The 144179-nt window shown below is 38.8% G+C and overlaps 7 protein-coding genes across 10 annotated transcripts in view; 2 read left to right on the top strand and 5 right to left on the bottom strand.

Annotated features, from left to right (window-relative positions):
• Positions 1–2776, bottom strand: part of LOC149814217 (alpha carbonic anhydrase 7-like) — a 3932-nt gene extending 1156 nt beyond the window's left edge. The window contains exons 1-5 of the mRNA XM_089989902.1: positions 2692–2776; positions 2356–2573; positions 1632–1738; positions 1403–1505; positions 964–1122 (exon numbers count right to left, since the gene is read on the bottom strand). Coding sequence (XP_089846028.1) covers positions 964–1122; positions 1403–1505; positions 1632–1738; positions 2356–2573; positions 2692–2776 — 672 coding nt within the window. The remainder of the gene's footprint in view (positions 1–963; positions 1123–1402; positions 1506–1631; positions 1739–2355; positions 2574–2691) is intronic.
• Positions 2777–27038: 24262 nt separating this feature from the next.
• LOC149814216 (eukaryotic translation initiation factor 3 subunit E-like) lies at positions 27039–55596 on the top strand. Of its 4 annotated transcripts, none has more exons than XM_089990244.1 (9): positions 27039–27575; positions 27668–27907; positions 28598–28752; positions 34047–34274; positions 34358–34479; positions 35507–35726; positions 53911–54053; positions 55014–55151; positions 55303–55596. In XM_089990244.1, the coding sequence occupies exons 2-9, from the start codon at positions 27700–27702 to the stop codon at positions 55403–55405; spliced, it is 1317 nt and encodes a 438-aa protein (XP_089846370.1). In that variant the 5' UTR covers positions 27039–27575; positions 27668–27699; the 3' UTR covers positions 55406–55596. The 4 variants fall into 4 exon arrangements, with proteins under 4 accessions (XP_089846370.1, XP_089846371.1, XP_089846369.1 ...); XM_089990245.1 differs by having other exon boundaries at positions 27651–27907; XM_089990243.1 differs by having other exon boundaries at positions 27039–27907.
• A 1204-nt stretch (positions 55597–56800) lies between these two features.
• LOC149814215 (uncharacterized) lies at positions 56801–80887 on the bottom strand. The gene is made up of 11 exons (XM_089989900.1): positions 74937–80887; positions 74549–74788; positions 71285–71414; positions 70255–70407; positions 69837–70081; positions 69656–69725; positions 64394–64600; positions 61794–62029; positions 58130–58208; positions 57881–58018; positions 56801–57615 (listed from the first exon to the last, which is right to left on the bottom strand). The coding sequence occupies exons 1-11, from the start codon at positions 80885–80887 to the stop codon at positions 57424–57426; spliced, it is 7641 nt and encodes a 2546-aa protein (XP_089846026.1). The 3' UTR covers positions 56801–57423.
• Positions 80888–93184: 12297 nt separating this feature from the next.
• LOC149814214 (transcription factor VOZ1-like) lies at positions 93185–97518 on the top strand. Its single transcript, XM_089988889.1, has 4 exons — positions 93185–94144; positions 94238–94354; positions 94851–95370; positions 96385–97518. The coding sequence occupies exons 1-4, from the start codon at positions 93920–93922 to the stop codon at positions 96936–96938; spliced, it is 1416 nt and encodes a 471-aa protein (XP_089845015.1). The 5' UTR covers positions 93185–93919; the 3' UTR covers positions 96939–97518.
• A 4690-nt stretch (positions 97519–102208) lies between these two features.
• LOC149814213 (uncharacterized) lies at positions 102209–104724 on the bottom strand. The gene has a single exon (XM_089990242.1). It carries the CDS (start codon positions 104620–104622, stop codon positions 102409–102411), a length of 2214 nt encoding a protein of 737 aa, XP_089846368.1. The 5' UTR covers positions 104623–104724; the 3' UTR covers positions 102209–102408.
• A 24828-nt stretch (positions 104725–129552) lies between these two features.
• LOC149814212 (uncharacterized) lies at positions 129553–133188 on the bottom strand. The gene is made up of 2 exons (XM_089989898.1): positions 133027–133188; positions 129553–130116 (listed from the first exon to the last, which is right to left on the bottom strand). The coding sequence occupies exons 1-2, from the start codon at positions 133186–133188 to the stop codon at positions 129553–129555; spliced, it is 726 nt and encodes a 241-aa protein (XP_089846024.1).
• A 2820-nt stretch (positions 133189–136008) lies between these two features.
• LOC149814211 (auxin response factor 15-like) lies at positions 136009–143114 on the bottom strand. The gene is made up of 12 exons (XM_089988361.1): positions 142753–143114; positions 142463–142519; positions 142149–142319; positions 141979–142063; positions 141623–141713; positions 141343–141507; positions 139780–139899; positions 139622–139697; positions 137915–138077; positions 136831–137783; positions 136546–136736; positions 136009–136458 (listed from the first exon to the last, which is right to left on the bottom strand). Exons 1-12 carry the CDS (start codon positions 143050–143052, stop codon positions 136281–136283), a joined length of 2550 nt encoding a protein of 849 aa, XP_089844487.1. The 5' UTR covers positions 143053–143114; the 3' UTR covers positions 136009–136280.
• Between the last annotated feature and the right edge of the window lie 1065 nt (positions 143115–144179).

Here is a 144179-nt window from a genome sequence, read left to right as displayed (position 1 = left end):
TTATCATCATACCCGGACCCTAGGGTTTGGTTCAGGTCAGGTCCGGATAAATCATGCCTGTTGACACCCCTAGCAGCGAGGGGTGAAACATGGCTAGTGGTGCAAATGGATTGGATGTGACCCTAATCATGCTAGAACTGAATCCAAATCTGAAGCAAGAACAGAAGATCTGGATATTGATCCAGATCTCTATCAGATCTGAAGGGGTAGTGCTGAATCCAAGTTTGAAACATGTGGTAATATTAGATCCAGTAAAAACAGATTTAAAAGAAGCTCTTTACATGTAAAACGTGCAACTGGTTTGGACTTTTGATCCAAATCTAAGCTGAAAATTATCGGATATAGCTAATCTGAATCCGAACCAAATGCTCATGTGGATCTTATTCTAAGGATCCGAATCTCGAAATAACATGAATTCAGATCTGATATCCAATTATATCTGATCTGTTTGGATTTTGGACAATTCTCGACGCATAGGTCCTTAACTAGGATAATGGCTTTAAGTACGCAGGTAGACTTTGGCAAAACTAGGTTCACCTAGTTGGGCCTAATTTGACTCATCTAGCCTGTATTGCTTGGACATGAGTCGGCTACAAATGGTTCTGCAAACACATTGGATCTAGTTATATCCAGATCTGGATCCAACAGAGATCAATAGTTTACCTAGTTCAGGATCTATATCTAGGCTCAGCTCTCATTATACTTGATGTGAAACACTTTCATGAGTTATATGCAACAAATTCTAATTAGACCGGATCCAAAAACAAGAAATGGGATCTGGGTCCAACCTAATACGGACATGATCAAATTGGTTATTTGGTGCTGCTTTTCTGACCTATGTGAGGCCTAGTTGGCTGAAGTGGTTCTAGCCATGTCCGAGTGGTGAAGTAACATGATGCACTAAACGCATATCTTTTTTTTTCTCATGGCATTTCTTTTTTCTTTGACAGAATAAATACATACCTTTTTCATTATAGTCCAAATTACTCCTTCAGTACAGGGAGGTGTGGTGAGGGAGCCTTTGTATCTGTAGTATTCTCTGCTTCTAAATTTTATTTTTCTTGGATTGACAATCCCAACGTCTTCATGAGTTAATCCAACGATCGTGATGGCAGGCATCAGCTGAAAAAAAAAATAAACAGAAAATTAATGATAATATATTCATTATAGATACCTGAGCATAAAAATGGTAGAATAGTCTATTCTATCAAGTCCCTTGCCAATTTTTTTTTTTTTTGATATTTACGCGGAGAAACTGCCCTCATGATCAGAAACCTAGTCGCGCTGGCTGTCCCTTGCCAGATAAATATGACTAGATGGATCTTGATTGGTTGGATATTTGACCCAAACCATGTTCCAAGCTCTCTCTCACATACGAATAAGAAAGGTGCTAGTTTTCAACCTTTGCAAGAAAGGGATCAGGTCTGCCAAACTTGTAAAGAATTCCAACCACAGCCATTCCTCCTTTTTTGCTCTCATGAAATATGTGCAACTCCATGTCATATCTGCAAGCACACAGCCACCCACCATAAGAGAGAGAGAGAGAGAGAGAGAGAGAGAGAGAGAGAGAGAGAGAGAGAGTCTCATTATCCTTGTTTCTGATTGCAACAAATAAACAATTTATTTATTACCTTGACCCATTTATTGTATGCTCAGTCGGTGAGTGCCAATGCAACTGTTTCAAATAATACTTTATCCCATTGATGTAAATCCCTCCACCATCTCCTTCCCATTGAAGCTATAGCCAAATGTAGACAAATTTCTATTTATCAGATTTGTTTGAAAGAGAAAACAATATATTATAATAATTTTTTTTGAATATTTTTATTCAGATTCAAATAAAATATTTAAGCACCTCTGGTTTTTCCTTCCCATAAAGTTGTCAACCAAACACAGAAAAGTACGGTCGACTCAAAAGTGTAAGGCATCAAGCATGTGCTGCCACATGCATGAAAAGAAATGTTTGAAATTAGTGAAATGATTTTACTATTTTAGGATGTTTTTGGAGGATTACTTTTAGATCTGTAGGCGGGTCAGCCATATCTAAGTGGCTTATTTTTGAAATGCAATCATATTTACTAAATGAACAGAAATCATGTGATGCATTTTTTTGCAGGTTACTCAATGCGCCCGCCTCCTGTGAGATAAACTCCGGGTGGGGTCACTCACACCCAAGCTCTTACCATGCACACCAGTTAAACGCACAGGCACATCCTGTGCGGGAGAACACTTTTTGAAACATGAATAGAACAATAGGTTGATAACCGAATGGACATACCCAAAAGTTCATGCCTCACAACTTAATATGATGAGCAGAACGCAGGAAAAAGGAAGACAGCAAGGATTTATATATACCATAATATCATGGCCTCTGTTCTTCAAAACAGCAGGGGCTGGCTTGTATTTCCTTTTCAGTCTCCCCAGTTTTGGAGAAATTACAACCCTCTTGTTGAGAAGATCAATGGGGGATTGCATCTTTCCATTGCCACAAGCTTCCCATTCAGGGTGCATATGCCCCCAGTGAAGTGGCCCTTTATCGCTTCCTTCTGTATAATCAAACTCTTTCTCATCCTCTGCACATTCTCAAAAATAGTCTGTTAAAATCTCAAAAGGCAAAAACATGGCATCCATGAGAGAGAGAGAGAGAGAGGGAGTTACCAACATCTTCAGAAGGATTTTTTTTGGAAGAACCAATTTCAGCAGAGTTGCTGCAGGAAAAGAGGAGAGCAAGAAAAGTGAGAGAGAAGAGAATTATGAACTTGGTGCTGATTGCCATTGCACTTATAAGTGCTAACGCCTTGTTTTCCTTTCTGGGGGATGAATCCCCTTTTATAAAGAGTAGGAATGTAAACTGTCCGGATCCGACCCATTTGCATCCCTAATAAAGAGACTAGGATTACTCTTTGGGAGGTTTTAGATTTTGATAATGACCTTGGCTTGATATGTGGGGAAACCTGCATGATAAACGAGTGAAATTAGCTGGTCAAACACTTGAGGTCAGGCCCTTTTATGAGTATGGTCCAGTAGAGCTAAGCCCATGGGGTTTTTTTAAGACCATGTTTGACCTATATTGGATCAAACAACTTTCAAGTACCCACAATTGTCATCCCTAGTCCTTAAAATTGGGGACTCGAATCTCTAAGAACCTGGCATGGCGCCTATCTTGATGAACATTTTTGTTGGTGTCTCTTTATTGTCAAGACTCTTCTCAAGGCTGATTGAGATGACTCGATGCATCTTGTCCTAGTTCATTTGCCACTGGATCTTGTAAATAACACTCACCAAACTCATTTTCATAGGATATGGCTAGAGTTTCACGGGCGTTTTGCCACTGATATCAACTCTTCGTTGGATCGAAACCCTCTAATGACAGAGTTAAAGAACACCAAGTAGACAAGGTACCAATGTGATCTTAGAGAAGGGTTCTATTCTCTTTTCAAAAACTGTCCCAACCAGTTGAGCAACCCGCACCTTCTCTCTCCTACATCAGTGACTGAATAGTGGTTGAAAATATGGAAAAAGGTGTTGCATTTATTCAAAGTAAAGAGAGTCTATGTCTTAACCTTTAGTCTACTGTCCATGTAACGAACAAAAGCCAGCATCACCATCCACAATTTGTCCCCATTGAACAAGGTGGCAACCCTAATTTTCTATTCTTTGGGATGCCCAAAAGTCCCCAAACTCTTTAAAAAGGCATTAAAGCACTTCTGCCAAGGTCATGTGTGTTCCTCATTAAAATAATTGAGGCCAGCATCTATATGATACGGACGTTGAACCTTAGAATGTAGTTTAGGTATATTAAAAATAAAAATAATCCGAACTTTGTAAGTAAAAAAAAATTATAATAATATCCCAGATTGTGTGCTCATTAAGAATTCCCATATCCGTTTTGTATTGAAGTTTTCTTACTTGTGGCATGATCATTAGGGGTGTTAATGGGTCAGGTTTACCTGGATCCAACCAGAACCAAACCCTATAGGGTCCGGGTATGGTGATAAATACAAAGACCCGATTAAGAACTGGGTCCGGACCTGAAGGTCCGATTGATACATGAAGCTGGGTATATATAGTTTGTGAAATTTTATACCAGACCTGGGCACGGCCCACAATTCTTCAATGTAAAAATGATAAAAAAATATTATTTTACTGGGTATGGCCTGGGTCTGGTTCATGTAGTTCTTATTGGGTCCTGGTATAGTTTTTTATGGTGGATCTCATTAGACCTGGGTCCAGACCTGATACTATACCCAAAAATCGGGGCCAGGTCTGGTTTCACCTGGGTCAGAACCAAACCCCACCCATTGACACCCCAAATGATCATATGACCTGCTCATGTGCACTGGATGTACCGGTAATTCAGATCATCAACCTTGAAAATCCGGTCCAAATGCTATGGTGGGATCCATATCTTGTGCGAGTATGGATCTTATCAACCGAGACCACTGGATCTTCAGAATATGATCATGATCATCTGAACGACATGCAAGAGTATGAGGCTCATTTAATATGGACTTTTTGTTGCTTTCATCTTCCCGTTAGAAGGCTTATACATATTAAAGGCAAGCTGGGGTTAGTCGGACCGCTACCAGAACAACAGCTATCTCCATGTGGCAGAGGGATTCGATCCTAGCCTTGAGTTTGACACAGGACCGGCTTACCACATGGGATACCACCTCGGTGGTAGAAGGCTTATATTTTACTATAAGGGAAAAGTCAAATTTTGATAACCTAATGAATAAACTTTGTCTTTGCTATTATCTTAATATATATATATATATATATATATATATATATATATATATATATATATGACATCCGAATATTGCGTGGGCTGATAGTTTAGACTTTATGCTCTGTTTGAAAACTGGCAGCTGAGGCGGAAGTTTAGCATTTGGTAGATACATGGCCAAACTAGCTTGGTGGCGGTTGTTTGGAAACAGGTAGCTGGGACGGGAGTTTATGAACTTGGGAGAGGAAGTAAGACTGTCTCCCCTTTATATTTAGGCTGAAGAGTGGATTTGGTAACTGCCAGTTTTCCAAATGCATAAACTCCCTCGGACTACCAGTTTAGACTCCACCGATGGTATTGATTCCCAACATTTACTTTGTCTATGAAGGATAAGATATATTTGGATGAGATAGTTATCCTTTGTTTGTTTGAAGACTTTTTTGTTGAGTTTGTTCCACATTTATTAGTTATTTTTTTGAGACTTTGAAGAATCTATAACGAAAGCATGAATTGAACATGATGTATTTGGATCAGGATATAGATGACGAGTAGATATTTCCTACCTAAGCGGATGAAGTTTTCCAATCTCAATACGGATTTTGCGAGATGATGCCATCATATCCTAAAGTCTCTCTCTCTCCATGGTCAAATATTACGTGTCCATACATGATGCAAGCATAAGCATCGAAATAGGATCAAATATGCTACCAGTACCATCTACCCTATTTTACCATTAAACTATGAAAACTATGATCTACTGAAATGTCTGAAAAATAAAAGAAAATTCAAGAAAATAACCTAATATTCATCAATCTATCTCTCAATAGCGCCTCTAAAATAAGTATTTATAGATGAAAACAAAAAGAAAAAGAAAAACCCATAATCCTATTGTAAAACCAAGATGGATGCGATACCCATCTATAAACCAAAATCCAATTCAATGTCTAATATCCGATCCAATTGGGTCGTGGACTCAGCTAAGTCTCGCTTTCCCTATGTCAATACGCCCATCTAAAAGGATGAATGAGGGTGCCCTTTTTTTTACTTCCACCCTGGGGCTCTGCCAGCCACCTCCACCACACCCTTGCACTTGTATGATTTAGTATCGGTTCCACTCATCCCCTATCTCATCCTTATCTTCATACCCCATTCTTGGTATTTGATTGATGCAAGTTGTTTTGATGAAATCGGACTCCATAGACATGATCTGCACCATTCATTTAGTGAAGAACAACATTTAAATCGCCCAAATCCGACATGCCTGCAGGATTTTTTTGGCGATTCAAAATCAATAGTTGACAAAACACAAAATTTTGTGATTTAAAAATCATGTTTTTTTTCATCAAAAGAATATAATAAGACTTTTTAAATCGATCATGTCTATAAGGTCAGATTTGATAAAAAAAACTTGCATCATAAGATGTAAGAGGGGTATGGAGATCGAGGATGAGTGGAACAAACTCGGCATCAAGCCTCAGACCACCCAGATCGAGTGATCGGCCGAGTACCTTGCAAAGGTATACTGGGTTCAATCAATGAGGGAGAGAGCATGGCTGTTAGTGATTGAACCGAGTACATTGTAAGGTACTCTCATTTTTATGGCCCAAAGCTACTAGAAAAAATAACCTATGAAATTTTGTTTGGCAAGAATCCAAGTTAACAACATTTACAGGTGTTTGGATGTTTGTGTTATGCACATAATATTCATCATTCCCACAAATTTGATTCTTGTGCCAAAATGTGCATATTCATAGGGTATCCTTATGGTCAAAACGCTTATCGTGTTTATGATCTCGATAATCATAATATGTTTACTAGTAATGATGTTATTTTTCATGAAAATTGTTTACCCTTTTCGCAAAACCTAAAATGCATTTGAAGAAGATAGTGGAGTGGTTTTATCACTACCTATCACTAATGTATTTCCAACAATGTCTGATATTTTCTCAACTCATAAAACTGTGTTTCTTCATTGAAAAAACACGATCCAACAACAGATCTCTAGCACTTGGACCATGCTGAATCCATCTATGATGTCTGATTGGGACAACACAACCCGCACCTATGAATTTCAATTCATTCGGATGGTCAGGTCGCCATGACCAAATCTTACCCCGTGCAAGTGCCCTCTAATCAGTGTGATCACTATGTTTATTTCATAAAGTTTTTCTTTCATTAAACCAAAAAGAGCCCCTTACCCAAAGGTTACTATCATAAACCACACCTCTCTCTCTCTCTCTCTCTCTCTCTCTCATTCTCTCTCTCTCTCTCTCTCTCTCTCTCTCTCTCTCTCTCTCTCTCTCTCTCTCTCTCTCTCTTTTCACCAAAAAACACCCACCTGCATAACTTTTCAAAAACTAAACTCAATGGCTAGTCGGTGTTCTGACAACGCCGCCGCCTTCGCTAACGGTGTTTTTTTTAGGGTTTTCAGCCTTTCAAGTAACGCCGTCAACACCAATACCTCCCTAACCTTTGCTTCTTCTTTTCTCTCTGATGAGGAGCTCTCCGGAGATGAAGCTGCTGCAGAGGAGGATCAGGATGGTGATTCACGGTTAAATAGGCAATTTTCTTTGAGTTGTTCACGAGGAATCCGTGAACACGAGGGCAACGCCGACGATGAAACTCCAAAAGCCTCTCTCCATGTCTTCCTCACCATGTTTCTTCTGGAGTATCGGCTCCAACCATCCTCTGCACGTCAACTAGCAAGCCCTTCTTTCCATTCAGGATGCTTTGAATGACTTGGGTGCTGCTTTTGCCCTACGGCGATGGGGTTTTGATGTTGGCCTTCTGTTCTGTCTATCATTCAAGTTATTCACATCCCTTTTGGTCATGTTCTCTTCTCGTCTGGCCTCTGGCTCGCTCCCCCCCCTAGACATCCGGTACTTCATCTGTGCCGTCAGGAGGAAGCCTCTTCAAAGTTGCTCGGCGGGAGCTTTGCTGCGCAAGCCATTTTTCTTTCGGGTTTCTCCTTGTGGGGGCAATGCCTAGGGTTGGCAGAATGTTAAGCCCTCCTGGCAACGCTCTTTCTCAGGTGTTCTCTCTTGGACTGAGTTGTGTCGCGCGAAGCCTGGCGACTGGTGGTGTGTCGAGTGTTTCTCCCTTAACTTTTGGCAGCGCGCCGCCTATCACTGTTGTGCCTCCTCTTTCCTCTCCTGGCAGCATCCAGTCTGAAGGTGTCATCGTGCCAATATTCCTCCCTCTCTCTCCTTATGACAAAAGTTGATATCCAGCTAGGGTTCTGGGCGTTCTCAGAAGCCCTGGCGATGTGCCTCCTTTTCGCCTTGGGTGCAGGTTGGCAAGCTGTTTGAACCCAAGTCATCATTTTTGGCTATCAAAATCGATTCTTTCTAGGTTTCGACCAGCCAGTCGACTGCATTTCCAATGGCGTTCATCGAAAAATCCTTCGTGCAGTCTTCGACAGGTCATTCTTCGTCATCATCTCTTTTCGGTGGCAGCTTCTGCTTGCCTGGTGGTCTCCTCGATTCCTGCTCCTCTCAGTCGCCATCTCTATTTTGGAGTGATGCTCTCAAGTGCATTGGAATTCCTCCCATCGATGATTGCTCTTCTGGGAAGTCATCCTCTCTTCTTTCGTCTACCAATGCTCGTGGTTTGCAAGGGATCTCGTGGCATCCTCAATCCTCTTCGCATTTATCTTTTGTTGCCCCTTCTCGAGGTGCTTTGGTTACTCATGGTGTGGTTGGTGGTATTCTCGGTTTCCATTTGCTTTGGTATCCGCCCTTGCTCTTTTTCCCGCTCTAGAGGTTTTTTGGTTATCGCTCCTCTCAGCCGCCAAGAGCCTCCGCGACTGGCATTCTCTAGGCTTATGGGTTCTTGCCCTTTGATGATGGCTCTCCTGCTCAGCAGTCTGCCACCTGCTCGCTCCCTCAGGCTCAAGTCTCATTATTCCCCCCTCTCAGAGTTGTAGGACCATCATTAGCCCGTGCTCTCCCCCCAGGCTACCATTTTGCAAGGTTTTTTGGTTGCTTTTGGAGTCGTGTGCAGCCTCCATAAGTCTCAGTGTGAGGATTCACTCTGGATCCTTTCCCCATGCAGGCGTTTTGATGGCCCTTCGGTTCATGTGATGATTTTCAATACCATTTTCTGTCATGCCTCCATTAGCATGGTTATCCCCATGCAGGTTCTACTCCCCCCCCCCCCCCCCTCGCAGTTTTTGTTTTTCGTTGCCCTTCTTCGTTTATGTCGGTCGACCAAGATTCACCTTGCAAGCCCGACATCACTTCCTTTGGCGTTCCTTCCCCTGTGGGTGCTCACCCACCTGTAGGGCTCAGTCATCCCTCCTCTTCTTTGGGCATCGACGTAGATGGCGTTGCCCCACTTTTTGAAGTCGCTCTTTCTTATCTGCAGCTCATTCATATTTCTGACATCATGCTAGCTTTTGTGGTTGTGATCTCTGATCTTCTACCTTCCTATGTGGCTCTCCAAGCAGAGATTGTTCTTGGTCGCCTGGCTGCCTCCTCGTCTCCTTCACCAGATGTTGGAGCTCTTTTCTCCCTGAGGCGTTGTTGTTCTACCCGTCGTGGGCATCATCGTTTCCCGCAATGCTCGACCTCCCTTGCTGATTTTTTGCCTAGGCGTTCTGCGAGAGCTCGCACCCCTTAGAGTTTTGCTGACTTCCAGTTATGAAGATGTTGTGCTAGAATATCAGGGGACTAAACTATCCTGACAAGCATCTATTCTTGGCAAGCTTGATTCGGCAAGAAAAAACAGATCGCATTGTCCTATGCGAAACCAAAATGACCGCAGTTTCTCGCTCTATTGTTTCTAAAATTTGGAGAGGGGCTGATTTCTTTTTTAAGCTTGTGGTCCACTATGTTGGTGGTCTTCTTATCCTCGGTAAGTCTTCTCTAGGTATCTCCCAAGTTGACGAAGGTCTGTTCTCCCTATTGTTTGCTATCTCCTTAAAAGCGGGGGTCTCCCATGTTGTGATCACTTCTGTCTACGGTCTGCTTTTTGGACTGATTTGAGCAGGGTTCTTGGTTCTTTTAGGGAGTTGCACCTTCTTATGAGAGACTTTAATTGCCTGTTGTCCATCCATGATTTCAACCTTCTCGTTTCTCCATCGACATCTATGTGGGTTTCTAGGATTTTGTCCAACTGCACCAGCTCTACCTTGTTCCTCCCGCCGGTAAGGCTTTCTCATGGTCTAATAGATGATCTCGTTTGTGCTGCAGACTACTAGACCGTATGCTCATCTCCCCAGATCTTCTGGTGATCCTTCCCGACATTACCTGCTTTCTTCTTCTTCCTTCTGTCTCTGACCATAGTCAGGTCATTACTTGTTGGGGGGAAGTGTTTTCCTCTACTATGTATTTCATCTTTGAACAATGGTGGCTGAAGGAGCTGAATTTCTAATATGTGGTATTTCATTCGTAGAACAGGCCATCCAATGTGGTCAGAGTTGCCGCATGTTGCCTTGTGAAGCTCTTCTGCCTGTCACGCGACATAAAATCTTGTCTTCGGTCAAATAGTATCAGCAAATTCCAGCACTTGGATGCTTGGGAACAAGAGTTGTCTGTCGTTCATCACTCTTTATCGTTTCTGGACTCTCTTTTTGATTCCTCTATTCAAAGCTTAAATGTCAAATCTATTGAGCTTTATCTACTTTTGCAATCTTGGCAGATCAAGTATGAAATTCAATGAAAGTAGCGGTCGAGAGTGCATTGGCTTGCCGCTGGTGATAGCAACACCAAATTTTTTTCACTCCTTCGCTTTGCACCGGCATAGGAGGCACGCTATCCCTTCTATCTCCATTGAGGAAGTAACCTATTATGCCGACAATGTCATTCCTGCAGTTTCTCTCTACTTCAAGGCCCTTTATGCTGCTCAGCCCTCCGTCGATGGCTCTATTGGTCCTCTCCTCATTCAGACTATTGACCTAGCCCAATCCAAATCCATGCAATCTCTATTCGCTGACGATGAGATCTTTTTAGCTATTAAGGACCTGTCAGGTTGGAAAGCTCCTAGCTTTGACAACTTTCCTGTGGACTTCTTCCATATCTTTTGCTCCTGCACTAAGAAAGACATTATCAAAGTCTTCACAGAGTTCCATTATAATTGTCGGTTGTCGGTCCACACACACTTAGCCATTGTTTCTCTCATCCGTAAGGATGTGGCATCCTCTGATATCTCAAGATTCTGTCCTATTTCGGTTTTGGGCAAGCTCTACTGCATTATTACTAAGGTTTTGGCTAACAGGCTCAGAGCCATCGCTTCTCAGATTTTCTCGAATTCCCAGTTTACTTTTACCACCCTTAGGCTGATTCATCACTCTTTTATTCTGGCCTCGAAAGTCTTGCACTCTTGGAATATCAGCGGCCAACCTTTTTTTCTCTCTCAAGCTCGACTTTCATAAAGTGTTTGACTCAGTTCATTGGCCTTTCTTATTCCATATGCTTGACAACTTTGGTATTGGTCATTGTTTCTCTCGATGGGTGCTCAAACTGGTTTTAAATGCTCACTTTATCATTAAGATCAACGGAGTTAGAGGCTCACAGTTCAATCTTGGGTGCAGCATTCGGCAAGGTTGCCCTCTTTCCCATTTGTTATTTAACGTCGTTGCTTAGGGCTTCATGGTTTTGTTCAAGAGGGTTGCAAGTTCTGGCTTTATTGATCCCTTTGACATCCAGGAATTTCTCCATCATATTCTCACATACGCTGATGATATGATCCTCTTCGGCCATGCCTCCATGCACCAAATATTGAGATTCAAGCTCATCCTTCAGTTTTTCCTCTCTCTGTCAGGTTTATCTTTGAACACAGTAAATGATGTTTATCCATGTTCAATGCCCTCCTTCCTTGTTGGCCATTGGACAATAAATTTTTTGTTGCGCTAATTTGGATCCTCTAATTTCTTATCTAGGTCTCCCTTTGCATCTAACGCACATCTCTCTAGCCGCTTAGAATGCCACTCTTCAAAAAGTCCAGACCAAAATTTTCTTCTGGAAGGCTTCCTACCTTTCCATCGCAGGTAGGCTTACCCTCATCAAGCACGTCTTATCCACTATCTCGATTTTTCTTATATCTATGATCTTGATGCCCTCGGAAGTGGAGAAGAAATTCTCCTGTTTGATGGCAAATTTCCTCTAGTCTGACTGCCATCCTCAGACCAAGCGACATCTAGTGGGTTGTAATTCTTTGTTGCTCCCTAGGTGTATGGCGAGTCTAGGGATTCTTGCTCTGAGACTTAGAAGTATTGCTCTCATCGTGAAGCAATGCTGAATGGCACACCATTTTGGCAATCTGTGTGCTCTCTTACTACATGCTAAATATGGCTCCCTTGAGTCATTCTTTTTTTATCATCGTTTTCACAAGCTTCCTACTTTGCACATGCGTCGCATGTGGCTTAAAGCCATGTCTTTCATCTTCATGAATGAGGGTGATCCCGACCCTGCCACCCAACTTTTGCATCGGGCAATTGCTCCTAGCGATGCTTTCTGCACCAAATCTCTTTATACACAACTTAGATATTGAAGGTTCCAACATTGTAGTGCATGTCTGTAGGGTATTGCTGCATGTTGGAAATTACACATGTTAGATATTGATAAGCTGCATGCAATGCAATTTACATGGAAAGCAATATAATGTATTACATACTTGTTCATGCGAAGGGCTTGGCTGCTTTTGCTTAGAGGTTGATTGTTTCTTAGACCTTTTCTTGTCAACCAATTCTAGTGCACCGTTTGTCCTCCGACGACTGCGATCAGAGGCAGGTTTCCTTTTGATACCCTTTGCTAGGTAAAATTTTCTTTCATTATCTACAACGTTGACTTCTGACTTGTTGAAGATGATGTTTACGCTTCCGTGCAACTTCTTATGAGTGTCAAGGGAAGCATGATTTTCACATCCGTTGTTCGCTCTCATTTTCTTAGACTGGTCTTCATGAGCTGCGCCAGACAGATGCTAAATTAACTGCACATTTTCAAGTAACTCACGTGACACTTTTCTCATGCATACGTAGGCTTTTTCACTTTTCGATGCCAAATCTGCAACATGCATAAGTAACCTACATAGTTGTGAAGCGATTTTAATAGAAATCACTAAATGAGCAGCGATTTAAATACAAAAAATTTCACTGTAAGTGCATAACAATGTATTTCTGCACGCACACGTTTTAAGTCTTTCTACAAATATCTTACAAATCGATACTAGAAAACACATAATATCTTACAAATCGATATACATATCACATAATATATTACAAATCAATACGGCAATTCAGCATAATAGCTTACAAATCGATACTACAAAATACATAATATCTTACAAATTGATATACATATCATAAATTATATTATAAATCGATACAAAAAATTAGCACAATAGCTTACAAATTGACACTACAAAACACATAATATCTTACAAATTGATATATATATATCACAAAATATATTATAAATCGATACAGAAATTCAGCATAATATCTTACAAATCGATATTAACAAACAAAACAATATCTCACAAATCAGTAGTATGTTACTAAAACCGCGATTTGTGATACATTGCATATACTGAATGAATGGATGATACCGGATGGGGTAGAGGCCCTTCCTTGCATTTGTAAACAAGCATTCTTGTCAACAGGTCCCAGCGTCTTACAAATATCATTAAGTTTCCAACCGTTAAAAGGACAAGATCTACCTGCAATAACAAAACAACGCTTTAATGGCACTCATGATGACATATGTTCTTCAACAATAGCATGATGACATGGAAAGATACTCATGATGCTTTAATGACACTTGTTGGAATGTTTGTGCGTCATTGTTTTCTTACATACTGCCTAACGACAACGAAAAAGAAGAGAAGACTGTAAAAAGAGATGGTCGACAAATGCCCCTATGACACCCACCAATGATCGAACCAGTCGATCGCGAACCCGAAAATGTTTTGTAACACAAGGCATGAACGAGAAGGCGACAATGTGTTGTAACACAACCTAAAAATTGAGGCGAGAACATGGACTCGAGACGACAACAAAGGTTGCTCCAATGGTAGCAGACGATGATAAAGGGTGCATCGTCAAAGGGAGCTTCTGTTACAGCAGATGGTGCAAAAGTTTATTGCTTAAGGCGAAAATAAAATGTTTGGACTTTGAAGAGTTAACACCATCCTCGGCTTTCTAGATGGAAGACATTTTTGTCTTTTTCTTGAACCGTAGTTTCTTTTTTTTGGATGGAGGGCATTTTTGTTCTTTTCTTGAGCCGTCGTTTCATGACGAGAATAGCAGAAAAGGGTACTTAAGTCTTTGCAACCACACCGGACTCCAATGCTAAGTGATGCCGACACACACGAGGATCCGAGCCCTACATGCTTATATATGTGGTGCTCATTCCGATACCGAACATGCATTGTAGCAATCAGTGCATCTTCGGGGGAGAACACGCAACACCCTCCCCGACAATGTGATGAAAACAAATAGGTATGAGTCTATGACCAAGGTAATGAGTTTTGAAAAAATAAAAAAAAGGCTAAACGGCTATCTTATGAGTGGCTGAAAATTCCACGACACTCAACTCTCTTGACTCTTTTGGGGTAATCCGAAAGTGACCTAATATTTTAAAAAATTCAAAAAGGCACCAACTGACGTTTTTCTCTTTTTTGGATAATTCAAAGAAAAAAAAAACTCCATCACCGACCCCACATTGGTTGGCCTCCTCAGGTTGGTAAAATCCGTATCAGGAACTGGTGACACGATCGCCCACGCTCGGGTCCTATGCGAGGCTTCAACTTTGGATTAAGCAAGGGGCCCGGGTAGCGCCTGTGGGAGTCGAACCCTAACACAAAGCCCGCTCCAACTACATTAGTTCCATTGGGGGAGATCTGACATTTGCATATTATATGTATACCGACTAGGATTTTAGCAGGATTCATACTTGTATTGGATTTGGATGCAAAACTTGATACTGAATTCATATTCAATTATTAATAGGATCCTATTTTGGCTATCAAATCTAATTAAATTGATTTGTATATGGATTTGGTTGGACATCTGACCTAAATACTAACCGTCTATACGTCCCTAGTTATTCTGTTTGGCTGGGGTAACCAGTTTTTTGATATTTCGACGGAGAAACCGCCCCCAAGAGACCTAATCGCGCTTCCATTGCCTGCCGTACTTACAATCATCACTGTTCTAACTGCGGTACTTAAGTAATTATGTTCTAGAAAGAAAGAATATTCAAATATTTTGTTGCTTTAAAAAATAAAATGTAAACTCAAGAGCTTACATGCAAGTATGTTGTATTTTCTGAAATTATATACAAAAAAGTGAACATTAAATATTTAGATAAATAAGAAATAAATAATCCACTAATTTATTCAAAGTTAAAAATGGTTAGAACAATGTTGTGAAAAGCGTTGAGGCATAGCTAGGCGCCCCACCAAAAAACAAATTGAGGCGTAAAGGGTAAGCCTCAATTTTGTTTAAACTTAAAAAGAACTTTAAAAAATATCTAAAAATACAAATAAATAAAAGAAATGATTTATTGATGAAGCAACAACCGATAAGAAATAGAAAATATAGAAAATTTGCTATTTTTTAATTCTTATCTTTATTGTAATTTGTATTTACGAGTTACTGCATTCATCTAAATGTGCATGTAGGGACAAAAAAATGCAATATTATCTAAACAAAAGAGAGTACAGAATCTGTGTTAAATATAAAAGCAATAAAAAAAACTAGAACCAAGAGACAACATTAAAAAAATGTCTAGCATAAAAAAAAACTCAAAAAAAAAACAAGAGAGGGAGTACCTATCAGCAAAAAGACATATATATATATATATAGAGAGAGAGAGAGAGAGAGAGACCACAGCTAGAGAGAACGAGCGAAAGAATTAGGGCCTCTCCCCTCATAGGCGCATGCCTCATGCCGAGGCACATCTCACCATGAGGCGTGCGCCTCAAGGGTTTTACACAATATTGATGTGCCATACCATAAGGCGAGGCGTGCCTTTTGCTCCTTGAGTCACATTTTTAATAACATTGAGTTAGAATATGAAAATATCATGCTTGTAATTAATATCATGATGGATTTGAAAAATATCAATATTTCAAAATATCAAAAAAGAATACCTAGTCATGAAAAACCTCATAATGATGTCATAGGAAACAATATCGGAGATATTTTAGAAGCTTGCTATCAGGCTCATTCATTTATCAAACAACTGAATGGCTAGTGCATGAACTCAGAAATGGTGCTGCAGTACTTGTAACCATGATAGGTGGGGTTAGCTGAAAGTTGTTAGTTCCATGAGAAGATGATATACTCTAGAGATGCATTGGTATGTATTGAATAAGTCGACCTGTTCATTGCCCTATTTGTGAGGTACGGATTTGTCAACCTTGATATGGCTTACAAGTTACAAGTTAATGGAGCACACAAAAGTGATGGCGGCAATTGCTTTAGGACGTGCACTATAAACTTCTGAAGGCTTATAATGTCTTTCTTGTACCTGATCTTTATGCTGAAGCTCGTTGATGCAATAATTTTACTTGAGGTACCGATTTAGCTTGTTTGCTTCTTGCTAAGATGTTAAAATATATAATATAACTTGTGTTTGTATGGGAACTGGAATATGTTTACCAACCAAATATGTTTGTTGGTATGAATCTAGATTTTTCATAGGTTTTTTTTGTAAATCTAACCATGCAGATTTCTTCGGCGTGGGCGTGGTCCATTTGCTAGGAATCAACTGCTGGATCATCGTAATCGAATCAAAAAATGCTATTTTTTATACTTGAATATTTAAGAAAATTCTAAGCCGTTGATTTTCAACCTTTAAAAGATCCTTCTTATACATCGTATAAGAATGATTCAAGAGTTTATTTCTATAAAACCAAGCATCTAAATCGCATCGGGTGAAATTTATAAAAAAAAGTGAAAAAACCTACGAAAATCGTAGTTCATACCAGTAAACATATTTTGTTGGTAAACATATTTTAGTTGCCCGTGTTTGTATTATATGTATCGAATGAATTGAATCTTTTTTATTATACCTAGGTTACCCAATTAAAACATTTCAGTTCTAAATTTCTGCATTAAAAAATCTAGTATTCTATAAATTCTATGCTATACATAATATTTTGATGTCTGTCATTTTTTCAGACGGCTGCGCGGGGAGAGGAGGGAATGACTTTATTTTTTGTTTGTTGCAATCCCAATTGTGGCCACCGATGGAGAGATTGATTTGAAGGTCCTGGTTGCTTTGGTGTACATGCCTCTTGATCGTTTATATGGTGATCTTAAAATCTTTGTGAGGTTGCTGCATGCATCTTGCGCAAAGAAAAATCATAACAAGATATCAGGTGGATACGCTGCATGTATCTTTTATGACCGTCTAATATCTTGAAAGGCCCATGCAGGGAAGTTTGGTGCACAAGCTGAGGCATAAGGGAAAGCTTTTTGGGTGGTCAAGGGAGGGCATCCATGGAGTGCAGATTTAATGACCTCTTTTTTTTTTCCCTAAACCAAGGGAGAAACATCATCAACCACTGCATCTTGGCAGGCCACTGGTTGGTAAAACCCTTAGGTCTCTCGGGTCCACTGGGAAGTGCACCTAGTTTGGACTGCGGAGTAGCACTAGATGCCATTATGGTTCTTATAGATTGCGACCATGAATTTTTTCTAGTGAGAAAAATTTGTTCTCTGCTTTTTGTTGTTTCTTCTTCTTTGCTCTTGTTTTATCAGTGAAGTTTGGCCTTGCTAATGTGCTTTGCCCATGTGGTCACCGAGGTCCTGTGTGAAGCTGAAGGCCCAAGATAGAATCCTGCTGGCTGGTTTATGGGGTCAAGTCTTCAACCTGGAGTTTTTCCTTGCAGGGAGGTAGGCTCATTAAGTGACCTGGATCTCGGTGAGGGTTCCTTTGTCATAAAAAAGAAATGGGGGCTCTGCTTGTTTGATAGGAGTTGTTAGTCCACCTTCCCTTTTATTGAGATGTTGCAAGTTCACAACTCAATGGTGCAGTTATATAACTGGTGGGGTTTGCCTAATCTCAGCTTGCTTTTTGGAAAAAATAAAATTATATATATATATATGCTTTCTTTTTAGCGAAGAATTGACAGGCTGTTTACAGTTTAATGTGGACGGGTGGCCTTTCTTTTGCTTGATAATGATATTTTAAGGTCAATTTCTTGAAGGAAGATCTGATGCACTTTTAGCTTGATTATGCAATCATTCTTCATGGGATAATGCTTCTTTGTAATATCGTGTATTTTCAAACTTAGTCATTTTGAGATTTTTCAAAAAATTGCTTAAGTATAAAATAAAAATCGGTAAAACCTTGATATAGGTTGATGTCTTTTGAGTCTGGGTTTGGCTCAGGTTTCATCGACAAGGCCTAAACAAGTTACTTAAAATGTGAGAAAAAGTCTTCTTTTTAACTTTTGAATTCAAGCAAATTTTGAGTTATTTTTAGGCAAAATTTGAGTTATATATCGTTGGATGCGGCTCAAAAATTATGAGCGTAATGATATTTTATTTTTCTGAATTTGGGTTACAATTGGCTCAAAAATTGCTTTTTCGCAAAAAGATCGTTTCAACGGGCTGGGTCTGGATTTGGATCGGACTTGATTTAATGTTTTTATTCAAATTAATATGGATCTGGATTTTATCCAAGATTTATATTAATCTGGATTTGATTCAGTACATGACTCAATTGGATTTTTGATATAGATTTCGATCTTGAATCTGAATCTAGATTTAAAATCAACGCTCAACAAAAATTCAGTTTTAAATTTACTTTTATATTTAAATTGAGGTTAATCTAGAGTTAAAAAGACTCTTTTGAATATTTAATTATTAATAAATAATTAAAATTAATTAATTTAATTTAATTTTGAGGGTTGTTTAAGACTTCTTGATAGAGTCATTATATATGTCTATTTAGGTTAAAGAAGGTTTGAGATAGCGGAATTAAATTAAGAAAGAAGCTTTGAAAAATCAACTTTAGAGTTTCAAAATTTTTTAAAAGTGAGGGTGCCCCAACTAGAGAGTAGCTCCAACCCTCTTTAAAAGGGCAGGATGGATAAGAGGGGGTAGCACCCCCTTTTCTCTATAAATAGCTTAAAAAAATATGTGAAGAGAAAGAGAAGGGAAGGAGGAAAAAAATGAGAAGAAGGAGAAAGAAGAAGAGGAGATCCTCTTCCTCTCCAATCATCTGTTGTTTTTCAGTCTTTCAAAAAAAATAAGAAAAGGTATGTTTTTTTTTGTTTCGAGCGAAGAAAATAGCATAGATTTGTATTTCATGCAAGATTTTAGTGAAACTCATGAGAAAAGAGTAAATTTGAATATTTACTCTAATATTCATGGTTAAAATCAATGTATTTTCTTCTTTTTGAAAGTTATTTTGAAACAAAATATACATGAAAGTATTTTTTATGTTAAAACAAAATTTTTATCGTGATAAGATAGTATGTTTAATGACATATTTCATGACAAAGCGATTATGTAATGGAGTTATGTAGGTGTGGATTGTAAAATCCATAGGTGCATGTATATTTGTAAATTTATTTGTTCATACGAGGCTGACTGGCAGTCGAGTCAAGTCACACTGACTCGGTTGGCCTATCAGACCTTGGCAGACCTACACAGGTTCCTGTGCAGGGTGGTGGTTGTGCTTTGTAAACCCCAATCGACTGTCAGTCAGTTGGTCATACATGACTTTTTGTTGTGGGTCGGCCGACAACCCAGTCAAACTAGGTTTGGTTGGCCTGTTAGGCCTGGGCACCTCTTTTTGGCCCAGTCATATGTTGGCTGGACATGGTATAAAAAAAAAGAGTTTTCACAAATCACATATTGGGATATGCATGTTGTTATAACAATTTTCATGTATGCCCACTTTTATGTTAAAATAGAATTTTGTGTTTTTTATTTTAGGTCATGTTAAAATAGTGTGTTAAGTTGCATCTTCATTCTCTTTTAATATCCATGTAAAAATCTGAATGTAAAGACCTTTATAAGCACGCTTACTTGATCATTAACGTGTGGATATCTGAATGCAGGTTGCCTATACATGCATGTTTGAGATATGAAGTTGTAAATGCATGCATAGCTGAATTTAGACTTTCAAATGCTTACATATTTAACTCGTAAGTCTGTAGTTTTTTTATGCTGTGTTTGGAAGGTTGACTGGCTCGGCAGGGTTGGACTGGGTCTTGCCACGCCCAACTACTCGGCTGGGTTGGTGCTGGCTTGACAGTCCTTGTCAGGCCCAGCCACTCGGCTGGACTGGCATGTTGTCAAATAAAAAAAAAAGATAATAATAATAAAGTTTTTTTTTTTCAGTTGGGCTAGCTGGCAGTTGGGCTATTACATGACTTATCAGGCCTAGTCGACGGGGCTAGGCCAATGTTCTGTATAATCCATCGCTACCAAAATATAAACATATCTGAATGATGGTGGAAATGGACCCATAAAATCAATTTCTCAAACATCAAAAATCTCTACAACCAAGATGGGGAGTAGGGGCATCATGTTTCTCTTGGAGATGCTCCCTATCTGTTGACACTGCAAGCATTGCTTGCAAAACTCATGTGAGTCTCTATGTAGTGTAGGCTACCAAAATCTAGATTAGAGGACCTTTGCTACCGTCTTTTGATTGGAAAAATGTCCTCCACAGGCTAGGGAATGGCAAAAGGCCAACACTGGCTCACTCTCCTCTTCTGGGACATACTTACGAATCATCTGGTCATTGCATAACTTGAACAACTCTGGTTCCTCCTAAAAATAGTGCTTCACCTACGCAAAAAACTGATCCTTCTCATTTTTACTCCAATGCGCAGGAAACTTTCTGATCACCAGATAGTTAATAATGTCAGTAAACCATGGAAGATGCTTAATGTGCATGATTTGCTCATCCGAGAATGAGTCATCTATCTCTCCCTTATCAGTGGATGACTCCACTGTCAGTCAGGATAAATGATTTAGATTCTCGCATCCACTCTTATCTTGAATCTCAAAATCAAACTCTTATAATAGCATAATCCATCAGATGAGACACGATTTTGTGTCTTTCTTACTCATCAGATATCGCAGGGTTGCATGATCTGAGTAAACCACGACCTTAGATCCCAATAAATATAATTGAAACATCTCCAATGCAAACATCATAGCAAGCAGTTCCTTCTTTGTAGTAGTGTAATTCATCTAAGCTTTAGAGAGGGTTCTACTGACATAGTAAATAACATACGACTTTTTATCCTAAAATAACTCCTACTGCGTAATCTGAAGTGTCACACATGATCTCGAAAGGTAATGACCTGTCGAGAGATCTCAAAATGGGCGTTGAGGTCAGGGCCTCCTTGAGAGTAAGAAATGCCTTCATAAAGGCATCGTCAAATTCGAAAGGTTGGTCCTTCGCTAACAAGTTACAAAGCAACCTTGAAATCTTGCTAAAATCCTTTATAAACCGCCTGTAAAAGCCAACATGCCCAAGAAATGATCTAACCTGTCACACTGAGGTCAGTGGAGAAAGTTTGGCAATGGACTCCACTTTTGCCTTGTTGACCTCAATCCCCGTTTTAGACACCATGTGTCTCAAGACAATCCCTTGCTTAACCATGAAATGACTATTTTCTCAACTAAGCATAATATTGGTCTCTAAGCATTGTTTGAGCACTCTAGATAGCTTTTGGAGACAATCATCAAAAGATGAGCCATGCACTGAAAAGTCATCTATAAAAATCTCTAGGACATCGTTCACCATATATGAAAAAAATAGCCATCATGCACCTCTGAAAAGTTGTCAGGGCATTACAGTGTTTGAATGACATATGTCTAAAAGCGAATGTGTCGTATGGACAGGTGAACGTGATATTATCTTGGTCTTCAAAGTGAACGACCACTTGATTGTATCCTGAATATTAATCCAAGAAACAAAAATATCCTTGGCTTGCGAGTCATTCTAGAATCTGATCGATGAACAACAATGGAAAATGATTATTTCGTGTTGCATTGTTCAACTTTCTGTAGTCAATGCACACTCATCACCCTGTGGTAGTCTTCGTAGGGACACTTTTTTCTTTGTCATTAATGGTCACAGTGAGCCATGATTTCTTAGCAACGTCCTGAGTTAGACTCACCCATTGATCGTTGGAGATAGGATATATGATCCCAATGCCTAACTACTTGACTACTTCATTCTTAACCACCTCCTTCATGTGGGGTTTAACCTCCTTTGCAACTCCCTAGAGGGTTTAACACCCTCTTCCATGATGATCTGGTGCATGCAAAAGGAAGGATCTATCCTCTTTAGGTTTGCCACATACCATCTTAATGCCTCTTTGTGCTCTTGCAATACCTACAAAAGTTGATGCTCTTGGGTGCTCGTCAGGTCTGCCACAATAATAACATGCAAGGTCTATTCTTTTCCTAAGAAGGGATACTTGAGAGAAGCTGGTAAAGGCTTCAGCTCAAGCTCAAGCAGATTCTCGATTGAGGATTTGGTTGGTTGCTCTGTCAGATCTAGAAGAATTTCAAAGTTCTAGGTCCAATTAAGCTCACCTAAAAGTTTATCTATTAGTCCCAACCTATCTTCTCTGAGTGATTCATCATCATCATCTTAAGGTGGATCACTCAACGTCTAAAGGGGCTCTGCTTCTACTAGGTCCTGAACCAAGTCAACCTGGAAGCAAGCATTCTCGCCAGCAGGGCTCATGACAACATTGAAAATGTTCAGCCTCATCTTCATGTTGCCAAAGGACATGTCCATGGCTCCCATACGGTAATTAATGCATCCATTTGTTGTAACCAATAAGGGTTGTCCCAAGATAATGGGCGTCTGCCTGACATGGTCAACTTCCTCCATATCCAAAATAATAAAGTCAATAGGGAAATAGAAATCTTTTACTTTACCCAACACGTCTTCAAGAATCCTTCGCGGGACCTTGATTGATCTATCTGTTAACTGCAGGGTCATAGGTGTAGTTTTTATATACTTTAACCCAAATGTGTCATAAAAAACCTTCAGTAAGATGTTCACACTTGCCTCAAGGTCGAGCAAGGCGCGCTCAACAGTAATGTCTCCTATGATGCATAAGATAATAAAAGTCCTTGGGTCTTTGAGCTTGGGTGAAGTTTGGTGTTGCAACACTGCACTTACCTGCTCAGTCAAGTGTACCTTTTTGGGTATGTTGGACCTCAAGTTTCTCTTCTATGCAAAGTTATTTCAAGAACTTCACATAATCAGAGACCTGGTGAATGGCATCCAACAAGGGGAGGTTTATTTGCACATGTTTGAATAACTCAAGCATCTCTTGCATTTTCACCCCTTGCTTACCAAAAGACTTTGGTTTCTCTAGTGCTTCAGGAAAAGGGGCTTTGGGTATGTATGATCTGGGAGGCTCAGGTTGTGGAGCCCTCCCACTTTCCTAGGGTGAATCTAAAGTGACCAATTGATCACTCTTTTGTCTTTGAGACTCTTCGGTCGTCTCCTTGGTAGCATGGTATTTCTTCTCATTTCTAAGGGTCGTGATAGACTTGACCTGCTCTTGATATGAGTCAGTCATATGCAGGTCATGAATTGGTTTTTTTCTTCTGGGATTGACCATAGGTTGACTAAGTAGTGTTCCCTCATTGCGCTTACTTAACGCCTCAACTAGTTGTCCCATCTGAGTCTCTAGTTTTGCTATTGATTGTGTGTGAGAGTTTAGATTTACCTTTATGTCTATAAAAGCCTGAAGCATTTTTTCTTCAAAGGTTTAACTTGATGTAAGTTCTTGAGAAGTAGGTTGGCTAAACATAGGCTAAGCTTGATGAAAACTGAGTATTTGGTAACTTGGTTCATATCTACATAGCCTAAACTAGGTTTGAGGAGGAGCAAGGACTTGCTGTTATGGATTTCTCTATAAGAAGTTTGGGTGTTTTCGTCAACCAAGTTATAAGTATTGGAAAATGGGTTGTTTGCAGGCTTGGTAAAACCCTACGCCACCTGAACTTGTTCTTGCATAAATTCAGGGTATTATGATGCGAGTGCCCCCATAGGCGGCGTCAACCATTTGCTTATTTTTCTCGATCATCCCGTCATAGAAGTATTCCACCAGTTGCCATTTGGGCACCTGGTGGTGAGGACACTTTCCAAGAAGATCTTTCAACCTCTCCCAAGTGTCATGGAACTATTCTCCCTCTACTTGAGTGAAATTGGTGATAGCCTTATGGAATTGGTTCATCTTACCAATTGAGAAATATTTTTTCAAAAATTATTTTTGCATCTAATCCCAAGTAGTAATTTGAATTATATCCAAAGACTTCAACTAATGCTTAGCTTTGTCTTTGAGGGAGAACAAGAACAAGGTTAGCCTAAGCGCGTTATCTCTAAAATTATTGATTCTAACAGTGGAACATATCTCTTGAAACTCATTGAAATGGAGGTAGGGATCCTCGATACTAAGGCTAGAGAAGGATGGTAACATTTGAATGACACTAGCCTTGATTTCATATTGTGGGGCTCCTACATCAGGTCTCACGATGCAGGAGATGAGAGTGTACTCGGTAGGAATGAGGTACTCTCTCAAAGGATGAACTTGGGCAAGGTCTTTCACCATGGGTCTGGCTCTACGGGATCTTCTGAGAATTAATTTGGGGTTATCGACAGGATCAACCCGTTAAGGGTTTGAAGAGCGTCACCCTTTCATATACCGTTGAGTTGAGACCCAGTGCAACACTCATCCTAGGTGCTTTTTACCTACACAAGTGTGCAATTGCAATCAAGCCACACCACAAATCAAACAAGAAAGTAACAAAATAAACAACCACCACCCAAGTGCAAATATAGAGCCTGAAAACAAACTACATGTTCGGTGACCTAAGTAGGTAGGTCGGGCAGAAAAATTAAATTGGCTCTATTGTTTGTACTCAACATGGTTCTAACAATCACCAAAACAAACTAAACAATCCTAGATATTAATAGAAAATAAACTCGGTAATCCTAAAAAAATGTGAAAGCAAACAAGCAATCCTAAGTATACACAAAATAAATGCAATAAAGTGAGTACTTAGTATTAAATCGTCATTCCCTGGCAACAATGCCAAAATTTTGGTCCAACTTTTCTTAAAAGTATTTTCAATAAAAAATTATCAGTGTAAACCGTGCACCAAATTATAAATAATCGGCTCACACTAGTGGTGAAGTTCGGGTCGAACTCATGAAACGGGTTAAAACCTTATACTATAAACAAAATACACTTTTTATTGCCTAAAAAATAAACAAATGCGCAATTAAACCTATTACAAATATTCGAGCGAAAATAAAAATTATTACAACCCAGAATAAATAATTGACCTAATGCCTAATGAAAAAATTAAACAAATATTAAGTCTTTGTCCACTAGCTCCCGTTGTCCTCGTTTGTACGGGTGTGCCTTGGTGTATGTCCACTGTAGCCCACTCGTAGGGCCTAATCTCAATCAGCCCATGGCACCACCTACAAAACATAAAACACACAACAAAAACACAAAGACAAGCTAATCTATCTACCCTAGCTATGGTTAGTCCAAGTGAAACAAATACTTGAAATAAACCTAATTATAACAGTTTGCTTCAACTAAATTTAAGAAAAGAAATAGCTCACTAGGACACAGGTAGGACACGAACATGGACAGAGATACGAACATGGGATGGTCAGGACACAAACACAGTGAGGACATGGTCATGCTGAAAAAACTGATTTTATAAAACACGTGAAACCTGATTTCGGGAAATACGTAAAACTCAATTTTATAGGATCTGCGCATAACCATATTTTATAGAATCTTTTGCAAAACCGCTACCCTAACCTGCCGATTTTCAAAAACAATTTTAACAAAAATAAAAACTACTTTTTTTAATGCTAAAATAAATAGAACAATCCCTAATCTATATGCAACAAAAAGAAAAGTAAAAATAAATCACTAATCTATATGCATGCAAACCTAAACTAAAGAAAAAAGGGAGAAAAGATTCACTGCATGGTTCACCTCTGACTGATTGGGGAGAAGAAGAGCGGTCTTTCCTCTACGTTTAACCACCGGGGAGGACGATTAGGAGAAAGAGAAGAGGTAAGAGGAGAGGGGGCATAAATCCCAATGAGGAAAAAATAAGCTCTCACACGTCCTACTAATGCTTAAATATGTTATTTTAGGGTTAGATGAAAGGTTTTGTAAAATTATTAAAGAGAGGCTTATTTTTTAAAATTTATAAAATACCTCAATTTAACAACTATTTTCTAAAACAAGGTTAGAATTTATACTAATTCTAAAAAGTGGTTGACGCTCCACCAGGGGTATTAAAGTATTTTAAGCCCTCTAAATAATGGATCAGATCTCGAATTATGGATTTGGATTTGTACTTAACTCGGGATTTGATCCAAATACCTTTAAACTGCTTAAAATTACTCGTTTTAGCTTTGTTTCTCGCAAAATTTGAACCAAGACTTTCCTATCAGAAAACACACGTAAAACAACTAAATATGGGTGTTTAAACATTAAATTTGCACAAGATCATGCATAAGAATATATAAAAATATGCGTGATCATTTTCCTTTTTCTTTCATCCTTCTTTTTCTTTCTTATTTTTTGTTTTTCTTCTTCTTTTTATTTTTCTTAATGATTGAATTTCTTTTAATTAATTGACAGTATATAAAAATTGTATATGTCAATTTATTTAGTTTATTTATATAAAGATTGTACATGTGAAATTGTTACTTTGTAATTTTTTTCAAATGTAGGTTGTAAAATCTGTAAAATTTAAGAAAAAAACAACAACGGAATTGATTTATTTCGAGTTTAAAATATGTTTTATTTTTTATTGTCAAATTTGTGTGTTTTATAAGTTTAATTTTATTTTTTTGACAAAGAAGGGTAAAATAGTCATTTCAATAATTGTTGTAAATACAATATTATTAAAATATCCAATTTAATCATTTTAATGAATCACAGACCCATTTAAGCATTTTTTAGGTGTTTTGAATGTAATGGGACATATTTTGATGGTTCTGTGGATGATTTCATAAAAAGGATATTTTAGTTATAAAATTTATTTCAAAAATATTTTAATGGAATAAAGTATTATCTTTAAAACCAAAAAAATTGTTTAAAATAGGTTTATTAACCACCAAATAATTTAATCCTAGTGATTAGTTGGTTTTATTTTAACCATTTCATTATAAACATTTTTAGTTTTAATTTATAATTTTTTTTTTCTTTTCTCGCGTTTTTGCTTCTATTTTTCTTTTCTTTTTTGTTTCTCGGGTCGGGCAGACCCGGACCCGATGTTTCACCCCCGTAAAACCTAACGCAACTCATTGTTTTTTTTATCCATTCCATTTTCGCGCAGCCGCCGACCCCCATCCTCCTCCTCTTTCCTTTCCCGTTCGGAACCGGCCGGAGCTGGGCACCATCGCCGATCCCCTCCTCGCCGACGAATCCTATTCTTCCTCCTTCCCTTCTTATTTTCTCCTCTTCCTTTCTTTCTCCTGCGTTTCCCCTTTCGTCCAAGCGCCCACGGGAGTCGACGGCGCCACCGGTGCCATTGCCGGGATCTGCACAGTCGCCACGCCATTCCGGCGACCCCCTCTCTTTTGAAACCCTCCACTGCCGACGCAGGAAGACGGGTGAGCCACCACCGTGAAGTGTCCGTTCGGGCGCCTGCCGGAGACCAGCGAGGCCGTCACCGCCGTGACCTCCTCCTCCTCTTCCTATTTCCGCTGCTCTTTCCTGTTCAGGCGCCGATCAGAGGCCAACCAACCCCTGCTGGGACTCGACGCTGCTGCCATACCGCTGGGAGCCCCAACCACTGCCGGACTTCCCCTTCTTCGCCACCCTCTGCACGATCCACCGACGCCATTCACCGGAGGTTTGTTACCTCCCCTTTTTCTACCTTAAAAGAGATAACGAGTTCTGTTTGGTTTCCTTAATTTGATTTGGGCAGAAACCGAGCCACCGTAGGTGGCCGGAGATAGATAGAGGGAGTGATCAAGATGTCGAATTACGACCTCACATCGCGGATTGCGCTCCACCTCGACCGACATTTGCTCTTCCCGTTGCTGGAGTTCCTGCAAGAGAGGCAGCTATACGCTGACAAGGAGATACTCAAGGCGAAGATCGACCTCCTCAGCAAGACTAACATGGTCGACTATGCCATCGACATCCACCGCAGCCTCCACCACACCGAGACCGTGCCTCAGGGTTCGTTTTGATCCTCTCTTTTATTATTTTTGTGAGTTTGAGCTTCTCTGTTTCTCTTTTAGACTCTGCTGTTTGGATTAGGGCTTTTGTCGTGAATAGGCGTCGTGGATTGATCTAGTTGTTGAGTTTGTTTGTCTTCTTTACCCCTTATTGTTGTAATTATTACTTATTTTTTTGGTGAATCCAAGTACCGTTTTTTTGTTCTGGGGTTCACTCCGTGCTTTGCTGAATCTTTATGCCCTGAATCGTTAATCAAAATTCGTTCTTTATCGTAATGCTTTACGTCTAGTTTGTAACCTGTTTGATATTTTGTTGTGTCCTCCTGTATGTAATTTTGTTTTTCAACTCTTTGTTTCTCTTTTGGTTCAAAATTTTGGCCTTCTTTCTTCTTCTTTTTTTCATTCAGGGTGCTCCACGTTCTCACTTGTGGTGATTGAGCTTGTTTTAAAATCGTTTTCTTTGTGTTAGCCAGTTATCTGTTAGCTGTCTTGTGATTTTTCTTTTTGCTTTAGATACTCTAGTGTTCCAATTGGTTGTGGTTAAACTATACTCACGTATCCTTGATTGTGTTAAAAATTGTCCTTTATTAGGGGCATTTTGTTTCATTGCTAGTGTAATAGATTTGGTTTTGCTTATTTGCAGATTTTTTTTTAACTTTTAATTTGTATAATATCATTTGGTGAATTACAGATATGCTTGATAGGCGTGCTGAAGTGGTATCCCGATTGAAATCCCTGGAGGAAGCTGCAGCACCACTTATATCATTTCTTCAGAATGCTGCCCTAGTTCAGGATCTCCGCCCTGATAAACAGTACAATCTCCAGATGCTGAATGATCGCTATCAGGTCCATAGTCAATATGTAATATTGTATGCAGTCTATTTCTTTGTCTTGCATTCTTACCCAAGCGTGCTTGTGTCATACTCCATATAGTATTTACTTTCCATTGGCGCATTCTCCACACACTGAATGGGACACCAGACATGTAGCATGGTTAAAATTCATAAGATTGCTTCTGGCAATTTATCTATCCGAAAATTCAAAGAATTGTCATCTATCTCGCCACAATATCTTAATGTGGTGGCCAATGTTGTGAAAAGCATTGAGGCATAGCATAGTGCTCCACCAAAAACTAAAGCGAGGCATAAAGCGTAAGCCTCAATTAAAAAAAAACTTAAAAAACCCTTTCAAAATATCTATAAATGCAAATAAATTAATGAAGTGCTTTATTAATGAATCAACAACCAATAAGAAATAGAAAATAAGCAAATGAATTGTTTTGGATTTTTTGCTTTCTTTTTTTTTTTAATAAAATTACAAGATTCAGAATAAAAATTATCAATACAGAAAAAAAATGATTCAAATTGCATCTAAGGCCCATCTGCTTTTCTAGATAGACAACAACAACAACATTGAAAAAATTATCAATACAGAAAAAATGATATAATTACAAGATTCATAAAAAATCATCAATACAGAAAAAAACATGATTCAAATTGCATCTAAGGCCCATATGCTCTTCTAGATAGGCAAAAGTGTTAAGATTAATGTAATATAATTTTATATAATACGTATATACAACAACAACTACGCCTTCATCCCAAAACAATTGGGGTCGGCGATATGAACCAAAAAAGAAAATCATTCTGGGTCTTCCACATGAATCCTTCTCCTCCAATCATTTTTATCCAATGCCATGTCCTTGGTGAGGTTCAAAGCATTCATATCCTTTCCTATCACCTCCATCCATGTCTTCCTAGGCCTACCCTGACCTCTTTTAACCAATATATTTTCCCATTTCTCCATCCTTCTAACTGGAGCATCATTAGGCCTTCGCCGAATATGTCCAAACCACCGTAAACGATTCTCTCTCATCTTATTTTCAATGGGTGCAACTTAACTTTGACTTTATATAATACGTATATATATGTATATATTGTTTAATGTATATATTGAAATAATATATATTGTATGTATTGTAAATATATATAATATATGTGGGAGTTAAGTCAAAGTTGAGTTGTCTCTCATTCTTTAATCAGAGAGGACTTCCCCTCTCCATTCTACTTCTCTTTTTATTTCTATAAATATATGTGGATGTGTATCTTAGTAAGGTGTAAGAGTGATGGGCAGTTCTAGATATTTTTTAATGTTCTTGAGTGCATTTTGTAATGAGGTTTTTATGTATCTTATTGTTCATTATAGTGCTTCCACCAACCTTTGGTCATTCCTTTTTTAACTCATTTAAAATTTCATTAGTACAATTTACCTTGTCCTTCAAAATCTATGTTTTGATTTCGAGGTAAGAAGACAGTTTGAACCCTCACCCATAATTTGCAATAGCTTCTACCCTATGTCACATGGGTGCGGGTGTTGGGGTGCGGCACTTTAAAAAAACTTGGGTGCGGGGGTGTGACAAAAACATAAAAAATTATATATATATATATATATATATATATATAGTTCAAAAGTTGGACATAAATGACCTTGGGTTCGTTGACTGCACTCAGGGTCAGGTTGACCACATCGGGTGCGGGTGCATGTGCGACGCGAGTGCGACGCGAGTGCGACGCGGGTGCAACACCTAGTTGGAGAGTCCATGTGACATAGCTTCTACCATTGCACCAAAATATGGACTCTTGTAAAGATTAAATGATAGGGCATTTGAATAAAAAAATTTATCAACTTTTTTCTCATCCTTTTTGAAAGCAGTGTTTATTGTGGTTTGTCATGTTTTTTTTCACAAAGAGGTCCATGGGACTACTTGTGTTTGTTTTTGCACCACTATATGATCCATTGGTTTCTTTGTTCACATTATCGTTTGTTTATAATTCAAAATAAATACTCCTTCCGATTTTCAACTTGTTTTGTTCTTCCTCTTGTTTTTTTGCTTATTATCCTTTAGATGATTATGAAAAAATCTTTTCACATCTGGTGGAACCACTTCACACTTGCTTACACCATGTTTCGTGCTAGTTAAGTGATGTTTCAACATATAGATGCCTCCTGTAGTCTCTTTATGATCGTAATTGCAAATTACATGTCCTACGCGTTTGAGATCTTTAGTGGGATTTGAAACTTTAGCTCTAGGATCCCATCCTACATCTCTTCCCAAATTGTTCAATTGCAAAAATTTATATAAGAATATATTTATTAACACAAAAATTTAGATTCATATTCAATAAGAATCAGCATATATAACTTGAAAACTAATTACATAACTTGGAAACTAATTAAATAAATTGAAAACTAATTATATGACCGAAATTATGCTATGAAAACAATAATCACTCTCATGATATCAAGACAACCTTTCTTTGTTTACAATACTCATGCATGCAATGCTAAGATGACCTGTACCAAGCATAGGGGTACACGAAAAGGATGCAAACATGCACAAACCATTAAATATGAAAATTCGGATATTTATATAGGAGTTTATGCGACATATATTAGAATACAACCTACATTAATTCCCAACAATGCTTAAGGATCTCTAATTGAAACCAAGATGTTTGCCTATTTCGTAGCTTGAAACTAGCATGGATTATGTAAAAATAGAACAAAACTTCCTAGGAAAGTTACAAGGTATGTAATTTCTAACTGACCAACTAATGGAGAACAATTACAAGTTGACAAGGTACAATAGTGATCATGAAAGTGCATCTGCATTTTACCTCCAGGCACAAGCGGTGACTAAGGTTCTATTCTTCCTGCCAAGATACAATGTGGTGTCTCTTTCTTCAAGTGTATAGTACTCACAATAACTCTCCAATAAAGTTTTGATGGTGGAATTAACCAAAGAACTCAACAGGTAAGATCTAAAAACTCTAAACTTGATATAAATTGATCTGCATCAAAAAGTTAGGGCAAGTCACCTTCTATTGAAACATTGCAAGTTCGATCCCAATGGAATATGATTTTATAACTATAAGGGTTTGTCTAACTGCAACTGTTTTTTTTAAATGCAAGGTTGCACTGCTACTTATTACCTCCTGTCTTACTATAAACCCGGACCGATCATCAATAAAGGATTTACAAAAATAAAATACAAACATTTTTTATAAGAAATGGTGAAAAAACAATATACAGATTAATAGAAAACGTCGGTGATCCCCTCACCATTTTTCACATAATAATATGCGCAGAGTTTGCAGCCGTCCATCTTGAGATCCACAGAGTTTGTAGCAAACTTACTGCAATGACTACTGGGTCCAACCAAAAGTCTATTCTATCATATGTTTTTATACTTGAGTAGTAAGAAAAACAGGGAAAAAATGGCTGCACATCATTAGCTTTTATTGGGGGCCAAATGAAAATCATGAGAGAGAGAGCGTGTGAGAGACGAGAGAGAGAGACAGGCTGCGTAAGAAAAAACCAAGAGAGAGAGAGAGAGTGCGTAAAAAAAATGCGAGGGAGAGTACCTGTTTTCGAGCTCGATCACGAGAGAGAGACTGTTGTGAGAGACGAGAGAGAGAGGATGCATGAGAAAAAATGAGAGAGAAAGAAATTGCGTGTGAGAAAAAAATGAGAGACAAGAGAGAGAGAGAGAGTACTTGTTTTTGGGCTCGACCACGTGAGAGAGGCGTCCGTGAGATAAGAGAGAGAGAGAGAGAGAGGTCGCGTGAGAAAAAAACCAGAGAGAGGCATGAGAAAAAAATGAGAGAGAGACTATGAGGGTTTGCAACAGAGTTACCGGAAGCGCCTAGGTAAGTCGGGAAGCGCGCTTCTCTGAAGCGCGAAACGTCGCGCTTTCGAAACGCGCGGGGAAGCACCACTTTTTAATGGGAAGCACTCTTCCCTTTTATGGGAAGCTCGCTTCCCCCATTTTTTCATTTTTTTGTATTTTTTATTTATTTTTTTGCTTCCCCCTCACTTCCTAGTTCGCTTCCTAGGTCGCTTCCGAGACGGTTCTGGGTTCGCTCCTAAGTGGTCCCACGCTTCCCGCTTCCTAAAATTTTGAAAGTGCCTCGCTTCCCGTATTGCTTCCCGCTCCCGCTTCCTCAACTGACAACCATGGTTTGCAATGAGGCGTATACGCCTCATCTTGAGGCATGCCTCGAAGGCGTGCGCCTCAAAGCCTATGAGGCGAATACCTCTGGGCTTTTGCGCTTTATACATGCGGTTCAGGCATAAAGTCCCTCACCTTGAGGCGAGGTGCACTTTTTACGCCTTGAGTCACATTTTGAATAACACTGATCACAACACTCAACCTTCATTTTACTCGACACCAACCAATTATATTAGACTCGGGAAAAGTGTCTGGGTCCTTGACCTACTATAGTTAAGGAAGAGTGTGTCCTGTTTCTTTTTGACCTTCCATTTCACATCTTTCCTATTCACCATGGTTAGAACACATGAATTCTAGCCAGCTAATTGCAGGGAAAAGATTGGACGAATTTTAGCATGATATTCTTCAGAAAAGTGTTCATGGTTTTATGGAGAAAACTAGTAAGCATTCTTGTGTCATGGATAGCTGACTAAGCATAGTGAGAGGTTGGTTTTTTACAAACATTACTTTTTTCCCAACATACAAGGGTTTGCATCTAATGTTATTTTGATTAGAGAAGATAAACTGGTGTGAAGAGACTAGCTATTGTCAACCATCAATTCCAGCTTGACACTTGACAGGCAAGGGTTTCCAGCTGACGTTATTTTTTACTAGTTTTGATAGTCCTTTGGGTAATGAAGCTGCTGCTTTGGTGTATTTGGCTTCAAAGAACCCACAGAATGTCTGAAAGACTTCAATCCCTTTCCCCAGCTCCATCAGTTGCTGTGTTACCACTAATAACAGTGGTCATAAGCTCATGATTTTTAATCGTTATAGGTTATCCAGTGTTGGTTAAAATATTATTAATTGCCATGGACTTGCTTGTTGGCTTCTCTTCTTTTCTGTGGGTTTCTTTGCGTACTTTAGTAATCCATGTGTGCTTTTGATGGTCTTTCAGGCATGCCTTATAAAGAATGTGGCAGTTATGTTCCTGCACACATTTGCATGCATGTAAAATTCAATGCATGTGAACTTATATTTCTATATTTAGTATTTGCTCATAAAACTGGAAAGGTTTCCCATGCCTTTTGTATATTTTCTGGAACGTTATTTATTTGTGACTTGTGAAATGCAATTGTCTTATGAGCAGATTGGACCAGATCAGATTGAAGCTTTATATCAGTATGCCAAGTTCCAATTTGAGTGTGGAAACTACTCTGGTGCGGCTGATTTCTTATACCAGTATCGTGCCCTCTGCACAAATAGTGACAGAAGTTTAAGTGCATTATGGGGAAAGCTTGCTGCAGAGATACTAATGCAAAACTGGGATGTAGCTCTTGAAGAGCTAAATCGGTTGAAAGAGATAATTGATTCGAAGGTGTGTGAATGTTTTCTTTGCATGAACTAGTTGCCAGTATTACTTTTTGAAGATTCCTTACAGATCGTAATCCCCTTATGCAGAGTTTTTCATCACCTCTCACACAACTGCAAAACAGAACATGGTTGATGCATTGGAGTCTTTTTATTTTCTTTAACCATGAAAATGGCAGAAATGGCATCATTGATCTTTTCTTCCAAGACAGGTGCTCCATGGAAACTTTCCTTCGCTCCCTAACTTTTCTGGTTGATGCCTTACCTGTCTTATCATGCTTATCTTCTAAGCTTTCTGTTTTTGTCTGCATCAAATTTGTGTTATTACTTCCCAGCTTTCTTTCCCAACCCTTTCTGGTACTAGTCTTTGATATTTTCTTAAGTATTTCAAATTGTTCCTTCCTAATCTGAAACTTGGTTCACCCTCTCTTACAACTTTATCTGCTGTTTATCTTATTATTCCGAATTGATGTTGATGACCATTGACCACCATGAATTCACTATCACTGTTTTATAATAGACAAGACAGGATGTTGATTTATCATCAATATTTCACCCTTCATTCCCATCCTCACGGGAAGGTGATGCTAATCCTTTTTACTATGAAACAAGATGAATTAGGTTAGGAATAACCATGTTGATAGGATTATGGGCACATGGATAAAGGTTCATATGGTTGACTCCAAGTGCTATATGTGCACATGCACATGCGTGCGTGTACTATAAACAATTAAAATAATAGCAAGAATAGGTGACTAGCGGCTAACATGCCCATTGGTCCACTGAACTTTCTGCTGAGGTGGGTCAATGAGGATCCATTTTAAATGCAGTCAGAGATCTTCTCCCAATGCATATGTGAGTCTGTCACCTTGATATCTTCAGCTATGCATGGAACAAGTCGTTATTCTGCTTGTCCAGTTTAGGTTTACACATCACAAGTACCTGAAATTTGCTTGTATGAATGTTATATGGCCAGATTGGATGCCCTATGTCCGGTGAAAGATACTATGAAGAGGGAGTAATGCACGATTTAAGTTGCCTTTTGTTGTAGTTAATAATTGTTTATTATAGGTTATGATGGTGATCTGTAGTTTCTTCTTCTTTTGGTGTATCAGATTGGTTAAAATATACAGTTTTCTAGTTTGACCTTTTGTCTTTGATCTGTTACCTTAGCAATGTGGACCAATTAGTTGTTGAAATTCTGAAGCTGTGTTCTTTTTTGAAATGCATGTTTCACAGGTATCTTAATGCACTTCAAACAAATGCACACCATCTTCTTCGCTATTTAGCTACTGCAGTTATTGTCAACAAAAGGAGAAGGAATATGCTTAAGGAATTGATCAGAGTTATCCAGCAAGAACAATATACCTTCGAGGACCCCATCACTGAGTTTTTGGTGTGTTTATATATAAATTATGATTTTGAAGGTGCACAACAAAAGCTTCGAGAATGTGAAGATGTAAGATTTCTGGCCTTAAATTTATATGACCTGTAAAGATATGCTCGTGTTACTTTTCCGCCTTTTTATTAGAATGTGGAATATGAATTGGATATGGATCTGATATCGGATCCATATCCATCCACGAGTTTTGCTTTAGTTGTATTATTATGTAACATGTGTTACTTATAAGGGGCAGTTTTGTCCCTGTAAAAGGTAATTTGTAACCCTATACTAATAAAGGTACTAGCGCAACAACAGATATTGGATGGGCTGCCGACTTCTCAAAAGGTTCTTTTCTCTCTCTCTCTCTCTCACGTGTTTTCACATGGTATCAGAGCACGCTGTATTCCTGGGTGAAAAAGGGTCTTCCTCAGCGACGTGAACAGCCAAACCCTATTCCTCGACATCAGTTCACGTGCACACGCCAAGATCTGCTGCAGCAAAGGCCGAGTTCTCCTCGTTTCTTTCAGAACTCGTGAATCTGTCTTCCTCAGCAACGTCAATCAGTTCACGTCTGTCTTCCTCAGCAACGTGAATCAGTTCACGTGAATCAGGTCAACATGAATCAGTTCAACGTGAATTAGTTCACGTGAATCAGGTTCTATTCTTCCCCTATTCATTTCTGTCAGCGTCTGCTACTTGATTTGTTTGTCTCCTTTTCTTATTCCTCTTAATTCATACACAGCAACTGCTGTGGTTGTTTCTCTCTTCTATTCCTTTTAATTCATACACAGCAACTGCTGTGGTTTTTTTTTTTTTTTAATCCACACACAGCAACTGCTGTAGCCTTTCTTGTTTATTCCTCCTAATTCACACACAGCAACTGCACTTCTTTTTCTTAATTCACACAGCAACTGCAGGTCTCTCCTTTTACTTCATTCATTCACAGTTGGTCATTTCTTCTTCTTCATTCATTCACAGTTTACACAAAAAGGCTGAATTTGTCCTCTTAATTCACATACTGCAGGTTTCTACTTCATTCATTTACAGTTGGTCAGTTCTTTTTTTTTATTCATTCACTGTTTTCATTTCTTCTGGTACCAATATTTGTCATAAGCTGCGTCACTCTATTCTTTGTTTTCTGCCACATTTCTGTCATAAGTCCACAAATGGATTCTTCAGGCAATTCTAGTCTTTCTTCCAACTTCCTGGGGCAACTGGTTTCGGAAAAACTGAATACAAATAACTACTTGACTTGGAAAAGGCAGATTACCCCTTTTATTCGCAGTCAAGATCTTTCAGGTCACTTGGATGGTTCTACTCAAATACCTCCGCAATTTGTCACGACCGAACAAAAAGGGGATGGAGCAATGACAAGCACCATTCGCAATCCTGTATTTACTGCTTGGATGAAACGTGATCAGGCCCTCGTCGCATATATCACTTCTACACTGTCGCAAGAAGTTTTGATTTCTATCCCTGATGATTGCACATCTAAAGTATTGTGGGAAACTTTAGCTCAAACCTACTCTCAGATATCAGAGGCTAAGGTGTTGTTTCTCAAGCGTGAATTTCAGCTTTTAAAGAAGGGAGCAATGACCATTATTGAATTTTTAAATCAAGTCAAAAGCATCACCGATCAATTAGCCCTTGTTGGATATCCAGTGTCCGATAAAGAAAAGGTGCAACAAACACTGAATGCCCTGGGATCAGAGTATCATGTACTTGTCACTTCTTTATTATGCTTGCCTTCGTTGCCCAGTTTTGAGGAATTACGTGCTAAACTCTTCCAATACGAGATGTCTTTGAAAAGCATATCTGATGCTTCAGCAGGGCAATCATCTACGCATGAGATTCTTGTCACAGGGATGTTTGCTGATCGTACACGGGGAGGGCGTGGCAGAGGCAAGGGAAATCCAATTCAGGGTGGTCGTGAGATACTACCTACACCAAATTCTAATGCCAACTTTTCAAAGAATGTTCCCACATGCTATCAGTGCAACAAGCGAGGTCATATCAAGGCTAACTGCTGGTTCAACCCACAAAATCGGAATAGAATGCAAAATACCAGAAATGTTGGTACATCAGGAACTGCAGGTACGTTCCGAGTCAGTGATGATGCTAAGGATCTCCTTCTATCTGCTATGACCAACTTGAATCTGAAGCAAAATGACGATGGAATATGGTATGTTGATTCTGGGGCAGCAACCCATGTCACTGGTAATGCAGGTAAGTTCTCTACTATGACTCCCTATTTTGGAAAATCTAATATTGTAACCGGAGATGGGACTCACCACCCTATTTCGAACATAGGCAATGTTGTCATTCCTTTGTCTAAGTCATCCATTCCTTTATCTGATGTTGTTCATGCACCAAATATAAAGAAAAATATTGTATCTGTTTCCAAGCTTGTTGATTCTACCAATTCTTCTGTGGAATTTACTCCTACTTTTGTCTTTGTCAAGGATCTTCAAACGAAGGAGATGTTCGCTAAAGGAGAGCGACGTGGAGACATGTATGTCTTTAATGAAGATCCAGCCCCCAGTGTCCTGAAGCCTCAGTCTGATCTCGTTTCCAAAAGTGTCCTAAGTACATCCAAATGTAATAAGTCAGATCTCTGACATTCTCGTCTTGGTCATTGTAGTCAAGTCTTTATTGAAAAGTTAGTGTCCAATGGTCTTCTTTCGGAGTCTGTTTCACCTTTATTGAGGAATAAAATATGTCCCAGTTGTCATGTCTGCAAAAGTCATGTACTTCCCTTTCATCAAATAAATAAAAGAGCTTCTATGCCTTTTGAGATAATATGTTCAGATGTTTGGGGCCCAACTCCTAATACTTCCTCTTCTGGAAGTAAATACTATGTATCCTTTATTGACAGTTTCTCTCGTTTTACCTGGATATTCTTTATGAAACACAAATCAGAGGTTTTTTCCATTTTCCGTCACTTTCATGCCTATGTTAAAAATCAATTCTCCCAAAATATCCAAATTCTCCAATGTGATGGAGGTGGTGAGTATTCCTCTAAAAAATTTTTAGATTTTCTCCAAGATAATGGGATGCATCGTAGAGTTTCTTGCCCGTACACTCCACAACAAAATGGAATTGCTGAACGTAAACACAGACATATTGTGGAAAGTGCAATGAATATGATGCATGGGAGTAACTTACCAATTAGTCTTTGGTCTGAAGCCTTTCACACTGCCACTCATGTGATAAACCGCCTTCCCATGCCTATCCTTGAAAATCAATCTCCCTATTATGTTTTCTTTGGTGCACATCCCGATTATAATGAGTTACGAGTTTTTGGATGCACATGTTATGTTCATATTGACAAATCCATGAGAACTAAATTCCAAAACAAAGCCTCTATATGCCAATTTGTAGGTTATGCAGATGAACACAAGGGTTACAAATGCTATGATCCTGCCAATAAGAAGATTAGAATCTCCAGAAATGTTGTTTTTGATGAGAGTAATTTTCTGGGAAAAGAAACAGATGCCAATCGTGAACCTACTGGTTCAGTTGTTAATTGGTATGATCCATGGCTTAGTGCTGAACTTATTTCACATGCTGCCGAGCATACTATTCTGTCTCCTGAAAGCATACATGGTGAGACAGTTTCAGCAGTTTCAGATGATGCATCACAAGCAGAGTGTCTAAGATACAAAGGAAATGTGTATACCAGGAGATCTAGAGAGCAAACGAATGTACCTACTGAAGAACACATTGCATCGTCTAATGACAGAGAAGCACCAAGAAGATCAGGCAGGATAAGGCATCCTATTGAAAAGTGGGTTAGCTATGACAACTTTTCTATGGACTTTCAGATCTTTCTATCCCAGATTGAAAAACATGATGAACCACTTGGTTTTCATCAAGCTATCCAATCCAACAAATGGATTGAAGCGATGAATGAGGAGATCGAGGCACTTCATGAATGTCGAACATGGGAGATAGTTGGTCGTCCTCCAGACAAAAATGTTGTTGGTTCCAAATGGGTTTATAAAATTAAATATAAACCGGATGGTAGCATTGAACGGTACAAGGCGCGTCTTGTGGCCAAGGGTTTCACTCAAGAATATGGTCAGGATTATGATGAGACATTCAGCCCAGTGGTGAGAATGGGAACTATTCGCATTATACTTGGCCTGACAATTGAACATGGGTGGATCCTCAGTCAGCTTGATGTTAAGAATGCATTCCTTCATGGGGACTTAAAGGAAGAAGTCTATATGGAGCAGCCTCAAGGTTATGCAGAGGGAAGCCCAAAAGAATATGTATGCAAGTTAACCAGAGCTTTGTATGGATTGAAGCAAGCTTCTAGGTCATGGTTTGAAAGTTTTTCCTTAGAAATCCATAAACATGGTTTCTTTCGTTCCCAACTTGATCATTCTCTGTTCATATATAGGAACGGTACTACTGTGGTTTTCTTACTCATATATGTTGATGATATTGTTATCACTGGTAACGTTCCAGACCACATTCAGCGAATCAAAGTTCTATTGAGTATGCAGTTCAAAATGAAAGACCTTGGGGAGCTGAGATATTTTCCTGGAGTAGAGGTAGATAGACAAGGTGATAACATGTCATTAACTCAACATAAATACACTCTTGATCTTCTAGCTAAAGCAGGAATGACAGATTGTAAACCTCTACCCACACCCAGTGTTGTTAACCAAAGGCTCAGTATTTGTGATGGTGAGTTATATCCTGATGCAGTCAAGTATCGGAGTTTAGTAGGTATGTTACAATACCTTACCTTCACTAGACCAGACATTGTGTATTCTGTCAATCAAGTATCTCTATTCATGCATGAACCAAAGACTGGTCACATGGATGCTGTCAAACGCATCCTTCGCTACCTAAAAGGAACGGTGGTTGATGGACTCACATATACTCAATCTTCATGGAAATCACCAAAGCATGACATATTGGCCTATACAGATGCAGACTGAGCAGGGGATCCAGATGAGAGGAGGTCTGTTTCAGGATACTGTGTTTTCATTGGGAGAAATCTTCTCTCATGGAGTAGCAGAAAACAGAAGGCTGTGGCAAGATCTAGCACAGAGGCAGAGTATAGATCTATGGCAGCTACCACAGCAGAAGTGACCTGGATTAGGCATCTTCTTACAGAGATGGGAGAGGATATCTCAAATTCGACACTTATGTGTGATAATATAAGTGCTATACAAATTGCATTCAATCCTGTTCATCACAGTCGGACTAAACATATTGAAATCGATCAACATTTCATCAGACAAAAGATAGCCGACAAAGAGATTGAACCAGTTTATGTGCCTTCAGAAGACCAAGTTGCCGATATGTTTACAAAAGGTCTTACAAGTCATCGCTTCTGGTATCTGAAGAACAAGTTGCACATGGTTCAACCCCATGCACAACTTGAGGGAGGGTATTAGAATGTGGAATATGAATTGGATATGGATCCGATATCGGATCCATATCCATCCACGAGTTTTGCTTTAGTTGTATTATTATGTAACATGTGTTACTTATAAGGGGCAGTTTTGTCCCTGTAAAAGGTAATTTGTAACCCTATACTAATAAAGGTACTAGCGCAGCAACAGATATTGGATGGGCTGCCGACTTCTCAAAAGGTTCTTTTCTCTCTCTCTCTCTCTCACGTGTTTTCACACTTTTTTGGCAGTAGTTCTTCCTTTTTTTTGGGTCTTAAACTGTTTTGGTTTCTCTGCTATTTTTCACAGACCATGCACCATGCTAACTTCTTATAATACCTCCAAGTGTTCGTCATGCAATTTCCTGAGTCCTTCAGATATGCAAAGAACTAAACAGTGATAGTTTTAGCTCGATAAGGCAAGACAACAAGTTTTTATCAGATGAAACATCCAGTTCTGTTCTGAAATCATGAACTTTAGTTTGTGGTTTTCCTTTAGGCTAGAATATGTCTTTCTGTAAAATTTGTTATTCTATTGTTCCTAAAACAAAAATATTGTACAATTTATTTGCATCATGTTAGTTTAAAAGACGTGTTTGGTAAAAAAGCAAAAGGATGTGTACATGTGTGCCTATGTGTGGGTACATATTTAACAATTGTATCTACAATCTAGTCGAAATCTCATGATGCAAGTTATTTTGACTCATCCCGACTTTGTAGATGTATTCAGCACAGTCAATTTATTGGGAATCGATCCTTGGATCATTTGTTTTTTCAATGAAAAAACATATGTTTGTCAGGAAAAATCAGTGCATTTAAAACTGACAGTTTTTGCACTTGTTGGTAAAACCTGTGCACAGGTTGGATCCTGGTGATTCAAAAACTGGTTCCTACTAAAAACAGTGTGAATCACATCAATTGGGTCATTTTGACCAAAAAACTAAAAAATAAAAATGAGAGTTTGCTAAGTTTTTCACCACACACACACAGACACACACACACACACACACACACACATATATATATATATATATATATATATATATATATATATATATGGGTAGGTGTGAAATTGATACATGCTAGATGGGTTCTTCTACCCTTCCAGTGTTTTTTTCGCAGTTCCAACCCCATAAATGTATTGGGGATGGTCGATTTACGAGGAATCCACTCCTGAATCATGTGTTTTTGATGAAAAAAATGATATTTGGAGCCTAAAAAATTTTCAAAGATTTTGGATCGTTGATTTTTCGAACCTTATAAAAACCCAGCCATATGTCGTAGTCCAACACTTCAAGAGCTGATCCCTATAAAATCAAATTCATAGATCACATCTGCACTGTCAGAATTTTAAAATAAAATGAAAAAACCCTGAAAACTCATTTAGCACGTATCATTTAACACCTATCATTTCGCACCTACCCATTACTCATTATATATATATATATATATATATATATATATATATATATATATATATATATATATATGGTCTATATGTGTGAGCATGTATAATAAGGCATAAAAAATAATTAAGGTAAATTGATAAAAGATATGGTGACAAGTAGTCCTCTATGCCCTCTCCGGTTTGATGTTTAGGTGTTAGTTACATGCTCAGCAATAGTGGGTAGGAGAGAGAGAGAGGGGGGGGGGGGCTGCAGCAGAATACCCAGAAACATCAATACCGCAGGCTTGTGTGGGTTTCCTCATTATATTGATATGCTTTCTATAACTGTTACATCAGAAAATACAATATTACCCCCAAACTATAAAATACAACTATTAAATGATAAGGGGTAAACTGGTCAGATAAAATAATACAAAGGAAACATATTTCACAACCAATCTTAATGTGAATACAGAACTGGATCCACGTTATATCACATTCCAACAGATCTGGATCCAAAACATAAACATAACATTCCAACACCCTCCCTCAAGCTGTACATGGTTAAAATCATAGACTAACTTGCTTCTTAGAAACCAAAAGCGATGCTTTCTCAGGCCTTTTGTAAATAGATCAGTCACATGTTCGCCACATGTTCTTTCGTCCCAATGAATTTTGCTTCAATCTCAGCATTTTGTATTTTGTTTTGAATGAACTGTTGATCTATTTCAATGTGCTTCGTTCTTCCATGCTTAATTGGATTGAGTGTAATTTTAATTGCAACCAATTCACTTAGTCAGTATATAATTCATGTCACTTCTGAGGATGCCACAGCCATAGACCTATACTCAGCCTCTGTACTAGAACGAGCAATAACCTTTTGTTTCTTATTGCTCCATGGAACAGGATTTGTCTCAACAAAAACACTATAATCTGAAGTCGACCTTTATTCATCAGGATCACCTACCCAATCCGCATTGGTGTAAGCCATTACTGTCATGATCTCATTTTCATCCCTTTTTCTATAACAAAGACCATCCTCAAGTGTGCCTTTAAAATATCAAAGAATTCTTTTGACAACCTCTACATTACTGGTTCTTGGACAGTGCATATACTGTGATACCTGATTTACTACATAAACTACATCTAACATCTGGTCGAGTAAATGTGAGGTATTGAAGTATACCTACAACACTCCTGTATTCAGTGAGATCTTCATACACTTCTCCTTCTTCACAACTGAGCCTTTGATTTAAAGGACCAGGAGTCAGAAAAGGGCTGCAATCTTTCATACCAGTTTTGTTTAATAAATCAACGGTGTATTTGTGTTGTGTCAGCAACAGTGTATCCTTCCTTCTATCAGCCTCCACACCTAGGAAATATTTGAGCTTGCCCAGGTCTTTCATTTTAAATCTTCGACTTAGTGAAATGAAATGGGGATCTTCGAAACACGAGCTTTGATTAACAAGAGCAAGTGTCAAGAATGACACTAAAGCATAACCCTTAAAAAGGGTATAACTGGAAACAAAATAAAAATAAAAATGTATTCTTTATTGATATGAAAAACCAATTGCTTAAGAAGCATTGGAGTGAAATACAGGAGGGGCTGCACCCCTTTATATACACAGCTGAAAGAGGACTCAATAGAGCTGTTGGAATGTGTCAGTCCAACAGCTCTATTGCTAGTCAAGTCTGGACAAGTCTGGACAGGACTTGACTAGCAACAGTCATTCTAGTTCAAACTGAACTAGATGACATAAAGACAAAAAATAAAAATAAAGGAAAAAAAATACAGAAAAGAAAGAAATTAAAAATGTATTTATATATATATAATAATATAATATTATTATATATACATATATGTACAGTTTTACATTTTAACACTCCCCCTCAAACTTACGGTACAATGAGCGAAAGTTTGTCTAAGAGAAAGTGAAATCGAGGAGCAACGAGAGGCTTTGTAAAGAGGTCTGCTAACTGATATTCTGAAGTGACATATGGCAGATCAATTATCCCGTGTAGATATTCCTCTCTGACGTAGTGACAATCCATTTCGATGTGTTTGGTGCGTTCGTGGAATGTTCTGTTACTGGCAATGTAGATCGCACTTTTGTTGTCACAACACATTTGTGAAGCCTTTGTTGCTTCAACTCCCATGTCAGCAAGCAGTCGTCGGAGCCAAACTACTTCCATGGTCGTGGTTTCCATGGCTCTGTATTCAGCTTCGGTGGATGAGAGAGATACCTTCTGCTGCTTTTTACACCTCCACGAGATTAATGATTCCCCTAAAAAGACACAAAAGCCAGTGGTTGAGTGTCTGTTATTGGGATCACCTCCCCAATCAGCATCAGTATATGCAATTAAATCAAGAGAAGAGGAGGAAGATAAGAAAAGTCCTTGTGAAAGAGAGGACTTGATGTATCTGATAATACGCATGACTGCTCCCATATGAACAGAAGTAGGAGCATGTTGAAATTGACTTGCTGTATGAACAGCATGTGCTATATCTGGTCTGGTAATGGATAGATAGGAAAGTGCCCCGACAAGCTGTCTGTAAGGAGTAGGGTCTGCAAGAAGTTCTCCATCATCAATCTTCATTTTAACATTAACAACTTCTGGAGTGTCAACTTTCTTATCATCAGTAATACCAGACCTGAAAACAATATCAAAAGCAAATTTAGTCTGAGATAATAAATATCCTCTAGGAGAATAAGCAACTTCAATGCCTAAAAAATATCTCAACAAGCCCAAATCAGTCATTTCAAAATGAGATTTAAGAAGTGTTTTGATTGTTTCAACTCCCTGTTTATCGCTTCCGGTGATGATCATATCATCCACATAAAGAAGAAGCACAATGATCCCTGCATCAGAATTCTTAATAAACAAAGCAGTGTCAGTTAAACAAAATTGAAAACCAATATCAATCATAACACGACTAAACCTATCATACCAAGCTTTTGGTGCTTGTTTAAGTCCATAAAGAGCTTTTTCTAAGCGAAGGACTTTACCCTTAGGAATACTTAGACCAGGAGGGGGTTTCATATATACTTCTTCAACTAGCTTTCCATTTAAAAAAACATTTTTGACATCCATTTGAAAAATAGACCATTTTTTGATAGAAGCTAAGGCAATTAAGGTTCGGACAGTAGTCATACGAGCCACCGGAGCAAAGGTTTCTTCATAATCAATCCCATATTCTTGGACATAACCTTTGACTACTAAACGGGCTTTATATCTTTCAAGAGTACCATCACTCTTGGTTTTAATTTTATAAACCCATCGACATCATATAGTTTTCTTCCCTGGAGGAAGATCTTGAATATTCCATGTAGAAGCCTTTTCAAGTGCATCTAATTCAACTTTCATGGCTTCTATCCATTTGATATCATTTTTTGCTTGAAAATATGTGGATGGTTCTTCATATGAGTGAATTAATGCAATAACTGCCCTATATGTGGGTGAGAAAGACTCGTATGATACAAACTTTTCTGGAGGCCTCGAGATTCGGGATGATTGTCTAGTTGGAATGTTAGAATATTTCTCAAGTGCACATGGAGTATTAGACTCTTGTCGCCTGGAATATTGAATACTAGTATCTCTATGAACTTCATTTTCAACATTAAGATCAATAATTCTTGGATCATCATCAAAGTTACAATCAAGGTCATATTCATCAGATGTTGATGTTAGATCTAGCAAAAAGGAGTACTCAGTGACGTCTTTTAATTTTCTAAAATCAAAGAAGCTCTCCTTTTCAAGAACGGAAACATTTCTAGACACATATAGTTTATTATTTTTGAAGTCAAAACATCTATAACCTTTCTGGTTTTCAGCATATCCTAAAAAGGCACAGGGAATCACACGAGGGGAAAGTTTATCATTTTTGTCAGTAAATATGAAACATTTGCACCCAAATATTCTTAATCTAGAGTAGTCTGGAGAAATGTTCATAAGTTTTTCAATGGGAGTGATATTTTGTAACGAAGAAGATGGCATCCTATTAATGAGATAGGTGGCAGTTAAGGCAGCTTCTGCCCAAAAGTCTTTAGGGACTTGATTTGCTATTAATAAAGTTCTAGTGGTTTCTATAATATGGCGATGTTTTCGTTCTGCCAGTCCATTTTGTTGAGGTGTATAAGGACAAGATCTTTGATGTGTGATGCCATGCAATTTAAGATAATTTTGAAAATCTGTGGATAAAAACTCTCCCCCTGAATCTGTGCGAAAAATAGTAATATCATTTTGAAATTTGTTTTTAACCATATTATGAAAAGTTTGAAAGTATGAAAATACTTCAGACTTATGTTTGAGAAAGTAAATCCACGTATGTCGGGAGAAATCATCGACAAAAATAACATAGTAAACAAATCCTCCTTTAGAAATTACTGGTGCAGGACCCCAAACATCCGAGTGTATTAATTCAAGTGGTCTTGAAGAGAAAAAGGTTCTGTTCTGAAATGGTAATCTTTTCATTTTGCCGAGAATACAATCTTTACAATCAAATGATTCAGAGTTACAAAATTTCCCTAGATTTGGAAAATGTTGGATTTTGGCTATATGTGGGTGACCAAGTCTCTTATGCCACAGTTCCAACTCTATTTTTTGAATATTATAACAAAAAGCTTTCTTCGGCATTTCCAAAAAATCCATGTAATAGAGTCCTCCTTCTCTATGGCCTTCCCCAATCAGCTTGCCTGACTGGCGATCCTGTACCCAACAACCATGAGAAGAAAAAGAAATATTACACCCATAATCAGAAATTTGAGATACAGATAAAAGATTTAAATTTAATTTGGGAACATGTCTAATTTCTGGAATAAAAAAAAATTTTTGTTTTATAAATTTTTTCAAAATCTCCTATTCCTTCTATTTCAAGAGAAGTCCCATCAGCAGTAAAGACCTTTGACACACTTGTTTTATTTTTAACACATTTGGATAGACTTTGATTATTTGGGGTCATATGAAAAGATGCACCAGAGTCAAGAAGCCAAGAAATTTTACCTAAATTAGAAAAAGATGAGGCTGCTGCGCCGGTTGAAGCTTCAGATGAGGAAGAGGCACCTTTGATGAGAGGCTAAAGGATCTCCATTAGTTGGGCCAGGGAAACTGGTGCATCCTGATCTTTAGGCTCCGATCCAGCAATTGCAGCTCTTTTTTCTCTCAGCTCCTTAAGTTTGGGACATTGTGGCCTGTAGTGTCCCGGTTCATGACAGTGATGACAAATAACTTTCTTCTTATCATAGTCACCATTTTGTCGGTTAAAGTGAGGAGGCCTATATGATCGAACATGATTCCCTGGTCTAGACACGGCTAAAACGGAATCATCTTCAATTTTTAAAGAACCTTTCCGGAGACGATTTTCTTCCATTGTTAACTCTTCAATAGTTTCAACAATAGAAGGAATTTTTCCCCGGTGAAGTAGGGCCGATTTAGTGGTTTCAAATTTCGGCCTTAATCCAGTGATAAACTGGTAAAAATGTTCAACATCGAGTTGTTTCTGACGAAGCTCGATGTCTTCGGCACAATGCCACTTTGGTTCTAAAAGGGAAAGTTCTTCCCAAAGTTCGGACAACCCATTGTAATATTCACGAATAGTTTTGTCTCCTTGTGTCATCATTCGAACTTTTTCTTGGAGGTTGCACACGTGTGCAATATCTTTAAGGGAATACATATTCTTAAGGTATTCCCATGCCTTATCGGCATGATCAAATTTGGCAAGACTTGAGCATTTTTTAATGTCAACGCTATTGATAAGCCATGACATTATCTTCGCATGAGATATTCTCCATTCTTTCCATTTCTTCTCGTATGAGGCAATAGCCTTGATTTTCTCTTTTTCCGATAGAGTGACGTCTTTATCTCCCTCCTTTTTAGTAAGAGATAGCTTAGGTTCCGAATCGGAACCATCCACAATCCCCCATAAGCCTTTTCCCCATATATGGTGCTTCATGATTGAAGCCCATGTTACATTGTTCGTATCGCTTAGTTTCATAGGCATGATGGTGACTTTATCATTGTCATCCATCGATTACAAGGAGAGAAAGAATAGGGATAGAAGAGAAACAAGAAGGAAAATGAGAAAGAAAGAAAAAAAAAACAATACAACAAGATGTGAAATCTTCTCCAATGAAGTGATAAAACACTTCTCTTCAAGTGGCGAACACTTTTGCAAATGGGCACGGAAACCGAGGCAGCTTTTCCTCAAGATTTAGTACTTCCGCGGCTTTGATACCATAAAATGAAATGGGGATCTTCGAAACACGAGCTTTGATTAACAAGAGCAAGTGTCAAGAATGACACTAAAGCATAACCCTTAAAAAGGGTATAACTGGAAACAAAATAAAAATAAAAATGTATTCTTTATTGATATGAAAAACCAATTGCTTAAGAAGCATTGGAGTGAAATACAAGAGGGGCTGCACCCCTTTATATACACAGCTGAAAGAGGACTCAATAGAGCTGTTGGGCACAGTCCAACAGCTCTATTTAGAGCTGTTGGAATGTGTCAGTCCAACAGCTCTATTAAGAGCTGTTGGACTGTGTCAGTCCAACAGCTCTATTGCTAGTCAAGTCTGGACAGGACTTGACTAGCAACAATCATTCTAGTTCAAACTGAACTAGATGACATAAAGACAAAAAATAAAGGAAAAAAAATACAAAAAAGAAAGAAATTAAAAATGTATTTATATATATATATAATAATATAATATTATTATATATACATATATGTACAGTTTTACATTTTAACACTTAGAACTTCTTTGATCTCAATAATATGTTTTTTGGAATTTTCCGCAACTATTATATCATCCACATAAATGAGTAGGACAGTTAGCCAATATTTACTTTATACACAAAAAGTGAATGATCAAGTTGTGATTTGATGAATCCATGTTTTTGAATTTCAAGGGAGAAACTCTCGAGCCACGATTTGGATGCCTGCTTAAGCTTATATATAGCCCTGTTCAACCTGTACACATATTTGTTTGAATCCCTTTCACTATATCCCTGTGGTTGCTCCATAGAAACTTCCTTCTTTAAGTCCCGTGTAAAAACACATTTTTAACGTCCAATTGGTTTAATATCCGACCACGATTGACTCCAAGAGATAAAATAACATGAATAGTTCCCATTTTAACCATTGGGCTAAAAGTCTCATCATAATTCCATTTGTTTTCTTTTGTGAATCCCTTCGTTACAAGTCAAGCATCGTATCTTTCTATGTTCTCAGCAGGTTTATATTTGATTTCATTTTGATCCCACAACATTTTTGTTAAGAGGCCTTGTTTCAATTTTTCATGTTTGATACTCATATAGCGCCTTCATCTCTTCATTCATAGCTTCAATCCATCTATTTGATTTTGATGCATGATGATATGTTTTGGGCTCCTCTTGTTTTGAGACAAATGTTAAAAAAATTTAATGATCTATACTGAAATTTTCATAGCTTACCCATCTTTTCAATGGATGTTTGATACGCTTAAATCTTCTTACAGTTAAGGCCATGTGATCAACTTAGGTGCTGATTGCATTATGCTGCACCGGATCAGCCTAATTGGCTGTGGTTTCTTGTAATGTACTTGTGTCAAATTCACTCTTATTTCTACTATCTATCCCTTTAAATCTGTCATTATGGGATGCTGAAACTGTGTTTGATACATCATATTACTGATTTCCTGAGTCATCACCCTGCTGTTGTACATGAATTTCACCTGCATATTCATCTTCATTTTCCAAGTCTTGTGATGTCTCATTATTTTCTGCTGGAAACAAATTCTCACTTAACCAGGGCTGGTAAAATAAAATGTAACTGTTTGTACTTCTTCATGCATGTTGTCTTTGTGATTGAATTTTCTTTCATCAAAAACAGCATTTCTTGATACTCCAATGCACCTATTCTCATTGATAACCTTTATATCATTAGCATAACCAACAAATTTGCAAAGGTATGCTTTCTTATCAAATTTATTTCTCACTGATACATAATATAAATAAAAGAAGCACATCCATAGGCCTTTAAAGTTTTAAAATCAGGATGTTTGCCAACCAGTTCATAGAAGGGAGATTTTTCATGAATCACCCTTCATGTTGATAACGTATGGAATGCTTTGACCTATAAATATATAGGAACACATCCTTCATGTATATCAACGATATGTTTGTGCTTTTTCTCAGCAAGCTCATTTTGCTAGGATGTTTGGGACAAGATATTCTTTGATTTATCCCATTTGTTTTGAGGTATTCAATAAAATCATTCAAAGAATACTCTCTCCCAACATCACACTGGAAATTCATTATGGACGTGGAAAATTGATTTCGAATCATAGCATGAAGATTTTTTAAAATATCAAAAACTTCATGCTTATGTTTCATGAAATATATCCAAGTGTATCCAGAATAGTTATCAACAAATACCACATATAATTTACTCCCAGAAGAAGAAGGATTGGGAGCAGGTCCCCAAACATCAGAATGAACAATTTCAAATACCTTGAAAGCTCTTTTAATGCTGGAAATAAAAGGTAGTACATGACTCTTATACATTTAACAACTAGGACAAATATGACTCTCCAACTCTAAATTTAAATAAAAAACAAAAATCAATTTACTTGAAATTAGCTTCCCAATGAAAGCTTTATTACAATGCGCAAGACGACTATGCTACACTGAAATTATTTAACTCAGACTCATTAACAAGACACAATAATAAAGAACGACTTTTGGATTGTTTAATTGATTTACTCTTGACCTCAACATATGGATCTTCCTTAAAGAGATACATGTTTCCTTTTCTTTGGCCTTCAGTTTTCGTCCTCTTCATGTGAAGATCCTTCACATAAACAGAAGGGGTAATCACAAATTGGTGTCATCAACTAATTTTGAAACAGACACGAGATTCTTTTTTATGTTGGAAACGGAAAAAACATTTGATAACTGAAGACTAGATTTAGACAGGAAAATTTTCCAGTGCTAATGATGGGGTGTTGAGTTCTATCTTCGGTAATGACTCTATCTTTTCCAAAATAAGGGACCAAGTTTTAATTTTACCTCATTTCCTGTGGTTTGCTGCCTTAAGAGTCTATGTACCAAACTCCTTTATCATTTTGTTTCAGATTAAGTCCTGCAAGAGTTGCCAATAACAGTTGCTTGTCCACAGGTGCTTGAACATCTGAACTTGATCCTGAACCTCCTTGCTTATCTAGGGGTTATCCTTGATTGTACTTGGGTTCATCCTTAAACCAACAATCTTTCTCACGTGACCTGGTTTCTTGCACACATAGCATGTTGGGACCTTTCTGTTTTGGCCCATCAATGGTCTAGTATTTGGGAGTGAAAGAAGGTCACGGCCTCCCTGGTTCCCTGTACGTCCACACCCCCTTCCTCCTCGTACTCCACTATGTCCTCTTCCATATTGTGACTCAGATAGAAAGACATTATGATTGTCTGCAACAACCAAATTTGCCCATAAAGTTTTGGGCATATTCATCTCAAAAAACAACAATTTAAATCTCAATACTTCAAAATTGGGCAATGTTTCAAAGCAAGATAGTGTAGTGTATATACCACACCATATTCAGGTCCCAAACCATTAAGTGCTTCCTGCACTTTGTCCTTTTCTAGAACTTCATAACCAACCATAGCGAGTTGTTAGTGTTTTGCTTTATCTTATTCAGGTATTCTATTATGGACATGGAACCCTTTTTAAGATTTTGAAATTCTTTCTTTAAAAACATGACTTTTGCTTCTGGAACTTGTGAAAATGTTTGAACTAACTTACTCCAAAGTTCCATAGCCGTGCAATCATGAGGGAATACTAATTAAAACTTTCTGCGACAATGTAGATGTAATATATGCCACAAGTGTCTGGTCTTCATCCAAGAGATGCAATTTGGATTCTGCACATGGGTAGTCTCAACAACCTCTTTTCCAGCTTTCTTTTCCTGCGCAATAAATTCTGGTGGAATCTGAATTGATCCTTCTAGATGGCCTGAAAAACCTTGGCTGCGAATGAAAGGAATAATCTGTCTCTTCCAGGTGAGGAAATTGGAATGATTAAGTATTTCAGCTATGTTACAGGGACTCTCCAACTAGGTGCCGCACCCGCACCCGATGCAGTCAACCTGACCGTGGGTGCAGTCAACGCATCCAGGGTCATTTATGTCCAACTTTTGGATTATATATATATATATAATTTTTTATATTTTTGCCGCACCCCCGCACCCGCACCTGCACCCATGTGACAGTATTTCAGATACTAGTTGATTCAAGCAGAAATAGAAGGAGTCCATATCAAGATAAAGGCAACTATCCAAGAAACAGAGATAAGATAAACTATTAACAGCAATCTGATCTGTTTTTTTTTCTTGCAGAAAACAGATAACCAGAAATTAAATCTCAAAGTGTCAATCTTAATATCCATATCAAATAACTTATCAGGTCTGAAATAAAAGAATTTCTTGAAAAAGAAAATCACATGAAATGTGCTGCAGAAAGATGGATTCAGCGATTCACGTGAAAACAGGTCTCACATGAGAAACCTGGAAGAGAAGAGAGAAGGATTTTGTAATTCACGTGAAAACAAGAAGAGATAAAACGGAGAGAAATCAGATGGAGAAAGATTTGAGGATTCAAGAAAATATTTTCTGGATTTCTGAATATTTAGAAATCAGATGAAAGATATTGAATAAAATAGTGAATCTGAGTTTCTGAGCAGATAGAAATCTGGGTTTCTGAACAAAGAGAAATCAGATGAAATATATTGATTTGAGATAGAAAAGATCTTGGACTGACCTTGATAGTCAACCAGATATCGCCCACTCTTATACCATGTTAGAACGAGATCATCCACCAGAATCGTGGGTAGGAGAGAGGACAGAAAGAGAGAGGAGAGGGTTTTAGCAGAATACCCAGAAACGTCATTACCTCAGACGTGTGTGGGTTTCCTCATGATATTGATATGCTTTCTATAACTGTTACATCAGAAAATACAATATTACCTCCAAACTATAAAATACAACTATTAAATGATAAGGAGTAAACTGGACAGATAAAATAATTCCAAGGAAACTTATTTCACAGCAAATTCTAATGTGGATCTAGATCTGGATCCACATTATATCACATTCCAACAGATCTGGATCCGAAACATAAACATATCACGTTCCAACAGGAATATGCATTGTCTGTGGGAGTATTTAGTCATGATGACCATGGGACTGGAATGGCCTGGCAACGTCTCAGGTTGGCTCAAAATTAGTTGGTTCCAGGAAACATGGGCCTCGTTGCAGCCATATCTGAAGTGGTTCTGATGAATCATGCTATTTTGTTGTGTCTTGGCTTTGTGTTTTATAATTTTCACTTTATATTCGGTTTAATTTGTTGCCTTTATTTTATTTTATTTTTGTAAAATTTTCAAAATTGAAACTATTTCCGATCTCAGAGATGTGTGCATGAATGTGCAGGTGATAGTGAATGACCCATTTCTGGGCAAGCAAGTTCAAGAGGGTAACTTTACTACAGTTCCTTTAAGGGATGAATTTCTTGAGAATGCTCGTCTCTTTATATTTGAAACTTACTGCCGCATACATCGGTGTATTGACATTGGGTGAGTACTAGGTAGTCTCTTCCTTTTTTCAATAATATCTTATGTTACTGGTAATAATTTCTTATTTTGATTCAGGGCCTTATTCTCTTTAATGTTTTTGGCAAATATTGAGGATCTCATGGATAGATTGTCTCTTAACATTTTTGCGTCCAAAGAACTTTTATTGTAACTAATTCATCATAGACGGTGTTATTTTTGGTTCTTATTTAGTTACATTATATGGCTATTATTCAATTGTTGAGACTGTTGATACAGTTCCATCTATGATATCGTGACACGGCATTTTTCTTCTTCGTTCTTTCTTAGAGGGATGCCTTGGCTCAAGCAAGGTTTACAGAGGTGACTGGTTTTGCTTTGAGCCAAATTTCTGGCATTTTTGAAAATACCATGTTGGTTATCCCTTTTCAAGCATCTTCCATATACCAACAGCCCCATAAAGAGGTTGAGTATATTATCTGATGTAGAAGTCTCGCATCTCTTCCTTAATTAGTCTAATTGTAAAGTAATTCACTCTGTTGCAACTTTGCTAGATGCAAGGGTTTGCAATGGACTGCATTGGGGTAAAACATTAATCACATTTTAGCCTGATTACTTTAGGCTTAAATAAAACTGATATTAATATTGAACTAGTTTGACTTGAATCAGACTATGATTAGGTTGGAATTCTACCTGTCTTGTTTTTCTGACAAATGGATCATCCCAGCATCATACAATAGCTTGGAGCGGGTAGTGACAAGGGGGAAAAATAATGATAACTAACCATTAATCCGCCCACCAAATTCTCTGCTATTTGCTTTTACTATTGTCAGGATAACCGTCCATGTTCCTGGGTTTGCTTTTGTATTCCTTTTGATAAATTTTGTTCTGTGGCTGCAAACTTGCGCTTGAATCAGAATTATATCCTTGGATTTTCTGTTTGATATTTTCTCACGGTTAGTGTGTTAATTAAATACTGGGCAGCATGCTTGCTGAAAAGTTGAATATGAGTTATGACGAGGCTGAGAGATGGATAGTAAATCTTGTACGGAACTCTAAGCTTGATGCTAAAATTGATTCAATGTCGGGGACTGTTGTCATGGAGACCAACTACCTGAATGTGTAAGTTCAATAATAAATCTGATTTACAGACACCTGGGTCTGCTCGTTTTTTTTAACCCTTCAATGAGGCTGAAAACCAAGTGCAGCTTTGAAATTTTCTTGCTTCCATGTTCCACGTTGCATGATTCCAATTTTTGTTCTATGATTGCAGGTATGAACAGATCATAGAAAGCACAAAGCAGTTGTCCGTCCGCACGTATATGCTGGCCAAGAATGTCATAGAATCTTCGCCAGCAGCGCAGCCTGCTCGGTAGTAGTTAGAACAGGGAACCCTTCAGTCTGTTTAGTTTCAGGAAACCCTTCAGCCTGTTTAGTTTCATTTACTTTGGAGAACCCATTTTGTTGAATTTTCTTAGTAGATTTATAAGGTGGAGATGCTGTTACCAATTGATGATTTTGTTTGCAATTTTGAGTCGATTTTCAATTGCAAGCTACAGTTCTACGCATTCATTTTTTTCGGTAGTCCAGCATATAATTCTACACAAAAAAGTTATGTACGAAGGTTACAAGTATTCTTGTGCAGGGTTGTAGTCTATATTGTACTTAGCTGGTCGATTATGCTCGGCTTTGATGGCTAGAATGATGGTGGTGCCCTCTGTTTCAAGGGTTTATCTGAAAGTGATGGCGTCCTCTGGGCTCTGGTGTTTATTATATACTGAGCAAATATTTGGTGTTTAAGTAGACTCAGCTCATGTAACCATTTGACAAGAATAATGTAGAGATAAAGCTTTATGAATTCTGGGTCAAGTGGTTTGAAAACCATGCATTCCGCTAGGTAGGAAATTGTAGTTATTAATGCTCTATCCTTTTCTTTTTTGATGGGCAAGCTGGGGTTAGGCAGACCCCTACAGTTCATTGAAAAGATAAGATGTACCAAATAAATTTACAAGTCGAAGTCTCTCTGAAACCAGTCCGGAGACTTGTCTTCCAAAGTTGAGGACTTTAAGACGGCACATCTGGGCAGGTCTCTTGCCACCCAATTTCATAACTTGAGAACACTTATAACATTAAGCCTATGGAAACAGAACAGAGTATGCACTAAACCTAGACATTCACGCGCTTTCAATTGGCTGTTAAGAATAGAATTGGCATTTCTTCTAGATGATTTGATAAGATTGAAGTCATTATCAATGTCATAAAATCTTATCCAAAAGTTCCATTCCTTGTAGTTGATATCATGATACTCATGGAACCAACCTGCCAATCAATAGAAGCCCAGATGATCTCCAACCTGGCAAGATTGAGAGAATACACTATACATACTATAGGCGTTATGCTTGAGCCAATCCGCTTGGGAAGGCCTCCATCTCTCTGCGAATCTCCAATTAGCAATAATTGGATGTAATTTTGAGCAATATGTAAAATACACTCCCTAACAGTGTTCAAACAACCATAAATAATCTCTCAGTAGGCAATATATTAGGAGATTGCAAACACAGAATTGTTACAAATGGATTTTATCATCTTAAGCACTTCTTTGTCAGGACCACGGAGGTGGTATCCCATGTGGTAAGCGGGGTCCTGTGTCAAACTGAAGGCCCAGGATCAAATCCCTCTGCCACATGGGGTGGCTGTTCTGGTAAGGGTCTGACTAACCCCAGCTTGCTTTAAAAAAAGAAAAGAAAAGAAAAGAATGATGATATATCAATATATCTGCATCCTAGTGCAATCTACAAACATTTATGGACCTCCATTCATTCCTCATTGTTTTCCATCTTTTAAGTGCACAGATATACAACCAGCGAGCGTGCATGCATCTGATAGTACGGGTTCTATTGAATAGTGGAATCGCGCAAATCCAATAAAAGCTTTCTCAAAGGCTTCCATTGAAAATTGAAGAAGCTTACAACAAATTTACACCAGAAGAAAGAGCATATACATGGGCATCAGACAATGACGTTGCCCTCAAATAAATGGCCTCTTGATTGCACATCACTTGCCAGAATCTGGCTGTCACAACCTCTTGCATTTGGCAAAGAGGAAAAAAATCGGTATGATTTTGCTATCAACCCCATCATAGGACATGACAGGAAACGTCTAAAAGCCATATCTGCACTTGTTTATGCATCAAAATTTCAAGCTTGCCAGTTTGGATACACCTTTCTGGCAATCACACATCAACCTCCATCAAGTTCTTCAAAACCATTGTCAGCATGTTCGCTGAGCTGAGATATATGTTGAAGCAAAAGCGGGATGGAATTGGGGGATGTACTCAAGGCAAACCAGCCACCCCAATTGACGCACCTTATGACGTAACTTACAGTTGAATTATTCAGGAGTACCTGCCAGACCCAGATGATTCTGACCACCAATAGTGAGTTCTTGTATCTCTTCTTGACCTCCTCATGTACCCTTTATCAAATGGGTAGTAACTGCGAGATTCGGTTGTTGGCTGAGAAGGGCTGCTTCCACTACCTTTCTTCTGTGCCTTTCGCATCATTTCCTCAGAATCAAATTGTAAGCGCTGTTAATCAGAGAAAAATAAACTTATTTCAGAATAAATCCATGCAAAATGGCAAATGGATGGCATATCATTTGGACAAGTAATAAACCAGTCTTGTCAAACACAAACTGAGATGATGCATGAACTTCTAGCCTTTGTTGGCCAACAGGTCCTATAGTTGTTTTCTAGAACTGAATATAATAATCAACAGAGAAAGCAAGCCTTGTCACAAGAAGACAAAAGAAACATCACCATCATCTCCACAAGCATGAAATAAGTGACAGACCTTGCTGGGGTCTGAGGCGATTGCATAAGCCTCTCCGATCATCTTAAAAAGTCTGTCTGCATCCTTGTATACCTCGTCAGCAACGTCTTTCCAGATACCATCATCACCGTTCTCATTTCTCACCAAGAATTGACCAGCCTATATCAACAGACGCATGGCAATAGTAAGACTCATATGGAAGCTAAGCCATTATTCTTTTTTTTTAGAGGAAATTATTAAAAATTTCGTAGCAAAAATAAGAAGCAGAACCTTGTCAGGGTGATGTTTCAGTGCTGCCTTGCGGTATGCTTTCTTGATTTCGGAAGCAGTGCACGATGTGTCAATTCCCCTAGGAAGAAACATTTCCAAACATTAGGTCATCCCAATCAGATACAGCAATTAGCACAATTAAATGTGCAAACACCACATATGCAAGTGCATTCACTCATGCATCTATAATTTTTTTTCTTGAGATTAAGAAAAGGAATCAAAAGCATCACATATGCAGAAGGTTAGAGAGATAAAGTAGTTGCTAACAACCATATTCTCTACATACAAATTGGTTATCAGACAATACAAATAGTAGTTGGGCTGTGGGAACAGTTTCTTGTAACAAGCCATTCTCATGGAAGCATGCCATCCATTATTTGGCATTCTCAGAGACATCAATTTTCTTGTGCTTGAAAAAGTTAAGAACCTATGCTACATAGCAGAGACAGGTTCAGGTCAAGCTTGTGTGAAACAAGGGTTTCATTGAGATTGAGATACACAAAGCACATACACACGAATTCACAATATCAGTTTCCTGTGTCACCTAGGTATGGGTGTAGGTGCGGGTACACATGTATGGAAGGTGTAGGTGCGGGTACACATGTATGGAAGGTACGACACGACAATTCCAAAAAAATGTGGGTACAGGGACACTACTATATATATCACATAAATACAAAATAAATACAAAATAAACTGAAAATAATCTAAATATATATGCTATTCTAAAATATATATTACATACTGAAAATATAAAGTTATAAACTGAAAATGGATAGGACACACAATATGGTGTGGACGGTACCTGCCCCCTTGTCGACACGGGTACGCCGACCAAAATGGCGTGTCCCGGTACCATAGTTTCCCAATAATATGGAAAGAGTTTTTCTTTGAGGAATATCAGCACTAATGCAAACACAAAATAATAAAATGAAGATTTTGAATAATTACAAATTGTTTTCAGAAGATGAATTTCTCAGGAAAATATTCTGATAAATTCATTTCAGAGGTATCTCAATTTACCATGATGTTTTGCCTTTTTCTGAATATCAACCCTTTAAAATCATAGATGCAAGAAGGTAGGTTCGATGAGAGAGAGAGAGAGAGAGAGAGAGAGATTAGCTTCAACCAAAGATAGTTTTGGTACTATAGTAATCTCCACCCATTTCTGTCAATGTCTCTCATTGTACGACAATACCTCACTTCAAATCCTAAATCATTGAAGTCCTTTCTATAGAGATATTTTTCAATCGATTATACCTTTTTTCAACCAGAACTGTAAAAGCATGATAAGATGCAAAAAAGGCAGAGAGAGAGAGAGAGAGAACATGATCACAAGCACAAACAATATTTAGCTCAGGAATGATGGGTTGGAACAACGTAATGGCAAATTTTGATTTACAAACCATGCTATGCAACATTGAAAAATAATTGGTCCATTCCTAAACTGGTTAGGATATATATAAAACTAGAATATGAGAACAACCGTGTGAACCACAATTTTCATGGATTTTTTGTTCTTTTCTTTAAAATCTAACCGTACCGATGTGATCTACATGTTTTATAATGACCAGCTCTTGAACCATCCGATTATGATGCATAAACAAGATTTTTTAAGGCCTTCAAACGAACAGCTTATAATCTTCATAAATATTCAAGCATCCAAAAATTGTATTTTTCATTAAAAATACAGGATCCAACAGTTGATTTCTAGCAAATTCACCATGCCAAACATATCTACATGGTTGGATTTGCAAAAGTGTTGAAAATGCCTAGTTCACACTATAGTTCTCATATTCTAGTGACTATATATATATATATATATATATATATATATATATATATATATATATATATTTGACATCTGAATGTCATTTCAGCTTATAGTAAAGGTTCAGAGTCTAGTTTTTTTTGCCTTGAAACAAGTTATCATGGTGAATGAGAATTGTATGGTTGCCATCACCAATTAGGAGTTAAAAAATACCCACTTCATGAAAGAACTTATATAAATTTGGAAGGAAGCTATTTGAAAATTCTATCCATGCATTGCATAACACAAAAGAGAGTTGGTGGTACATAAACAAGTCACCATCACGAATTTGAGAAACAGACCTAAAAAAAACAGTTGGCTTGTGTAGTATAATCCCCCATTACGTTTGTGTTTGTGTGAAAAAAAAAGGTTCAAAGCAGTAAAACCAGTGAGGTTTCAGTGGGGATTTTGACAGCTTATATGCTATGACTACTGAAGAAACTAATTATTTTCTAAATTTCAGATATGTGGGTTGAAGTTAAAAACACATACATGCACATATTATATGTGTACATACTATGTATGTCTAGGTATGTTAAGTACGCACATCTTTTTAACTAAAAATACATTTCTGAAATTTAGGAAACAACAATTAGGCTCTGTTTGAGAGCCAACTATCGGAGGACGCAGGGGGGGAAGCGTGGAATCCCCAGCAGCCACCATGCGTTTGGGGGCATGGAAAACTGGCATTTGAGGGAGTTCGAAGTGCATTTGCAGATGCTATTTCCACAATCCGACTACCACCGTGGAGAGGTAGTAATTTCTAACTTCTATCCCGACACCCACTTCCAATGGTGCTCCGGTGGTCTCTGATGGCCCACCCAGCTACCTTATTAACTACTTACCACTTCAACAAGCTGCCATTCTTTCTAGAAAACCCTAGCATCACTTTTTTTTCTTTCATTTTCCCCTTTTCTCCACCCTTCTACCTCCTATTAGCAAGCTTAAATAGAGCTATCTCAGCCATGGATAGTTGTGAGGAATGTTTCAAACAGAGGCATTCTTGTTTTATTCCTACCTGTTTTTGTCTTCTTCCCACTAATCTACGCATTGCCGCTTTTCGGCATTGTCTCCCCTCTTTGATTTTTTGCATCTTTTTTTATTGTGGGTGTTTTTCTAATGCAGCCATTTTCATTTTTTCTTTGTTTCTTTCTTGGTATATTTCCCCCTTTTGTTGGTGGTAATCTTTTTTATTGATGGTATTTATGTGATACATCTGCTTGAATATTTTCTAATGCATACCATGTTTGCTTTGTTTATGGTGAAGATTTTTTTTTGGAGAAAAACAGTGAAGAATTCCTTGATACATGATAAATGGTAACTCATCTGTTTTTATCTGGTATTTCATATTTTTTCCTCTGAATCTGATATTGAGCTGTACTTCATAGTTTATTGTATGATATGAATAGGTTCACATGGTATTACATGTTCTGTTGGTTCATGTGACAATTTTATGGTGCTTGTGGTTCTTCCTCAGTATCAAGGCTTGTAAGTAGCTGGAGAGGCAACTATTAAATCCACATATCATCCAAACAACTTGAAAATGGATTTGCAAAGTGCTGGCCAGAATAATGATGGTGCTCCCAAACAGATGGATAGGAGCTATCAAATCCACAACATTTATGGATTCCATAGTTCCTTCCCTAGCTACCTTCGACTGTCAGTTTCTAAACAGAGACTTAGTTCCTTGAGCAGAGTCATATCATGTAAGCAGCCAAATCCATGCTGAAACCTGATTCATGCATTATGTCCTTTCATGACAACAAGAGTATCAATGCTAGCATGCAAACAATATCTTCAACAGCTCACAAGTACAAGAAATGTCATCATAGCCAAAATTGACAGCGTACTCACAAGATCAAATATATATTCAATGGAATCTCTTTTCTGGCTTCTTCTTTAACAGTAGCGAGCCTTCGTTGAGCTTGTCTTAGATCATACACTGTACTTCCTGATCTTCCTAATGCCCCAGTTTCGTTTGGCTTGTCCTTGATCTGCCTTTCAAGAAGTGATACAAGTCTCTGAAGATCATTAGATGCTTGTCCGTAATCCCTAATCATCTCATGTAAGGTTGCCCTCCGAGAAACCGCCTAAGACATAGCATATGCAGTTAGATTTTGTAAGTAATAGGTCATAATTTGCACAGTTAATACAAAGATCACACTTGTTTTTCCTAGAGAAGTGTATTCTAATTCTTTGCACTCACTGAATTCACATGATCAAGTCAAAATATCTGGAGAATAATGTACATACACACATATATAAGAAGAGAGAGAGAGAGAGAGAGAGAGAGAGAGAGAGAGAGAGAGAGAGAGAGAGGAGAGCAGCAACTATTACTACATGATCAAATCAGGATACCCTTTCAGTCATGCTTAAACATTTAAACATACTTAGCTTCAAACGGGATACATTCTTGACAAAGAACAGAATTATTATTACATAAATGAAACAAATATTAAGAATCATTCTTTTGACAGAGAATGCAATCATTAGTACGTAAACTGAGCCTCTAAAGGGGATGGTGACATGTCAACCTCCCTGAATACTCCATGTGCCCTTGTCATATAGGTTAGTATGATGTGTGTCTTGAAAGGAAGGCTTGTGTGTGTAATGAACGGCTCCTAAACAGTCTTATGTCCAAAACCATCCTAAACAGCTTGAAAGGACAATACAGGTGTATGCATAATCTGAACTTATGGATGCACCGTGTATAGCTTAGTAGAAAGCATGTATTAGACTAGACATTTTTCATGTTTACAAGTTTTTTAGAGCAATTAAAAATCAACAGACCATATTGCATCGATACCTGATGAAATAAAAATCAATATTTCTCATTAAATCAATTTGATCCAAATTATGGTTTTTAGTAAATAAACAATCATGAAGACATCTACAGTTCAGGACTAAATAAAAAACACATGCAATGCAACTATGTTCTTCAGAAGTGTTTAGGATCTAAACTGTTTAGGAGCTACTCATTACACTATACAAACATGTGTGTGTGCATGTATACAATATGCGTATATGCACTACGTACATGCACCTAGCACCAGACACGAGTATGCTAAAATTTTGAACTACACATGTTACATACCAGAAAGACAGGCCGCATGAGGGATTATTCAAGCATATGACAATTAGCCCGGTTATCAATTTGTTTGACAACAGACCTGCAACATTTCTTTCTTCAGATTGGGAATAGAACATTATAAACCTGCTCTATGTCTCCAAATTTGCAGGAAAATTACCTTAATCCTGAGGAATTACCACAGCACAAAACCATTGGATAACATGGGATCAATTTCCTTCTCAGCTGATCATCTTACCAGATGAAAGAATGCAGTCTTTCAGAGATTATTTGCATATGGACCAGTTCTCACAACTTTTTGAAACTAGACCTCAAAAAGAGATGGCAAGGACAGCCAAGCATAGAGAGACATGAAAACATCAACATAGGTTGAAGAAAAATATTTTGAGGGCCCACGAGCCTCTTTTGAGCAAGTATTATGGTGTTGAGCAAGGACTCCAGAGATGAAAATTTATGGAGAAAGCAAAGACAGGTGATGATCACAGCCGAATTAGTGATATCCCAGCAAGGATAGGGCACTGGTGGTAAGTGTAATGCTGATGCTTCACCTTCTAGAGAAGCAATTACTTCACATGCAAGTTCAACAGGGACACAATATCCTTTCACCAAAGGGAGAATCCAGCATGAGATGGAGACCCAGATGCAATCCATATCCTAAGCAGATTTATATCTACCTCACCAAGTCGAAACCTATGTCACATGGATACTGGTACTGGCACATGGTATGATACACACCACACACACATATACATGTGTGTGTGTCAGTGCCTGTGTGTGCGTGTGTGAGCATGTGTTTGTGTGTGTGTGTGTGTGTGACAAACAGTTTATTCAACAAATGAGTATATGAAACTGTTCTACATTAGGCAATGTATCTGTCTCTTTGCAAATACAGATCCAATTCAGTTAGGGTATTGTATTGAGTCTATTGACACATTGCAATCAAAATAGCAAGGCCAATACGCAGATTCTGAACCAATAATCATATCATTTGCTATGAAAACAGATAATATCTGATGCAATAATGGAACATCCATAAATCATGGCCCATCAGTTATGGAAAATTTTTCCATAACAGAGCTGGGGGAATTAGGGCCCCCTCCCTTTTACAAACAGCTTTTAGCCAACCCAAACAGGCCAGAAGCCAGTTCATACTCCAGGCAGTTATTCAAACACCCATATACCGGTGAGGTTTGAACTTGCAACGTCCCATAACATGGTGACTTGCACAAACTGCTCCTACCAGGTGGTCGGAGCACCCATTGGTCATGGCCCATCAATTGGAGTTTCACATGTCAACCACAGAAACACAATAGCATGCTTATAGAGCAATGTGGGCTCACACAGCAGCACCACTTCAAAGACATACCTTTGGATAGTTTGCATCTAGAGCTATAGCTAAACTGCAATCGGCAATAGCATCTGTGATTTGGTTCAATGCCTGATATGCAGCTGCACGGTTGCAAAAGCATATTGCAGCAAAGGGCCGTGATTCAACATTGTAGGCTAAAGCCGATGTGTAATGTTCAACTGCTTCTGCATGCCTTCCTGCTTGAAATGCTTCATTTCCAGCGGACTAAAAGCGGAAAACAATGAAAAACACATCAGACCATTTATGAACAGGATTAATGGATAAATTATAAGAGAAAATTATCCCAAAACATGATATAAGGGAACATTCTGTTTTTTAATAGGGATTCAACCAATGAAAGTGAAATTTATGTTGAAACATATAACAAAAAACATTAATACTCAAATTTGGTGAACAGTATCTTGCCCAAGTTACGAGTAGATGACAAACAACTCATTTTGTATACAGAAATGGTGACTGTGAAATAACCAATAGAACTCAAGAGGGGTATGGATTTTCCAAAAGATACTGCAAGCATACTTGTACACTATGTCACACGGGTACGGGTACAAAAGGTACGCCACGGCAAATTCAAAAAATGTGGGAACCGAGACATGGCTATATAAGAGAGAGTTTGGGTCTGGGTCTGGATTATATATGGATCCACTATATTAGGATCCATATATAAGACTTCTTATAAAAGGGGAGGGTCTCTCTCTCTCGTCTTCTTCTTCCTTCTCCTCCTCTTCCTCTTTCTTCTTCCCTCTCCTCCTCTTCCTCTTCCTTCTACTCTTCCTCTTCCTCTTTTGACTTCTTCCTTCTCCTCTTCATCTTCCTCTTCCTCTTTCGACTTCTTCCTTCTCCTTCTCCTTCTCTTCCTCTTCGGATCTTACTCTTTTGTCTTCTTCTTCTCTTTCTCCTTTTTCTTCTTCTTCGTTCACCTCTTTTTTTTTCTTCTTTCTCCCTGCCTTTCACCGGCATAAAAAAAAATAAAAATTGGTTTGGGTAGGGCTGAACTCAACCCGATCCAGACCAGCACGTACCCGTGCTACATCCTGTACAAGTACCCATGTCGGGCCATGTCTACTGCTGCTCAATAGCCTTGTCTATGTGTCAGCTAGTACATGACTAGCACTTTCTTTTAAACAAGTGGTGTTACACAGCTACAGTGAGAATATAGACATTCCAACGTGGATGTTTTTTCTGATATTCCTGACCACCTGTTCGGTTGCCAAGATTATCCTGGTGGCTCACTTGACATGTATTGGCACTGTAGATGCATATTGAAACCTTTGAGATGTCCAATGTAAGGAAGCCAGAAACTTCAGGACCATAATGCAGTTTCTGACATTTGTAAATTACTCCGACACATGTAACACGGATACGGCTGGAAGGCCCCAGTACCCATGTTAACATTGGTACACACTGGGTGATGTCAGATCCAGACTCGGTTTTATTTGAGGGAAAGAGAGAGGACTGTCCTCAATATTCAATGACTTCATTTTTCCCATTTAGGTGTTTGACTATCTTCAAATTGCAGCATTACAGGTCAACATGGGCAATCTAAACACTTGTAATCATGTGTTATTGTCTGCCTTTTAAAAAATACATTGAAAACTTGAAGTGCTTTCTTACAATTACAAGTGGAAATGTTGGGAATTCAACTTTGACTTCGTCACAGGCTACAGAAAAACCAAAAGGAGCCTAGCATGAGCTCCTAACATGTGGGGGTACAAAGGTAAGAAACCTAATGTTGAGTTCTCTGCATTCTTCCTGAAGTAAAGAGTTGGCTGAATTCGAGACTGGAATCCTAAGGTCATCCTGAAAGGGGCAAGTTGCACCATACCCATTGCGTGCAGGTGCAAATAAAGGTAAATAAAACATTTGTGCAAATTCTTCTAAGGGAAATCTAGAAAAGATCCAAGCTAATAAAGAATTCGTACAATCATCAGAAAATTAGACATCTACCTGGTTGTGAATTTTCCAGTGCTTTAAGAATGTGGGTGGCTTTAGAAGAGGATAAGTATGAATCTGATTATTTGTTTTACAACCTATATCTAATTCGACATATCTTTAACTGCTTTACAGCCTATATCTAATCGACATATCTTTCCAAAAGACACAATAGCAATTTCCAAGTTAGATTTCAAATATTAGGAATCAAGCCATAAAGAAAAAGTTTTAGAATAAGACATAAAAAAACTTTTACAACAAGAATGGTAATTTGTTTTTTTAGTATAAATGCTTCCAAAACTGTCACATAGGTATCAATGCGGGTACATAGGGGGGATACGGCAATTATATATATATATATATATATATATATATATATATATATATATATATATATATATATATATATATATATATATATATATATTACTTTTTAAGAAAGGGATTGCATATATGTATCAACATATGCATGAGTATAGATACATACATGAAGACGTATAAATACAATACAAGTGTGTGTATCATAGTTGGCAAACCTGGCGAGTCGACTCGGGATTTCCTAAGTTGACCCGGATCGGCCCCCAGATGGGTTGCCGATTCAGGATCACCGATCTAGATGGCCTTTATGTGTTCTTTGACATGCATCTCATGATTTTAATGCACAATGCTAATGTAAAGTTACTTGTTATAAAGAATTACATATTGTTAAATCATAAATATTAACAATTATGTAGAGTTGTATGCTATTATAGCTTAATCATTGATATCATGTGTTAAATTTAGTGATTATGCAGCCTCGAATTTTATTATTTTCATGTCTTATTTGTGTAATAACACTGGAATCTATAGTCCTAACTCATCCGAGCCACTGAGTCAAGTCAAGGGTCGACTGATCCTAGCCCAAGTCATGAGTTTGCCAACTATGGTGTGTATAGAATCTGAATGTCATTTAATGAGTGAATGGGCCAACACATGGTCGCACCACACATCCACCCAAATGACAATTAGTGGCAGTCATGACCACCACTAAAGAGTTATTTTGCAACCAAAAAATAACTGTGCCACTGATTGCAGGCATGATCAGCGGCGCACAGCCGTGCATTGGGTGGTTGCCCTTAAGTTGTTGGAAGTTAGGACCTCTCTCTCTCTCTCTCTCTCTCTCTCTCTCTCTCTCTCTATATATATATATATATATATATATATCAAATACAGTCCAAGAATGGATGAAATAACCATGATAAACAGATGAATGGTCTCACATAATAGGTAATGGGTTGGGTCAGATCCAAAACAGGTATAACCCATACCCATAAAGTACCAGCACCAGTACCACGGTTGACATGGCTCGAAACGGGTACGGCACCCTTTTAGAAGCACCTATGTTACATGGTTCCACAATTAGTTCATATTGTTATTAATCAATAAGGTTGAGATCAGAAGATAATTCACAGTTCTCATAATACTTTGTTGAGAAATCTATAAATTTGTTGGATTTGATGGATGGAAGTTAGAACAAGTATGAGGCTATGAGCCTTCTTACAATGGTCCTAGAAAAAAGTAATTCTGAACTCTGGAATTAGTTGCACTCTGCATTTATCTTTTTTCTGTGGAACTACCTTTCACATATATGCAGGCGTGTGTGTGTGTGTGTGTGTGTGTGTGTGTGTGTGTGTGTGTGTGTTCAGCATTCTACATAATGATGACAATAAGTCATTATGTGTTGAAACACAATCAAGCAACCAACAATGGGAAGTATGAGCCTTTTTTAATGGTTCTAGAAATCAATAATCCTGAACTCTCGAACTAGTTGTGCTCCACCATATCCTGTCTTTTTTTCTGTGGAACGACCTTTCAAATGTATCACTTCCATGTCATATGGTAGCATAGAACAATAAGATTTCATATACATGCCGAGCATTCTAGATTACAACATAAGTCATCAGGTATTGGGAAACAATTATGCAACCAAGAATGGGAAACTATGTCACAGGGATTCGGCTAGCAGGGTGCCGCACCCGCGTCGACGCGACTCAACGTGGGTGCGGGTGCGGCACCGGGTGCGGTCAACCCGATCCTGGGTGCGTTGACCGCACCCAGGGTCATTTCGGTCCATTTTTTGGATTTTTTTTTTTTAAAAAATTGCCCTATGAAATGGGGTGCGGAATTTAAAAAAAAAAAAATCTGATGACAGCTGCTTGTTGTTGCTGCTCTTGTTTTATAAAGGGACACTTGTGTCCACAACATCTGACGAGCTTTGTTGGCATCCCATGCTATTCCTGTCTCCAAACAATTAATTCGCAGCTTTGGAAAACATACTGTTAACTTGGAAATGATGATCCTTCTTCGTCAAGGATTTTCTCTCTCCATAATAAATGATAATGGTGGTGGTAGCCTTGGTGGCTATTAGTATTCACTTTTCTCCTGACGAGATGGGTGCTCTAGCCGTAGCCTTGTGTAGACCTCTCTTTTTCACATGTCAAATCCAATAAATTTCTTTTAGCTGTGATCTGTGTGCAACTGTATATAAAATGAAATTTGAAGAACCCTAGGCAGTGGCGTGGCAGTGCAGTCGTAGGCCTCGTGAAGACTCTCTCTCCAACAAACCACATCAAACCTTTCGCTTATATTTTTTTTCGTGAAGACCAAGGAGTTTTAGACATGATTGAATCATGACAGTCAGCAGAACGCAGCAGGCTGGGTCGATCAGATTGCCAATCCTTTCGGTTCATCAATTTTGTCCCGTTGTGCCAAAGTACACAACAAGCAGAACGTGGGTAACAAGTCTTCAAACAAACACACCAGCAAAAAAAAACTGGACCCCCGACCCGCGCCGGGGGAACCCCCGGACCCCCTTTTATATATATATATATACACACACATTTTTGCCCCTGCCGCACTCCCGCACCCGGGTTTTTTGGAAGTGCCGAATCCCCGCACCCGCACCCATGTGACATAGATGGGAAACAACCACCTATAAGTAACTGAGGAACATGTAACTCGGCCTCAAAGCATATGTGAAAAAAATTGCAAGTAATCATGTGGTCATATTGCAGGTACAAATTTTTATATGCATAGCTATCAAGATGACCTAATCTGTAAAATGATAATGCTTTGATATGAAAATAAATACAGATATTAGGAGTGAGAAAAACGAAAAAAAGATGGGGGTCACTTCAAGAAGAGGATTTAAGCCTGTAACTTGGTAAATAAACGCAGCCAGAAAATGAAACATAATAGGTGTCTGAATGCTAAAATAAACACAGAAATAAAAAATATACTTCAATCAACACAAAGAGGAACCATTTATGAAGAAAATGATAAGAGTACTTTGAGGCGTAATAGTTCACGAATGACTGCAGGGAATGCCGTTGAAGATTCTGAAGTCTTGATACTGTGCCTGTAAGGATTTTAATCACATTTATCCATCTGGATACGTCTAGATATAATTCTAGATGCAAATAAAGAATAATAATGTCAAATTTTTATTCAAGAATGACGAAGCACCTACTTTTCTACATCAGAATCCCCTATCTCATGCTTCTGAAGCAAGTCAAGAGCATCCTCCAGCCTTCCCACAAGAAAATAGCACCTTGAAATCATGCACCAACGCCAAATCCTTACTGTAAACTTTTCTAATTTAGCTGTTCCATCTTTATGTTCAGACTTGCAGTAGGAACTGGCAGTCACATAGTTTCTCTCTGCAGCATCTAGAGTCTGTTCACACAACTGAATCACTTCTTCATACTTGCGAAGCTGCAGATGTAGAAAGTACATGTCAGAGCCCAATAATATAAAATTTCCATGTATTTGACAACTGGAAGAAATCGGATAACTTTTCCATAAAAGACAAACAAAAAATAGTAAATATGCATATGGTTATCTGAAATTGCAGTAATTGAGTAAGGCGAGCTGTGCAAAGTGCAAACCATTAAAAGAGCCTCTGCCTTCATTTCAACTAAGCACTCAGAGAATGGACTTATTGACAAAGCCTCAGCAATAACTTGCAATGCGTTAGCCGCAGCAACAGATGTCTTCTGCCGTAAAAGCTTACAAGCCTGATCCATGTACCCACCCAGTTGCTGCCAATCAGAAAAGCAACTTGTCATTTTAATACGAATATTAAACATTTACTTTGTCTTTTATAACAAGAAAATGAGAAGGTGGTCAATAGGCAAGATCTCCCAGGCTCCAAGCTTTCCAAAAAGATTCAATCATGGAAAAACTGAATATTAAAAAAAAATAAAAATAAAGAACACTAAAACCATGTGGATATGGAATCATTGAGAAACAAGGCCAGAGTTACAATTTTCAGATAAACCTTCCGTTTGGGTAAGTTATTTAGAACAGATAAATAGCAGCTTCAAGAAGGCATATTCCAGGAATTCAACTGCAATAATAGGAATCAGATGTATGCAACTCAGAGTATCAGAATACCTTGTAAGAATAGCATAACCCAGCAAAGGTCTAGTCGTGTTATTATAGCTGTAGCGCTATAACTTGAAAACAGTATGACATTGTGATATAATTGCTTACTAATAAGAGCATAAAGTCCAATAAGCCGATTGTTCTATCTATAGATTTCATGAAGGTGTCCTTAAGCAGTCTATAGATTTTGATAGCTAGTGAAGGAGTCGTGAATCCAAAGAAATTCATGAACAGTGCTTGTATACATATGGAAAAATGCATGTATGCTCATATGCCTGTAAGAATCAGTCTGGTTCTGTATAATGTTCATCAGTTCATGGTTCACGGTGTCCAACTAATATGCATTGTTTTTTCCATTTTAAGAAAAAAAACATGTCCTTTCTTTGCTGTGTAAGCAAACCATGGCAGCTCAGTTTACACCACTTGATGGGCATGCACAATACAAGGACAGTTCAACTGGTTCACTGCAAACAGGGGAATGAAGCACTCAAGCCATCATTAAATATCCCACTAATACTGTGCTAGAACTACCTGGGTCTTTTGTAAACCATTTGAAGCTTCCTTGACAACCTTTTGATCTATATTTGAGCCACTGCTGTATTGCAAGCATTTCTTGTAGTATGTTAATGCATCTTCAACATCCCCAAGGGCAAGATAGCAACTGAAAAAGAAAAAAACAACTAATTATTCCCAGCATTCATAGGGGTTATAGAAGCAGCATCTAAGGAAAGAAAACAAAATACCTACCACTACTACCACCACTGCTATTACTAAATACTACTACTACTACTACTACTACTACTACTACTACTACTACCACTAATAATAATAATAATAGTGATGGTGATGATAACATACTACAGGTAGGCATGTCCAACTGGATTGTAAATAAACCCTTCTGCAGAAAGAGGAGCCTAAACATTATATTGAATCAACAACAAACACAAACTAGTTAGCCTATAAAATGATGGATATATGACCCCTGTAGCTCAGAAGGGAACACATACATGTAGGTGGGTAGAGGTTCTGTTAAATAATAAGTTGGGAAAACATAAAAAGAAAACAACAAAAAACACTGACATTATGAAATAGCCTATTGTAATGGAATTGTAGCATATGCATTCATATCAATCATCTCAAAAGTGAAGAATTAAATACACCAGCCAATTAAAATGCAACATAGTTGAAGCACTTGAAACTATTCATTGTGTACTGAAGGGCATGAAGTGTTTGAGAATTTCTTATGGGAATTGTATTGTGCCTAACAAAATTTAGATAGATGACCTTGTACCAACAGTGTGCGCACGTGTTTGTGGGTTTGCCAGTATGATTAGTAATAGATGGATGAAATGGAGAAAACAGTGTTATCAGTATCGTACAATACTTTACATTGTGTCCCAGTATCAGTAGGAGAACCAATATGATAACCCCTGTATCGTTAAACTTGAGAACTATGTCACAGGGACTCGGCCAACTGGGTGCTGCACCCGCGTCGATGCGACACGACGTGGGTGTGCATGCGGGTGCGGCACCCGGTGCGGTCAACCTGATCCTGGGTGTGTTGACCGCACCCAAGGTCATTTATGTCCAACTTTTGGACTATATATATATATATATATATATATATATTTTTTTTTTTTTTGCCGCACCCCCGCACCCAAGTTTTTTGAAAGTGCCACACCCCCGCACCCGCACCCACACCCATGTGACAGCTTGAGAATATTAATCTATATCGAACCATATCGTACAATACAAGGGTGTATAGTATGGTACGCCTCCTATGAGTTGATTCACTTTTTTTTCAGTTTTCCAATGCCGGAAAAATGAAGGCTGGTGACTTATAAGGGTCCTTTTTAAGCCTCCATGGGCCATTTTGACACCATTTTTTCACATTCTCCCTCTACAAACCTCGTTTCTTAGTTAACGCATTGATTTTTGAGATTTTTTTCAAATCAACCCCAAAATTTGGGTGTTTGATAGATCCAAGTCTTAAAATATGTGATCTACCTTAAAGCCACCCCTTTCCATCTTAAACTTTTTTTTGCCTCTACCCCTGAAAACCGAGCTCTAGGGATTTGCTTAAAAGTGTTTAGGCATGCCTGCATCAAGAGACCCGGCATGAGATCATTGCATACTGGTTTATGAAGGGAATAAATTGCTTAATCAATGCAATTATTATAAAAGGGAGATTCATAGGGCATTTCAAGAATCAAACATCATTTGACTGGCACAAAGCAAAATGTGACTGCATGCATTTATAGCCTACTACCAGATGCTGTGAACTGGCAGATGAACAAACTATTGGAGGAGAATCAGAGGAAAAGAATGAGAAAACAAAAGGAGTCAATAGAAATTGAGGGTTGAAATATGTCCCAGACATGGGAAGATCTAGAAGTGCCTCTTGATGAGTTTGTGGAAGCAACCCGCCATGTCAGTGACCCTACTGAAGAGGAGCTAGAGATCTTGGTATTGAAGACAGACAACTGTGACACTAATCGTGCACCACCTCCATGACGTTAGCAGTGTGATAAGGAGAGGAGGAGGAAGAGGCTTTACGAGCTGGCAACTATTTGATTAAACAGGAAAACCTAGTAGTGAGGCACTTTTTTTATGAGACTTGCATGGTCTTCAATGCTACAATCTCATACCACTTTCAGGCTATATTTGATGCCATAACCAAATATAAAAGCTGGTTATAAGATGCCACTTTTTAGGGATTGAGGGGCAAGATTTTGAAACAAGTTTTCGCAAAAGTAAAGCAATGGTGTGGTGAGTTCAAGGTGTCATGGAAGACTATGGGTTGCACCATTATGGCAGATGGATGTATCAAAGTTAGCATTCACTAGAGGGAGAAGATGAAAGAGGAATACAAAGAGAGATGAAGAAGAAATTTCATAAGAAAGCAAACTGATACCATGTAATGAAACAAGGAGTCTTCACACACCTCACTCAAGAGGCACAAATCACACCCACAAATCGTCCAAAGCGCAAAAACCACTAAGGGCATATGAAGAACGCAATCACAAAGTGCACATGCACAAGTCCACTATGGGACAATCCAAAAAGCACTAAGGCTTACACAAGCACAAGAGTGCATACAATATCAAAAGAGAGATAACACTTAAAAATAATGAATTTATTCATCAAGGAACTTCAAAGAAGTTCTTAAATACAAGGGGCCTTAAGCCCTTATTTATAAACAAAAAGAGGCCAAGAGAGAGCCTCCAAATAGACATTGGGAGGCTCCCAACAGTCATATTTGTGACCTTTGAGAGTACTTCCAACAACTATAAGAAGGCATTTTACAAGAATGCCCTTACATAATGAGATAAAATACAAAAAATTAAAAAAAGAATAAAGAAAAACCTAATTTCTAACATGTACAAAATAACCAAAATGCCCCTGGTGGGTAACCTAAATTACATTATTAATTATAATTATATATACATATATTTTGAATAAATATATATATATATATATATGAAATTATACATAGAACTTAACAAGATCTGCCTTAGGATGTCATGTACCCAATCAAAGCATCAGGTGAAGGGCAACAGAGTTCATGCAAAGCGTTAACACAACGGCATGCATTTAATAAAGTCAACCTCATAGTGAACTCCACTAATAAACACATGCACACAACTAGATTCCAAGAAGACACTAATTCAAGCAACAATCTATTGCCATCAGACAGAGGTTAAAAATGAAGTCATCAATGCCTATGTTACATAACTAATTCGTGGAACAAAGCAAAAAGGGGAAAAAAGGAGATCCATCAAACACTCTACTTACTTTGCTGCTCTAAGTGGCACCCTTGGAAAGGTGGGATCTATTGCAATAGCTTCCATGCAGTCCATTAGTGCTTCTCTCACTCTGCCCAGAGACAAACGAGTTGCGGCACGATTGCTATAGCACAGCATCAGAGCTGTGATGCACTTTTTAGATGTCTCTTTTGGAGAAACACTACTCAGGCCACGTGTATAATACTCCTCAGCGACAGAAAAATCTCCTCTTCCATACGCTTGGTTTCCCCTGGCATAAACAGAATCAGAGTCTCAAGAACAAGAACCTAGAACTCAGGTGTTCAACAAAAACCAAGCGGGAAAAATAAAAGAAAAGAAAAGAAAAATATGAACCCTCATGAAGGAAAAGGCTGGAATAGAATAGAAATAAGATGCACCTTAATCGCCACTTTTCACAAGCCTCCAGCACTGCAGCTGCTGCAGTTGGTGTGGGCATTGACCATGCATCAGGAACAGGAGACTTTGTAGATAGTCTAGAACCAGATTCTCCCATAGTTCGATCAGCAGGAGGCATAAATTCTTGTTTTACTGTTGACTTTACATCTGTAAATAAGTTTTGGCTTAATGATGCCACAGAATTCTGCTCCCAACTGTGTTGAGTTACAAATGGAACTTCCTTTTCAATTCTAGGAGCTTGCTCAAGACCACCACCAGAAAGTGGGAACAGATTTACAGCAGGGGATTCCATATGAGAGTTTGCACTTGAAGTGGACCCACGAGCATCCTTGCCAGCTTTCATCCGAAAATTTCTTCTGGGATGTCTCTTTACTGCTGAGAAAGGAGCCTGGGAGGCAGGTGATGCATCAAAGGTGAATTTGGGTTCATTAATTCCGTCCACTTTTGAAGCAAAACTGAACTTTGCTTTGTCATCACCTAGATTTCCCGATTCCAATTTAGAGTTCTCGCCTGAGGTCATGCATCCCCCACCCTCCACATCTAAATTTGCCATTTTAGAGTTAAGCCATTCATTTTCAGGTCTTGAAGCAATACTGTCATCATAAGACCACCACGAAATGCCATTTCTATCTGACACAGAGCTCTCATGTCCAGTTTTGCTTTTGTCAGAATAATGCTTCGCATTTTCCCCAATCAACTCTTCTGGTATAGAACTCCAGTAGACTTTTTCCTTACATTCATCACTACAGACAGGCTGTGTTCCACCAAGTACCTTCCTATCTGTCTCATCGATAGTAACAGCATGATGGGAATCCTTCACTACATAATCAGCACCAAGATCAATAGATTCACCAGATGCTACAGAAGTTGGCCTTGAGTATTCACCACAAGGTGATGTCTCCCTGTAAGGAGAGAAATCCATTGGTGAATAACTACCTGAAGAATCCAACTCAGACTTCTCCTGGGAACTTCTCTCTTGAAAAAAAGATGACTTCTCCCTTGAGTGGACTGCAGCATGCTGCTTCGACTTCCCTCTCTTTTTCTTCGGTCTAACAGTTTTACTACGTACACCTTTTGCACTAAATATAAACTGTTTGTCAATACTTGTAAAAGGGTTCTCAGAAGAAGTCAAAGAGAAATCTTTCTGCAGACGTGAACTCTCAACTTTTGAAGCTCTTGCATCTGCAAGTGTTTTGTCTAATCCTCCCCAAGAACCAGGCAATTCTGATGGAATACTAGCAAATGATGGAATCTCGGACCCACTGGATGATGAAGGCAATCTGCTGCTTGTGTTGGGCCTTGAATCTTCCTTTGGTTGCACTGCAGGGCCAGGTTCCACCTCTCTTTCACCTCCAAACCTGAAAACTAGTGGAACTGTTTCAGGCCCCAACCAATCATGAGAACTCTTCTCTAATACATTTGATGCATCAATATCCTCACTGGAATACTTAGAAGAAGTGGCATCCATGTCTGTTCTGTGAACTGAAAAAGCCATATCATCACAAGCTTGCAAACCATGACCTCGTCTAGGAGCGTGATATGCCTTACCAGCTTTTCCAGCAACAGAAGAAAAAGCATGCCTGGAATTCTTCCCCTTGCTTGGAATATTCCTCTCTCTTCCTAATTTTCTGGACATACTGGAACCATCACTCAGGAACGTGCCATCAAAATCCAGTTTTTCACTTTCAGTATTTGATTTCCCCGTTTCTTTGGGCAACATGGCATCTAAGTTTCCAAAAGAATGACCACTCAAGTTATCATTTGACACTGAACCCTTTATATTACTAGATCCAAAGACAAATTCATTCTTCTGAGGAGCATCATCTACAACTGCAAATCCACTTTCATGAGTGCTAATCTTCTCATGGGTGGGACCCATACTATCTCTACCAAAGATCTCTGGCACACTGGGACCAGGAATATTATCAGTTGAGTGCATGCTACTCCGTGGTCTGTTTTCAAGATTCAACTTCTTCATCTCATCACGCAGGCTGGATGCTGAGTTTCCCTGAAACTGACTAGCTGAATTCTCATCTAAATCGGAAGCTTTATGCTGAAAAACAACATCTGCAGCTGAGAAACTGCTCTCACATCTAGAGCTCTCCTTGGTAGCAGAATCCCTGCTATAATTGCTGAAGGCCTTTGGCACATGGGGAGCAGGAGCATTACCAGTCTCATGCATGTCATTTTTATTGTTTGATGACTTCTTCTCATCAGGCAGATTGGATGCTGACCTCCCATGCAAATTGTAGCCTGAATTATCAATTGAAGCTTTTCTATGACTAATGCCAGTAGAATCTCCATGCTTTTGAAGACCATTATCCAAGCCCAAGGGCATGCTTTCACGTCTTGAGCTCTCAGCAAGCACTGGATCCTCTTTACCCCTGCCAAAGGCTCCTGGCTCACTGGGACAAGGATTCTTACCACCTTCAGCTCCATTGAGCGAAGTGCTTACTCCATTTTCTATGTTCAACTTCTTCATCTCATCATGTAATACAGAACCTGAATCTCCAAAAATATAACTGGATATATTCTTACTCGAAAAGGATGCTTTTGCACTACCAGACCTGAAAATATAACAGCTCTGCTGAAAAGGGTCACCTCCAGATATGCCCTCACCATTCTTTGATTCAAAAACAGGTTCCCTGACCCCTGGCTTGCTCTCACATGGAATGCAATCCCCACCAAAGTTCCCTGCCTCAGAAGGTGCAGGATGGTTGCCACTTGAGTATGTGCCACCACTATCCTGTAATCTGTTTTCGAGTTTCAACTTTCTCATCTCATCAGGCAGATTGGATGCTGAATTCTCCAGAAACTGACTAGCTGAAGCACTAGACCCAAACACAAAGCTGTTATTATCCAAACCCAAGGGCATGCTTTCACGTCTTGAGCTCTCAGCAAGCACCGGATCCTCTTTACCCCTGCCAAAGGCTCCCGGCTCACTGGGACAAGGATTCTTACCACCTTCAGCTCCATTGAGTGAAGTGCTTACTCCAATTTCTATGTTCAACTTCTTCATCTCATCATGCAATACAGAATCTGAATCTCCAAAAACATAACTGGATATATTCTTACTCGAAACAGACACTTTTGCACTATCAGACCTGAAAATAAAACAGCTCTGCTGAAAAGGGTTACCTCTGGATATGCCCTCACTATTCTTTGATTCAAAAACAGGTTCGCTGACCCCTGGCTTGCTCTCACCTGGAATGCATTCCCCACCAAAGTTCCCTGCCTCAGAAGATGCAGGATGGTTGCCACTTGAATATGTGCCACCACTATCCTGTAATCTGTTTTCGAGTTTCAACTTTCTCATCTCATCAGGCAGATTGGATGATGAATTTTTCGGAAACTGACTAGCTGAAGCACTAGACCCAAAGACAAAACTGTTATTAGGAAAAGCATTGCCTGCAAATGAGAATCTGCTTTCATTAGCGGCATTCTTACCAGTGACTGAATCCTGGATATTGCAGCTGAAAGCCCATTCCTTATTCAAAGCAGGAATATTATCCCTTGAGCATGCATCAATATGATTTTGCAATCTGCCTTCAATGGTCGACTTCTTCAACTCATCAGGCAGAATGAATGATGACTTCCCATGAGTATGATGATATGAATTATCTTTGGAACCCTTGGTATGAATGTGCAGCCTATTCATCTCATCATGCAAAGTATAACTAAGCTTGTCAATAGGATTACATGGAACTGATGCCTTTATACCATCAGACCCCAGAACAAAACCATTCTGCTGAAAAACATCATCTGCAGGCCTCTCACCAGCATTGAATTCAAAAGCAGTTGCTTTAACCTGCTCACTTGAATCTCGATTTCTGCCAATAGAGCTCTGCATCCCACTCTCCTTCTTTGATATTCCTGTCTCCTTAGAAAAAGCAGGTATTGAGCTTCCACTGAACCTGCTGGTCCAGTTTTCATCCAAGACGAAGCCTTTGGTACTCTTGCTCCCAAACGTGAAGCTAGTAGTGTTCAAATCAGTCATAGCAACTGATGCACCACTTTCCCCAGCATCATGGACAAAATTAGTTTCTTTTGTTGCCTGTGTTGCCCGAAAGTCGTCAACCCCAACTCTACCACTACCAAAGGTGAAGATTGTGGAGTTCAACCCAGTCCCTGAAAATGGCACTCCATGTTCCTGAATCTCAGAGGCAACACTAGATTCTGGTGTCCTACCAAGGCTACCCGGCCCAGCTTTAGGGATGCTGCTATCTACTCTAGGTTGACTCTCACAGTAATTAGAAGAGCAAGCCTCTTGCATTTCTTCAATTTTCAACTTCCTCACTTCATCAGGCAGCATACTTACTGTGTCCTCACTCGAACCCCTAGATGAGCATCTTTCCTTATCTGAGCTCCTTGCTTTCTGTCTGTCGCTACCAAAGACAAAACATTCACTTTTCGAGTCTTCCCCAGCAACTGAGTTCACCCTAGTGCCAGCATTAAATGTAAAAGCAGCAGAAGAGCAAAACTCTTGCATTTCTTCATCTTTCAACTTTCTCATTTGATCAGGTAACACATTCTCTGTGTTCCCACTCGAACCTCTCTCTGAACCCTTTTCTTTCTGTCTATTACTGCCAAAGACGAAGCATTCACTTCTTGGAACTTCGCCAGAAACTGAGCTCACTCTAGTACCAGCAATAAATGTAAAAGCAGCAGCATTGCTGTTCCGTTCTCCAACTGGTGGGGCGTTGCTATCCTCCTCAAGTATCCCATTCTTCCTAGAATCCGGAAATCTACCAGTTGAACCCACATTATCAATGTTCAACTTCCTCATCTCACTTGTCACTGTGAAATCCATGCTCCCACTAACATCTCCAGAACTTTCCGTACTCTGTTTCGAAAAGGAACCTTTCTGACTACCACTCCCAAATAAAATCTCGCTGCTATAAGAAACTCTGCACTGACCTCCATTCGAGCTCAACCCTGTATTGTTATCCTTACACAAGGAAGGCCCTCTCGAACCCAAGCTATTGAACGAGCTAGATCCTTTCCAATCCAACCTTATGCTCGGAGAAAATGGATTCTTCTCATGTTTACCCACAGAACACGAAGAACCACCCGCAACCTCATCACCGCTTCTTCCAAATACAGAAAAACCACCCACCCCTGACCCATGACATACTCGACGGCCACCTGAGCTGCCAATTTTGAAATCGCCATCGATCCTCCGATCACCGGCGTCGCTAAACCTCAAATCACCGACAAACTTTGAATCCTTTGATTCACCAGAAGTAACCCGAATCCCAGAAACACGTAAGTTACCGGTTCTCGACATTCCGTTACTCTCGTTATTATCAGAACCAAAGCCAAACTCAACTCTAGAACAATCTGAACCAAACAACTCAATGAGGCCACGAGATTTCACAGTCGATCGACCGTTACAATCCGAAAACGAAGAAACGGGCACCGAATTCAACCCGAGTGGATCGCTCGACGCCGCACCGATCTTCTCTTGACCGACTCCGGCACCAGAATCGCCGGGAGCCGAAGCCATCAACGTCTGTGAAGCGGATTGCCGCTTCAACTTAACGATCCGTGGCCTCGACGGATTCCGACTCTTCTCCGCCGTATTCGAGAACAACGTCGGCGGCACCGACGGCAGGAACGGGCTGTCTACGGGTTGTGCCCTAGAATTCTCGAACGAACTCGAGTTCCTCTGGTGCCCTTGGTAACTCTGAGCCCTAGGATTTTCAGAGGAACCCGAGCTCCTCTGTTGCCCTAGAAACGACGAATGTACATCTACAGGTTCAAACTTCGACGACGGTCGAGAGAAGTAACCGGAGGGTTCCTTGCCGGAAAAGGAACCGCCTAACGGAAAATTACCTCTGGGAACGCCGGAAAACGACGAGGAGGAGGAAGAAGGATGGGAGGAGGGATCCGTTGTCTGAGAATCTCTCGTCGTTCCGAAATCGACCGCCATAAGAAAGGAAGAAAAGAGAGAGAGAGAGAGAGAGAGAGAGAGAGAGAGAGAGAGAGAGAAGCTTCTTTGGGCGCGGATGGTTGCCTTCGCGAAGAAGGTTTTTCGTTTTTTTTTTTCTTTTTCTTTTTCTTTTCGCTTTTGCCAAAATTCATTAGCTAAAGCCTGGTTTTTCAAAATTAATATTATTTTCAAAATAATCACTCAGCTTCTTTTTTTAAATTCAAGAACGCGATTAATGTTTGAAATGTTTCGAAAAAACGTGGAGACCAAAGACGAACTATTTTTAAAATTAACTGTTGTTACCGCTAATATTGTTTTGGGAGAGGGAATCAGGTCCTGTTTGGAATATCGGCGCTGGGATGGGCGTTTATGCATTCGGTGGCCTCCTGTTTGGAATCTCGTCGCTGGGTTTATGCATTTGGGATATGAAGTTTTCCTTTCTCTTTTATATTTAAAGATAGATTTAGCATGAGGTGGTAGCTGGCAAAGCAGCTGCTACTTCCTCAAATGCATAAACTCCATGAACACCCATCCCAGCTACGGATCCCAAATAAGCCCTTACACTAAATCATGGATTTGGCAGCTATCACCTCTGCCAAATCCAGCATTTGGCATTTGGCAGTTGCCACTTCTTCAGATGCATAAACTCCATAAACGCCCATCCCAGATGAACTATGTATTTTAGATGGGTCCCACATTTTTTTCAAAGCTGCTGTTGTCTTAGATGGACGGCATCTAGAGTTTGTAAAATGAGCAAAATGGTAGCAAGGTGAGCTTTGACGGTAATCTGTCATAGGCCCCAAGGCAGGTGGTCTAAGTTCAAATCTCATGGACAACATGGCGACTCTCTAAGGGCAAGGGTTAAGCCCACAGAGTTTTACTTGCAGTTAGGTCTTTGATCTTAAGGTGGATATAAAAAATAAAATAAAAAGGAGAGTAGTTGGTATGGCGAAATGGGATGGACCTAAGCCACTAGGCAGGTAGTCTAGGTTCCAATCCCATGGGCATTACCCTTTTACTCAAGCCGAAGTGTGGTGACTCTTTTGGGGCAAGGGGTACTGCCATGCCAAGACAATGACCACAAGTAGGGTAAGCAAAGTCAATGCAGCAGCTAAGTCTGGTTTGTCCGTGTAAATATAAAAAAAAATGTGACACCGTCAAATTTGGTCTGTATAAATATAAATTTCAGTCACAAATATCAGTCATTTTTTTTAAATTCCTTTTTATTTTATAGTGAGATTTTGAAAAACCTAAACAGTCTTAAGAAAACTGGGACATTTTCTATTTTGAAAATACCGTGTTTTTACACTAATATAATTGTCACATTATTAACATTAACATGAAATTATTACATTATTAATGTGATATTTATGTTTTTATATTTTACTAGATAACCGGGCCACCCATATGGTCGGGCCTTGTAAAATAACTCAAATGTTTAAAAAAGGTTGGTATCAAATACGTTTATCAGGATTGAAAATAACAATAACACATAAATCTAATTCAGGTTTGTGTATGTGTTCAACGTTCTTGATACATTTGGTATTTTAGACCTAATCACCTGCCCATCAAAAAAAGATATAAATTAATAAAATTGATTATTTATTAAGAAGATTATGTGATAACAAATAAGAACTTTATTAACTATTCTAAATAATGTCAAAATCTAAATATAAAAAAATCTCAATACCAATTAATCATTTGAAGCTAAAAAGAACATTTATAATATATTATAGTTAAAATGAAAAATGACCTTATTATACAAAAAAAATGACATGTTTTAAAAAATGCCTCACAATTTACCAAATCTGCCCAATGAAAAATTTTACAAGTTTCCAAATTTTTCTGGATGCTTTTACCCCTCAAATGCAAATTCTCGATTTCGTGTGCCATGACGATAAAATAATACACCCACAAAACTCATCAACAAAATCGCATATGAGGTTGCGATATTTCAAAAAATGTTACAAAATTTTGAAAAAATTATGAAATCACGACCGAGTATCACGCGACCATCTGCGAAAATCATAAAATTTATGAAAGTCCAATAATTGCGAAATTACGAAAGAGTATCGCAAGGCATGTTGCAAAAATCCATTTCGCAATTGCAGAAGTTTGTACTTTATAAAGTACAAACGAGTATTACATGAAGTATTGCAAAATTCTAAAATATTTGCGAAAGTTCGATATTGCAAAATTGTGACGAGTATCACATATTGTATGGTAAAAATACCTTCATGTGTTGTAGAAGTTCATAATTTATGAATTTCTGAAAGAGTATCGTACGACGTATTACAAAATTATGAAAAATTTGTGGAAGTCTGATATTGTGAAAGTTCTTATTCGCATCACACTAGTATTATGAATTTTCATCGGATATAAACGATGTTTCGTTTCTAAATCCCTTTTTTGCATTCAGGTGCTCTATTTTCGTAACACTAGGGTCTTTATGGTCCTCAACCCTTTTGGCAATCTTTCGACTACATTCTGATGACACTCAAATGAATATTCTGGTTGTGGTTCATCGGCAATGATTCATCAATAGTGGAAAACTCTGAATTTCGGCCTACCTCTAGCGATTTTATCAGAATATTCGTAAGAGATTTGCCAAAAAAATGTTGGAGGTTGAAATTTAGGGTTTTTCACCATCGATGAACCACCGATCATTGAAATATTTGTCTGAATATCATTAAAATGTCATCAAAAGATTGTTAGAAGGATTGAGGACCACAAGAATGTTAGAGTTGCAAAAATAGCCCATCCAGATGCAAAAAAGATGTTGAGACATAAAGTTTCATTCTTTCACAAAATGAAGTTGCTCTTAGATTGCATACATTTTATTCTTTTATAAAATGAAGTCACTCATACATTGCATTCATGATTATTTTATTAAAATGAATAAATGACAATACATTGCATTTATTTCATTCTTTCTCAAAATAAAGTCACTTGTACATTACCCAAAAAACTCATTATTGATGATTTTTCATCGATGAAATGTTGTTGATCTTCTCACTGCAAAAAAGTATATCATGTATCATAAAATATGATAGCATGAAAATCAGAAAAAACATTAAGCATGAACCATAACGTACAAAAGATTGTTTTCATGGGAAGAATAACAAGAAGAGGAAGAAGGCAACAACAACCAAAAGTAACCGAATAGGAAAACCAGGAAATGAACCTAGAACTAGGTGTAGAGGAGATAAGTAAGGCGGGTTTTGAACTAGATCCTGAAAGTGCCCTAGGTTCAAATGGCTTCTCAGGTATCTTCTTCCAAAACATTGAGACATAGTAGAAAGTGATATGTGCAAGGTGGCTATGATTTTTTTTAAAACCAGGAAAATGATTAGAAGAATCAATCTCACAAACATTGTCCTAATCTTGAAAGTGGAAACGATAAATAGGTTCAGCCAATTCAGACATATTAGCCTGTGCAACTTTGTGCACAAAGTAATCACCAAAGTCATTGTAAATAGAATGAGAGGGACACTGCAAAGAATCATAAGCAATAATTTTGAAAGGCAGATCGATTCAAGAGAGCATTCTCTTAGCCCATGATATGGTAGACTCAATGACAACAAGAAAACAAAAATGTGTCATGTTCAAAATAAACTTGGTGAAAGCGTATGATAAACATGGTGGAAGTTTTTAGACCATACAATAAAAAGGACTTTGGTTTTGACCTAAGATGGATTGATATCATAATGCAATGCATCAAAACCCCTAAGTTTGTTGTCACTATTAATGGTGAAGCGAGTGAACTTTTCTCAAGCAACAAGGGCATCAGACAAGGGGATCTAACGTCACCTTATCTCTTTGTGTTGGTTATGGAAAGCTTGACACCCTATCTCTTTATGTTGGTTATGGAAAGCTTGACCCAATACATGAACCAGGAAGAACAAGCAGGTCGTTTGATTCCGGTTAAGGTTAAGAGCTTCAAGTGGCACCACAACTTTTATGTAGATGACACTTAAGGGCTTCAGATAAGTAATGAAAAAACCATTTTTATACCTTTTAATCTCTCCCAAGCAAGGACCACACAAATCCAACATTTGAGTGGTTGGCAGGCAAAAAACCTCCCATTGCTTACCTGCTTACCTGGGCCTCCCACTTTTCAAGGAAACCTTAAGAAAAGGTCTGTGTGGAAAACTGACAAAGAAGTTTCAGGCTACTTTGGAATCATGGCATGTCAAACTCTTAGCTATGGCGACCAGAATTAAACTCATCTAGTCAGCTTTAAGCTCCTTCTCGATTTATTGGATGAGTTGTTTTTGTTGGATATAACAGATTTGGGTCCAACCCATTGGGTGACCCAGTTTGACACCATTAGTGGATCACGTAATGGGGTGTTAGTGGGTGCGAGTTACGTGAATGTGGAGAGACCACGTTCACGTAACTACTTCTTTCCCCATTATATAAGGGGGGGGGGGGGGGTAGGCTGCCATAAAAATGATGAGAGATTCATAGCCATTAGCCTACCCCATATATCACATAAGGTTTACGTGATACAGGGTCCTGCTCACCATCGACCTTAGGCCTGGACTCATCGTGGGAGTCAACCGATTGAGGAGAATGCCGAACACCCGCACTCGCACGCAATGGTATCTTCAGATACACTTCTGTGTTTGTTTATGCTGATACTCCAACATTGGGTTATGGGCCCACAAACCATGCATTTCGTTGTGTGTGGGTGCATGTTGGGCTTTTCGATGTTTTTTTGGATTCAGGGCATGCACCTGTACCGCTGACTGCATGTTGTCGTAGGGTGATATGGGTCACCAGTCATTCCAGCAGTCTGTTGCAAATAATGACAGATGATGGTGATGTCGAATTCTCAGCAAACTGTTGCTGTGTGGCAACAAAAAAAAAATTACCCTTTGTTTGCTGAGGTTGTAGTAGTGGTTATCAAGGGAAGGCGTCACTGTTGTGTTTCGGCGGGAAGGAGGCAGCCATTGGGTCACTGCTTCACGGCATCCTCGCCGGTGAAGTCCCTCGACAACATGGGGCATCATCTGAGATCCTGAAAGGCCGATGCAGGACACCGTCGTCGAAGGTTTTTTCGGCTGAAAGGTGCCTGCAACTGCGCAACGTGCATCAGGCCATGCTGATGTCGCCGTCATTAGAATCCTCGAGGGGGGGGGGCATCACCGACGGCCTTCCGGCTGGCTGCTGGTGGTGACGACTATCCTGACGACCCTTTGTTTAAAAAAAAAAACTAGAGGATCAAACCCCTGCGTCGTCGGGTTGCAGGGTAGTCGGCCTGCACCGGGGTCATCGCAAAACGTCGTCGGAGGGGGGAGTTGTGTTCGTCAGATCGTCGGCGTCCGTCTGGCGACGTGCGACAACCAGGGTTTTGAAAACAACGATTCTACCGAAAGGTAGGTTGTTGTGTTCCAAATTCACACATGATGAAATAGTATATGCATATTTTAACCCATGAAGCATGTTCATACCCAAATGTACAGTGTTGAATTGTCTCTAGTTACATAATCTATTAGTTTTATCAACTGAAGTCAATTCCTTGAGAATTGAAGAGATAAAGCAACTATGAGTATTATCGTTTTCACCAAAGTGGAACGATAATGGCTCAACTATGCTTGTCTCAGAAAAGGTAAAAATAAAAGGTCTCACTTTTACCTTTTCAATATAAATCTCGTATAAAGTAATTTATCTTTCACTCATACGGAGAATAGAACAGTCATTCTGAAGACTGTTTATGAGAAGTGGGAGCGCTTAAAATGATTTCTATGAGAAGTGATAGTATTTGAATATTCTTAACATGTTGCTTTTTGTAATCGTGAGTGACTCAGAATATTGAAGTGTCATCTCTCACTACAGGACAGTGAAATAATTTTTGAAGTAATTTCAACATGCTAAAGCATTGAAGGTGAATTATAGTATAGTATATGAAAATATGACATTTCATAAAAGAGTGTTCATCTTCATGATTCATATAATTCATTCTTGTGATAAAGGATAGCATGTGAACCCACATAAAGAATTAAATTGAGATAACAATATAAACCTCAATTTAGTGCACTTTTGGTGTCAATGGGTCAAGTGAAAGAATGTTGGACATAACGGATTTGGATCCAACCCATTGGGTGACCCGGTTTAACACCATTAGCGGGCCACATAATGGGGTGTTAGTGGGTAGGAGTTACGTGAATGTGAAGAGACCACATTCACGTATACTGCTTATTCCCCCCATTATATAAGGGTGTAGGCTGCCATAAAAATGATGAGAGATTTGTAGCTATTAGCCTACCCCATATACCACATAAGGTTTACGTGGTAAAAGGGTTTTGCTTCACCGTCGACCTTAGGCTTGGACTCATCGTGGGCGTCGACCGGCTGAAGAGAATGCCGAACACCCGCACTCGCATGCCATGACGTCTTCAGGTATACTTCTGTGTTTGTTTATGCTGTCTATTATCCAAGAACGTGAAAGAATGATGAGAAATTTCTTTTGGCACGAGGATGAGCAGCAGAGGCATCATCATCTAATGATATGGGAAGATGTATATATGCAAACCCAAAATGAAAGGGGATTTTGGGATCAAGTGCCTTGAAAAAATCAAATAGCTGCCCTGTCTAAGCTAGCAGGCAGAATCTGCCACAATGAACATAGTCCATGGGCTTCTCTAGTCAGGACAAAATGCATGCAAAATTAAGAATCATTATGGGTTCCAAAGAAGAAATGGATGGAGGGGAGTTTGATGTGGGACTGAGTCTGTAAATGAGGGCTTAAGCTAGAAGGTCGGGGATGAAAAGGAGAGAGAATTCTGTTTTGACCCTCGAATGTTTCGAGGTCCTCTCTTTCTTCAACTGCCTCCAAACTCTCTTCCGATCTTATACAATGATATGTGCCACATTCATGTTGGAGGTCATACCGCGAATACAATTATTAGATATTATTTTGGCAAACAGTGGACGCCCGGATCGAGTGTTAAAGAGGACCTAGCAAGGTGGTCAGGGACAAAGTTTACGGAGAAACAAATTCAATCAAGTTGTGACATTACATTCCATGTCATAGCTTGGTGCATATGGATGGAAAGGAATCAACTTTTTCTTTTTAAATAAAAAAGTTATAAAGCATCCATTTTTTTTGCACATGATACCTTGCTACTGATTTTATAATATTTAAGATATATTTTAAAATTTAATTATATAATGATATTTTTTAGATTTTTCAAGAAAAACAAAGGAAAATCTCCTTTACTGAAAAAAATCCGATAACATGATTTGTGACTATGGTAAATTCCCTACTGGTTGTATATATTGACACCTCAACCAGTAGGGAATTTAAAAACAAAAAACTACAAAATCTCGAGAGTAAAAAACCCGGCAGATTTTGAAAAATTTCTTAAATCTCGGTAATAAAAAGTAAATTAAAAAATAATAATTTTTATAAGAAAATATAAATAAAATACATTTAAAAATAAAAAACTTGCAATAAATATCTGCTAAAACTGTAAATATCACGATATTTGTCACGGTTTGAAAATCTCGCAAGAAATTCTCACGCTATTTGTTAAAGAGCTCCATCCCCGTCCTGTCTCAAAATTATGTCCTCCATTTCTGTATGGGTTTTAATTTTAACTATCAATTCTATAAATACCCATCAGAGCTATGTCACATTGACACCTGAAAATGGGTTAGCGTAACATGTGACACGCGCGGACACGAAGTCAGACAAGTTTTGGCACGCGATTCGCTTGCGACACATCCCAAAACGTGTCAGGCTCGATCAATAAGGGGGAGTCTCGACCGAGAGTACCCCAACCCTCATTCTTCCCCCTTATTCATCTCCTTCCATCGGCTTCCACTCTCGAGTCTGTGTGTGTGTGTGCAATGTGCATCGATCATTAGCATCTGGGGTTGTAAGGTGTATGATGCATGGGTCATTAGCATTTAGGGTTTTAAATACTTTTTATTAATAGGTTTTTCGACATACCAAAAAAAATTTCAATAATGTTAATGGGGTTTTAGTCTTTCCGAAATTTCTCTATTGATGATGCTCTAGATTCTAGAGATGTATAGTTAATGAAACTCCTATTTGGTTTTGGGGCTTTTGGTTCTATACTAAAATGGGTTTTGTGGGGTTTCTTGATTTTTATTATCTACAATGTATTTTGTTAGTTGCTTGTGGTTAATGACTTAATGGCTAGGCCTATATTTTTGTGTTATAATGTTATTTTTGTAGTGTCTATGCTTAATGATTCTTGTGGGGCTTGTTGATTCTCTTGTTTTTATCTCTATAGGTGAGGTGTCTATGATTCAGTTGCTGTGAAGTGTGAACTGTAATAGCTGCCACGAAGAAGCTGATGGTGGAAATGGAAACAAAGAAATTGAAGATTGAAGAAACAAATTTTTTTTTTTTTTGAATATTTGATAATATGACCTATTGTGAACTCGGTTTATGTGACTATCGACAAGTTGATCCTAGCTAGTGTCAATAGGTGTTACTTTGATTACGTTGTTAGTTTTACTAGTTAATGAATCATGAATGATGAGAGAATAACTTAGAAATTTTCATTATATATATATATATATGAGTCACTAGAATATGAGAACTGAAATACGAAAACTAGAAATATGGGCATTTCCAACAATGTCGATGCACTTGGCATGGTGAATTTGCTATGAATCAACCATTGGATCTTGTATTTTTTTTATGAAAAATGTGATTTTTGATTGCTTGAATATTTATGAAGATTATGAGCCATTGATTTTAAAGCCTTAAAAAAAATCTCATTTATGCATCAAAATAGGATGGTTCAAGAGGGGGTTCTTATAAAACCAAGCATGTAGATCGCATCTGTACAGTTAGATTCAAGAGAAAAGAAAAAAATATCTATGAAAATAGTAATTCATACATTAGTTATCATACTTCCAGTTCTCATATTCTAATATATATATATATATATATATATATATATATATATATATATATATATATATATATATATATATATATATATATATATATATGGAGATTGTGCAGTTTCTTTTTTGTTCTTGAAAGAAAGTCTTTCCCAGTTTCAGATCATGCACGTTCCCACATGGCATATTGTGTGGCTTGTTTATCTTTTAACTTTTGGTGATCATGAGTGGGTAGACCAGCCTCTAGATTGGCATCCACTTTTTTTTTTTTTTGATATTTACACTAAGAAACCTCCCTCAGGATCACAGACCTAGCCACACTGGCTCGGACTGCTGTACTTACAATCACGGCAGCCGCGACAGCATAAAACTCCCTGGGCTTACCCTTTCCCCTTGATGAAGTCGCTCCACTCTTCGGCAAGCACAAGAGGTGATACCCATGAGATTTGAACCTAGACCACATGCCTAGCAGCCTAGCCCGTCGCCGAACATCTTCAGGACAATTGGCATCCACTTAGTACTTCTTTATAATTTTGCAGTGTTTAATATACCAGTAGGGTTCTGCCTAACCCCAGCTTGACTATCAAAACATAAAAACTACAACAAAATTGTTTAATATCTCACGTATTTATTAAATGCCTACTCCCCGACATAAAGTGAGCAGGCATGAATACAAAATCCTTTTCTTGGCACCCTCTATATTTTTTTATCTCCCTTTATTTTAATAAAAAAACATAGCATTAAGAGCTTGCCCATCCAGCTGCTGGCAAGCATCGTTAACCGGTTGTAAGGGTTGCTCGGAAATTTTATAAGGTGTGGGAAGGCAACTCTCCTCTCCGATATGGGACTAAGCCCAACTTGGCTTATCATTTACCTTTGTGTAAATGTATACAAGTATCCCTCAAAATAATCTCCTTTGTGTAAATGTATACAAGTATCCACCACAAGGCCGTGTTTGCATGTGAGAAAGTTTCATTTTGGTAGGAAAACTGGAATCCTCCCAATTGTTTCCAAATGTGTTTTTTCTTTTCCAATAAAAATTATCCCATTTGACACAAGTCTCCTGCCCATACTGAGAAACTTTTCTCCACTCCAACAATGGAGAATGCCATGCTGGGTAAATCTTTCCAATAACAAGTTTCTCACTTTCAGTCCTAGATCTTCACAGTTAAAAGTAAATAATATGGAGTCGGTTTAGAAGCATTAGCCCTTCACTTGAAATAGTGACACTAAACACTAGCCCTTATGCGCAGCTTTTCTAGATATCTAATCAAACATGAAAGCCAATAAACCAAATCAGAGAAAATCTAAGAGAATAATCTAACTCCTTTGATTCATTTAGGGTATGTTTGATGGCTTGTTCAATTAATATTGAACGGAACGCACGAGAACACAGGTTTTATCTGTTACGTAACAATTGTACTTCATTCATTGTTTGTTTTGATTGTACATGAAGGTTGTGTTACAAAGTCCAATATTTGTTTTAGGTTGTGCAGTCAACATGGACAATGGATAGGATAACTTGGTTTTGGATCATACCACTCGATCCACCCAACCATATGAGTGTTTTAACATGTTTATTATGGATCTAGGATTGGATCTAAAAACTGTTTAGAATTTGGGTAATTTGAGAAAAAACTGATATTTTTTATATATAAATACTTTAATGGTTATCATATTGGATCTAATTATGAAAGTTTATGAAAAAATTATTGATTTTAGCCCCAAATATGAATCTCAAACGAGACCCAAGTACGAAAAAAATGTTAAATTTTTTAGGTAATTTGAGAAAAAATAAGAATTCATAATTTTTTATATACAAATGTAAAAACTATAAATAAATTATGAAACCCTAAATGTAAGAAAGTAAATAATAAATAAATAAAAAACCCTAAATTACAAGAAAAAGAAACTATAAATAAGCCATAGAATTTTAAAAATTACAAATAAACCATAATAAAATATAAAAAATCATACTTCAAACCTTAATAAAAGAAAATCAAAGAAAAACATCCCTAATCAAATTAACTATAAAAACTCTAATTTAAAAAATTTGATTCAAATCTTTAATCAAAGAAAATAAAAAAACCTAATCAAATAAAAGAAAAACCATAATTAAATTAAATATTAAAAGCCCTGATTAAAGATATTTGATTCAATCAATGAAAAACCCTAATCAAGCTACATTTTAAAATTTCTAATTTAAAAAATAATTCAAAGCCATAATCAATTTTTTTTATTTAGATCCCTAATCAAAACCCTAATAAGAGAGAAGAAGAAGAAGAATGAGAAAGAGAGAGAGAGAGAGAAAGAGAGGAGAAGGACAAGAAGGAAGAGATAGACCAGGGTGTTGTCGCCAATGGCCTCACCGCATGACCGCTACACAGGGGTGAGAGAAAAAAGAAGGGAAAGAAGGAAAATAGAAAGAGAGAGAGGTGTTGTGGCCGACCGCCGATGGCCTCTCTGGCCGTCAATGGCCTCACCTGACCGATGAGAGAGAGAGAGAGAGAGAGAGAGAGAGAGAGAGAGAGCTGGGGTTAGACCCTATGCACAATTTCTTTTAAGTCGTTTCCCAATCTTGTTCTCAGCATAACAGGAGGTGAAATAGTTAGATCAACAAAATAAAGACGTGGCAGACAACTTTTCACACGTTCACCACATCCATCGTTTGTTAGATCCCTCATTCGCAACGATCGCACCATCTAAAATTGGGCATGGGACGAGGGATCAAACAATCCCTTACCAACTTAAAATATGCCATAATTTGGAAATGATAAAATTTTCAAGAATGCATCGAAGCTACTAGTGATAATAAAAAAACAAATCTAAGTTTTTAAAATTATAAAAAACATAAACTTATTTGTGGTTAATAAAAAACAACACAAAGTTTAAAAGTTGATGTATACAATTATCATTTGGCTCTTCAAATAAACATTTTAAGGGCTTGTTTGATGCCTTGTCCAAGATTAGACGGAATGAACAAACAAAATTGATTGATCAATGTTATGTCCCTTCTACAACAACTATACCAAGTCCAATGTTTGTTTGGCGTGTCTGTTGAGGCTATGGTACTTATGTTCATTGTTTGATTTACGTTGTGTAGACAACTTGAACACACATTTATGATAACCCAATTGATAACTACGGTGAATTAAGTTTGGTTAATGGAGCATACGTAACGTCTAGGTGTGTTTTGAACAATTTGAAAATTTTATTCTATTATCAGTAATATTAGTTCAGGCACATTTTTGAATTTTTATTTTTTAAATGATAAAAGATAAATGTTTTTTTTCAAAAGGTGCGGCACAATTCAACAGAATGGGCAGGCTACATCCGTCATTTCACCAGAACAGAGCACATTGATCACGCGAAGAATATCGAGGGGCCGGAGGGAAAAAATGAAAAATTGGAGGGCCAATTTTTTTTTCTCATGAAAAAGCAGCTCCTCCACTTCGGCACTGCCCATCTTTCCTTCCTTCACACACTCACATTTCTTTTTCTATTTGCAATTTGCCTCAGAAGAAAGAACCATTCCCTCGATCGATCGAAACCCTAGATCGTTCACTGTGGCATCTTCTTCTGCAATTCCGATCCCTCTGCCATCGATTCGACGGAATTAGGTTTTCTGAGTTCTTCTGCAAGAGAATGGTGTCGTTGATTCTGAACAAAGTGAGTTAGATTCGTGGGGAAGGTGGAAATAGGGTTTCTTTGCTTCCATTCTTGGATTGCTAGGGCTTGTTCCATCTTGCGAGTAGATTGGTGGGTCTTCAATTCGAATCGGTTTTTGTTGGGTTTTGATGGAATGAATTCAACGGCCAGCATGAACTAGGCGTCCTTGCTGGAGTTTCAGAAGGAAAATCGCTCATTTCTGGAGAGAAAGAGCTAGGGTCTGAGAGTTGTCGCTGATTCTTTTAGTGTTTTTACGGAAGAGTGATTCGACAGCCGCAAGAATTTGGCGTCCTGCCGGAATTCTGGACGGAGTTGCTCGTTTCAGCACGGAGAACTAGGGTTTCGTTTTGCGTTGAGGTTTTCTAGGGTTTTGATAGCAAGACGACTCGCTGAAATCTTTGACGGAATTGTTCGCTTTTCGCTTTCGGAAGGAGAATTAGGGTTGGTTGTGTATTGGGATTGACTAGGGTTTGGATGGGGAAGAGATTGAAGGGTCCCGCCAAGTCAGCGTCTCATTGGAATTACAAGGACAAGGCCCGGAACAGGGTCGACGATCTGGAAGGGGTCCTTGCGAACCTTCAATTCGCGAGGAAGGAAAGCCGGGTCGGCGACGTCGCCCTCCTGGAGGAACAGGTCCAGCAGATGCTGCGCGAGTGGAAGGCCGAGCTCAACGAGGTCTCGCCCGCGAATTCTTTGCTGGTAATGCTCGTTAAAAAAAATAATAGTTTTCTTGTCTTGTTCTTTGTCCTGTTCATTCTTGAATTTCTTCTTTTCCCTTCAATTTTGGTTCAGGAGGCTAGCAAGGGTTCGGATCTGTCGTTGGATATCCGCCGGCTGTTGCAGCTCAGCGAAGAGGACGACGATGCCACCAGCAAACTAGCACCTATTCCGGCGGGCACAAAGATTGAGGTAATATTTCGTTGGTTTGCAAAATCTGTTGATTCAGTACTCTGGTTCATGATCATTGTTGTTTGCAGCTTTTGTAAACTGTTGGTTGGTTAATTAGGATTAATCAATTCATAAAACAATGATTTGGCTTATGATTACTGCCGTTTTGGACTGTTACTTTTATTGCACATACTATCAACATTTATAGGTTGGGTGACGTTTGGGGGAACAGTTTTTTTAGTCAATTTCATTTGAATCTCATGATTAGGGTTGCGACTATTAACGAATGCTGCTTTTATTCTTTGTTTCCGGAGATCATTTGGTGAAGAATCGGGCTGTTTAAGGAATTTTGTTGTCCTAATAGTTTCTTTAAATCATCCCAAGATTTTGTTGTCCTAATAGTTTCTTTCAATCGTTGCAAGTGTTTTGTAATGTTCAACTATGGTTTTGTTTGCACTTGGTGAGTGCTGTATGATTGTTGATGGAGCTATAATAAGACCCACACTTGATTGCTCAGGAATATTATGTAGATCATACCCAAGAAGAGCATGGTTTTCATGAGGTGATTGATGGATGCGAATGCCTACCTGGCGAGGGACTGCTGCATATGATTGGCAGTAATAACCTGGACTCAACCGCGGAATTGGATCAATTTCAAGTAGATTTGCATCAAGGTTTTCCTGTTGATATTTTTAATAGTTTTCCGACTGCCGACCAGCAGGTTGAGGATTCTTTAGTTGATTTTCCTGGCATCAGTCCCCCTCCAGCAGCCTTTTTGGGTCCAAAATGTGCATTATGGGATTGCCCTCGACCTGTTCAAGGACTGGAATGGTTTCCTGATTACTGCAGCAATTTTCATGCTAGTCTTGCACTGAAAGAAGGCCCACCTGGGATGAAACCTGTCCTTAGGCCGGGAGGTATTGACCTAAAAGATGGCCCCTTATTTGCTGCCTTGAGTGCAAAAACACAAGGAAAGGATGTCGGTATTCCCGAGTGTGAGGGTGCTGCAACCACAAAGTCACCATGGAACGCACCTGGTATGAATCCTTAAATTGGTTTTATTGAGAGCGGATCGTATAAGACGGTGGGTGACATTAGCAATGTCACCCACCAACCACAACCACTAACCTCCGTCCCGTGGGTCCCACTTAAACAGAGGTGGGGCAGGGGTTAGTGGCTGTGGTTGGTGGGTGCCATTGCTAATGTCACCCACTGTTTTATACGATCCACATTCAGTTTTATCCATTATACTTATTACTCTTCTTTCAGCCTAGTTTATAGTTTATAGCTTTGAATGATCAGTTATGCTCTGTTTGGAATCCTGTATTTAGTGCTGACATGCCAAATCCAGGATTTTTCAATTCCAGGATTTGGAAGCTACAGGATTGATCAAATCCTTCATCTTTTTGGGCGACACTATTAGGATTTTAACTGCATTGAGCATATTCTTCTCAAGTACAGCAGTCAAACTGCCACATAAGAGCATTCAAGAAGGAAAAAACAAGTATTTAATTGTGAGAGAACCTTGGGAGATGGGACAATCAAATAGTTAATGCTTGAGCCACCGGATTCAGCAACTACATCCTCTCCAGTATGTAGATGGATTTGGGAGATAGGAGGACCAACTCTCATCCCATCTCCCGGATTTGGCAAATACAAGTGCACCCAAACCGCGGATGGTGATGAAAACTCCAACCCCACCATCTACGGGTTTCCAAACAGGGCCTTTTTTTATATTTACACCGAGAATCCACTCGCAGGATCAGAGACCTAGCCACGCTGGCTTTGCCTGGCCGTACTTACGGTTGCTGTCCTGGCAGTGTAAAATTTCATGGGCTTACCCCTTGCTCCCAGGGAGCCACCACGCTTTGACTTGCATAAGGGGTGATGCCCTTGAAATTTAAACCTAGACCAGCTGCCTAGTGGCCTAGGCCCATCCCACTACACCAAACCCCTTTGGGGCCAAACAGAGCCTTAGAGAAGCAAACTATTTAATTGATGGCGCTGTTGATATCTGTATCAGATATAATATATTTTTTCTGTTATTGCAGAGCTTTTTGATCTCTCTGTTCTCGAGGGGGAAATGCTTCGAGAATGGTTATTCTTTGATAAGCCTAGGAGGGCTTTTGAAAGTGGGAATAGGAAGCAGCGGTCATTGCCAGATTACAGTGGCCGTGGTTGGCATGAATCAAGGAAGCAAGTGATGAAGGAGTTTGGAGGTTTGAAGAGGTCATACTATATGGATCCTCAGCCAGTGGGTCAGTACGAATGGCATCTTTACGAATATGAACTGAACAATTGTGATGCATGTGCACTATACAGATTGGAACTTAAGATGGCTAACGGAAAGAAGAATTCCAAGGGAAAGCTAAATGGTGATTCACTGGTGGATTTGCAGCAGCAGATGGGTAGGCTCTCAGCAGAGTTTCCTGTGGATAACAAAAGGTTTGTTAAGGGAAGGACAAGGGCTACTCAAAAGGGTGATGTTGCCAATGCATATTTGGTTACCAATGAGGCAGCTCCAGTGAATGATGGCTTTGACTATGAACCAAAATTTCCATTTGGTTATTATGTTAACGATGTGGGCAGCCGGTACGGAACTTAGTCGTGGACTGGAATTGCTTGCTACATCTTGTAGCTACTAATTATATTTGCTAACTGGTTCCTGTTTTTCTGGTCCGGTACTTGGGTCCTTCAAGACAACCCCACGATTTGTATTGCATGGGGTTTGCTCCGTTTGCCATCATGCATACAAATTTCTGAAAGGCAGCATATGGTCTTGTAAGGATGCTGCCAAAGTTATCATATCAGTACCATATATCCTTTCATTGTGTTTACACTTCCTGCCCTTTCAAAGTTGAGAGACGATTGCTTGCTTGCAAAAAAGTCTTTGGAAATTTTGCTGCTTGTGATTTGGCTGAAATTTTAAGTCTAAAAGCCAGCGTACGGTTGATCTTCCGTTTCCATCTTAGTGCCATTTTTTAGTGGCTTCAAAATATGTTTCTTTTCCTCTTCAGAAGGAAAATTGGTGAAATTTTGTTTCTTTTAGTAGCTTGTATTTAGAGATCTTATCAGTCTTTGTTGTCAGATGCAATGACTTATACTTTCTCCATTTGGTGGATCTGGATGTGTTCTTTTTGCTGTTCGTGTATGAAATTGTGTTTTTATGATTTAATTGAAAGAAATTATTGATATTTCTTAGTGATTCAGTTCATGGATTCTGTTTGTTATTCACTAAATAACTATCTACATAATTAGACCACTCCGGCTTTCTTATCTGTTGCCGAGTATAGGCGGTTCTGTATTTGCCTGTTTGCTAAATCATCTATATCAATTTGAAACTTTCTCTTGGAAGAATGACATATTTCCACAACACATGCAATTGAAAATATATGCTGAAACTCCAAGAAGTTTATTTGTTTTATTTTTAATTTGTTGCGAAGTAATCATAGTTACTTTTTCTGGTGTATTTTACTTCAAGTTGAACAATGAATACAGGGCCTTGTTGCATTCAGTGATCCTTGTTAGTTATCAATGGGGAATAGAGAGGGCTAGTTGAAATCGAAGAGAACATTTTGGAAGGGAGGCTTTACACCATTTTTTTGTATATAAGCAAGATCTGGATCTTTGAAATAGTAGTCCTTTGGGAAATCCTTTGGGCATAGTAACAATTCATGGGTGATTATAACACTATTATATGCTTCATTTTATTTATTTAACCAAGCATTACAGTCTTCATTCGACTTCATAGATGGATTCAATATGTCCAAGAGATTGGCTTTTGAATCATGTTTTTTCGATGCAAAAGTACCGGACATTGTAACACTTCTCCCACACACACATATAGAGACGGGGTAAAGTGTCTTGATGATATGTCAGACACGTTTCTGGCGCTGATCACTCAAGATCAGTGACGGAAAACAATTTTTTTTTTACAAAGGGAGATTTAGAAGTGGTCGTGACCATCGTTAAAGCTAAAAACGCAATAAAAGAAATGATGCCCCCTTTCACACACACACACACACATATGTGTGTGTGTGTGTGTGTGAGAGAGAGAGAGAGAGAGAGAGAGAGAGAGAGAGAGAGAGAGAGAGAGAGAGAGAGAGAGAGAGAGAGAGAGAGCTCTTATGGCATATATTGGTAATTAAGGCTATGATGTAAACAACATTTTCATGTGTTTCCAAATATGTTTTTATCAAAATATAGTGCTGAGGGTGGACTTGCCAAGAACATGTTAGGAATGGTGCTGAAATGTGGTGTTGGGGCTGCCAACTCCATTTCCGATGGGGTGTTGTGGCAACACTACTGCACCCAATAGCAGAGAGCACGAACTTGAAGGTAGGGATGCAAATAAACAGGATCCAGGACACAAGTTTTATGATTTTTGTTTGTTGTGACACGATTAGGATATGACTTTCCTATGTATTAAGTTGATCCTGATCTGATCCATTTGCATCCTTAGTTGGAGGGAGACAAAACCGCAAGACACCTCCTATTCAAGGCTCCCAAACAGAACCTAAATGTTTCAATTACATGGTAGCATGGTTTTCTTTTTGTTGTCTTAAAAAAATGAAAAATCCGGAAACAAAAAAGGTTTTTAGGCTACTACAAAACCAAAGGCTTTCCAAAAGTGTGTTGATTGTACTTCACAAATAAACATTGAAATGCTGCCATGGGATGGGATGGACTGAAGCAGGTATATATTGCTTGCTGTTAAAACTATATGCCTGTAGTTGATTATGTTTTCATAGTTAGGATTATTATGCTTGTTTCTTAGATCAATCTTTCCAACAAAAAAAATATTACCTTAACTTATCAACAGCAATATATAACACTTTCTTCTTCTTTTTAATGAACAAGAACCCTCACCGAGAATCGGGTCACTTAATGTGTCCTGTCCCCCCTGCGACATAAAACCCCGGTGAGGGCACTGACACCCAAGCCCTTACGGAGCTCACCAGTTGAAGGCACACGCACACCCGGTAGGAGTCGAACCTGGGGTGAAGGGGTCAGTACCTTTTCCCCAAGCCCGCTGTCACTCGGGTGACCTGAAACAGTATATAACACAAACACTTGTTTAGCATGCACCACTAGAAATGCCTGGCAAATTGATGCTCATAGTCAAACCCATGATGAAGATGGACAAGGCTGTAGGGGTGTCAACGGATCTCGGGTTTACCCGTACCAAACCCTATAGGGTCTGGGTATGCTGATAAATAAGAAGACCCAGGTCCGGACCCGAAGGTTAGATTAATACATGGAGTTGGGTATAGTTTGTGAAATTTTATACCAGACCTGGGCCCAACCAGAGTTCCGATTAAGACCCACAAATTTTCAATATAAAAATGATAAAAAAATATTTATTTACTGGGTATGGCCTGGGTCTGGTTCATGTAGTTCTTATCGGGTCTGGGTATGATTTATCTTATGGTGGATCCAATTAGACCCAGGTTCGGATCCAATACCATACCCAAAAATCGGGACCAAGTCTGGTTCCACCTTGGTCCGAAACAAATCCGACCCATTGACACCCCTACAAGGCTGTGTCCTTAACTTCATCAATTTCTTTTATGATATTCATTGATCATGTAGTTATATATTTTTTTGTTTAGGCCCCGTTTAGGTTTTGGAGAAAACTAATTGCAACAGTGGGATCAGTTAAACTATTTGGATACAATGAAAAGATGCAACTTTTCTAATGGGAACCCAAGTGGGTCAGATAAGGAATAAAAGCACAAACTTGAGAAAGGGAAATCCAAATCACATGCTTATACAAACATTTCATAGGAGTCATTGGCATGGCAACACGGTCCATAAATCCAAAGACTGCATAAGCTAAAAAAGGTTTGGTCAAAAAAGTGAGTGCAAATGGATCACCCATAAACTGCTAAAGAACCAAAGGAGCAAATCTTGAGGGGAAAAGCGTTCAGGCATGATAATCTCAGGATCAAGAAAGGCAAAAACTTTATCTGAAAATAAGACCTTAGGGACAAAGGGAGGAGAGAACAAAAAGAGAGTATTTTCAGAAGGAAAGACTGTTTTTCTGGCCCCGTCTGGGATGTGACTAGAAACATAATCTCCAAGTTGTCTGAGCCAAACTGGATTTGACCCATTCCAGCTGTTCTTGTTATGGACACCCCACAGTCCCGAGTTTGTCAGTTAAGACCAACGTTTGGTTCGAGACCAGGGTTAGGCCATTCCAATGCTGGTTGACTTGGTGAAGTTTAGGCAAGGCTTGACTCAGTTAATTTGAGTCAAGTATGGACATTGGTCATATGGGTTCACTGAGTCACTTTTGAGTGGCGATTGCATAAAAATTGGCAAGAGTTATTGTGTTAGAGCATCAGCAGAATAGGGACACGAGTGATGGAACAACTCATCGATCTCATTTTGTATGCTTGATCTATGACTAGCCCGAAACAGTGCCCAAATTGCACGTTTACAGCCAGTCACTGATCATAAAGGATCCAAACCGTCTTGTGGGTGAAATTTGAAAATGATGAAACCTCTCTGTTGGTAAAAATCATTGGAACGATGTGAATCTAGACTCAGGCTTGTCAAACACAGGACAAGCTCATGCTGAAAAATGGGCTGGTAAGCCCATGCAAACCTAGATCCGGTCTGTTTCAATGAGATCCAGGTCCCATCAAGATCAGTCTCAAATGACCCAATGATTCCTGGTGACATCCTGATCCACAAATACCACAATTCGCAGTCTCTCTCTCTCTCTCTCCCTCTTGGGGTTTGAACCTGAGACCTCACGGTTAAGATGGTGCTAAAGAAAAACTAGAGAGGAGATAAGGAACACACCACACATGTAACACACATGTTCGGTCGATGTGACTTACGTCTACGATCTCAAAACCTCTCTCTATGATATATTATTCATCACCACTTTCATAAGTTTTATACAAGCTCTACTGAGCAAAATCAAAACTAAAGTACAAAAAAGAAGAGGATTTTCCTTGAAAGTCGTCTTTTCCAAAATAGAATTCAAAACACGCAAGATAGCTTGAGGCGTGTTTTCCATTTCCTTTTTTAGAGATGCAAGGTTGGCATAATTTGTCTCCTTGGTTTCGGTTTCCTTGAATGATTGATTCTTACTTTGTGAGACCCATTTGGCTTGATTTCTTTCATTTGCAAGATGTCCTGATTCACTCTTGGATTTTAAACCTTTCTTCATTGAGAAAGCTGGACATAGTGAGATCGTCCTCACCCTTGCTGTCATGGTGAGAGCTGGCCTTATTGTTATTGTGAGATAACTTTCCATGAGTGAGCTCTCTTCCATAATTGATCTGGTCTTGTTTGAGAGTAATCATGTGAGCACCTTCCTTTCTTTCAGGATGCATTATGATTCTTTCTTTGATCTAAAACCGTGTGAGCCTAATTATGGTTATTTCAATGAACTGAATTCAAAACCGTGTGAGAAGTTTCCTTTTCTTGCTGAGCTGAATTTCCTCGTCCCCAAACTTTCTTTCCTAGGTCTGAATCTAAAACCTTGTTTTCCTTTCCCTGCTGAGCTGAATTTCCTTGTCCTGAATCTTTCCCAAGTACGAGCTGAATTATGGTTATTTCTTTGAACTGAATTCAAAACCGTGTGAGTAATTTTCTTTTCCTGCTGAGATGAATTTCCTTGTCCCCAAACTTTCTTTCCTAGGTCTGAATCTAAAACCGTGTGAGCACTTTCCTTTCACTGCTGAGCTGAATTCCTTTTGTCCTGAATCTTTCCCAAGTATGAATCCAAAACCGTTTTCAGAGTTTATCTTATTAGGTGCAACTCTGAACCTAGTTCAAACCGGCCACTTCACTCACACAATCCATTTTGTTCTAGAATTCAAGAACACAAACAGATAAAACCAACAGTGAGAGAGAGAGTCATCTTAAATAATAACCCTTTATATTGAGAAAGAAAGCACAACAAAGTTACAATGAACAAGGATGGTAAAAAAATCAAATATAACTAGACAAAAAGAAGAAAATGTACAAAGATCGGAAAAAAACAAAAAAAGTAGCAAACTACACCGGAAAATTCCAACTTCCTGGCGACCACCATGGTCGGAAAAGTCCCCCCCATCTCAGAACCCCATACCAAGATACGGCCTGTAGAGCTTCCTGGTCTTCCAGATGCAGGTCTCCGGCACACGGCTAACCGAAGAAGTCGATCTCAACGGCTCAGATTTGCAACGAGTCAACACGAACGGCTCGTAGGCGTTCACCAGCTTTTGCTCGATGAGCTTCGCCATGGTGGGCGACTTCTTCTGCGGCCACTCGTCTGTGCTCACCCTCCTCTTGCTCTCTTCCTCCTCTTGCTTCTTCTCCTTCTCCTCCTCTGCTGCATCTTTCTCTTGCTGCCTCTTCCTCTCGTGGCGTCTCGGCCGGTGCCAGAGGAAGTCCCTACTGCACACCCACGTCTCCTTTGACACCTCCATTGATAATTTTGGCTCATACCTCATCAGCAAGAGGCAGTCTGGTAGAGGCTTCTCACCCTCCTCCTCCTCTTCTCCAAGTTTGCTCTCTCTCTTCTTCTCTTCTTTCTCTTCCTCGTCCTCTATCTTCTTCTCATTACTATTACCTTCTTGGACTTTGCCCATGGGCTTCTCTTCTTCTTTTGCTACCTCGTGTTCACCTTCCAAAACTGTAACAGCTTGGTGGGTGTCCCCTGTTTCTTTCTTCTCTTCTTCCTCTTGTGGGGTGGTGCTTTGGGGTGCTTCCTCTCTCTCTAGAAGTTGCTCACATTCTTCTTCTTTCTCTAAGATTGTATCTACAGTTGTATCTTCACTGTCTGGAGAATCATTTCTTTGGGGTCGGAGAGCAGCCATCTTCTCCACTGTTTCTTCATCTTTCTCTGTTCTTTCCTTTAATTGGGGTTCACTTGACTCTACTTTATCCAAAAGCTGACCACCATCTTCTTTAGTCTCTGAACCCATTTCTTGCAAGACCAAGACTTCATTTTGCTCACCCTCCTCCTCTTCTTCCACTATCACTACCGCTACTTCATCTTCTTCTTGTTCTTTCTCTTGCTTCACCTCCTCTTCCTTCCCTCCTTCAATTTCCTTTTCTCCATCTTGCTCCTCCTCCTCCTCCTCTCCTTCTTGAAGTTCATTTTCTACTACTTCTTGCGTTTCAAGCTCTACAAATTCATCAACATAGTTTTCTTCCTCTTCAGCTTCCTTCTCCTCCTCTTCGTCCACTTCTTTCTCCTCTCTAATAATCACCAACACCTCCTCCTCTTCCTCTTCCATTCTCTCCCGCACTCCGTCCCGCTCATCCTCCTCCTCACTATCTTCTTCCTCTTCTTCCTGACGCCTAGCAACAACTGGCGACTCCCAGAACCGGTGAGCCAAAGCAGCCATTCTCACCGGATCAGATCTGCACCTCATCAACAACAAAGCGTTTCTTGGTGGCACCACAATCGTCTCCTCTTCCTCTTCTCCCTCTCTCTCCTCATTATCCTTCCCACCTTCCTTGAAACAAACCTCTATCTCCCTAACCTCTTGCTCCTCCTTCAAGAACTTCTCCTCAATCTCCTCCTCTTCCTCCACCGCCACCAACGCCGCTGCAGCAGCTGCACCACCACTCACGATGGGTACCTCCTCCCTCACCCTCTTCTCATCACCATCCTGCAAAACCATCAACCACTTGGCGAACACCGCCCCGCAAGCCGTCGACACCCCATCCCTCTCCTTGCTTTCATCCTTCGCCGCCGCCGGAGATGCCTCCGACGCCCTCCCACCACCACCACCACTACAGGGTAGAAAGCAAGCGAACTCCCTAATGGCCTCACAAATGCTGAAAGATATCTCCTTTCTGAAGCAAAAGATGTCGCTCCAACGTTGGTTCCTGTGCGGGAGGCACTCCTCGTGCTGATAGTGCTCCCTGTTGCTGAAACTCGCTTCCCCATCCGTCCCCACCCTCATCTTCTTCTTCCCCTGCTTGGTCTTCACCCTCACCTGGCCTATGCACGTCACTTTTGGGGAGGTGGGCTCCTGCGTTTCGAAGCCGGAGCCGTTCCTCTTCTTCCCGGTGGCGAAGAGCATGGGGCTCGACTGGCCCTTGATGCTTCCGCTGGCCTTGAGCCTCCTGCTCGCCGGAGCCTCCCGCAGCTTGTCCGTCCTCCCAGGGCTGAGAATCGAGGCCTTGGTGGAGGAGGAGGAGGAAGGAGCGAGCTTCATCATGGAGGCGGAGGCGCGGGACGTGAAGCAGACGAAGAGTTCGCTACCGCTCGTCCGGTGGTGATGATGATGGTGTTGGTACGTCGCTCTCTCCGGATCCGTGATCGTCGTCGTCATCACCACCGCCCATCACACGATGCCGCACCACTCATGGACTGGACTCTCGCCACCCTCCCCTTCTGTTCTGTCCCCTCTCTCTGTGAAGCAGTGAGGATGCCTGATCTCTCGCTTACCAAGGTGGGTAGAGAGAGAGAAAAATATCATTGCTTTCTTTGTTTTACGAAATGCCATCGATTCTTTGTCTTATTTACATGTGGCTGTGGCTATCTGGAGAGAAGGAATAAAGAGAAAAGAGAGAACACGGAGACTATACGACGACTTGATGATAGAAACGAGAGAGAGAACAGAGGTGGTGAACTGGTGGTGAGGGCCAGTTTTGGGGTAGTATGGTGATGGGAGGGGATGCAAATGGGCTGTTTTGTCAGATTTCCCAAATGGGGTTTTGTGCAATAATAATAACAACAATAGAAAAGGTGATAAGAAGGAAAGCAAATAAAAAAAGGAAGAGGGTGTCACATGGGTGATGTGCATTGCACAAAAATCCAAAAACAAAGCCAAGGCCGTGAACTGCCAGTGTGCACATGCACGGTTGCCCGTCGCTCGTGGACGCCTTCAATGAAGATAGATGGATATAGAGAGAGACCCACTTTCCCCTCACAGTTGCCATCCTTTCAGTTTCAACCATGGTCAGGTTGGCTCGGTTCATATTAGCTTGGCTGATGTTTGACTTGCTATAGTCATCAGACACTTGGTTAAGTCCAACCATCCAAAGTCTAATGTAGTTTGCAAGCACCAGAATGTGCATTTCTTATGGGTTTCTTTGGTTACTCCAAAAGGGTTTAGTATAATTGGAGTGGCCCTCAGACTGTCAGGCGGGCGGTCAGAGTTCGACTCTCGCGAGCACTACCTCTTTGCTTAAGCCGAAGTCCAGCATAGGCCCTGGGAGTGAGGGTTTAGCCTTGGCATTTTATGCCTCTCCCAGTCTAGTCGATGCGGTTTTCCCGAGTAAAATATGGAAAACAAAAAGGGTTTGTTTGGTTCAATCAAGATTTATCTTTTGTAGGAAAGCGACTTATTATTGTTATTTCAGTGTTTTTTTTTTCTCGCCTTTGAACTAAAGAAGTTCAAGTGAAAAAAGCAGTAGAAAAATGATAGAAACCAATCTTTGTTTTGAATATACTGATTCGTGGAGTAGTTAGACTAGGCTGGGTGCTGTCGAAATAAAAGCTAGTTTGCATCCAAATCTTAGGATCAAAGTCTAGACAACATGGACTAGTGGGTTATATATATCCATAGGCTATTCTGAAGAAAGTTGGTACATTGGCGCAGGGCTTGGCGAACACGGGCTGCTTTCATGGGACCTAGTCGGAAGCTAGCCCAGTCTGAGCCTATACAGAGTCTAGATTTGGTCTAGACCAGTTTAGACTAGGCTCCTCAAAAGAAGAAGCGGTCGTGTTACTCGTGGAGTATTAACCAAGGATGGTTGGCTTTTAAGGTCATAATATAAGAAGGTTAGGGTAAAGTTTTGTTAGCCTGTTTTATTAAATTTAAAAGAAACTGATATTTGGCTACTTTTGATTGGTCAGTTCGAGGATTTTGACTGAAGGTTTCCAACAAGACGACAAAAAGGGGAAGCAATTTACAAGGGGGAAAAGTAAAGAAGAGGTGGTCATTTGCCTTTTTGATGGTTCATGGCATGGGAATGCCATGTTGAAGGGAAGTGCTCTCTCACAGAGAAAGAGGCTGGGGGTGTGGATGAAGGATTACAGAGAGAGAGAGAAAGAGATTGGTGTGTGTGGGTTGTGAAGGAGTAGAGAGAGAAAGAAATTGAGGTATGTGTGTGTATGAAGGGACTAGAGAGAGAAAGAGATTGGATGATGTGTGGTAACCATGCACCTACATGCCACCATTTATTAGTTGGAGTGGGGAGGTGAGGCACGAGGCTCTCGTCCTCTTGTAGTTTGGTTTTAGGAGAATGGGAGGACCACCAGCTTATTTATTTATTTGTTTTGGTTCTAAGGGTTTGTTTTCTTTCTTTTGGAAATGACACAGATGCGTGAGAATTTGGTTTCTCTTTTCGTGGCGAGCGAAGATAGGTTCTCTATTAAGCAAGTTTATCATTTCTTATTGCCATTCAAGATGGACGGGTTTTCTACTGATTGCTCGCTCAAAGAACAAAACCTTTGACATGGCTAGTGACTCTGGATCGTGTTCAAACTCAAATTAATGTCAGGAAATGAAGGATTCAATTTCCCAACATGTGTGTTCTTTGCAAAAAGGCAATCGAAGACACGACTCACCTATTTTGGCTTTGTCCGATCGTACTAGACTTAATTTTTCAAACTTGGGGTGCACTATCTGTTCAAACTCGTTCGAGTTTCGTTATTTGAGACCTCTTGCTTGGTCCCATGATTTTTACAGCACAAAAAAAAATAGAGATTATTGTAACAGGTATGGTTGTTTTCAGCATGGTGGGTGATCTGGACTGAAAGAAACGACATCTTCTTCAAAGGCATCAAATTCGATTTTGAAAGGCTTCGCCAACGGGTCATGTCTGATATGTATCTGGCCCTTCAATTACATAGCAGAGACTGGTTTGATCTGCTTGTACACTGAACTGTGCACAGTCATCATCTAGATTGTTGCGGTCTTACTCTTATTAGATTGTTGCGGTCTTACTCTTATGTTTTTCTGTCATTCGATATTGTGTTGGATGTATTTTGGTAACATTGACTGTAAAATCTCTCTCTCTCTCTCTCATAGGGGGGACTACATATTTAATATGATGTTGCATTTCGAAGGAATAGGAGTAGGTCCGGTTCTTGGCTGTAGTCTACCCATATTTCTAGATGAAAGTTTAGTTTCTCTTGGTGATATTATTGGTATTCTAAAGCTGGTTGGCTTATTGGTACAGAAAAAGTATTGTGGCTGAAAACTTCAAAGGACCCAAGGGTGAGGTGATCCAATTTAATTTAGTAATTTCATGTACTATTTCATGTTGCCATTTTGAATACGTCAGATCCATGACATGTCTGCCTAGACGAAGTTTGAATGGGCTCAGACCAACTGGACTGAATTGATAATTCTTACAGACCCACTCGGCGTGCCCATATCTTAAGTTGTGGATCATGTTCTGTCTTTCCTTGACAATAGGGGTGGTAACGGGTTGGGTTTGGTTTGGACCCAGGTGGAACCAGACCCAAATCTGATTTGAGATAATGGTATCGAGCCTGGACTCAAGCCTAATCAGATCCACCATAAGACAAACCATACCCAGATTCTATAAGGATTACATGAACCATACCCGGTAAAATAATATTTTTTTTTATCATTTTTACATTGAAAAATTGCGGATCTTAATTGGAACTCAGGTCGAGCCCAGGTCTGGTATGAAATTTCACAACCCATACCCAGCTCTATATATTAATCAGACCCTTCAAGTCCGACCCGGATTCTAATCGGGTCTTCTTATTTATCACCAAACCTTGACCCTACAAGGTTTGATATGGGTCGGGTCTGGGTCAAACCCGACCCATTGACACCGCTACTTTACAACTCTACAGGGGCTATTATTAAGAGGTAAAGCTGCATGTACCATTGTATATTTGCATTGATTGATGTTTATTGTCAAATAAATAAAGCCAATTTGGCAAGTAAAACAAAAGGAAACCTTATTATAAAACTTTAAAATAAAAGAATAGATCTGGAGTCCGGTATTCATGTTAAATGTAGTCTTATTAAAATCTGCCTAGTCTTCCGTTAGGATTGAATTAGAATATCTGATGGGCTGGCTTGCTTCATGAGCTGCGTTGACTAATAGGTCTGGGAGTCAAACTACCCAGCTGTGGGAGCTGGGCCCCACATGTGGCCTTATTTTCATCTGCATTTTGTGTCATTTAATTAGGGTTTCAGTCTCATGTCCATGTCGCACAGACACGAAGCGGACACGATGCGTATAAGCATATTCAAGACATGAATACATGATTTGTATGAAAAATAAGAAGTGATAACTAGGGCTGGCAAATGAGCCAAACGAACTGAACAAAGGGTGTTCAAGCTTGGTTTGTTTCTTGTATCAACCCAAACTTGAGGTCATGAAAAGCCTGAGCTAAACGATCTGAGGACTAACAATAGAATTTGGACCCTAAACATACTAAGCCAAGCTCAAACTCGCTCATTTATAAAAATAAATATTTGTTTCAAACTTGTGAGCAATGGGATTTGAAATCTAAACTTATTGCTTGCATGCCAAACACTTTAATCATGCATCTTCATTCTATATATAATATAAATTATTTATTAATAATAACTGAGCCACAAACATTGGTTGTTCATGCTCGTGCTTGTCAGGCCTATTTCGTGAGTTTGAATGAGCTCTTTACAAGTTGAATATGAGCTCAGTCACAATCAGCTCATCTCATTTCTCAATCATTGATACACTTATTTTTTTAAGTATTTAATATATATAAGGAAGAGGGACCGTCCAACCAAAGAAATCAATGATGATCGGTCTTCTTCTCCAATGCTTAAGCATATCATCAATCGGAAAAATTAACATTTAAAACTTTTAAATACAAAGTAGTTATTGATTTTTATTGCTTTTAAAAAACACATTTAAACATAAAAAATTTCATAATCCAAAATATGTTGTTCACTAAATCACTAAATGAATGATAACAATATGATATATAAAGTGTGAGTCGTTAGTATATATATATATATATATATATTTTAAATGATGGGTTATGAGAGATTGACACCCGGCCATATGTTTGATATGTTGGGGCCTGCGCAAGAGAAGGGCAGGGGCATACCTAGAGCGGCCATGTCGATATGCAAACAGTTGGTAAGTGAACTTGAAATGACGATTTTGGGATGTTCAACTCTTCAGCCGACCACCGTCTTACAATGAGCGCAGGCACCTTCAGCAATGGTGATCTCAGTAATGAAAATAACATGAGTCTCTCATCAACAACCTCTTTTTATAGCATCGGTCTTTATTAGGTAACAATTACTTAACTGTTCCCTTCCAAATTCGTGGAGCTTATCTGATAAAAAACACCTTTACCAGAGTCCTTAATGTGGGTAACGCTCACATTACTTGGATGACTCCAACATGATACTCAAGCAGTTAAAACTTTAAACCCCTCAGCCACCCCTTGCACATCAAAGAGCTTGTTCTTGTGGCAAGGCAAACGATGCACATCCCAGCTATCGAATTCTTAACATCTTTCAACTGAGAACGCCTTAAGCTGATTTACCTAGCCAGGTGTGTGGAGTCCTTTGTAAGCCACTAGAAGAGACGCCAAAATGATGTATGTTTGCATACAGCCCCCGTTCGTTAACTAGCTTAAGACTATTCCTTGATATGGCACCCGTTTCATTAGTGTGCTTGTGGAGCATGCGTAGCATATTCTTTACTATTTTTATATGTAAAATTGACCCCAATACGATGATTTGAGCTATTTTTAAACCATATTTATCTTCATGGATTGTGATCACTAATTTTTCATCAACTTGAAAATTGAATCTTATGGCATATTGGATACGATTAAACCATGATAAAGCGGTTTAATTATATATATGGTTATAGATCTAACATTTGGTGGGTGAACCACTATATGGTATTTTAGTTCAAAATTACAATATATATATATATATATATATATATATATATATATATATATATATATATATATATATATAGAGAGAGAGAGAGAGAGAGAGAGAGAGAGAGAGAGACGTTCTAGTTAGGTCCTACCGAAAAACATGGTTGCAGATGTTTTTTGTGGAATCTGAACCTATAAATATGTTTGTAATTGCTATTTAATAAGAAACATGCTTTGAATTAAATCAATTTAGCAAAAAAATGGAATCTTCTATGTTCAAGTTTTGACACAATATGAGCTGTTGATTTTTCACACTTTTAAAAAACACACATATATGCATGAAAGATGCCTAATTTAATGCATGTTATATGCTGAGTAAACTATGATAAATGCAGTTATCTATTTAGATCAATCAAAAATTACCTCGAGCCACAATTTTTTAGAAGACTTAAGTTGGGATCATAGGTGCAGGTTGTTTTGACTCAATCTGACATTGCAGATGTGTTCAGCATAGTCAATTTGTTAGAGATCAACCTTTGGATCATGTTTTTTTTAACAAAAAAACCTTGTTTAAGTTGTAAAAAATTGACACATTTATAGCTCTTGATTTTCGAATCACTAACTAACATGTACATAAATCAGATTCCCATGATTCAAAAGTCAATCCCCACCAAACAGACCATGTAGATCATAAGATTCACTTAAAAGAACACAAGTAATAAGATATTAATTATTTCAACTCATTCATATTGTATGCACATATGCATTAGACTTTATATATATATATATATATATATATATATATATATATATATATATATATATATATATATATATATAAAGAGAAAGAGTGATGAGTAACTCTTAAACTGTTTATGTCCAACTGTTCATAACACTTATAAGACATAGTTGCACGTTTTTTGCTTAATCTTAACTTGTAGATGCGTTCGTCATTCCTTATTCACTAAAAACCATGAGTTGTATCAATCATCCACGAGAAACCTTGATTTCTATTTACCAAGTTTTGGTGCAATATGAGCTCTTGATTTTCAATCACTTTAAATATATCTCTAAACATGAAAAATGCCTAATCTAATACATTTTTCACTAAGTAAACTATAAAAAATAAGTCTATGGGTTTGGATTAAGCAAACACTGTTGTTCAAAATTACAACAGTATGAGCATTGCTAAGCTTCTATTGAAAGTCACACTAACGAACATCATCGGTTCCTTCTTTTCAAATATTTCATGATTCTACTTTTATGGAGATATGAGATCAGGTGTTCAAAAAGAGATATGAGATCCACTCTCATCATTGTGCTCCATTAAATCCTAGATTGATGCCTTCTGTACAAATAGTGTACCACTTACCTTGATTTCCAAATTTGTGCAGCATTTGCTTTGGGATGAACGTCATTTGATTGGTACCATTGGCATCCACATTGTTTTTCACAAGTCTCTGCAAACCTTGTTGTGTATCTATAGCTGACACTTTAGCTTTTTACCTGCAGAATACTTCCAATTTTCTCCATATCAAAATATCTCATTGGCACCACACAGGTTGAGTATTCATCAGCTTCCATCGATCCAGAAAAGGAGAATTAACAAAAGTAATTCAAGAAAAGATTATTGTTTCCAAGGATGCACACATAAACCCTCCATGCACATACCCACACACGTGTCTATAAAGAGAGTAGAGCACAACTGTCTAATCTAATCCATGCCTACCGCTAGCTTACCAAGCTTCTGAAGAGCTTTTTTCATGTTTCTCTTAAATCTGACCACATAGATATGTTCTACATACTTGATTTTATAGAAATAAATGTGGAGAATCAGAGGAGTATACACATTGTGTAAAACACATATTTGAAGGGATATGGCCACATACCTGTTCCTGTCATTGCGCTGATATGAAAGACAGACGATCTTCTCAACCGAACTGCTCATGTTGATGAATACAAGCCTTCAAGCAATGGGTGAGTAGAGACCGATCTCTGTAAGCCGTCAAATTTCACTTGCTACACCACTACCCATCATATGGTATATATAGGTATCCAAGAGATACCTTCGAAGGGTCACCACGCATCATACCAAAATGTATGATGCATGAGAATAGGCACATACGAAGGGACACCTTATTTCCCAACATTCTTTCACTTGACCTGAGTATGTGAAATTTCATGTGGATAGGTCGTAAGTCCACTTTATTAGTCCAAATTTGTTGTTATGCTAAACTCTTAAACATTATGAGCAAACTTGATGCATAACCAACAAAAGAAATAAAGAGAGAATCATATCTTTATTACCAAAATGTGATCACATAAAAGTCAGTGTACATGATTACAGGGTTTCAAACAAGTCCATCCTCTCAACATGTTTGGCATATAATCCCGGAGCCAAGCCCTTAGTAAGAGGATCAACTACCATTTCCTTAGTCCACATGTTATCAATATACACCAAAAGATTCTCTGTCCTCTCCTTTACAACAAAATATTTCAACTCTATATGCTTACAAGACGTAGTACTTTTGTTGTTATTGGAGAATGATACAACAACTTCATTATCACAAAATACTTTAAGTGGTCTCCCAATGGATTTAACCACCTGAAGTCCTGAGATGAAGTTCCACAACCAAATGGTTTGTGAAGTTGTCTCGAATAGAGCTATGAACTCAGTCTCCATGGTGTGGGCAACAGTAGTGGATTGCTTCCCACTCTTCCAAGAAATCGCACCACCGACTAGCAAAAATATGTATCATGTGGTAGACTTTCTACTGTTAGGATAATCTCTCAGATCTGCATATGAATAGTCGATAACCTCAAGGTGGTGCATCTTTTTGTAGGTTAACATATAGTCATTTGTCTCTTGCAGATAGCGCATGACTTTCTTAGCAGCCTTCCAGTGAGCTAGATCATGATTCAACTGAAATCTGCCAAGAACCCCGGCTGCAAATGATATGTCAGAGTGAGTGCATGTCTGAGCGTACTGCAAGCTACCGACCACTAATGCATATGGTATCATGGTCATCTGTCCTTTTTCTTCTTCAGTCTGTGGGCAGTCCTTAAGGCTCAATTTATTCCCTTTTAATATGGGTATCGTAGTAGGAGCACAATGCTCCATCCCATATCTTTTGATAACTTTATTGATATAAGCTTTTTGAGAGATACCTAGTATACCTTTAGACATGTCTCGACGGATCTCAATGCTGAGCATAGGCAACCTCTCCCAGGTCTTTCATTTCAAAATGAAAGAATAGAAACTGTTTGGTTTCTATCAGCATATCCTTATCGTTGGTTGCAAGTAAGATGTCATCCACATAAAGTACCAGAATTATGAACTTACTCCCACTTGTCTTAAGGTATACACATCGATCAACAATGTTTTCAGTGAATCCAAATGTCAAAATGACTTTGGTGAACTTCATATACCATTGACGGGACACCTGTTTCAGTTCATATATTGACTTTTTCAACTTGCAAACCAAACGATCTGACTTATCTTTATAGAAACCTAGAGGTCGTTCCATGTATACCTCTTCACTTAATTCACCATTTAGGAAAGTTGTTTTTACATCCATTTGGTGTAACTCTAGATCAAAATGAGCTACTAGGACAAAAATAATCCTCATTGACTCTTTAGTCGAGACAGAAGAAAATGTCTCGTTGTAGTCAATGCCCTCCATTTGAGTGAAACCTTTAGCAACCAGCCTTGCCTTATACTTTTTGATATTGCCTTTAGAGTCTCTTTTGGTCTTGAAGACCCACTTGCACCCTACGTGCTTCACTCCTCTAGGCAATTCGATAAGATCTCATACTTGATTTTTGGCTATAGAGTCTAGCTCTTCTTTCATGGCCTTTATCAAAGATGAAGATTGCTCACACTCAACAACTTTATTAAAAAAAGATGGATCCTCAATATCTATGAAATCATTGGGCTCCTGTAGGTACACCACATAATCTGGATGGATAATTGATCTTTTAATTATTGTGGATCTCTTGACAGGTGAACTAACTTGATCAACTTGTGGATGATCTTCAACATGATCCACAAATGGTTTTTCTTGAGTTGGTGCATCACTAACAGAATCAACTTCTGTTTCATCATTCGAATGAATAATGAAAGAAAGTTTTAAATTTTCAGGTGGAGTAACTTTATCCTAAATTTCCTCAAAAGAGAGATTTTGCAATGAATTTATACCAACAGAACCATCTTTTAAAAATCTAGCTTTATCCGTTTCTACTATTTGTAGTGTGTGAGATGGACAATAAAACCTGAAACCTTTTGACTTTTCTGGATAACCAATGAAGAAACCACTTATTGTCCTGCGGTCAAAAGCCTTAATGTGAAGATTATATGATTTTTCTTCTGCAGGACAGCCCCAAATGTGCATGTAACTTAGACATGGTTTCCTACCTGTTCATAACTCATAAGGTATTGTTGAGACAACCTTAGTAAGAACCTTGTTTAAGACATGTACGGTTGTTCGCAGAGCTTCATCCCACAGGGTGATGGGAAGGGTTGAGTAGTTCAATATTGTATATACCATTTCTTTAATCGTATGATTTCTTCTTTCAGCTACACCATTCTGATATGCACTTCTCGGCATGGTGTACTGAGAGACTATTTCTTCTTTCTTAAGAAATCACGTTAATGGTCCTTCTCGTTGTCCCATCTCAGTAAAATGCCCATAGTACTCGCCACCTCGATCTGATTTGACTATTTTTATTACATCCCCTGTTTGTTTTTCTACTTCTTTCTTGAAGTCTTTGAAAACATTATAGACTTCAGATTTTTTAAATAATAAGTAGAGATACATGTACCAAGAGCAATCATCAATGAAAATGATGAAGTGCCTTTCTCATGTATGGCAAGGAGAGAAGGGTCCACATACATTCGTATGAACAATTTTCAACTTCTGGTTGATCCTTTTGACACCTTTCTTGTATGTGTTGGTTTGCTTGGCCTTTATGCAATCCAAACACGATTCCTTAACTGTGAAATTAATGGATTTAAGAATCCCTTCTTTCACAAGTCATTGGATCCTATCTTTAGAGATATGACCCAGACGACGATGCTAGAGCATATAGGATTGATCATCTAATAAGCCACGTTTATTGCCAATCAACACATTTTATGAGGAAAAGGTTTCATAAATTTGGATGCTAGTTTTCAGATGATACAATTCATCACATACATTTGTGGAACCAACAAGAACTGAATTATTATAAATAGTCATTTTTAAATTTTCAAATTTAAAACAATATCCAATGGAATCCAGTTTTGATATAAAAATGAGGTTCCTGCTGTGTGTTGGTACACAAAATATATCAAATAAGTCCAAAATAAACCCATTTCTCAAAATCACTCTGCAGGTTTCAACGACCTTAACATGTGAGCGCATCTTGTTTCCTCAGAAGATGCTCCTTTCATGATCCGTTGGATCCCTTTTATTCAGAAAGACCTGCAAGGTATTGACAATATGAACAGTGGCACCCGAATCAATCCACCAGCTATTAGTTGGAATATTGATCAAATTACATTCATGAGAAACAAATGACAAATTACCTTTCTTTGCCAACCATTTCTTTCGCCTCATGTAGTCTGCCTTTAAATGTCCCTTCTTCTTGCAAAAGAAACACTTGATATAAGATTCTTCATGGGACTTGGCGCCTGGCCCGTTGGACACAGATGCATCTGAGTTCCTCTTTGCCTTTTTCTTAATGGCATTTTTCTTTGGTCCATGTCTTTTATGACCTTTATGAGAAGATACGTGAGCACTATGTATCTTCTCTCCTTTTAGTCTCTCTTTTTCCTCAACACACTTGGACATCAAGTCATTGAATGTCCATTCGTCATTACGAGTATTGTAAGAAATATTGAAAGGTCCATATTCACTAGGCAGAGAAGTCATTATTAAGTGAACAAGGAAGGAATCAGATATGCTGACCTTGATGTCATTCAATTGAGTTGTCATATTTCTCATTTCTAGAATGTATTGTCGGATGTTCCCCCCACTGGTATATTTCATAGATATTAACCTTGTCATTAAGGTGCTAGCCCTTGCTTTGTGTGAACTGACAAACTGCGCCTTTATAGCTTCCAGAAATTCTTTTATTGTTCTGCATGTGGGTATGGCGCTCCTAATATTCTTAGCCACACGAGACTGCAGAAGCAGTAGGCTAAGTCTATTTGAGCGCTCCTACTTATCAAAATCAAGTTTCTGTTCGACAGTGCTATTGTCAGTTAACAGTGCAGGCTCAGGCTTGCGCAGGGCTAAATCTAGATCCATATAACCTAATGTAAATTGTACAAATTCTTTCTAATCACTAAAATTCGATCCATCTAAAAAAGAAATATGACTTGGACCATCAGGAACCACCGAATTGGACATTGTAATGACAAAAGGACATTCATAAATATTCATGCACATTCGAGATTTGAAAAGGTAAATACAATAATAAGACATCTTTATCATTTACACTTTTCTAGGCAAGTGCAAGGGGTCATTATGGTTCCACTTTGGTGAGTACCCATAACACACAAATGTACTTTGCCTCCCACTATTTGATAAAACAAAAAAGACGTGTAGCCAGAGATAAGTCAACATGACACCTTTGGGTGCTACATGTTTCATGTGCTGGGATATATTCTTTTCATTTTATCCTGCTAGACTTTGAACATGACATCACTGCTTTTGGGCAGTCCATCATTTCATTAAGTCTAACATAATTCCAATATTGGCTCATTCCATTATTGGTACAAAATAACTTAATTAAGCATACATTTGACCACTTTGGTGATTACAAATGCATCTTAATCAAAATTTAAATACCATTCTTTATGTCAATATTGTCCATATGATGCACAAAAATACATATTTCTAAGAAATTAATGAAACATCATGCATCATAACATAATGTGTGTGAAATAAACTAAGTGTTATACTTGAAATGTGCTTTAAACTCCTTAATTGATTTTAAAACTGAATGAATTAATCACAACGATACTCCAAAATGGTCCAAGAAAGCCCCAAAAACATTGAATCGACACTAAAACCATTCAAATCTGTTATTTAATACATAAAAAGTATTCAAAAATATGATAAACATGTAAAAATGGCCTTTGAACCGGTCTAGAAAACCCCTAAATCAGACTAGAACAGATAGAACCGGTCCCAAAAAACACTGAACCGGCCCTAAAATGCCTTGAACCAATTTCGTACTGCCCCGAACTAGTCTCAGAATGCAAGGAACCAGTCTAAAATAGATAGAACCGGTCAGAACCTGATGAACCGATTCTGGAACCAATTTGTCCAGTCTTGGACAGATTTATTTTGAAACAGACTTTTCCAGTTCCAGACATATCTATTCTAGAACCGATTTATTCCCTGTTGTCTGGAACAAGAACTGGATCGGGTCAGGTCAGGTTCAATTAGAAACAGTACCTGGGATCCAAAATCCAAATGAATCCGGGTACTAGGTCTGAAAAATGGGCATCACTTGGGTCCCATGATCCGATACCTGATGGATCTGAGTAACGAATCCGAATCTGAAAAATCCAAGGACCCGGGATCCAAAAACCAAATGGATCTGGGTCTTGGATTTGGATCTCGAAGTGCTCCACTGACCTGGGATCCATAAACTTAATGGATCTGGGTCGTTATGCCGGGTCGATGACAGTGGCAGACTCGGATCCAGAAAACTTAATGAATCCGGGTTGCGGGTCCGATTCTCAAAATTTAGAGTAGACCCAGATCCAAAAACAGAAATGGATCCGAGTTACAGGTCCAAGACCTGAACCCCGCCATGGGCCGGGTCAGGATCCCCCCGGATTGGGTCTGCAAACACCAAACCCAATCCAAAAATCTAAATAAAATCCGATAGGGTTTTATTTTTCATCTCTCTCGAAAAGGGGAACTGGCGGGCGACGAGCAGACCACCGACAACCGACGTCTCCGGTAGGGGGGCAGAAAACAACACCATTTTTTGGCATTGCTCCTCGATCCTAAAAGGGAAAATGGTGGGCGGACCAAAAATGGCAGGTGTTAGGCGGACCACCAGCGTCTTCGACAAGGGAGGTACAGAAACAACGAAGGGAAAATGATTCCCTGGTGTCGCTCCTTGACCCTTAGCTATCGGTGAAGCCGTGGGCCAGTGATCGTCCTACTGAATGCAGTGTTGGCGTAACGGCCATCGACCGACGACCGCCCATCACACCCACGACAATCCATGTTGCTTGTCAGAGGAAACCCACGCCGCATCACGGTTACAGACATCAATGGTCAACGTTTTCACAACGCAAACAAGGGTTTCAGCTCCCCGATGATGGGCAACGAAATCCCTTTTATTTGGCGATGAACCATGCTGTCGAGAGACTTTGTCGGCATGGATGCCGGTGAAGCGACGACCCAATAGCCGTCTTCTTCCCGAGAAAACACCATGGCGACCCCGAATCCGGCGTTCCTGACAGTAAAGCCCTTCCCCTCTCTATTTTTTTTAAATGCAGTATCCCGACGATGACCGACAACAGAAGTCGTCGGCTGGGACAGGGGAATGGGAACTGAACCGAGCCAAGTCGTCCACTCGGGTATCGAACCAAAATGGTTCAATTCCCAAGATGGTTGATCTGACCCAGTTCAATAGAACCAGATATCTGTTCGGGTCAGGTCCAACTGGATCCGATTCGGTTCCAAAAGAATCTGACTCAGTTCCAAAAGAATCTGAGTCAGAACCAGTTCCTGAAATGGACCCAGTTCGAGTCATGGACACACTCGGTTCCTATTTTTCTCTTTTTCTATTTTAACAAAAATACAGACAGGAAAAAAACAGAGACAATGGGGAAATAGGGCTCTGATACCATAATGTGGAGAATCAGAGGAGCAAACACATTGTGTAAAACACATATTTGAAGGGATATGGCCACATACTTGTCCCTGCCATTGCGCTGATGTGAGAGATAGATGATCTCTTCAGCCGAACTGCTCCTGTTGATGAGTACAATGCCTTCAAGCAGTGGGTGAACAAGGACTGATCTCTATAAGCCTTCAAATTTCACTTGCTACACCATTACCCATCATGTGGTATATATATATATATGTATCTAAGGGATACCTTCAAAGGGTCACCATGCATCATACCAAAAGGTATGATGCATGGGTGGGAAGAGACACATACGAAGGGACACCTTATTTCTCAACCATAGACTCATATATCGTTCGATTCCAACACATGATTAGGTTTTTATAAGGTTTGAAAATTGACGGTCTACAATTTTCATAACTATTCAAGATAAAAGCTTCATATTTTTCATAAAAAAATGATATCCAAGTACTATTTTCTAATAAACTGATCATGCTGAATGCATCTGCCAAGTCTGATTTGTTAAAAACACGATGCAAACCCTTGTTTGCTCATAGTAGGCTCCTAACTTTGGTAGGCACTTATTTCTCATTATTCAATCACCCACACACACTACAAAATTTACGTGGTTTGATCCTGAGAAGAACCTACAGCCAAGATATTTTCTTTCTCTCACTTTTTTAGGTGGAGAGAGGTTCCATTAAAATACATAATCATGATACATAACAATGCCCGTATACATAACCATCATGACTTAGGAAACTCTCTTTTAGTTTCACCAGGTTTGTTATTTGTGTTTACCAAGCATGTTAAGTTGCTATCTTCCTCAAGCTCCTTAGGCTTACAACTTCTTGTGCTAACCTTTCTATGCTCACACGTCCCTGGCGTCCGTCTTCGTTGGACACAACTCTCATTAGCAACCTTTCTTTAAGTAGACTCCAAACCGGATTTGGTTTTTGCCTATATATATATATATATATATATATATATATATATATATATATATATATATATATATAGAGAGAGAGAGAGAGAGAGAGAGAGAGAGAGAGAGAGAGAGAGAGAGAGAGAGAGAGAGAGAGAGACTGTGAATAGTGTGATTACAGCGTATAAGTGAGTTTTCCCAAGATATGAAAAATCAATGGCTCATAATGTATGCAAATTCTATAGCTCAAAAAATCATTTTTTTGTATAAAAAAGACATGATCTAAGGTGTCACTAAAAAAAGTCCACCTTTACTGGTGCTGGCGAAGCATCAATAATTGCACCAGAGTTGTCCATGATAATCAGGATAACCGTGATAATAAGGATAACTGTATCCCTCTATCAAATATATAAAGGCTCTCAATAATGGAACCTACTCAAGTTGCCATATTGAGTAGAGTGTTGACCCATGGATGTAGGTGTTCATAAACACATAACCAAGTAAATTATGTGCACCTTTATACGTTCTTATTTGTATTCATGGTATCAGAGCTCGTTGCTTGGTGAGGGATTTTTTGCTTTCATTTTTTTTCTTTTCTCATTATTATGGCTGCCATCTTAATTGAGTTGACTTCATTAGTAAAATATTCATACCCATTTAACCTAAATGTCACTACTTTCGTGACAATCAAACTTAACCATAACAACTTTCTATTATGGCAAACTCAGTTTCTTGGTATTGTTGAAAGCCAAAACATGACAGACTTTCTTGACGGGGAATATCCCACGCCACCTCAATACATGTAGACTCCTATGGGTGCTGCTATGAATCCTGAATACATGTCATGGAGGAAATCAAACCATTTGTTGCGAGGATGGATTACTGGTACTCTTGCAGAAGAAGTTCTTGGAATTGTTGTTGGCCTCCAAACTTCTTGAGAGGTATGAAATGCTCTGATAACCTTCTTCACCCATGTATCTAAAAAATGAGAGTTCCTGCTTGTTCAAAAGTTACAACTTTATCAAAAGAATGAAATGCCCATAGTTGATTATATCAAAAGCTTCAAAAATATATGTGATGAGCTTGCGGCCATAGGCAAGCCTATTGATGATGACACCAAGGTGTTTTGGTTATTGAATGGACTTGGAGTTGGTTATGAATGGTTTGTTACAACCATGCTCAAACCACCAACCCCGTCTTACGAACAATCCATTGGGTTGTTACAAAGTCATCAAACCAGATGTGATTTATATGAAGGAGTGAACAATCACTCAACGTTTTTTAGTCAAAGAACTGGGAATCAAAAATATCGATTCTCCAACAAAAAATAACAGTTTTTTTTCAAAAGGTCATGAGTTTACTCAAGTAGGTCAAACCATAAATCGTGGAAACAATTTCATCCAAAAGAAGCCTTTTAATGGTCAAACATGAAATCAAGCCCAAGAGAAAAATAAGGAAAAGGGCATAATTTGCCAAATTTGTTTCAAACCGAATCACTGTGCTATCAATTGTTGGCATTAATACAACCAGGCTAAAGATGTTCCCCAAGCACTTGCAGCATTAAAACTCTCTGTTGGTCAAGACAATGCATGATTTTCAGATACAAGAGCTACTGCCCATGTTACTTCAGATGCAGGTAAACTTGACAACCTTAATAAGTATCATGGTTCAGAAAAAATTATGATTGGTGACGGATCCAAACTTACCATTACTCACACGAGATTGGCAAATCTAAAAGTTGGAAGCAAAGAATTGATTCTTGAAAATGTTCTTGTTGTTTCTAAAATTAAGAAGAATCTAATTTCTGTTAGTCAGTTAACTTCTAACATGCCTTATTTGTTTGAGTTCTCGTCTAACAATTTTTTGGTGAAGGACAAAACCAAAAACAAAGTGGTGGTGACAGGCAATAGAATTGGTGGCTTGTATGGAGTTACGCCGAAAAGCAAACAAATCTTCTACTCTACACAGTTTTGGTCTATTAGCAAGGATGTCTGGCATAAGAGACTTGGCCATCCCAATATGCAGTGGTTGACTTTATAGTTAAAAATAATTTTATTGAGGTAACTGCACAGAATGAATTTTTATCTATTTGTCTGAGTTGTCAAATGAGCAAAATATGCAGGTTACCGTTTCTTCAAGTTGATGAACATTGTTCTCAGTTGTTTGATAAGGTTCATTGTGATTTGTGGGGACCGACACCCATATATTTGTTTTTCAATAATTCAAGTTTTATGCTATTTTTATTGATGAATATTGTAGATTCACATAGTTCTATCCATTAAAAGCCAAATCAAAACTCACAGAAAAGTTTATTGAATTTCACAATTTGGTTATAACTCAGTTTGAGAAAAAAATTAAAGTTTTTCAAACCGATGAAGGAGGTGAGTTCCATAGCCATGTGCTGAAAAAATATTTGAAAGAAAAAGGCATTAAGCATATTAAAGCTTGCCCAAAAACACCAGAACAAAATAAAATGGCAGAGCGTAAACACTGCTCTATTACTGAACTGGGATTAACTATGATCTTTTACAGTAATATTCCAACACATTTTTGGGGGGAAGCTTTTTCCACGGTTGTATGGTTGATTAATAGACTTCCATCTCCAAATCTTCATATGAAGTCACCATTTGAGTTGTTAACAAGAAAACAATCAGATTTTTTTTGTCTTAAATCGTTTGGCTGTAGATGTTTTTCATATATTAGAAACTATAACAAGCATAAGTTTGAATCACAGTCTCTACTATGTGTATTCTTGGGATACGAGTTTTATAAGGGATACAAGTGTCTCTACCCTCCTACTAGCCATGTTTTTATATCTAGACATGTGTTTGATGAACATATTTTTTCATACAGATCTCTTGGCAAACTGTTTGCATCTATATTCGACAATGAAGAACTAGTAAGTTTTATTGATTCCAATCATTATCATCAAGATGATATTTCTACTGAGAAAATGGGTTTTGATGATAACCATCTAACTAGTGCTCTCCAAGATAACATGTCTATCTCTCACACTGAGTATCAAAATGATCCTCAAAGTCTTGATAATCATGAGATTTCTGAAAATCTGATTTCTCCTGAGTCTGACATTCAACCAGAAGAAGGTGTTATCCCAACTACAAATTCTAATGTTATTGGGACAAATGTTCAGAACACTCATCCTATGGTTACACCATCAAAAGAGGGGATAATCAAATCAAATCCTAAATATTTTTTGGCTTTAACTGTTTCACTAAAACAAAAAACTGTTAATGAGGCCTTAAAAAATTGAGATTGACGTCAAGCTATGGAAGAAGAGTTGCTTGCTTTAGAACAGAATGACACACAAGTTTTAGTTCTCCGCACACCTAATATGAATGTGATCGAGAGATGATGGGTATTTAAAACAAAAATTAAAAGTGATGGAAGTGTAGAATGGCTTAAAGCTCGTCTAGTAGCTAAAGGGTTTAGTTAAATACCCAGAGTCCATTTTGCTGAGACTTTCTCTCCTGTCATAAAGCCTCCATCTACTAGAATTATTCTGACAGTTGCTTTTGCCTATAACTAGGATATCAGACAGTTAGACGTTAAGAATATATTTTTACATGGGGTTCTGACTCAAGATGTCTATATTGATCAACCCTCTAGGTACCGTAATAAAGATAAACCTGATTTTGTGTGTAAATTAAACAGAGCTCTGTATGGTTTGAAACAAACTCCACGAGCCTGGTATAACAAGTTTGATACATTCCTGTTCTCTATGGGGTTTTATTCCAGTGTTGTTGACTCATCCCTGTTTATTTATCAAAGTTATCATGGGACAATGCTTCTTTTACTTTATGTTGATGATATTATTCTCACAGAAAACAATCTGACCATGATAAATGAGTTTGTTGCCAGAGTCAGTCATGAGTTTGCCATGAAAGATCTAAGCTATCTTCACTATTTTCTAGGAGTCGAGGTTCATCGCTTCTCTCAAGGCTTATTCCTAAATCAGAAGAGGTATGTGTATGCCTTATTGGATCGTGTTCAGATGCTTGGCGCCAAATCTGGCTCCACTCCAATAGCATCTAATCTTCGTCCTACAAAAGAAAGTAAAAGACTATTTCATGATTGCACTTTGTATAGAAGCCTGGTTAGAGGTTTGCAATATTTGACATTCACGAGACCAGATATCTCATATAGCGTAAATTATGTTAGTCAATTCATGCAAAATACCACTGAGTTTCACTTTCAAATGATAAAAAGAATTTTGCGATATATTCATGGCACTATTGAGTATGGTACCCAGTTATTATCTAATACTCTAATTCAGTTGTATGCTTTCTCTAATACGGATTGGACAAGTTGTCCTCTTACTAGAAGGTCCACCTCAGGTTTTTGCACTTTTCTTGGTGTTAATTGCATACCTTGGAGTGCTAAGAAAGAATACACAGTGGCTCGTTCCAGCATTGAAGCTAAATACAAGGCAATGACATCGAGTGCAACAGAACTTACATGGTTATTGTTTATTTTTTGGGATATTGGGATATATCTGCCTGAACTGCCTATTCTATTTTGTGACAATCTTTCAGCTCTTCACGTTATCATTAAACCGGCCTATTACTCTTGCATGAAGTATGTTAATATTGTTTTTTACTTTATTCGAGAAAAGGTAGCTCGTGGCAGTCTTATCACTAAGTTTGTACCTTCGTCACAATAGGTAGCATACATTTTAACCAAGGCTCTCTGTCAAATTATCTTTGATCGGCTTCGTAGCAAACTCGGGTTGTGGATTCACCCCAACTTGAGTTTGAGGGAGACTAATAATCAAGATAACCATGATAATCAGGATAACCGTATACCTATATCAATTATATAACAACTCTCCATAATGAAACCTACTCAAGTTGCCATATTGACAGACCATGCGGATATAGTCTTTATTGGTGTACTGGCGCAAAACTTTGTCGCGCCAGTATAACGCAACTCTTTACTGGTGTGAACGTGCACCAGTAAAGAGGTAATTTCTTGTAGTGTGTGTTTACCGACAAACAAAACTTATCAAATGCATTCATATGGTAAGGCTGAGTTGATATGGCTCCCATCCATGATATATATATATATATATATATATATATATATATATATATATAGAGAGAGAGAGAGAGAGAGAGAGAGAGAGAGAGAGAGAGAGAAAAGAAATACAACATTACCACTCATGAAGATCAACAAAATGTTGAACCCATGAACTGAACAGGAGCAAAAGCCAAAACAAATAAAAGAAAACAGAAGATAAAAAGAACATCAGACAGACAAAATGGGCTCACGCAGAAGTCGCTGGCCCAGAGGGCGGCAAAAGAATGAGAGCGTCCACAAGAGGGAGCAGGAGATCACTAAGATGCATACGCAAGATCGCATAAACATCCACCAAGATTTTATGCACCAGATTATGAATGTTAACCGAAATTTGACAGAAATGAGCATTGTTGCATGCCATCCAAACAAACCACCAAGAGGTAATCAACTACGTCTGATAGATCAACCTCCACCTTGTGCTACGCCTAATACAAACCGGGTCCAAGATCAGATCGAGTGCAAAGGACTCCTCCTTAACAAACACTTCTGGATGCCTCCAAGTCCTGTTAAAGACATCCACAAATATTAGGCAAGACTAGAACAAGTGAAACATAGATTTTTCCGCAGCTTGACAAAGCACACACCAACTCGGGAGCTAAAAGCCCCACTTCTTTAAATTACTGTGGGTCTGAATCCTATCGTGCAAAATTAACCAAGCCAAGACCTGGGAACGGGAAATAGGGCCCTTCGCCCAAAGCACACTCTCAGGCAACCAATCGGCCCCCGGAGGGAGCAACAATCTATAGACTTTGGAGATGAGTAACTCCCCGCTAGGCGCAAGTGCCCAATGCAACCACTAACCAAAATTTTTGGAGTCCTCAAAATGGTCTCTGAAGAAGGCTAAAGCCCTCAACCACAATTTACGCAAATGCGAGAACGCCAAACCCTGGGTTCCCAAGCGAACCAGGATAAGAGCATGAGCCCCATATTTAGCAAGAAGCAAACGAGCACAAGGGTTATCCGGTTGGTGGGCCAACCAACATTGCTTGGCGACAAGAACAATGCTCCATAGTCTGAGCGTACGAACACCTAAGTCAGCCATACGCCGAGGTAAGACCACCGAACACCAACCAATCAAGTGACACTTACCCTTGAGCTGACACTGAGACCATAGGAAACCTACCAGCAAGCGCGTCAGCTGCTTCTCTACTCCCACATGCATCACAAACACAGACATGAAAAATTCTGAAATAGTGGAAAGAATATGTCTGACTAAAGTCAGATGACCAGCGATGAAGAGATAAGACGACAACCACAATAGTAATTTGTGCTTCACTTTTTGAAGCGTCAGAGCCCATGCAGCCGAAGAGAGGTGCTTCACTTGTAACGACAAGCCCAGGTACATTATAAGCAACTCAGAAATAATGCAATTAAAAATCCTCCTCCCAGCTGCATGCATAGTGGACTGAACATTGAACATAGTAAGAGAGCATTTGTTCTCATTTAAAGAAAGCTCGGATAGAGAGAGGAAGAACTGAAGGATAAGCTTCACCTAAGCATCTGTTGAATATTTGCACGACCAAAAAATGATCATATCATCAGTATAAGTAAGAATATGACTTGGAAAGTCCAAAACTTGCGAGGGATCAATGAATCGCGATGTCGCGGCCCACTTAAGCAAGATCACAAGACCCTCAGCAACCACATTGAACAACAAAGGTGAGAGAGGGCACCCTTGTCGCAGACCCCACCTCAGCTTGAACCGGTCTCCTCTAACACCATTGATATTTAACATGGCATGGGCATTTGAGACTAGCTTCCTCACCCAACCAGGAAAACGATGACCAATACCAAAATTTGATAACATTTGAAATAAGAAAGGCCAATGCACGGAATAAAAAGCTTTATGAAAATCTAATTTAAGGACAAAATAAGGCTGACCGCTATGCTGAAAAGAATGAATAACCTTGGATGTCATGATGAATGAGTGTTGGACCCTCTTATTACGGATGAAGGCGAGCTGAGAGTCTGAAAAAATCCGGTGAGCCACCGATTTCAGCCTATTCGCCAAAACTTTGGCAAACATCTGATAGAAAGCACTCATAACCAAGATCGGGCGGAACTGAGAAATATCCGTGACCTCATTATCTTTTGGAATGAGCAAAATAATAGCTAAGTAAAAATGATAAGGCAGTCTGGAGTTACGATAGAACTCGTCAAACATGCTCACCACGTTCAACTTAACACAATCCCAAAAGATTCTAAAAAAATCGATATGAAACCCGTCAATATCGGGCGCTTTCCAACCCGACAGATCCTTAATGACCCTAAAAATCTCATCTTCAGATAACCTCCTTTGCATAGATCTGGCTTGTTCATGCTGAATTGACCTAACTAGGACATTACCAATGACACCCTCTGCAGCGAACGAAGCAGAATATAAAGCCTTAAAATATAGCGTGACTACCAGATTAACGTGTTGATTGAGATAAGGAATACTCTCAATGGAGATAGAAAGAACGACCTTCCTTCTATAACGATGAGAAACATATGAGTAAAAAAATTTAGTGTTACCATCACCAGCCGCAAGCCATTTCACCCTAGACCTCTGCTTTCAACGAATTTCTTCCTTGACCCTCCAACTTTTCAAGAGCATAGTATAACTCCAAGGACCTAGCCTGAAAACTGAGAAGTTGCAAATCAGAGAGAGCTGGGGGAAGACATAGACTGATACAACACAGAAATCTCATGAACCCATGCAGACATTTGCTAAAATTTCTCCATATTATGACTATGAAGTCAGGCCTTGATATCCTTAGCTAGATGAGAAAGCTTTTTTTGAACCCGGAGAGCCGCCCAATGCTCATCAGAAGGATTGTTCCAAGAATTAACAATAATCGTGAAAAAATCTGACCACTGGAGCTACCATTCTTCAAGCGCAAAGCTCCTGGTGGATTTAAAGTCATCCCTCCAATGAGTGATGATCTGCCCATAATCTGAGATTGAGGGAGCAAGCAACACACACTTAACGTCGAGAATGAGGTCCAGTAAATTAAGAGTGACAAAGACCCTGTCAAGGACCCTACAACACGGGCAAGACCGCCTATTCGACCAAGAGAAGTGCTCCCCGGTTAAAAGGATAGAGTATAAGAGATATCGATGAACAAAGTCTTGGAAACCTTGCATAGAGGGATTAAGAATAATAAGGTTATTACAGTCATGAATAAATAACAAATAATTAAAATTCTCCATAAGAAGGTGACACTTCGTGCTAGAAATGACAATCTTATTTAAATCATCCCAGAACGTGGGCCTCATGACGACAAGATTAGAGCCATAAACAACATAAACCACTACCCTTCTAACAACTGCCTGAAAATTGAAAGCAACAGACAGAGAGAAAAGACCCACGTCCAGCTGAGATAAGTTTAAAGACTGCTTCCCCAAGATAAGGATACCTCCGACATGGTTGACCGCAGGCTTAAAAAAATAATTAGCTTCCCGTCAGATGCTAGAGGCGACCACGAGCAGGATGACCTCCATTTTAGTTTCACATAAAACAAGCAGATCAGGCTTCTCCTCCCTAACCCAATTAGCCAAAAACAAGCGTTTCATGGGACAATTCAGGCTCATAATATTCCAATAAACAATTTTCATGACACAGAAACTGAAAAAACTCAGGGCTGGTGGGATTGAAATGACCTCCTTGGAGACCTAACATCGGTAGCTGAAACAATTGAGAAAGGCCTCCTCCTTCTTTGCTGACCATTTATGATTTGTCGAATACCCCCGACACAAACATACGACCTCGAGTGACCATTGAAAACGCCCATCTGCTCGCAGTCTGCCCCACCGTAGTGGCAAAGGGAGTCCTCAATAATAGCAGAGATAGCTGAAATCGTAGAATCCATGTCAACAACTATATCTTGCAACTGCGATGAGAAGAGAGAGATATCGATCAACTTAGCTGCGTTGACAACCTCAACATCCAGGGGTTGCGGACTGGGACGTTGTCGAAGCAAAGGCATAAACAAGTGGCTAGCCTGACCCATGATGGACTACCGAATGAGACACCATTTGGCGAAAGACCAAAAGTCAAAGTGTAAACTGTAATGTTGAACACTCAAAGTGTTCGACGTTACATCATATGAGTGGGTGATCAGTGGTGCACACTAGTGGTAGGTGAAGCAAACTATCCGTCGGTTGGCTAAATATGAGCTAGACGTCTTGGTAGGTGAGCTAGGTAAACAATTCAAAGTGGAGACTGGAGGTGACCCGCTTGCTCGTCTCCCAATCAAGTGCTAGTGTGCAGTTGCGCGCGCACACACACACGCACACAGAAGAAAGGAAATGGAAAAGATGGAAGCAGGAGCTCTTATAACTTTTTATTGTTTTAGAGAATCTCCTGTACCTCATCACCAACATTCAATAAAGATATTTTAAAAGTCCAAAAGTTAGCTTCAGTGCCTTCACTTTTAACCAGCAAAATGATAAACTTTCTGACATTTACTTATGATATTGAAGGGACCAACCATATGGCTAGGACCCCACTATAGATTATTGTGGGGTTGGGGGAGTGCTGGTGCTGCTGCATTGCTGCCTCAGGTCACTACCCTTTTTAAGTGCCTTAAATTGTAGCATTGGAGTTGAATTGCTGTCCAGTACATGCAGTATGGCCACCATGGAAACTGAGCACACAAACATGGGGAGAGGACCAAAGATCCAAAGCAACAATGTAGTGGCAAAATAAAGCGCTCTTAGGCCTAGTGACCAGAAATTGCTCCCCCGGATGACTGCCAGCTGAACGTAACAAACCGGAATTTCGGAATCGGGGGTGCTGATGATGTAGCTAGCATGGACAAATTGCCTAGCAGACTGGATGAAGAAGGTGAATGCCAGGATGAAGCAGGCAAGAAGAGTCACAAATTTAACACTTGCTGTAGATGGAGATGTATCTCCATAGATCACATTACCTGTGAATATCTTTGGAGGGTGAGAACTGCTTCCTATCCAAGTGCCCAAGAGGGAGATAAGTGCAATTGATAGGGATGCTAAGTATGTTGATGTTGATAGGTTACGTGAGATCACCTCCAACGCGCCCTTTGGTGCAACTGGGCCCTGCTCCAACCAAGAACATGAAAGGGAGACGTATCTTCTTAGCATAGTCACAAAATCCCATTATTGGGATCTTCCCCGCAAAGGAGAATCTGGCAATTAATTTAAAATTTTTGCTTTCCTAAAAAAAAACAGTATCATAAATTTCAAGAATATATATGAAAATATATAAAAATATATAATTATATAAATATTTCATTAATAACCTTATTATATCACCATAAAAACAGGGTATTTTCAAACTAGGTGATATTTTAAAATTTTCATTTTTTTGGATTATATTGGTTTTTGAAAAACACACAATCAAATTGTGAGATTTCAAAAAGTGGCCAATATTTGTGACTATGCTTCTTAGTGAATAACAAGGCCTTGTTTTTTCTAAGTCGTATTGAAAATTCATTCTGTCTAGCTTAAGCTTGTCAATATGTACATTGTGTGGACTTTTCATCTACAGACTAAAAAACGCTTACAAATATTTTGTACTACAAGTATACTATTCAGGATTAAGTATTAACTGTAGTTTGTACAAATTTGTGCTATCTAGGATGGCATAGACATAGTTTAATATCAAGGATATAATTGTATTTTTGTATAAATTTTCTATCCAGGATGACATGCAATTGAAACTGAAAGGACTTATAATATTTTGTAAATGTTTCATATCCATGACACAATTGTACTTTGTACAAGTTTAGAGACTCTAGGGTGACATACAATTTGAGGACTTTTTAACATCACTGCATCATAGGGGGAGATCCAAACTATGGATTTTGTTGTTTCACTAAAACAAGGGTTTTCTGCAAAATAGTCCTCGCCTTATGCATTTTTAGCAAAATCGCCTGTCTTCTTCTAAACCCTTAATTACCAAAGGGTCCCTGAGCTTAACAGCCATCCACCTCCCCTAACGGTCACTGTTAAGAGCATTCAAAATTATAGTTCTGCTCTCATAAGAGGACCAATTTGAATAATAAAAAAAGGGAATAAGATAGAGAGTACTATTTTGCAAGAAAACCCTGAAAGGTGTGAAAGAGCTATTGGAGAACGTTAGAAGGTATTGAGCATAATGTCACTGAGAGAGTCGATTCTCTATTAGGCTGGGGATGAGACTTGGGTGGATATCTAACAGTTGAGAATACAACTATATTCTCTATTATATAGGGGTACAATGGTAACCAGTTGAGAATTCAACTATATTCTCTTTATATTAATGATATTTTTTTATAACATCTAACCATGGTCAGTGGCCGAGCATGGTTAGTAGGTATGCAAAATGGATCGGATCCAGGATAGAGGTTTTGCAATTTTTAGCCATTTCCGGATTTAATTTCGATCCGAATTTCTCATGTATTCAGATGTTTTGAAGGGGGCCTTGGCCACTAGAAGGGCGGTTAGGGTTCCATTCCTATGAGTGTCAAACCCCTTGCATTAATGAAGGCAAGGGATAAGCCCTTGCTCAGCTAATGGTTAGTCTACCAGCCCTTCAATAGAAGGGCTAATCTACATTGGCATCAGAGAAGACAAAAATGTTTTTGCAAGAATAGTAAGGTATGGACTGTTTTGCAGTATAGCATACAAGACGGGATATTTGAAAAAAAAAACCCCTTAAAAAATCCCATTTGGCATTCTTGGCTACACCAACTGACCAACATAACTGGCGCAGATGATGTTTTTGAGTATTGATCCCATAATTTGACATAAGATGGGTTCCATCTTACATTTAATCCTAGCCGTCCAACCAGCGGCTAGAATTGTACAACATTTTCACTTGGATGTGGACTGATCCTAATCGTCCAGATGCATCCATTGTATCCTATGTCAAAGAATGGGATCCTTTTTTATGTTTTCCGGAGTGAAGAAGCTGTTGGCAATGATTGATCACATTCTAAAAAATTCAAAGCTTGAAAACTTGATCAATGAGGTCGCGACTTGGCCCGGGTAGATGTGAACCAACCCAAAATAAGTGAACTCATAACTTGTGTCATGTAAGGTTGCGTTTGGAAAATGTAACCAAGTTCATGAACTTCAGTACACCTACTAGGAAGCTTCATGTGATGCATAATGATGGCCTTAATTTATCCATGAAAGACATGAAGGACTGCCAATCATTCGGATCACTATCAGAACTGACCGGTAAGACCAGACCCAGTAGTGCCCAGTGGATTTGATATGCCTACGATATTTGTCCATTTTTAATCTGAAACATGGACTTGGTTTTGGTTAATACTTCTTCAAACAATGATCCGTGTTTAAGCTGAAACTTCGCCAAGGTTAGACAAGTTTTACAGATTCATTTGAAGAAAAGAGAACACCGGCCCCATTAAGTCTGACTTGGGATCCGATCCAAGATTGTGTTAACAGGTAACAATTACCTTGGGAGGAAGGGCATAATATGGTTGTAGCCTTTTTTTCTTTTTCTTTTTTTGCTGATAAACCACTGAAATAGTTCAGACTTCCCGTTATGGGCCAAGAGGTGTCATGATGACCATGGTGCTGTTTCGACAGAGAAAGCTGGGGTTAGGCAGACCCTTACCAGTTATACAACCATACAATTTGGGGTTCGAACTTGCAACGTCCCAACACAAGGTGACGTGCACTAACTCTCCTGCCAAACAAGAGGAACCCCCGTTGGTTCTTGTGGGCCAAATTAACTAAGAGTTCAAACAGACTTTGCTTTCTCTATGAGAGAGAGAGAGAGAGAGATTGGTTTGTCAAATTTATCATTTATTTCACAAAACTTAGATATGCCAAAACGGAAGATTCAGCAAAGTGGAAGAGATGCGTATATTTCAATAAATGAGAGAGAGAGAGAGATTGGTTTGATCATTTATTTTATAACTTAGATATACCAAAAACGGAAGAGGCAGCAAATTGGAAGAGACGCATATACTTCATTAAATGAGAGAGAGAGAGAGAGACCTGCATCATCCTCTCCACCCACGCCATCTTGTTGTGATTCTCATGGCCGATCACCGTAGTTTCTGGGTGCTTCAATATTCTGTAGAGGAGGAAGAGATGGTACCCAAACATCAAAGCCAATCCCAATGGAACCAATACCACATCCAAGAACGCAACCTCCATCACCATCCCTCTTTCTTCCACCCTTCACCCTCCCATGAATAGCTTGCTCTCCTATACCATTGCCTCGATAGTTTAATTACAGAAATGGGCCGTGACAAATTCATGATGCTTGAAGAACTCTGACCTCAAAATATAAAAATGAGCAGCAAGTCTGTGTAGTTACATGTTGAGAGCTTCTGCCTTTTAGTTTTCTCCTTTTTGCTAATCTTCTCTCGTTTGTTTGAAAGGACAGCTTGGTTCTTTTATCTTTGGCATCTTCTGTACAAGATGGGGAATTCATAAATCTCTTGAATACATTGAGGTTGCTATGGGATTTGTAGAGGAATCAAAGTAGATACCCCCAAGGAATGAGGATGCCCATTGTTGTAATATGCCGTGAAGAGTGGGAAAAGATAGTTTTAAAAGCAATAGTTGGTGAAGACGTCACGCCAAAAATACTGAGGAAACTTACTCATTAATTATTTTATTCATCTTGAAGTGGTTTATGTATATGCTTGGATCAGTCTGAGGATGCATGATTGAAAACTACTGGTGCGGTCTTAATATTAAGCATGTGATGTCCTCATCTTGAGTTTTTTTAATGACATGAGGTTGTTAGTGATGCTGTTTGTATACTATAGAGGCTTATTTCATTCATGTTGTTGCTACTGAAATTAATTATTCATCTGTTGTTTCCATCTAAGCTTCAAATGCAAGGACATGGCAGAGTTCGGCCATACAAGTTAAGAAAAAGATGTGAGATAAGAGGCCGTGTTAATTGATTCATGCGCAACTTTGGTTGTGCGGATGTTTTTCTCGGAAGTTTGGTAGTATTGTTCTTGCCTAACCTGAACGTTTCTGCCATTGATTTTTCAATTGTTTGCCTCTACAGATTCAGAAACCTTGGCTCTCATGATATTTTGAACCATTGGAAATATATATATATATATATATAGTAGAGGGTAGCTGCCCATTCCAGTATGTATTTCCACAGCTTACCAGCCTTTTGAAAGGTTCTTTCCATATGTTTCTCAAATCTGACCGCATAGATACATTTTGAGTGCTTGATTTAATTTTACAGGAATTGACTCTTGCATTGTCCGATTCAGATGCACGGGTAGGTTTTTATAAGGTATAAAAATCAGCGGTATAAATTTTTTATAAATATCTAAGACTTAAAAACTCATTTTTTTATCAGAAAAACATAATTTAAGCATTGTTTCTTGGTAAATCGACCATGCCGAATGCATATGTAAGGTTTCAGATTTGTAAAAAACAGCCTGTAACAGTGGACGAGCAAATTGTCCACCATTATCGAACACATATCCACCGCTGAGCGTACACGGATCAATGACAGAAACATCATTTTTTTGCCTAGAGAATTAGCTGCAGCATGACTGCTGCTAATTCTCTTTTTTTTTTTTTGCGCAAAATCAACGTGCAGGGCATGTCCAACGGATTAACGCGTTTGACATTACATGTTTTACTCTCTCTCCCTCTCATATATATATATATATATATATATATATATATATATATATATATATATATATATATAGTGAGCAGTTGTCTATGCCAATCCGTGCCTACTGCTAGCCTACTAAGCTTCTAAAGGGTTTTTTCATGTTTTGTCAATCTACAGTACAAATGTGTTCTAAATGTTTGATTTTATAATGGACTCTTGAATCGTCTGATTCTGACACGTTGGTAGGTTTACATAAGGTTTGAAAATCAACGATCTATAATTTTCAAAATACTTAAACTGAACAGTTAAATTTTTTCCATCCAAAAAACACGATCCAAGTGCTGTTTTCTACTAAATCAACCATACTTAACACATCTCCAAAGTCAGATTTGTGAAAAACACCCTGGAAACCCCCACTTGCTTGCAGTAAGCTCCTAACTTTGGTAGGCACCTATTCCCCGTGTAAAAACTACAAACATATAACAATCTCTACCAAAATGTGATTTTGTTGCGTTAATGTCATAAAAAGCATGATACTCTCGATATTGGTGAAATTCTGAAAATAAGACAATGTTTTGGCATCATATTAATCTTTGAAAATATCAAAGATATTTGCTACTGTCTCTGGACATAGGCATCACACCTGCACGCAACTTTCCAGGATTTGGTTATTTGATTACGAATGGTGGTAGGATGTTAATGTTACTAAATGATTGTGCTTTGGTTGTCATTGGAAAGGATTGATAATACACCTGATTGCATCTCAAGATCAAGCATCCAATGTGTTTGCCATGCTTACACATGCACCAGTATCTTTTCCAAAAATGTCCAGCAACTTTCTTTAGAGTTCCCAAACTGCCAATATGACTTCCCAAGGATTGGCATGTCCAGGAGAGCAGTTACAGTATGCAACCAAATTAGTGGTCATATTTCATCAGCACCGCACATCTCACTTGATGGAGCTGTGTATGTGGCCCCCATCTCACATATCCCAAGTGAGATATGTGGTGGGAATTCAATACAACCTACGATCGGTTATATACAATGTGACCGTACCTACTGTGGTTACAGCTACATTGTATATAAACCATATTAGTGGTCATATTTCATCAGCACTGCACATCTCACTTGATGGAACTGTCACTCTGATCAAGTTATAGCCGTGCCACTGACATGTTTATGGCAATTGTTTCAGTTATTGCTTGGAATCCATGAAGTAGAGTACCAATACAAATTTGGTAGTGTGAGAAACTATTTATTGTTTTTATTCAACATAAACCAACATAATGTTGGAAAATATTGATGAGGGTCTTGCCTAAACACAAATGTTGGAAATATTAATGACTGGAATTGAGAAAGCAGTCCACCTGAAATGCTCAAGAAACCAAGCCCACCATTTGGCTGGGAACACACATCATCATTAGCAGGCAGACTGAGGGATCAGCAACAATGTCTTTTGGTTATGGAAACACGTATTACTAGCAGTCTTTGAAAAGGTATAGTTAAGACAGCATACATATTTTGTTTGGCCAGCATACCTCATTCTTTGCAGACATGCAGGCTAGCGTATAAGAGCAAACTCCTTGATAAAATACATGCTACAATACTCTTATAAGGATGATATGGAGAGAAACCCAGAGAATAGGCACTAAGACCTTGTTACCGTCAATGATGAATCCATGTGATCAGAAGATGACTTGGATATGTCAACGGTTGCAGGGGCATCTGAGCAACTATGGGCCTCATAGCTTTTCATTCGGGAAGCAAACATTAACACTTCTTCATGTGTAAATATATGGATTTTGGACACAATATCACAAAATTCCCTGAAAAAAAAAGTATGAGAGAAGATATAAATTGAAACATAAAACGATAATGGCATGAAAGAGCAAGGGTCAGGCAAAGCCACTTACTGCCATGGGTCATCACCCACAAGCATCATGTCATTCTCTTCATCAGTATACACAACTTGCCACCCCTTCTCGGGGTCACGCAACAGCCCTTCCATATCAAAGAGCCTCTCTAACTCACAGATCATATCATCATACCCATTAAGTTTTGAAAGATCAAGGGCCCTCCCCACCAAGCTTCCTTGCTTGTGGACCTGCAACAATTTGTGACGACAGCAGTCAGCTAGGAGAGGGAGTATAAACAAGAAGTAAACAGGGCTGTTATATCAAAGGTAAAAAAGTTCTTACTTTAGTACAACTGCGCCCAGATGACTTCATGGACCGTTGAATGTTAAGAATTAATTGTTTTTCACTTTTTTTAGAACCAGTTGTAGCAGGAAGAGGTTGAAGAGAGGTCTTACTTGCATGTGAGGCTCTAAGTACTGGGTCATCCAAAATTGATGCAGATTCATCAGTTTTTAAGGAAAAGCCAAAGAGCCTACAACTGTTTTTACTGTAAATTTCTACACTCTGGCATTCATTATGATCTGTTTCATAAGCAAGAAGAGAACCATGTTCATCCTCAGGCTGGCCATGCAATCTTGATGAATCTAAAGAACACATGCTTTCAAGTCCCCGTTGAATACAACCAAATCCATACACAGGAGAAATATGTTGCTTATTTGATATTTCTGAACAATCAACCCAACCACCATGGCCTCCTCGTTCTCCACTTTTTTGTATGGTGTCAACGCCACAGGTTACATGAGGATACATGCCCTGATTACCCGCCTGTTGGAACATGAAAACAGATGATGGCGAGGAAACCTTTGTTGAGGTCTTCGGCTGCAACTGAGCAGTATAACCCTGTGTCTGTGAGGGCCATCTTCTTCCTGCATTTGGTATTTGAACCCCTCCTATAACTCCAAACCCAAATTGTTCTAATGGTAGCACATCAACCTGAGCAGGTGATTTTGACTGAAAGTTTTCTTGACCTTGCAAGACCTTTAGGAATCTATTCGACTCTCCAAAGCCTACACACTTTTCAGGACCACCTGAAGCTCCTGATGGAGTCTTCATGGATCCTACCATTCCAGCTAATACGGAAGTATTAGCCAGGGGATTATGCCTCTGGATACCAGAAGCCTGATCATTGATATAATGAATGTTACCATATGGAGCACCAAATACTGAAATTTCTTGACCTTGCAAGACCTTTTGGAATCTTGAAGATTCATTGAAGTTTGACAATCCACTTCCATCTACAGGAAAATAAGGAAAAGATGAGCTTGTTTGTAGAACAGAGTACAAAAGGCATGGCAACAAACAGATCTCATTATTAAAATACAACACACCTCCAGAACTATAGTGCTGCAAAGAATTAGAAACATACCAGGAAGAGGGAAATCCATTCTGATGGATGGGAGACTCATCTTGGGTCTCTTTGATACAGCTGTTAATGGCAAGCTGAAACCTGGGACAGAACTGGATGGCTCGATCTCCCATGGTGAAACTCTGTCATGAAGACCAGTTCCTGCATCGTCATCCCATCTGACCTGTAAGAATGTGATCAACGACAAATGCTTTGAATCAACATCTAGAATCATGTGCATAATGCAATTACACTGATTAAACTTAAACTAAAATCAGATGGATAACATATGTGATAGCACCCACTCGATAATTTTATAGAGCTAACAGAAACCATGGAACAATTTGACTCAAAATCTTCTACTTACACGTTATGTGCTCTTTCCATTTATTAAGATATAGTGATTCTGTTTGCTGGTGGCGTAACCAAAAAATATTGAAGAAAAGAATGTCTATGACAATCCAGTATGTAGAAATACAGGATTATTAAATAACTATTATTGTCAAATAGAGAATAAAATAGCAGTAGATAATAGATATGTCTTTCCAAATGCTCAAATTCATCAATGCATCAGCCTGAACCAAAAAAGGAACCATAACAGAAGGTCATTTGAATATCACAAAGAATAATAGTTAATACCATGGTCAATGTCCAGTGGATCTTTACAAAAAAACTTGTTTCTTTTAAGAATACAAACATAAGTTCTATCACAATAATATGATGATACCGCTTTATGTCTTCTTCCCTGATTGAGAATATATTTTAGTGAAATAAGACATGCAGGTTCTATCAAGACTAAAACAGGCATTATAAGGGGTGATACTTTGTGTATCTGTGTGTGCGCATGTATACGAGCATGTGTGTGTGTGTGCCTTTGCATGAGTACATGCACGTGTTTGTGTGCATGTATGTGAGTTTGTAAAGGACATGTAACCTGCAGACCGAAATTTCGACAGGAAATTCAAAAGAAGTTCAAAATGGAAGCAGGGAGGAACCAGTGGACATTCCCACCAATGCTTTTGCAGAGAACTTCAACATTTCATTAGGACTGTATGATGATAGCCATGAAAATCCTCATTTCTTAGCATCTACTTGAAAGCTGAACTCCCAAAATTGAAACAGAATACCACCACGAATGCATTCTAATACTTTCCACCTTAAGTCGCTCTTGTTGTGAGATGCACAGAAACTCTTCATTTCTCAATGTTCACAGTTATGCATGGAAAAAGAAAAAAAAAAAGCTCCAAAAGTATGAAAGCGTCCACAATAAGCACTATCAAATTTGAAGTGTCAAGGAAAAATATAGCTTCTCTCCATGACTACATTTGAACTCTTTCTGAAACTCCTATATATTATTTGAAGTATCCTCAAGTGCTCAAGGAAAACTATTAGACCTGTACTACATGGATCCAATTTTCGACCATCAAATCAGGGAAATGAGATCAATGAAAGTATAGGTTCTTTGTTTTCTTCTACTGCTCCACATAGGTAATCATGCAACAACCTTCTATGACTTAACTCACAAAATAAGATATTTCACAAACAGATTAACTATTAAAATAAATGATACCAAATCATATCCTTTACAGTAACGGCCAAAAATTCACCACTGTCAGCATACAATGGAAAGAAATGAACATTCAAACAAGTTAACCATATCAAGCATATCAAGAAAGAATTTCAGAAGCTGATACACAAAATATGATAATCAAAGTCATGAGGATGTACCACCAAGCATCTCCATTTTGAGCTAGGCCATCTAATTGGATCAATATCACCAATACTAGATATCTGTCCCGCATATCTGAAATTATCTACACTGTGATCAGTATACTTAGACGGTGATGATATCTACTGACTTCAGCAAGTAGAATCAGATGACAAACCTCCTCTCAACTGCATCCTCAGTTTCAACCTTCATTTTGAGCCTCATTCCAATGGAGATAGGATGACTACAGCTTTTTAAATACTTCCAGTAGGGTATCATGAATTCTGCAGGGCTGGCCCTACATTTTGAAAGGCCACACAAGAATATCAAAATACACAAAAATTATATGGCCATAACTCCCATAAATACTTATAAATAATTTCAGACTGCTATTACAGGATATAGTAAGTATCGATTGTTAAGAGCATTAAAAACGATGAAAGAAATACAAATCAAGACAATCGATCACAGACCTCCCTTCAAAACTTAGATAATCAAAACCATCTGATCTGTAGAGTTTACTACCCATCAGTAGTGGCATAAAGACTATCCTCTCTATGTTCAAATTGTTAGTGTGCCTGAAGCATGCTAATGAGAGCTAGGATATACATATCCCATCATTTAACAGAAGAGCGTCCACCTTTATAAGTCACATGGCTACCTAATGTTTCACTTTCCTTGAAAATCAACAAGTCCGCAACCATGATTGAAGATTCTAATCATGGATTCCCTAATTCCAATAAGTTGGAGGCTATCAGCACAATATGCAGAAGGTTCTCCAGGACAATTGAAACAGGGCAACAATGAAGTCATGTTCATTCTGCATCCTGGAATACAATTTACAACCTTCAAAGAATGTATAAAAACCTTGTTCTACTACTATGAAAAAAGAGGGAAAACATATTAGAAGGTTTGATTTTGACCATAGTTACCAGGAAAGCGATGCGTGAAGCGAAAGCGGGGAAGTGAGTGGTAAAAAGTGATATGAAGCAGGAAGCGATTATATAAATGAATAAAAAATGAAAAGGAACCACATAGAAAGCAATATGAAGCACATGCACAAGCAAATAAAAAATGGCACGAAACACGTATAAAACCATGTATAATCAACATGCAAGCATATTATGAAAAAAATATTATTTTTTAATATGAAAAACATAAGAAGTGAGGAGAAAACAAGTGGGAAGTGACAAGAAGTGATAGAGAAACGTTAAGGAAGCGAAAGGGAATCAATTTGGAAAACGAGGAGGAAGCGATTTTTCCATATTTTGGAAGCGGGTTTCCCAAAGTTTCCCCTTTTTTCAGGGAAGCGAGGAATTTCCCGCTTCTGAAGTGAGCTTCCCCATGTAGCAAGAAACTTCCGGTAACTATGGTTTTGACAATGTCAACCAACAGCCATCTTTCTGTTAGCGTGCTCCAAGCACATTTGGTGAAAGATGCATTTTTGGCATTTATTTTTAGTTCCTTCAGAAATCAAACCACATTCCAAATTTTTACAACTATAGCACAATATCAATAAAATTTTAAACCAATCATCACCATCACGTGCAAAGTACTTTATAATAAGAGTCACACAGCTACATATTTTCAGTTCCTTTTCATGACAATATTAAGATGCAACTGCACGAGGCCTAGCCCCCAGCTAGGCGATCAAAAGGAAAGGATGCCAACACATGAAGACCCTTATCCATGACATCAACTCACCTAAAAGAGCAAACAACCATGTAGAGTACAGGCATACCTTGGATTGTAGTAAATGTGAAATATGCTCTTGGTGGACAATGCATCAGAAACCATGGAAAGCATGTTCACATTTGAAAGTGGACTCAACATGGCAGAGTAGGGCAGACAATATCGTGATCTGGCTGCCCTTCGAATTCCTAGTCTTAACTCCCCATCTTCACCCCTGTAGAGACAACGTGAGGAAAAGCCCTTCTATGAACACATACATGTGGGCAGAGAATTTTCTAATATCAAATGGTTAAACTTGGAAGCAACAATCACAGACATGAAAACGATACCTGAGAAACAACACGGCATCACCAGACTTCAGCTTCTTCTTATTGACAAAGGAACTCCACCCTGTGGTAAGCAAATGCCGCCGAGGCTGACCTGCGAGAGCCACATTACACCAATTTCTAAAGGCATGATCTAAAGAAAATTATCCTAAATCTCTGTACCTCGGGCGCAATCCACAAGAATTTCAGAGTAGTGCTGTTTGGTAATGCCAGAAAGAGAGTTTTGAGGAAATTTTAAGAGAAGAAACCAAACATGCAAATCACTGAACCGACCAACATCTCCAAAACCACACAATAAGGAACTCAAATACACAAAAGAAAAAAGCATAATAAAAATTTCCAAATTGCGCCAGACGTACCTCTGTAGATATGACGGAACCTCCACATGATACCATGCAAGTCTTTTGTAATGAGTTCTTGTGAGGGCCGCTGCTGACTATAGTCCTTCAAGAGACATGCAAAAGAAAACAAGAATGAATATAAAGAACAACCATACACCTAAAACACAAAGGGCAAAGCCTTTCATTACCAAGGGAGGAAAGCAGTCTTCTGCAGCTCGTCGGGGGACCGAGAACCCACCATGCGTGCTCGTGTCAGATGCAGTCAATGTCTTACAGAACATGTGAGGAATCGTCCTCCTTCTCAGCCCCTCAATCTCTTCATTCTCCTCTTCTACTCCATTCAAGCTCCTCACAACCGACTGCACACAATTGGATAAGATAACCCACTTCAAATTCAAAAAGAGAAATCCTAAAATTGATCCTCCTTTTTAACAAAAGAAAACCCACTCAACAACCAAAAAGAAAAACTTCTCAGTTTCCAAAGTTCCTAAAGAAAACGCACCTCGTCTTCAGCCAAAAGCGAGACTTGGGCATACACTTCATCGTTCAATTTCTCAGCCTAGAAACCACAAAAACCAAAAAACACAATCATCTGAATGCCAACGAAGGGATCAATTCTTAGCACAGAAACGAGGAAAAAGAAACAAGAAACCAACGTTAAAATACCAATGAATGAATCAGTTTCTCAGACAAGAAAACAAAAAACACAGAGAAACCAACGTTTGAAAAACCAGCCAAAGAATCAATCTATAAACAAAATAACGGAATTATAGGAGGTGGGTATCCCCTTACATGGAGGTTAACGTCCATAACTCTGCAGAAGATTTGAGGAGGAAGGTTGCAAGTTCGAGTGTGGAACTCCTGAGCTTGCTGCTCCAAATGGCCTTGTGGGAAGTACACCAGGAGGCTGCCCTTCTTGGGCAGAGAGATGAGAGGGCCAGCACAAGCATGCCATAGCTCCAAGCACACAGCAGAAGATGAAGACGAAGATAACGACGAAGAATAAGGCGGGGGAGAACGAGCCAAGCTCAACAGATCACCACCACCATTCTCTGCACAACCCTCCTCCACCCTGTTCAGATCGATCTCCATGAAGCACCACCACCGATTCCCGCCCTTCTCATCAGATGGGCATTGTTGGTTTCGAGCCTTCTCCCCTTTCTTTCACTTTTCCTCCCCTACCCATCTATTCAATTTAAGCTCTCTCTCTCTCTCTCTCTCTCTCTCTCTCTCTAATTGATGGTCACAATTATATCATTTTTACCAAAAAGACATGGGTCAAAAGAGACAGCCAACCCGTTGTGTACAAATTTTTTGCAGCCCCTCTACTTTATTTTTCAATCTTTTCTATGAATTGCCGTTCTCGTTTGCAGAAAGAAAAGAGGGGAGATGGGGAGGCCTGGTCCTGCTCTTATAAATCAAATCACATCTCAAAGTAAGCTCAGCTGCACCTACTGAATTACTCCTACTGCTGTTTCTGTTGCTGTCTTGCTGACTACCTCCTAAGCCTACGACCCTACTATATGTGCACACTTAGATACTCCTCCAAACCAGTGCTAGTATTGTTACTAGCATAAAGTGGTATATATATATAGCTCATCATCACCATCTCATCCTATAGTTGGTAATACCAATAATGACATGGCTATTAATGATGGAGGGGGTGAGGTAATCAGGTAACCAAACTCTCTTACTCATCTTCATTCTCATTCATTTATTCGTTCAGTTTGCATCATTTTATTGATAATATGGTTTTTGTTTATTTCAGTGGTGTTTTAGAGAAAGAGAGAGAGAGAGAGAGAGAGGGGGGGAGAGTATGTGTGTGGCCAGTTATGACTTACCAGTAACCGACAACGACTTACTGCTTTGGCCTGTTTTTAGATGGGGACCCGGACAAAACGGGTTATCATTCAATGCCTCCCTCGCCCTTTTCGGGTTTTTTTCTCCCTCCCCTCTGACCCTTGTGGTTAATGGAGGTCGGCAGCCGGTTTATTACTTTCTGCAAACAATTTGCAGGTACTGTACACCTATTGTTTCATGTTTTCACACGTACACTCTCCTATATGTAATTACTTATTATTATTTTTTTATATCATTTTTTATAGTTTTTTTTTTCTTTATATCATTACCATATACCACCAGGGCTCCGCTAGGCAACTTGTGAATGTCACCAAAGTTGTTCAAACCCATGGGTTGCATCCCTTGCTGCAAGGCCGAAA

Source organism: Nuphar pumila, chromosome 15 (assembly GCF_984573655.1).
Source record: "Nuphar pumila chromosome 15, dmNupPumi1.hap1.1, whole genome shotgun sequence".
NCBI lineage: Eukaryota > Viridiplantae > Streptophyta > Magnoliopsida > Nymphaeales > Nymphaeaceae > Nuphar > Nuphar pumila.
The sequence above is the reverse complement of the archived record's forward strand: the minus strand, read 5'-3'. Positions and strand labels throughout refer to the sequence as shown.

Excerpts from the sequence above, each read along its gene's own strand:
- LOC149814216 (XM_089990244.1), top strand. The coding sequence starts at position 27,700 with ATGTCGAATTACGACCTCACATCGCGGATTGCGCTCCACCTCGACCGA. Across the intron at positions 27,908-28,597 it reads CACCGAGACCGTGCCTCAGG|ATATGCTTGATAGGCGTGCT; the intron begins GTTCGTTTTGAT and ends GGTGAATTACAG. Across the intron at positions 55,152-55,302 it reads GAGACCAACTACCTGAATGT|GTATGAACAGATCATAGAAA; the intron begins GTAAGTTCAATA and ends CTATGATTGCAG.
- LOC149814215 (XM_089989900.1), bottom strand. The coding sequence starts at position 80,887 with ATGGCGGTCGATTTCGGAACGACGAGAGATTCTCAGACAACGGATCCC. Across the intron at positions 70,408-71,284 it reads ATGGTTTACAAAAGACCCAG|CAACTGGGTGGGTACATGGA; the intron begins GTAGTTCTAGCA and ends TCTGATTGGCAG. Across the intron at positions 69,726-69,836 it reads GGGGATTCTGATGTAGAAAA|GCACAGTATCAAGACTTCAG; the intron begins GTAGGTGCTTCG and ends AAATCCTTACAG.
- LOC149814214 (XM_089988889.1), top strand. The coding sequence starts at position 93,920 with ATGGGGAAGAGATTGAAGGGTCCCGCCAAGTCAGCGTCTCATTGGAAT. Across the intron at positions 94,355-94,850 it reads CGGCGGGCACAAAGATTGAG|GAATATTATGTAGATCATAC; the intron begins GTAATATTTCGT and ends TTGATTGCTCAG. Across the intron at positions 95,371-96,384 it reads GTCACCATGGAACGCACCTG|AGCTTTTTGATCTCTCTGTT; the intron begins GTATGAATCCTT and ends CTGTTATTGCAG.
- LOC149814213 (XM_089990242.1), bottom strand. The coding sequence starts at position 104,622 with ATGACGACGACGATCACGGATCCGGAGAGAGCGACGTACCAACACCAT.
- LOC149814212 (XM_089989898.1), bottom strand. The coding sequence starts at position 133,188 with ATGGAGGTTGCGTTCTTGGATGTGGTATTGGTTCCATTGGGATTGGCT. Across the intron at positions 130,117-133,026 it reads GGGTGGAGAGGATGATGCAG|CAGGGCCCAGTTGCACCAAA; the intron begins GTCTCTCTCTCT and ends TCTTGGTTGGAG.
- LOC149814211 (XM_089988361.1), bottom strand. The coding sequence starts at position 143,052 with ATGGAGATCGATCTGAACAGGGTGGAGGAGGGTTGTGCAGAGAATGGT. Across the intron at positions 142,064-142,148 it reads AAGACTGCTTTCCTCCCTTG|GACTATAGTCAGCAGCGGCC; the intron begins GTAATGAAAGGC and ends TGTCTCTTGAAG. Across the intron at positions 141,508-141,622 it reads GATGCCGTGTTGTTTCTCAG|GGGTGAAGATGGGGAGTTAA; the intron begins GTATCGTTTTCA and ends TTGTCTCTACAG.